Here is a 117,500-nt window from a genome sequence, read left to right as displayed (position 1 = left end):
TCATGTGGCATTGCTGAAGCAAGAGTAGAATGATGGGCCGGGTAAAATTGATCTCTAAAATGGTCTTGCAATCCCAAATCCATACTTGGGTCTAAAAATCCTGCTCTATGAAGAAGCGTATTTAGTTTGTCAACTGTCTCTGTATTTTTCTCACGTTTAATCATCGCAATTTATTGTTTATTTCAGGATAGTTATCGTGGTCTTCTTCTTTCGTATGCAGCAGTTCTTGAATGATGTCTTTCCATAAAAGTGGATCGGTAAACATGGACCAATTGCTTGGCCACCTCGTTCGCCTGACCTGTCCCCGTTGGATTACATTTTATGGGGCTATGTAAAACTTATTTACTCATAAAAACCACGTTCTTTGGATGAACATAGGGCGACGATGCGACAATTGCAAATACAATTCATTAAATCATTCAGCAGCAACATGTTGGAAAATCAGACTGAACGATGGATTAGGAAAGATGGTGGTTATGTCGAAGCCTAAACATTTTGAACTGTATTGGGTTAAAAACATTATGAATTGTTCTTTCTTGCACCATTTACAGTTTGTTTCTATCGTGTGCACACCAAAAGCTGTAACGGTTCAAAGTTGCACAAGGACTTTATGTAACGCTCTATTCCACTGCCATTTGAGACTTCTTCAGACATTTATCACTTTGTGAATGGCTTGTGGCCATTGGAGCTGAAGGAAAACTTCTGTTAACTTGATTCCTCACATTTTGTTAATACAGCTGAAGCCAAAGGGTGGAGGCATATTTTCGGGTTTTTTTGTCCCCCGTCGCACCGCGGAGCGAAAGGGGGACGATGGTTTTCCCCTCCGTCCGGGTGTGCGTGCGTGCGTGCGTAAGCGAAGGACCGCATTCAAATTTGGTGTGTGGGTGCAACCCACGTCAAAATCCAAGATGGCCACCACCATGTATGTCTGATGCCATGTATGTCTGAACCTTGTGAGCGGAATATCTTGAAAAATAAGCGAAGTGCCAACTTCTAATCTGGTGTGTGGGTGTATCTCGGCATAAGGAAGAACGCTGTTTAAAATTGGGTCGCCATGTCAAAATCCAAGATGGCCGCCTCCATGTATATGTGTGAACCTTGTGAGATGAATATCTTGAAAAATAAGCGAAGTGCCAACTTCTAATCTGGTGTGTGGGTGTATCTCGGCATAAGGAAGAACGCTATTGAAAATTGGGTCGCCACGTCAAAATCCAAGATGGCCACCACCATATATATGTGTGAACCTTGTGAACGAAATATCTTGAAAAATAAGCGAAGTACCAACTTATAATCTGGTGTGTGGGTGTATCTAGGCATAAGGAAGAACGCTATTGAAAATTGGGTCGCCACGTCAAAATCCAAGATGGCCGCCTCCATGTATGTCTGAACCTTGTGAGCGAAATATCATATCATAGCATGTTTTCTGCGTCTTCCACTTTGTCAACTCACATCACATCCCCGAAGGGGGACCGAGGCGTAACGCTTGTTGTCTTTGTTTTTCTTTTCTTTTTACCATGACAAGTTGTGAACCATGGAATGGAACCAAACATTGTACAAATATGGACTTTAGTACAAAGATTATTACTATTATTACCTTGTACTAGGGCATGCCCGTACTATATCTATATCTAAAATTATATCCCCCCCCTCTATTTACATGAAATGGTTTGGTCCAAAGCGAACGGCTTGCGAGTGGTGACAATCCCCCCCCTCTATTTACATGCAATGGTTTGGTCCAAAGCGAACGGCTTCCGGAGTTTGGTAAAGAAATCGCCATCGCGTGCACAAACGCGCAGGAAAGCGAATGAATCGCAAATTCGTTTTTATTAGTTGTAAAACATAGTTTAACGCCAACATAGTTTGCAAACGTGAAATAAATGAATACGCTCTCAAATGTGCCATCCGAGGCAGAGTGTGCCCGCCACGTTCGGCACACGCGATCGTTCGCTGCTCTCTGATTGGTTGAATCGTTTTTTGGACATAGCTCGGTAAGTAATTGTCCGATTAATATGAAACCTTGAAAAGGCACATCCTCGGGTCCCCAGCAATATACCTGGCAAGTTAAAAGTATATCGGACCCGTGGTTGTCGAGAAACAGCGGTCACAGACAAACGTACAGACAGACAGAGATTACTGGAATTATAGATAGATGCAGCCTGTGGCTGCTGGTTGCATCATTGCTGGGGTTATCAGTAAGCTGGTACTCATTTTGCCGACCATGGCTGGATGACAGGCTGAGTCAACCCACCTGGTGTTATTTCACGGAACGACAAGGGGGCCCATACTCAAGACTCTTAGATCTTAAGCCAGCAACCTTAACCGTTAAGCCAACACCAGGCTTAAGGACAATAAATAGCCCCGAGTGGGCTGACGGTCATCTTTTGAGGTTGTAGTCCACACCACTGCTGATTTGGGTGGACCCTCCTGGGAGCCCCCCGATCCGAAATGGAAACGTCAGACCAGGCAATCCTGCGGACCATCAAGTAGAACGGCTGTGTCGGGTTTTGGAGAAATCTTTAGGTAAATAAGGGAGGAGTAGGGATCCAATGTTTGTGGGTTAATTCCCCCCCCCCCCCCCCCCCACCCCCCACCCTTCCCGGAAAACCCCCATGATCCAAAATCATCAAATCGAAGCCTGAGCGATTGTGTGAGCTAGTGCCTTGTATTCATGTGTCAAGTTTCAGGACAATTAGTCAGGTGATGAGGGAGGATTAGCAAAAAATTAACGGATAAACAACCAGATGGACGACTGGACGACCATTTTATAAGCTCATCTCTTCCAGAATTGAGATGAGATGACCTAAAAATGAAGTTATTCCATTTTGGGTTTGAAGGGTCAAAGGTCATATGCCCTTTGGAAATATTTTAAAGACCATAACTCGAATTAGAAGCATTTGATGTCTAACATTGAGATCAAACTTAAAAGTGCATTGAAGTGTAACGTAGGCAGAGGTATATCCATCGACACATTTGTCAAGTTATATTTTCTCGATGAATTTGGAACCTTTTGTTTAAGTTATTAGTAATGATAAATATAATCGCGCAGTCTTACCTGGAACAGCGATCAATTTGATTTGCCAATCGTGGTTATTTAGGGCTCGTTTGGTTGATGCACCTCTTTTCCACTGAAAGAGGAATGTGTATTCATTGCATCACACCTCTGCTTTTTTGTGCATTGTTCGTAATTTTTGGTATTCATGTTGCTTTTCCTTCCTTTTCAGGTGTCCTGCCGCCACAGCCTAGCTTGGCCAATATTCCCAACCTAAATATTTCGCTGAATCAATTATCGACAACAGGTACCTTGCCTGGAACACTCTCTCCTGCACAGCAGGGCTCAACCCCATCTACTGTTGTATCTATTTAAATAAATAAAATAACCATGTTTTTGGATCATCATGAGCAATTGCACATTTTAATTTTTTCAACTGCCGTGCCTCCCGACAGCTCTCCCCCCACAGTTCGACTTGACGGGGGTGCAAGGTTTCATACCCACATCTCTACCAGGTTTCATGCTGCCCGGTACTCTGCCACATGCTGCCTCCCTACCTGCCGCTTCCTTTACGGGCACGATCCCTCCATTCGCCGCAACCTTGCCTTCAATTCCACTGGTCCCCACCGCCGGTGGCCTACCCAGCGCCAGCAGGGCAGACTTTACAGCGATAACCAGTTCGGCCGCAATGCCCAACTTCTCACAGTCCACAACCCCCTTGGCGACCTCCAAAACATACGAATCCCAGCCCGGAGTACAAGGTTCTGCATGATCGCACCGTCCTTGCTGTAAGGCCGATGACGATAGTGATTCTTTCTCTTTCACAGCTGGAAGTTTGAAATGTTTTCCTTTCCAGTTTTACTCCGATGATAACGCAAAACGGAAAGCTTATATTGGATTTTTCTTTTTCGTGCGAGTATGTTATTATACGAGTAAAATCCATTTCCTAACCTCGGTGAGAGAGCACCAACAGGTTTTGGAGGTATTACACTTGCGTTTGAGGCTCGAGGTCCCGCGGTGATGATTGCTTTGTCGAGGAGATCGAGGATGCTCTTTGATTTCCGACTTGTTTGTGCCAGTTTTGTTTTTGTAGGTTGTGTACATAGAAAATTGCCATGGCCGTTTTATTTTGGTTTGTAGAATATTTTGTTGCTGTTGTTTCGAAAGTTTTTCAAAACGTAAGTTGTTATCTCGCGATCATGGATCGTACAGGATTCATTCTGCACTACAGACAGTTTCAAGCGCAGGAGCCGTTGATGCCGTTACTGGTAATACGGCCACAGCTGCTTCTGTCTGTGTGGCTCGTATGGAGGAGTTGTGTGGGGCTTGCAAATAATGCTTCCACGTTTGGTGGGAATAATAAAAAATAATCCAACATTTATACTCTCATCACGTGCAGGATAATTTGATTTTTCATCACCGATGCTTTGGAAAGGCCTGATCGTGCTTGCTATGGGCCTAGTGTAACTGGGAGCAATGACTTGCTGGCTCAAAGTGTTTCCAGATTTGACGTGCGAGCTCTCCCCCTGCCCTACTTTCCATGATGTCAGCGAGTGTCAGCGAGTACAGGTTCCGCTTCTGGACTGATTATAGATTTCCTCCACTGTCCACACTCGTGAAAGGTTGCTTTGGATGCCATTCTCTTTGGTGATCCACCTGAAAAGGCAAGTGTCACTGTGTAACATTCTTGGTCGGATTATCTTCTCGGCCTACATCGATACTCCCTCTTTCATGGTCACAAAATCCATTACCAGTTTGTACATGTTCCTGTGTACTTTTTTTTTTTTTTCACCTCATTCTGCCAGACCGGCAGTTTTCTGCTGACTCTCGAGAAAGAGAAACTGCTCGTCTACCTGGAAACCTCTTGATCCAGAAAAACGTTACACTATCACTTGTCCCTCCATTGTAACTGGCTATGAAATATCCCAATGTCTCCCATCATCCTTTGGGATAGGTATAGTCTCGAGGGGAAGTCATCGTGGACGGACCATCACCAAGCTCTATTCCAAAGGCAGTTGCTGTCTCGGAATTTTCCACAGCGCTCGGTCCGTCCTCTGAAGTCTTCGTCCGATAATGATGGCACAAGGCCTTTATCCAAAGTGATATGGAATTAACCCTCTTATCCCATGGGCTCGTGCCCAGTTCCAAGGCCCTCCACGTCGGTGGCATTTCATGACAGGTGGTGGTCTCGGCGTCTGCTCCTCACTCGTCTTGGGTAAGTTGGTCACTTTTGCAGCCTTGTTCCTGTTCTAGTCCTGCTCTCCTTTCCTGCCGAGCCCTTCATACCTAAGACTAAGAGGACTCATTCGTTCCCAAAGGCTGAGGAAGGAACAGCACTCGTGCTCATTTTGTCGAATGGAGTTGAAGTAATCTATTACTCTGGAAAGTGTATTTTTTAACTAATTATGTGTATCAATATTGGAATTGGAAGCCTGGTGTTGGCTTAGCGGTTAGGGTGCCAGATTGGGATCTTAGGATCCTGAGTTTGAATCCCGGTCGATCGCTGAATTAACGCCAGGGGGGGTTGACTCAGACTGTCATCCTTCTGAGGTCGGGAAATTGAGTACCAGTTTGCTGGGATGAATGATGCCGGTGTGTACCCCGATTTAGAATAGGTACACCGTATCCCTGTGCATCGTAAGAGGCGACTAAGGGTTGGCGTGAGGAAGGGCATCCGGCCATAAAAATATTGCCTCAAACAGGGAACCATGACTGTCATGGGGCTCGCAAGGCTAACCCCTGCTCTAGCGGGGAAAAATGGCCTTAAAACGATCATTCATTCAATATTGGAATTAGGCCTTTTAGTCTACATGTCCATGTGGATTCAAATTGCTTGAATGTCGCCCAGCAAGTCAAAAAAAAAAAAATTCGAAGTGCATAAGTAGATATTAATAATTATATTTGATGCATCGCTCATCAATTTTTTTTTCGTCTTCAAGGTGAATTTGCATTTTGATCACCATTTGCATTTTTTTTTTTTTTTTGTATACAGAATCGAGGCTCGTGGAAGAGCTAACATTTATCACAAAAAAAAAAAATCAAACAGACAAACAAAATACATAAAAAGAGGGAGCGGTAGACAAGATGGGGAGAAAAGGGGAAGCACACAAACACAACATTTGAGAGCAGGGACATTGGGAGATGTGTGGGAAGGAGAGGGCTTGGGGGGAGGGGGGTGGGAGAAGTATAAAACACAAGGACACCAAGGACTTCCAGGAAAGAAGTTGGTATTTCAAAAAAGTGGATTTGGGGTGAAATTAGCGGGGGTAGAAAAGATCAAGGTTTTGGATGGGGGAAGATAAGAGATGGTGGTGAACAGCTGTTTTAAAGACCTGGAGGGAGGAGTGGGATTGAAGAGAGGGAGTTTGTTCCAGAGGCGGGAGAAAAGAGGAATGAAGGAGTACCCCCGCTAATTCACCCCAGATACACTTTTTTTTAAAATTCCAACTTCTTTCCTGGAAGTCCTTGCAGTGTTCATGTTTTATACCTCTCCCACCTCCCCCCAAGCCCTCCCCCTCCCACATTTTGTCCCTGCTCTCAAATGTTGTGTTTGTGTCCTTCCTCCTCTCTCCCCATCTTGTCTACCGCTCCCCTTATTTTGTGTCGGTTGACTTTTTGTGTGGTTAATGTTCGCTCTTTCACGAGCCTCGATGTTGTATACAAAAAAAAAAAAAAAAAAGGTCAGCAGAGAGTCTTGATTTTGGCAGTTTAACCATTAGAGGGTTGCAGGCAGATCTTGTGCGACCTGTAGGAATATTTGGGGGACAGAGCCCAGAGAGAGCTGGGGGAGCAAGGCCGGAGAGGAGTCGGTAGCAGATGGAAAGACCACCACCCTGCCTGCGGTGAGCTAGGTGTGAGGCAGGAGCCCCAGCCCAGAGGGGAGAGCAGTATTCCATTGAGCTGCGGATGAAAGCCTTGTATGTGGTGAGGAGCTCAGGTATGCCAAGGAAGGACTTCGCACGACGGAGGATGCCCAGTCGGCGACTGGCTTTGGAGGCCAGCTTGGAAATGTGGTTTTCCCAGGAAAGATCATGGCAGTTAGCGAGACCCAAAAGCTTGAGTGACAGAACTTTTTGGAGAGGATTATTCAGAAAGTGGATGGGAGGGTTGTCCAGTCGGTCTTTTCGGAGAGACATCGTAAGAGTGTGAGATTTGTCAGGATTTAAAGACATGTTCCACTTGTTTGCGCAGTCTGTGATTTTGTCCAGGTCTGCAGAGAGTGAGGAGGCTGCAGACTGCCGATCTGAGGGATGAGGAATGGAGCGGCAGAGAGTGGAGTCATCAGCAAAGAGATAGAGGATTTTCAAGAGAGTCAGAGAGATCATTGATGAAGACCAGAAAAAGCACAGGGCCCAGAACACTGCCTTGGGGAACTCCAGCCTGAGCAGGAAGAGGAGATGAGAGAAACCCATTCAGGGCCACACGTTGACTGCGACTAGAGAGGAAGTCCGCCAGCCATGCTTGGAGATTTCCATGGATACCAAAGGAGGAGAGTTTGTTGAGCAGAGCGGGGTGCCAGACCGTATCGAAGGCACGTGATGTGTCTAGGGAGACAGCTCTAATTTCCTGTTTGGCATTGAGGACATCCATCCATTGTTGAGACAGCAGAAGCAGCATGTCCAGAGTAGAGTGACCTGGTCTGAAACCAAATTGATGATCAGAGATTGGAGAAGAGGAAAGATTTAATATCTGAAGCAATGATGGATTCCATTACTTTGCTGATAATTGGGAGAAGGCTGATTGGTCTGTTGTTGCAAGGATTTCTTTTTGCACCTTTTTTGTGCAAAGCGGTGATGTTGGCAGATTTCCAAGCAGATGGCAGATGACCTTGAGCAAAAGAGCGGGTGAAGAGAACAGAGAGAGGGAGTGAAAGAGCGGAAGAACATGATTTTAGGACCACTGGGCTGATGCCGTCAGGTCCAGTTGCAGAATCAGAGTCGAGGGTTGACAGAAACTTTTCCACCTTGTCGTGAGGAAAGGACACAGAGTCCAGGAGCAGCTGGGTACGGTGGGTACAGAGAGGGATGGGTTTGGGACACAAGATTTAGAGGCAAACATGGAGTTGAGGCATTCAGCTTTTTCACGTGCGGAGTCAGCTGTGTAGCCGTTTGAGGTAAGTGAGGGGATGTCGGGGGAACAAACACCAGAAACGGATTTGACCAGACGCCACCAAGATTTGGAAGAGGGAGACAGATAAGCTAGTTCGGTCTTGAGAACGGAGAGATATTGTTTCCTGGCTCTCCTGAGGGTGGACACACACTTGTTTTGGGCTTTGTGAAAGGAAATGAGATTTCCTTCCGTTGGATTTGCTTTCCAGGAGACGAAGGCAAGTTGTTTCTGGGCAACAGCCTCACCACAAGATTCTGTATACCGTGGACGGGAGGAAGGGTATGACAACTGAAGACGAGATGGGATAAATCTGTGCATGAGAGAGAGCAATTTACTTTGGAAGAATTCCCAGGATTAGTTGATGTCAGAGGCGGTAGAGATGGGAGACCCGTCCAGATGATTGATGGCTGCTTGAAGACCGTTGCCAGTTGGCCTGAGTGAAATGCCAGACTCGTCGACGCTGAGGAGGCTCTCTGAGAATGGTCAGAGAGATGTCCACTTTAACAAGCACATGATCAGATGAGCCGATTGGAGCAGAAGAAGAGCAGCAGACATTTTCAGGGAAGTTAGTCATAACCAAGTCCAGAAGAGAAGATGCTCTGTTGACTGAGATCCGGGTTTGGAAATTGACAGATTGTGTCAGTCCCAGTGAGTCGCAGAAGTCCTTTGCTGAGGAGCCATGGCTGGTGAGAGGTACCCACACCGAGCCAACTGGCATGGTGACAATTGAAATCACCACATATGAGGAAGAGAGAGTTGGCATGAGTAGATAGAAGTTGGTCCATATTATCAGACAGCGAGATGTAGATGGAGTCATCACTGTTTGGTGGACGGAACAACACACATCTATCTATAATTCCAGTAATCTCTGTGTGTATGTTTGTATGTTTGTATGTCTGTGACCGCTGTTTCTCGACAACCACGGGTCCGATATACTTTAAACTTGCCAGGTATATTGCTGGGGACCCGAGGATGTGCCTTTTCAAGGTTTCATATTAATCGGACAAGTAGTTACCGAGCTATGTCCAAAAAACGATTCAACCAATCAGAGAGCAGCGAGCTATCACGTGTGCCGAACGTGGCGAACAGACTCTGCCTCGGACGGCACATTTGAGAGCGTATTCATTTATTTCACGTTGGAAAACTATGTTGCCGTTAAACTATGTTTTAAAACTAATTAAAACTACTATCTATAATTCCACGGGTCCGATAAAAAACACCGTACTCGCAAGCCGTTCGCTTTGGACCAAACCATTTCATGTAAATAGAGGGGGGGGGATTGTCACCGTACTCGCAAGCCGTTCGCTTTGGACCAAACCATTTCATGTAAATAGAGGGGGGGGGATATAATTTTAGATATATATATAGTACGGGCATGCCCTAGTATGAACAAATGGTGGGAGCGAAGGGGAAGCCGTAGCCAGAGGTATTCCTGGGGGTGAGGTGGAGAGAGGGCAGTGCAGGGCGAGTGAGGAAGAGAGTTTTTGATAAAGATAGCAACCCCACCTCCAGGACGAGGCTCAGGTCTATCATACCGGAGGAGGGAGTAATCCGGGAGAGATACTAAGGAATCAGAGACATTATGAAGGAGGAAAGTTTCTGTTAAGCAGATCATGTCCGGTTTGTCAGAAGCAACCTGTATGGAGAGATCAGTCAAGTTTGAGCGAAGGCCCCGGATGTTTGAGGTCCATAACGTTGATGAAGAGGAAGGGGTGCATTGGATACAGAACTGGGGGGGGGGGGGGGGTAAGATGTGGAAGAGGAGGAAGAGGTAGGGAGAGCTGTTGAAGGTGTGTCAGAGATTTCAGAATAGCTCGGAGAAAGGGAAGGATGGGGTGGACAAAAGGTTTGATGGTGATTGGGTGAGGCACAGTGAGGTGTTATTTGAGGAGGGGGAAGAGTGAGGCAGAAGGTTGGGGGAGATGGAGGTGAGAGTTGGAAGGGGGAAGAAGCGGGGAGGACGCTGTGAGAGGGGGGAAATGGAGAAGAAATGAGGGTGGGGAGATTTGAAGTGATGGGGCGAGGGGTGAGTTTGAGGGAAGGGACAAGGGGGGGGGGGCATTTCTGAAAGGGATGGGAGATGGGGGAGATTTGGAGGGGAGGAGTGAGGGGGGAGTCTTGGAGGGGAGGGGTGAGGGGGAGTCTCGGAGGGGAGGGGTGTGGGGGAGTTTCGGAGGGAAGGGGAAAGGGGGGAGATTTGAAAGATGGGTGATGGGGAGGATTTGGAGGGGAGGGGCAAGATTTGAAAGGGATGGCTGATGGGGAAGATTTGGAGGGGAGGGGCAAGGGGGGAGATTTGGAGGGGAGGGGTGATGGGGAAGTTTTGGAGGGGAGGGGTGAGATTGGATTTTAGAAAGTGTACGATTAATGGGAAACGAACATTTATTGCAAAATGAGTTTCTTGTGACCTTCGAGTCAAAAATGTTTGAGGACGCTGGCGGGGGGATGGAGTGCAGGTGAGTTTCGGGAATGTCGAAAAGAGGAACTGTAAGAAATGGAATTTTTTTTTTTGGAATGAATTGATTTGGTGAGCAAGTCGAAAACACCCTTTTAAAGAATAAGAAGAAAAAGGTGTTTGCAAATTTAGCAAAAAATTTATTTTTACAAAAAAAAATTTTGTTAGCAAATCAATAACTGTCATCCCGGTTTAAAAAAAGGCAGGGTGATTAATCAATGTATGTGCCGTCCCTCGGATGGAGGTTTAGCAAGTTTCCCATCTGCCAGGATTTGATGGTGGATGTTAAAGATCCCACGGTGTCCTTCGCGAAGAGTAGGGGTTATCACCGACACCATGTCCAAATTACAAATTCCTGCTACAACCAATAGAAACCTTTCATCTCCTCTTCTTGTCAAGGCCGGAGTACCCCAAGGCAGTGTTTGGGGATTTTTTATTCTGCCCTGTCCTATTCCTAATCTTCATCAATGATCTCTCTGACTCTGGAAAATCCTCATCTATTTGCTAATGACTCTGCCCTCTGTCATGAGATACCTCATCATTAAGACAAGACAGGACAGACAGGCTACAGCCTCTTCCCTCTCTTCAGACCTTGACCAGCTTGTGATTTTTATGCCTCCGCCCCCAAGGGTGGCCGAGGCATTATATTTTCGGGTTGTCCGTCCTTCCGTCCGTCCATACAGGCTAAACCTCATTTTTCTCAGCAACCACATGTCCGATTGAGACAAAACTTTCAGGGTAGGAGTGACACCCATGCAGAATGTTTTTTAATGATAATTGTGACGTCATAGGTCACGTGCTATGACAGCCATCCTGGATGAAACGCAAATTAAAAAAATTATTTCTCAGAAATCGCTGAATGGAAAAATTTGAAACATGCCACATTGTCAAGAACCCCCAATGGGGAACAAAAGCATGATAATGATGACATCATAGGTGAAGTGGTATACCAGTCCAAAATGTTTTCATCGAATTCCTTATCGTAAAAATCTGAAATTGCATGGACATGATCTATGACGCATTTGTATTGAAATATTAAATTTATGACATGATAGGTCACATGGTTTGGCAGCCATATTGGATTGAAGAAAAATATAAAATGATATCACTGAAACCACTTAACCTTTTGATGCGAAATTTTACAAATATCGATCCATTGTTGCATGTAGTTTGAAAATGATGTCGTAGGTCACGTGGTTTTGCAGCCATCTTGGATAGAAAAACGAACCTTATCCAATCAACACGAAACTTCACAAACGTGATCCCCTACCCATACATATGCAGTGTGCATTTTTTTAAATGTCACTCTGCATATGTATGGGTCATATGTCACCATACATATTAGTGGCAGCCATATTAGCTTGAAAGCCGATAATAATTTAAAAAAAATCCTTTCTCTGATCGATGTGAAACCTGTCATGTCTGGTGATAATGTGATACTTGAAAACAGCTGGAGATTTAAATCAAACTTGTTTATTTTTAGGACAGTGAACGAGGACATCTAACCATTGTCACAGGCAGAGACTATGCGGAGGCATATTGGCAAGTCACATTGCTCTAGTTTTTTTTTTTCAAACACTTGCAATACGTCTTTCAAACCTGACAAATCTCACACTCTCTCTCCGAAAGGACCGTCTGCCAACTCCCCCAACCCACCCCTCTTTCCCCCCAATCTACTTTCTTACCAATGCATTTGAGGAAGTTCAGCCATTCAGTCATCTCCAGGCCCATCTCTTTCCAAGTTGCCGGTTTTTCCTTCTTTATCCATCTTGCCCACTCTGTGTCCTCCCCTACCCCTCATTCCTCCCCACACCCATTAATTGTCAAAGTCCCCCTCTATTTTATCCTTATACCCTGCAGTTGGTGTTTCCCCTCTCTGTCTACTGTTCCTTTTGTTCTGTTGTGTCCTGATCCATTCAGTGTGCTCGCTCTTCCACGGACCTCGACTATATAAAAAAAATTATGTGTAATACGTATATACAGTATATATAAACCACACAAAATTCAAATGTTTCTGAAATACGTTTTAAATTACAATAAAGGATCATATATAACACTCTAACACGAGAAACAAAATCATTTGTACAATATCTTCAGTGTACTGGAACAAAGTCCCGAGATTTAGTACATTTCGTATCGACATCCTGGTAAAGGTGCCGTTTTTAAACAAGCAATAATAATTATACTTTTATATATATTTTTGGAAGGCAAATATTCCTCTTTCACACAAACACAGTCATAATGATGGACAAACTGTTTTACAACAATGGGATGACACAGAAATGGCACACTGAAACAACAGTGCTCGTACTCTGAAAAGTCATCAACGTACAACATATGCAAACTAGTAGTGAAGCGTGGGGAGATGATTGGTTTAAGGGAAGAGAAAATTGAAGGGCGATTAAAGGGAAGAACAGATATCCAAGTAAAGGGAGGCTGGTTGGAAGTCTTGCAGCTCTATTCTGGCCTTGCGTGCTCTCGCACCCTTTCTTCTCAGGCCCGGTCCTCCACGTTTCACACATTCTTACAGAAACTGATGTTCTTTGGCTCCCCAAGTCAGGTCTAAACAATGCTGACCTTAATTAATTCTTCCTAATGCTTTCTTCTTCACCCGTTTACCCTCTACCCTGCGTCATTTTGCTCTTCCATAAGACAACACCAAAATAAATAAAAAGGGAAAAGTTGGGAAACAGCTTGCGTGAGTTTTACAGGGAACAGGACGACGTGTAATGGACATAGAGGAAGAGGGTAGAACCCCTAATGCTAAAAGCTTGATCAAGCTTTAGCAGCGCCACAGAATTGCTGATTAGTTGAAAGAGCATATTGCGCTGCAAATTATTCATCCAATAAGGACGAGCCTGGGATGATGGGCCGTTGTGCCTTCGTGTGTTCCACTAAAACTGAGGTTACAACTTTTATACTTTTCCAAAAGGGGGAGAATTCAGAAATGGAAAAGTTGGGTTTTTTTTCTTGCAACTAGAAAGGTGAATTTCAATCCATAATCAGCAATTTCACTCTTCCTACTCGCCAATGATAAAACCTTAAAATCCCGGATGTGAAACGATACATCGGCTTGATATTCGAGTCCATTGGAAAATTTGAGCTGTATTTGCACGGATAATCGCTGTTATCTAGTCTGTACCGATTCCTAAGAAAGTTGACCCGCAGGTGGGAAGAAGCTAACAGGTTTACATTATGAGAAGGTGCGACAGTGGATCACATGACTATTTTTGCTGGGAGAATTTCTGCAAACGTCTTTGGAGCAGGTTATGCCAAATCACATGCTTGTGCGGCCTTCACACACTTATACCAAACTAATAATCCATTGGTCCCAAGCAGATTAACCCCAAGCAATTTTCCTCCAACACACTCGCTCGTATTTTCATCGTCCTTCAACCAAGAACATCCGGAGCGATGTCGGAGAAAACAAATGGGTACCAAATTAGTCCACGCTGTATTTTGAGAAATCGAAACATTAGGGAAACTATTCGATACGATTCACATGTTCCCTAACACTCAACTGCTGCCTTGTTAAAAAAAGGAGAAAATGCAGGCCGCTTGACCGAACTCTTTGTATAGAGAGGAATTTTAGGAGAATTTTGGGGTGGAGGGGGAAGAAGAGTGACAAAACAAACGAACGTTCATGCATATGTGAACTGTACATGGTCCTAAGTTTTCTGTTGAAAAGATGGCATTAAAGTTTGGTGGAAATAAGGCCAAAATAATTGCACATTTAAATGTGTATTTGCATTAAAACATCTGGAGGGGAACAAATGTCAAACGTGGTGTTCATCTGAACCTCGCACCATATTAGTTTTGAGCAGAGGGGGATGAGTGTGTGTGTATATGTATGAATATATGTAGATATATATGTATATATATATAATTATATATATATTCAAATATTATTACAAGGAGGTCATCGAGGTGGAAGATGAAGGCCTCTAATTGTCATCATCAGGAAGCTGAGGAAGGCAAGGCCCAGACGACGATATGAGGTAAGAAAGTAGTGAAGAGAATGTAGTGGAAGCACCGCTCAGTACACCTCCCACCGAATGGCCTAGGCACACAACAGTATCAATACATCTCTCCAATGTTCACTTATACCTACTGTACCTCTTTATCATTCACATGGACAGCAATGAGTACAAGTGCCAAGGACGCATTATCACCTTAACCACCTCAGGTGGATGGAGGTTGTTTCACCCCTGTCTGTCTGTGAGCACGATAACTATGTAAAGTTATGGACGGATTCAGACGAAATTAGGTAGACACAGGTCTGGTCTGTGAAAAAGACGAATTGATTTGATTTTGATGAAGATCTGGACCCAGATACGATATTATTTTTTTTAATTACCCTGTGCATGCGAAGCGCTAATCTGGGTTAAGTAATTGGTTCATGTCCGTCCATCTTATCAGTTTACGATCGGGGCCTATCCATTGCTTCTCTGACGGACCAATTAGTCTTCCTGGTTGCTAAAATTAATTTGTCCGTGCAAAGAATGCTTTAACCTCAGCGTCGCCCAGGTAAAAAAGGGAATTGTGATACCCACTGCCACCACCAGGTTGCACGACACAGAACACATTTACATAAATCATTTATAATTCCCCCTTCCATCTCCCCCTCCACTGGAGAACACAAATTGCCTTCACAATACTTCCAGGAACCTCCATTTTTTTTCACTACTTAGACCGGTTCTATAGGGTGGTTTACGTAATAGGAATGTTAAGCGCAGCCCTTGTGAAGTGTGTGAGACATGCGAGGGGGTGCATATTGGGGTGAAGAAGGGGCCACCAATATGGCTATGTACGATGCCAATTGACGCTGTGTTCCATGGTGATCAACAATGCCTTCATCTCCTAAACCGACTATGTTGTCTTATTACATTGCATATTGAACTGCAGTTGGACACAGACATTTGCGGTCCCAACATTCGCCGACCCCGGGTATTCACGGTTGATAAAATGCGACCTGCTTCTACATTTGCGGCCCTGTGCCACGCGTATTCACGGTTTATCGCAGGCGGATTATGACAGCGCTAGGTGGATGAGTTGGTTCGGTGACGAGAACAAGCCGATTCGATTTTGGTTCGGATCCGGCCTATCAGTTGGATCCAAAACGTAAACTGTTGAGCCTGGCGGAGGTACGCGCTATACCAACAGCCATTCTAGTTATTGTGGGCATGATAAATTATTTTTCCAATTTAAAAAACGTATAACTTTGGGGTATATAGATTACAGTCGATCTATGGTTGGGTCTCAAGAACATTGGGTGTGTGTTCATTTACCAAGTTTTTTGTGAAGAGATCGCCAAGTGGTTTAAGCATTCGAGCAAGCACTCTATTCAAAACTGTTAAGGAACGGCTAGCTTGGTAAGCGCCTAGCTAGCTGCTTGGTAAAGGAGCACAACCCGAGCTTTTCCCTTTCAGTTTCGTATGTAACAGCAGGAGCGAGTTTCAAAAGTTCGCTACGAAAAATGCCACGGTAGCGGCAGAAAGGGCCATGTTATGAACCCAACATTTGTGGGTTATATAGAGTACAGTAGATCTTCGCTCAGTTCTCAAAGTAGACCTTACTTCACGGATGCCGGGATTCCTCCAAATTTCTTCATTTAGTGTTATAAAGAGCATCAGCGACTGTTTAAAAAGATAAGCATACGTGTTTGTGGTTTATAATATTTTATTCTTCCTGTAGAAGCCGTTTCTCCCACAAACGCCATTAAAACTATAAGCTGTTTATACACGTTATCACTGCAGGAAAAACGCCTTGGGGAAGTGGGACATTATTAGTATTAATATTGTTTTGTAATAACATAAACAATATGTGATTATCATTAATTTTGTTATTAAAAGTGTCTTTGGAAAAACGCCACGATAAAGCTAATTTAATATTTATATACACCTCAACGTGCAACCCCATTGATGGCAATGGCGGGCAAACTCCCTCGGGGGGAGAAAACCCCCTTGGGGAGGGGGGGCAAATGAATGCGCTACAACCTTCATTGTGTAACCCTTCGTCATCCTGTCAAGTTTGGTTGAGATTGATAAGTAACGACAGAATGTATTGGCGTCAAAAATTCATCAGACAGACAAATGGCGTATTTTAGTATGATTCCAACTTGACAGTCAAGAACGATTAAAATGATTTTTTTTTTTAAACTGCATTTATTATAATACTGTGGCGGACACAAAAGCCCACTGGCGTGGTGACATCATTCCACGCACCAAGTGGGCGGTGGCCACGCCCGAGGGGTAGGCGTGGCCTCATGATATACACCGGGCGACCAGCCCGGAGGAGTTCAGTGTTACAGTGCAGTCTTACAATAAAGACGTTTATATGTTACCGCTTGTCCGCTTCCTCCTTGCTCACAAGCAGCGCGCGTAACGCCGCGCTTTACTGGTGACCCTCGACGTTGGATCTGCCGGAGCGATCCTTCCACACGCGACGCCATCGCCATGGCCGCCTTCGTCAAACTTCCGGAATTTTGGGAGGCTCAGGCCGAAGTCTGGTTCGTCCAGGCCGAAGCCCAATTTCAGCTTCGGCACCTCACCGGCGATGACACGCGCTACTGCCACGTCGTCGCCTCCCTCGGGCCCGGCACGGCCGCTCGAGTTGTGTCCGTCCTTCGCCACCCACCGGACGGCCACAAGTACGAGGCACTCAAGCGGCTACTCCTAGCCACGTTCAGCCTTACGGACGACGCACGGGCCGACCGCCTCCTGGATCTCCCCGAGCTCGGTGAGACGCGCCCGTCGGTCCGAATGGACCATATGCTGTCACTGTTGGGCGACGAAGCCCCCGGTTCGCTATTCCGGGCGCTTTTCCGTCGCCAACTTCCAGCGCAGGTTCGCCTCGCGTTGGCCGGGACCGGGCTAACGGAACCCCGAGCATTGGCGGCCGAGGCGGACAAGTACTTCGCCGCTTCGGACACGCGGGCGAGCGTTGGCGTGGCCGTCACGGCCTTCAACGCTGATGTTCCACAGCATCATCTTCTACAGCACGCTGAGGTTCAGCAGCATGCTGATACGCACCTCGTGAACGCCGCCACGCCCCGCCCACCGCCGCGGCGAAAACCGCCACCGCGGGGAAACCCGTCGACTCCACCGGCCTGGCGGAGCCAGCCGCGCTCCTCCAGCTCCACCACCTGGTGCTGGTTCCACGCCAAGTTCGGCCACGAAGCTCGGCGGTGTCATCCGCCGTGCTCCTTCAACGGGTCGGGAAATGCCCGGGCCGGCGCTCAATTGTGGCGATGAGCGCCGGCCGTTCGAGCAGCCTGCTGTTCATAACGGACACCTTCTCCGGGCGCCGTTACCTGTGCGACACGGGAGCGCAGGTGAGTCATTCCCGCCGGCACGTCAGACAAGCACGCCGCGGGTGGGGGCCCCGCGCTGCTTGCCGCGAACGGGACGCCCATCCGTACGTACGGAAAACGCTGCCTCTCTCTGCGGTTTGGAGGGCAGGTTTTCCGATGGACGTTCGTCACCGCCGACGTGCCCATGGCACTGCTTGGCGCGGACTTCCTGTGCGCTAATGGGCTCCTGGTCGACGTCAAGCGCAGACGGCTTGTCCAGGCCGAGACGTTCAGCTCGCTCGCGTGTGCGTTGCCCAGCTCAACGAGCGGCTTGCCAAGCGGCTTGCCGAACGATTCGGTTCCGGCCACGTTGGTCTGTACGCTTCCGGCAGCGGACGCATTCACCCGCCTCCTCGCCGGCTTCCCGGCCCTCACGCGGCCCACCTTCTCGGCGGGGGCCGTCAAGCACGGGGTGGCCCATCACATCCCCACCGTCGGGCCACCGGTCTACGCCCGGGCACGCCGCCTCGAGCCGACGAAGCTGGCGGTGGCAAAAGCGGAGTTCGCTACCCTGGAGCGACTCGGCATCGTTCGGCGCTCAGAGAGCGCTTGGGCGTCGCCGCTGCACATCGTGCCGAAGCCCGGCGGGGGATGGCGACCGTGCGGGGACTATCGCCGTCTCAATGACGCCATGACTCCCGACCGCTACCCCGTCCCCCACATTCAGGACTTTTCCGCCCGTTTGGCGGGCAGGTCCTTCTTCTTGAAGGTGGACCTCATACGCGGCTACCATCAGGTCCCCGTCAGGCCGGAGGACGTCCCGAAGACGGCGGTCATCACGCCATTCGGACTCTTCGAGTTCCTGCGCATGCCCTTCGGTCTGAAGAATGCGGCTCAGGCGTTCCAGCGACTGATGGACAGCGTCCTGCGCGACTTGGATTTTGTCTACGTCTACCTGGACGATATCCTCGTCGCCAGCGCGTCCCGCGAAGAGCACCTACGCCACCTCCGCACGCTCTTCGAACGCCTGGGCCAGCATGGCCTGATTGTGAACCCCGCAAAGTGCCGGTTCGGCGCCGCCACAATCGATTTTCTGGGGCACCGTGTCACCAGGCACGGCGCCGTCCCCCTGCCGGCCAAGGTGGAGGCGGTGAAGGGGTTTCCGCGCCCCCGCACGATCAGAGGGCTGCAGGAGTTCCTGGGCATGGTGAACTTTTACCATCGGTTCCTGCCCCGTATCGCCCAGCTCCTGCGCCCCCTGCACGAAGCTCTCCGAGGTAAGCCGGGCAAAGGCGACGTTACCTGGACCGAGCAGATGGACACGGCGTTCACGGGCGCGAAGCTCGCCTTGGCTAACGCCACCATGCTCGCGCACCCGGCGCCCGATGCACCGATCGCCCTCACCACCGATGCCTCGGACTACGCGGTGGGCGCGGTGCACGAGCAATGGGTGCGTGGAGCTTGGCAACCGCTGGCGTTCTTTAGCCGGCAGCTTCGCCCGCCCGAACGCCGTTACAGTACCTTCGACCGCGAGTTGCTCGGACTTCACTTGGCGGTCAGGCACTTCCGCCATCTGCTCGAGGGCCGGGCGTTCACTGCCTTCGTCGACCACAAGCCGCTGATCTTCGCGATGGGCAAGGTCACCGAGCCGTGGTCGGCCCGGCAGCAGCGTCACCTCTCGGCCGTGTCCGAGTACACGACGGACATCCAGCACGTCGCGGGGAAGGACAACCCGGTGGCGGATTGCCTTTCCCGGGCCGTCGCCCACGCAGTCCACCTCGGCATCGACTATGCCCGGATGGCAGCGGACCAGGCCGCTGACCCCGACGTCCAGGCCTTGCGGACCGCCGTCACGGGCCTCCGCGTCACCGAGGTGCCGTTCGACGTCACGGGCGCGGCCCTCTTGTGCGACGTCTCCCTCGGGCGTCCTCGCCCCATTGTGCCCGCGGGCTGGCAGCGCCAGGTGTTTGACGCCATCCACGGCCTGTCCCACCCGGGCGCGAGGGCCTCCCAAAGGCTGATCGCCGACAAGTTCGTCTGGCATGGCCTCCGGAAGGCCGTCCGCGGCTGGGCCAGGACGTGCCTCGCGTGCCAGCGCGCCAAGGTGCACCGGCACACCCAGGCCCCGTTGGCCCCGTTCACGGTGCCGGAACGCCGGTTTGACCACGTCCACGTGGACCTGGTGGGACCTCTGCCCCCCTCGCGGGGTTTCACCTACGTCCTCACCATGGTGGACCGCACCACCCGGTGGCCGGAGGCCGTGCCCTTGGCGTCGACAACGGCGGCCGATGTCGCGCAGGCTTTCATCGCCACCTGGGTCGCCCGGTTCGGCGCCACCTCAGACATCTCATCCGACCGCGGCCCCCAGTTCACCTCGGAGCTCTGGGGGGCGGTTGCGCAGGGGCTCGGGGTCCGGCTGCACCGAACCACGGCCTACCACCCCCAGGCTAACGGCCTGTGTGAGCGATTTCACCGCTCATTGAAGGCCGCGCTCCGGGCCACCCTCCGCGACGGCGGCTGGGTCGACAGGCTCCCCTGGGTCCTGCTGGGCCTCCGGACGGCGCCCAAGGAGGACCTGCGCGCATCCGCGGCGGAGTTGGTCTTCGGGCAACCGCTGCGGGTGCCGGGCGAGAGACCGCCCAGAGGTTCGCCCCGGTGCCAACGGCATGCCACGGGCACCCACCGACGCACGTCGCCCCGGAGCTTCGCACGGCGGAGTACGTCTTCGTCCGCCACGATGCCCATCGGACACCACTGCGGCCCCCGTACGACGGGCCTTTCCGCGTGCTGGAGACCGGGGCGAAGCACTTCACCCTGGACATCGGCGGTACTCCTGACCGCGTTTCGGTAGACCGCCTCAAGCCGGCCCACCTCGATGTGGACCATCCACCGCCAGTGGCCCGACCCCCACGTCGGGGCCGCCCTCCTGCGGGCGGACCCCCGGCACCGCCCAGCCCCGCCGCCACGGCGCCCCCCGGTCCTGCACCCATCCCAGGGGCAGCCAGGGGCATCCCACCTGGTATCCCTGCACCCCGGACGCCGCCGATCGCCAGGGGGCGCTTCGGCCGGGTCATTCGTCTGCCCCGCAAACTGGCCCTCCAGGTGCGCGGGAATTCTGGGGGGGCGCGTGTGGCGGACACAAAAGCCCACTGGCATGGTGACATCATTCCACGCACCAAGTGGGCGGTGGCCACGCCCGAGGGGTAGGCGTGGCCTCATGATATACACCGGGCGACCAGCCCGGAGGAGTTCAGTGTTACAGTGCAGTCTTACAATAAAGACGTTTATATGTTACCGCTTGTCCGCTTCCTCCTTGCTCACAAGCAGCGCGCGTAACGCCGCGCTTTAATACAACAAAAAGTCGGAAAATCTCAGGTATTCTTTATGCTGACAATCGTCAGCTATGCTTATCCACATCAAAATATTATCACATTACGTGATCGAAAAGGCCAATAAAGGCCTCTTTTTAACAATAGATGTTTTAACAATGAGTTCGGTTCACAATCAAAAATAAATCACCAGTTAAATGTTGCTGCGCAGAGTAGATGCTTTTAAAAGCATATAAATCATGTAACAAGATATCTTCATTTGTTTTTATATACAGTAAATGCATCAATGTGAGTAGATATCAAAGGTGCTCGGGGTGACAACGCAGGGCTCAAATAAAAGGAAAAGGGTCTTACCAACGGCACGGCCTGTTTGCATGACGGACCGGCTTGTATTGGCAATGGCGCTACCGAGTTTCCTTCCACTCTCGCTGCGCTGCATAGAGCTAGGGAACGGTATATCACATGAAGGGAAGGAAGGAAACACAGAATCCTTTTCATATTGTAACGAATTAACATCAAACAAGTAGTCATAACAATAACCAAAGATTTATCCTCCATATAATCCAAGATGACAAAATGGGATGCAAGAGAGAAATGCTGTGCAGTGGGTGATAGTACATATGCACCCTCCTGGGAAAAAACAATATAGGTGCACGGACAAGCAACCATAGCTTGGCAACCATTGCGCAGGCTTGAAGGGCCAAATGGCCTCCAACTGCACTCCTCATAACAGAACTCGCTCATCGTATATTGTCACGTCAGACGTTCCCTTGACACGGTGCCTCCGGCTGTTTTCTGGAACAAAGGATCCTGGTGCGAACGGTGTCTTTCGTTGACTGCACTGCGCTCAATTATGACCCGACGCTGCTTGTTCACACGAGTCCTGCACGTCGGAAGCTCTCTGTTGTGTCCTTTCTCTCCTCTCAAGGCCCTTCCCGGTTTCAATCGTCCCTAATTATTCTTCGCACTCCAATCTGTCTGTCCGCCGGAAGCTCTTTGGTGTCCATTCTCTCCACTTCCCTTCACCCTCCCTGGGAGTTCTGGAGTCTTCGTTCTCTTCTCTATATCCATGGTCACTTCTGCGTGTTTCTTCGTCCTCTAGGGCAGAGTCCTCCTCCAGGTCATCCCACCCACGGGACGGCCCCCATAAAAATAAAAGTGAATCTTTTATTCTCAACCCAACAGTGCATTACACTGCCGTAGCTGGCACACTGGCCAGACAGATCGTGGTGGCCTTTTGTGATGGAAAGTCCTCACCTGGCCCATCATACCTTTTTTACCTTGACGTTACATTTTACCCTGACATTCATGTTACACTTACCACAGGCAAGTTATAGATCCCCCCCCCCCCCCGCCCTTTCCACAAAACCTGGTTATAACTAGAACGGCACTCAGTAGAGAGCATACCTCCACCTGGTTGGCCATATGAATGATTGGTTGGCCAATGGTGAAGAATCACTTTATCAATCAAAAATCGAATCGATTCTTCCTCGTCACACACACAACCTCCCCCAAGTTTCGTCCAAATCCATCCATAACTTTGAGATATCCCGAAATGTATAATTTTTGGCCCGATCCATTATGGAATGGTGAAGAATCTTACGAAAAAAAAAAAAAGTAACTCATATCCCAATCCATATTCAGATCTTCACCAAATTCGAATCTATTTGTCCTTGTCAGACACCCAACTGGTGCACCACGTTTCGTCCAAATCCGTCCATAACTTTTTGAGATATCCTGGTATGCGTCGTTTTTGGCCCAATCTCTCAATGGTGAAGAATCACTTTAAAAATTCTAGTATCCGAATCCGGATCTTCACCAAAATACAATCATTTCGTCCTTGTGACATGCGCTACATTTGTGTCAAATTTCGTCCAAATCCGTCCACAACTTTTTGAGATATCCTGGTATGTGTTGTTTTTGGCCCAATCTCTCAATGGTGAAGAATCACTTTTAAAATTCTAGTATCCGAATCCGGATCTTCACCAAAATACAATCATTTCGTCCTTGTGACATGCGCTACATTTCTGCCAATTTTCGTCCAAATCCGTCCACAACGTTTTGAGATATTTTGTTCACAAACGGACAGACAGGGGTGAAAACATAACCCCCATCCACCTTTGGTGGCGGAGGTAATGAGCAACAATAATTTCGTACAAATCATATTTCGTATACGAGAAACACCCCACTCCCTGCAGGAAGAGGCCAGGGGGGTGGGGGATCAAGTTATTATCGTTAAATTATTATTATACATGATATTATTATTTTGTAATAATGTTTATATTATTGTAATGCTATTATCATTGTTACCCTCACCTGAGGAGATGGTATTGCATTTGAGTCCGTTTGTTTGTCCGCACAGAATAAATATGATTGTCGCACCGCGGAGCGAAACGGGGACTATGGTTTTCCCGTGCGTGCGTGTGTGTGTGTGTGTGTGTGTGTGTGTGTGTGTGTGTGTGTGTGTGTGTGTGTGTGTGTGCGTGCGTCCGTGCGTGCATGCGTAAGCGAAGGACCGAATTCTAATTTGGTGTGTGGGTGCAACCCACGTCAAAATCCAAGACGGCCGCCGCCATGTATGTCTGAACCTTGTGAGCGGAATATCTTGAAAAATAAACGAACTACCAACTTCTAATCTGGTGTGTGGGTGTATCTACACATAAGGGACAACGCTATTGAAAATTGGGTCGCCACGTCAAAATCCAAGATGGCCGCCTTGCGTCTTCCACTTTGTCAACTCGCATCACTTCAACGATGGGGGACCGAGGCGTAACACTTGTTTTCTCTGCAACTGTTGGTCCGATTGACAGGAAATTTTCACCATATGTGCAACTCCACCTGTAGAATTTTAAAATTATAATTATGACGTAATACGCCACGTGGTATGGCCGCCATTTTGGAAAAACCGAAAAAAATTGCAACTCTATATCCTGGCGAGGGTCTGCAATCTTTGATTGCTCTTTTTTCTTGTCCTTGTTATTGGAAGCAGCCTCGGAAAAACTCCAGGATATTATCCACATGGAACGACACTCAAAAGCTGGAACCTAAGCAACTTAACATGCCGTTTTTCCGAGGCAGAAAAAGTCAAGAAAATATGGGAATTCTGGAATTTTTGTAGTCAAGTCTAAAGCAGCATAAGCTATGCAAGTGCAAAAACAAGGTGAAGGCCTCTTTCTCGTGCTACAATTAATGGCTCTGAAGCATCACTTGTGATACCCTCTAACACCACCACTGGGAACTGCTACACGGTGTCATTTCTTTCACTATTGCATCTCGTTCCAATATCTTCAGCACCCATGGAAGCAACATACCTGCACAACAAGGTGATCGGTACATGGAATGACTGTGACAGCTCATATCCGAATATGGCATTAAAAAACCGAAATCAATTGCACAATTGAGGTATGCCACACGACAATACCGGGAACACTTACTGTGCAAGTCTGAGCTTCACATCAGCAACGGAGTAATTTCCCTGGAAAGGATGCCTGTGGTGGGATTGTTCACAAAAAACAAGTCACTCAATCAACTTTACTTTGCAGAAGCTGTGTGACAATTTTTCATACATTTCAACACCTGGAACTAGAGATTTCATAGAACATGGTACCCCAAGCAGTGTTCAAGTTTATACTTCAATTTTAATAAAATAATGATTTTAAATTAAGAAGTTTAGTTTAGTGCTCCCAAAGCAGTCTTATACATCACATTATACACTGTAATAAGATGACAGAGTCGCAGTTTAGGAGATGGAGGCTTTATTGATCAACATAGATTTACATAGCCATATGGCAGCTTCTTCTTCATCCCTGATACTGTACTGTCTCGCATGCCACGCCCTCTAATGCTACACATCAATACATTGCATGGTTCCTGGTAGTATTATGAAGGCGATTTGTGTTATACAGCATTCAAATATTAAATTTCTTCTACATAAAAGTTTAAAGGCGTAGAGATTTTTTTATATATGTTATACGGTCATTTTACCCAGTGTCTATTACACCACCCCATCTAAAACGTTACATAAGTTATTCATGCCTGTTGTTTGTGTCCTTTGTGACGTCATTAAAAACATTAAGTTTCCTGTTTGCAATGATTTCAAATTTTGTTTGACCGCCAGACAGGCACAGTAAAAAAAATTACCTCACTCCTCTCTGCACTCTCATGTGTGATCGGGACAAATTCAGCGCCAAGGTACGTCAAAATGAGAAACTTGTCTTCTATTCCTATTCTTGTTCAAAATATAACATTCAATTTGAATAAGCTGTTCCTCAATCATCAACGGATAGTTTGGACAGATGGACAGACATGATACAATTGCTTAACTTCACTTTTTGCTTCGCGTGCGCGGGTTAAAAATTGTTTTGAACATGCAGGACAAAATGAGATTCTTTTTTCTCCCTCTTTTTGTGTTTTTGTTCCATTTCTGCTTCATCCCCAGTTTTTCCTTCCTCTTGCTCTCTTTGAGCTTCATTTCCAGCTTGTTCACCCCTTTTGCCCTCCTCCCACTCCTATTGATCTCATGCAAATTCTTCCGCCAAGATGCTGTGGGTGTTCCCTCCCCACCCCCCCCCCCACCCCCACCCCATCCCCTCTTGTTTTTCCACTATGTTGTTGTTCTTCATCGTCTATGTTATTTTACATTCTGTATTCCAGCTCTTCAACTTTGTATAGAAAAATAATAATAATAATACTGGGGAATGGCAGATGTACAAGGAGGGGGAATGGGGGCAAAGAGACAATTGCTGGTTATACTTGGATAGAAAAGATAATTACTTTTAAAATACGACAAATGCAAAACGCGAGAATGAACAGACAGACAGACGTTCTGGTACAACTCACCCTGCTTGAATGCCATGCAGAGCTGTGCGTCTTGCAATGTTCCAAACACGGTAGTTGTGTGTATTTTGCCAGGCCTGCACAAACGCTGAACCATAGTCTGATAGCAGCACTTCATTGTCTGTGTGACAAACAGCAAACCTCGTGTGAAGATCAAATTCTATCGACGCAGCACACGTGCCGACTCGTTATCAGGGTTGCAGTAGCAAGTAAATCAACCCTGGTGTTGGCTTAGCGATTAGGGTGCCGGCTTGGGATCCAAGGATCCTGGGTTCGAATCCCGGTCGATCGCTGAATTAACGCCAGGGGGGTTGACTCAGCCTGTCATCCTTCCGAGGTCGGCAAATTGAGTACCAGCTTGCTGGGATGAATGATCACGGTGTGTACCCCGAATTAGAATAGGTACACCGTATCCCTGCGCATCGTAAGAGCATGACGAAGGGTTGGCGTCAGGAAGGGCATCCAGCCATAAAAACATTGCCTCAAACAGGGAACCATGATTGTCATGGGGCCCGCAAGGCTAACCCCCGCTCTAGCGGGGAAAATGGCCTTAAAACGATCATTCAGTAGCAAGTAAATATATATACAACAACATGCATTTTAAAAGGCCATTTTTCCTCGCTAGAGCGGGGGTTAGCCTTGCGGGCCCCATGACAATCATGGTTCCCTGTTTGAGGCAATGTTTTTATGGCTGGATGCCCTTCCTGACGCCAACCCTTCGTCACGCTCCCAAGTAAATATATATATACGTATACATTTAATTGACATATGTGGGAAAATTGCATGCCAAGACCAGGAATCAAACCCAGGTCCTCTGGTGAACCGTACTGTATCATTCATGGACCCTTTATGGCGGTTCTGTGATTTTTTTTTTTTTAACCATGCCAGACTTTTTTTTTTATACCTGACTCGAGAGTGGTGGTGAGAAGAGAGAGCAGGTAAAGTCGAAACTGTGCCCGCAGCCAGTCCTCACTCCCCTCCCAGCTGGTACTAGCAATGTCTCCTTCTGCTGCTTCACCCACATGCTGCACCAGAAAGCTAATAAAGCGCAGGTCAGCCGTGGTCAGCTCGAGCAACGGGGACAGACTGTCGTCGTGGAACTCCAGCTGGCACGACTCCACCTTGGCAAATAATCAGGCAGGGTGGGGAGTGAGAGCCTACACATACAAGGAAATACGTTGGTGCACAAAGCGTGTGGGATAAAGTGTACACACAACTACGATACATACATCCACTGCCACGTCGGTGAGGTGCTTCTGCCTGCGGAAGAGGAAGTTTGTGGCACCGACAATGAAGCCGCGCAAGGAGGTTTCACCGAGTAAAATGTGTTGCTGCAGAGACAGGTACGGCAGGCAGGCATATCCCTGCAGAGTGACAAGTTGGAAAATCAGGACCCAAAGGCTGTAAATATAGTCTCACCACAAACCACTATAGTTGCATCATTTGTTGCACATGTTGAACAGATATTGAAAAGAACTTGTGCAAAGAGCTGTATGTTGTGCAAACAAACACATGTTTCGATGTTAGGGTTGAGGTAAGGAGACAGAGGGTACAATAGCAACGCACTGACAGCAGAGTAATATTTGAACACAACATACCAGGCAAGGAATGAAATAGAGAGTAGGAAACAGTAAACTGCAAGTTAAGGGGTCGATTGAGGTAGGGTTTATGGGGGTAGAAAAGATCGTAAGTAGTGATTGGGGAGGGGAGACGAGATGGTGGTGCACCACTTGCTTGAATCCCTGGAAAGAAGAGTGCAATGGAACAGTCTCAGTTCCTGCATAAACACGAGAAACTAGAACGGCAATCAGTAGGCAGCGTACCTTCGCCAAGCTAAACTGTTTACGTTTTGTATCCCACCGATAGGTCGGATCTGTATTCGGATCTGAACCAAAATGTAATAGCTTGTTCTTGTCGCCTAACCAACTCATCCACCCAGTTTTGTCACATGTCGTCCACAATTTTTTGAAATATGCTACTCGTATATATCGTTTTTGACCCTATCTCTGAATGGTGAAGAATCACTTGGGGATTTAAAAACTTTTCGTATCCAGATTTAGATCTTCCCCAAAATCGAATCGATTCGGCCTTGTCACACACCCAACCTGTCCACCAAGTTTCGTCCGAATCCGTCCTTAACTTTTTGAGATATCCTGCTCTATTTGAGTTTTAGCCCATCACTCAATGGTGAAGAATCACTTAAAAATTCTCAGATCCAGATCCTGATCTTCAATAAAATCTAATCATTTCATCCGTGTGACATAACCCAACCTCTCCAGCAAATTTCGGCCAAATCCATCCACAACCTTTTTAGATATCCTGTTCACAAACAAACAAGGCGTCGTGCATGACACTTGCAAAATACAACACCTCCCCCCCCCCCCAAAAAAGTTGCCATAGATACATCAACTTGTCCATTTCATTAAGATTACAATTAACGATCTTGATCAATGCTCGGGTCAATCGGATGAAAATCAATTATTTTTTTCAGATTAAACTTGATGATTTTAGAAGTTTGACCTTGAGTTGACCTTTTGACATTAGAAATCGTTGCTTTCCCAATTCAGTAACTCGATATGCAAATCCTGTTCAACTTTCAAGTCAATCCGATGAAAAATGACGATTTTAGAAATTCGACCTCAAGATGACATTTGACCTCAAAATAAATAGGCTTCTCAGTTGAGACTGCCTCTACAACTTGGTAAAGTTTCATGGCAATCAGTTAAGAATTGCGACTTGTAGGCAATTGACATACAGACAGAATAACGCACAAGACCAACCAATATACCCTCGGACCCCGCTATTTGTGGGAGATACGTTCCTGGAAAATCCGGGAATAGCAAAACCCGTGAATAGTGGGGCATTGTTTCAATGAAAAAAGGGGGGATAGGTTCCCAAGTCAGGAAAATCTGTGAATAGAGGACCAAACCGCGAAAAGAGAGGCAAAATCCACGAATGGCGAGGCAAAATCAGCGAATAGTGGGGCAAATCCCACGAATGTCGATAATCACTGAAGGTTTTATAAATACCGTTTGTGAAGCTAACGGCTCATGAACATTTTTTTTGTGCCTCTGGAAAACCGCGAATTTACGGAACACGGTTGCAAATAAGAAAAAAAAAACCCGCAAATTCGTGGAACACGGCCACCAATAGAAAAAGAACCATGACTTTGTGGGACACTTTTCGGCGAATAGAAAAACAGGTCACATTTGATCACCCGTGAGCGAATCCGCGGAATCCGCGAATAGAGGGGTCCGACAGATTTTGCAAGTAACAAACAGACAGAGGTGAAAACATAATCTCCACCCACCTTTGGTGGTGGAGGTAAAGAGGAGCAAAGGAGTAGATTGGCAGAAAGCCTGGATGTTAGGAGTTTAACCATGATGGGGTTTCTGGAGAAAAGTGTGCACTCTGAAGGAACTGGGGAGGAGGATTGGAAGACGGAGAGGTAAAAATTGGCCAACAACCTGTCTGCGAAGTAACAGCAGCAGTCCTTGTGATTCAGCGTCATCTTAGGAGATTCCAATCATTTTGAGAGATTTAGAATCCTCAGAATCTATGAGAGACAGATATGATGCTGGGCTGCCAGCCCACAGGGGAGAACATTACTCCATTGAGCTACAGAAAAAAGCCTAGTAAGGCTGAGTACGTTTGATTTAACAAGGAATGATCTGGAATGATGGAGAATAACCAGTCTTCAGCTGATTACGAAAACCTATCGTGGACGGACGGATGGACTGACAACCTAAAAACATAATGCTTCTGGCGACGGAGGCATAAAAAGTGACGCAGCCACTATCTGCCTCTCAGTGGGATAGAGGAATGATACAATGTCATGTGCAAAAAGAAAGAGGCTTTCCAGAGCGTCGGAGGGGTCATTTATGTTGAGGAGGAACAAGACCTGGGCCCAAGACACTGTGTGTGGCGTTCCAGCTTCAATTTGGGAGAGGGAAGGGTTCCCTTGATAGGAACGAGTTAACTGCACCAGTGGAAGAAGTCAGAATGCCAGGGATAAAGGAGGCCTATATAGGCCACATGCAGCAAATGCAACAACTAGTGTAGGCTGCCAGACTGTGTCGCTTGCCCGAGTTGTGCCCAGGAAAAATGTCCTGACCTCTTATTTGAAATGTAAGTTGGCTGGCCATTGCTGAGAAAGAAGCAACAGAATATTCTAATTGAGTGAATGACATGGAATCCAAACTGATGGTAAGAAATGAGGCAGTTGGTAAGAGGAAAGACATGACATCAGTAGCGATGATGGATTCCACTTACTAGCCAATGCTTGATAGGATCTGTATAGCACCCTTGTTGTCAATGGGAGCGATGTTGGCAGACTTCCACAAGGATGGGAGGTGGTCAAAGGAGAAGGACCAGTTGAAAAAAAGCAGATGAAGGAGGAATCCTTCATCGCTACTGATGCAGCACAGAAAGAATCGAGAACATAGACAATGATGACAACTGTGTCCATTGCCAATGAAGTCGAGGCTAGACAGAAGTTTCTCTACCGTCTTGGGTGTGAACGACACAAAACCAGGTACGAGGGACAGAGAATGATGCGTTGGGCACATGAGATTTTGTGGGCAAACACCGAGTTGAGACATTCTGCCTTAGCTCGAGCGGAGTACAAGGTGAGTCCGATCGAGGTAAGTGAGGAAGAAGAGGTGCATACGCCAGACATGGACATGACCAGGCACCACCAAGGCTTTGAGAAAGGAGACTTGTTGGAGAGTTGGGCCTTGAGATTTAGTGGGGCAACTTAGCATAACAATTGTGCATTTTGTGAGGAAAGCACCAAATTTGGCACACTAGTAGACTATCCTATTATGAACAGATTTGGATATTGGGCCATCTCAAATTCAGCCCCTGATGGCTGTGGCAGCCATATTCCAAAATGACACCTTCAGCTTGTTCCGACGAATTGCATCATCAATTGGCTTGGTCCTTTCCACCAGGCATTCTCTGGTGAAAGCCTGGAACTGCTCTTGGCCAATCTTCTTCACATTCCTGACAGTCTCAACTGCAGCAGGACCTGCAATTTCCTTTGTGTCAAGGACAACCAGATCCATGCTCTCTTCCTCAAAGGGGTTGCCAAGCTCTTCTATAGCGCTGACAAGGGCGCGGACATCCTTGGCGAAAGAGGTCTGCACACTTAGTAGTCTAGTAGGAAGACTAGGTCCCCCTGCACCCCCCGGAGATATACTTCTAATCAGTGTTTCTAGATTGGAAAAAATGTGTAGAAAATGACTAGCTATGGCCCCAAGCTGAAAAAATGTCCCACATACCATTTTTATGCAAATTACTGCTGCCATTATCAAAAAAAGACTAGGTCCACCTGCACCCCCCGGAGATATACTTCTAATCAGTGTTTCTAGATTGGAAAAAATGTGTAGAAAATGACTAGCTATGGCCCCAAGCTGAAAAAATGTCCCACATACCATTTTTATGCAAATTACTGCTGCCATTATCAAAAAAAGACTAGGTCCGCCTGCACCCCCCGGAGATATACTTCTAATCAGTGTTTCTAGATTGGAAAAAATGTGTAGAAAATGACTAGCTATGGCCCCAAGCTGAAAAAATGTCCCACATACCATTTTTATGCAAATTACTGCTGCCATTATCAAAAAAAGACTAGGTCCCCCTGCACCCCCCGGAGATATACTTCTAATCAGTGTTTCTAGATTGGAAAAAATGTGTAGAAAATGACTAGCTATGGCCCCAAGCTGAAAAAATGTCCCACATACCATTTTTATGCAAATTACTGCTGCCATTATCAAAAAAAGACTAGGTCCCCCTGCACCCCCCGGAGATATACTGAAACTGGCAGTGACTGGTGATTGAAATGCGGTGCCTTTTTGTGTTTCAGGTCGAGGTACGTGAACTCCCCACGATCTACAGCAACCAGGAAGAGACTGATACCAGGGTGGTTCTGTACCTCCATCATGCTGCTACCATCGGATACAAGAACGCTGTAGTCAGAACACCGGACACAGACATCCTCCTGATCCTGCTCCACCATGCCCACAACATCAAGCTGACGGTGTACCTGGATACAGGGTCAGGGAAGCATCGCCAACTTGTCAACGTCTCTGAGCTGGCAGAATCCCTGGGAGAGGACTACTGTGCCACTCTCCTGGGGTACTATGTGTTCAGCGGAGAAGACTGCACCAGTGCCTTCAAAGGGAAGGGAAAAGTCGGGCCCTTGAAAAAGCTGGAGAAGAATCCCAGGTTTCACAGGGCATTCGGTGAATTTCACAGGGTATTTAGAAAAATAAAACTTTGTGTTAACGTCTGTGTAGACGGACCTTAATATGAGTCTATTATTTCGTAAAACTGTGATTATTTTGTAAATAAAGCACTAATTAGCATACTAGTATACCATAGACACATGTAATCATGTTATGAATAGTTCTATCATGATCTATGCCCTTCAAAACATGGGTCTAGACACCTTCATTTTTCAATTATCTGCAATATTGGCTGAGATATGTCAAAAATCGTTTTTTTGATAATGGCAGCAGTAATTTGCATAAAAATGGTATGTGGGACATTTTTTCAGCTTGGGGCCATAGCTAGTCATTTTCTACACATTTTTTCCAATCTAGAAACACTGATTAGAAGTATATCTCCGGGGGGTGCAGGGGGACCTAGTCTTTTTTTGATAATGGCAGCAGTAATTTGCATAAAAATGGTATGTGGGACATTTTTTCAGCTTGGGGCCATAGCTAGTCATTTTCTACACATTTTTTCCAATCTAGAAACACTGATTAGAAGTATATCTCCGGGGGGTGCAGGGGGACCTAGTCTTCCTACTAGACTATAGTGTCTGGTCGTGATGACGTGTGTCCTCTCGCCTCCCCCAGTGTTGATGGCCATCTTGGAACTCTTCTATGGCCCTGGCAACTTCTGGCCCGGCAATCATCCAACGCCGCAGGGCACTTGGGTTGTCAGTGAGGCCGACTGCTCCACCATCTCCTTTTATGCAGGCGTTATTCTGTTCATGCGCCTGGTCGATTGGGATCGAAGAGAACACCTTCTTCGTCTTCTGTACAGTGAAGTTGCCAGCCCTGAATTCTCTGGCTACATCTGGGTGCTTCATTGGGAGTGCAACCATGTCCCTCAGGTGAACAGGGACCCACCTGGCATAGTGTGTGTGGTCTAAGGCATGGAACCATGGGACCAGTTCCGTCAGGGCATCAAGGTACATCGTGAATGAAGCCTGCCGCAGAGAACGCACGTAGACCAGTACCAACATCTCTAGTTCCAGCACAGTTGCCCAGTACTGAAAGTTGGGAATGTCTTCTCCTCTCTGGTGACACCAGTCTTCAAACTCAGGCAGGTCTTCGGCATCATCAGCATATGTCATACAGTGGCGTTCATACGCACGGTGTTGCAGGATGTGCAGTGCCGCTGCAGTGATTTGATGAGCTCTTCTTGTGCGGGTGACATGGGCAGCTCGCAGGAAGGAGTCGGCCGTCCCTGGCGTTGCAATCTCAGCTTGCAAATCTGCAAAATCTGCAAATCTTGCAAAAATCAAATCTCTGAATCTGAGATGGCCCAATATCCAGATCTTTTCATAATATGATAGTCTACTAGTGTGCCAAATTTGGTGCTTTCCTCACAAAATGCACAATTGTTATGCTATATTTAGCTTAGCTGCCGGACTAATTAGCAATATGATGTTTCATGACATTATTTCATCATCTGACAGGCGTACACAAGGCAGGAAATTGCCTCTAAATATGCCCCCCTTTCTGCTGAGCTACAGGCAAGATTAATTTTTTCATATTAAATAATGAAACATTTTAAAACTTTTTGTTCAATCAAAACACAACCAAATTCGGAGCCAAAAAGTATAAATCCACCAACTGTTAGAAGTCTTATTAGGGAACTTTTTTTCAATGTGTGCATATCAGATCATTCATTTTGTAAAGTAGGCTCTGCCTGAGCTGCTTGAATGTGACCATTTCCCCAATTTCTGATACGATTCCACGTTACCATGCCGCTAATTTTTTTAACCACTTTACAATTACCTATCAAATGCAAAATAGCTAAACAATCCATATCCGTGTTGTTGCAAATGCAGAGATTACTAATTACATTCAAACTCTTTGAATGTACATGTCCGCGCCGGGTGGCCCCACCTTGGTGAAAATGGCCAATGGCATGCCGTAAACATCTTCCTTTAAACCCGAAAGAGGATTGCTGGCCAAACGCTCCTGGTCATCTTCAAAATCGGCAAACGGTTGCACGACAACAGGAAAGCCACCCACTGCCAGACCGGCAATATCTATCCGGTCTGCGCCCTTCATCACTCGCGCATGTAGTTGTGCAGAACGTGGCGGAAGACTTGCAATCTGACTGTCTTGGTCTGACCCATCAGCCATGGAGGATATGTGGTACGAAATATCATAAGGATCCATAGAGTGGGTGTGGGGCAGCAGTTTTTGCACTGCAGTCTGATGAGAACTGAGCCCTGGATCCCAAGAATGAAGAGAAACAGGGACCTCATCCATAGACTCTCCGTGAGGCCTGAAGGTCATGCACTCCTCCAAGCCATGCTCAATCATACCTGCAGACAGAGCAGCAACTGAAATACATTCCAAACTAGGTTTGCATTGGGCATTTCATCAATTAACAGGATCTTAAGAGCAACAAAGTCAGTCATTGTTCCTATTTTCCCCCACCTGTGGAATCATATTTTGCTCATTCCTCAAGATATTCAAGGTGGTAACAACAGTTCAATAACTCAAGATATTCAAGGTGATGGCAACAGTTCAATAACTCAAGATATTCAAGGTGGTGACAACAGTTCAATAACTCAAGAAAGATATTCAAGGTGGTGACAACAGTTCAATAACTCAAGCTATTCAAGGTGGTGACAACAGTTCAATAACTCAAGAAAGATATTCAAGGTGATGGCAAGGCAACAGTTCAATAACTCAAGATATTCAAGGTGGTGACAACAGTTCAATAACTCAAGAAAGATATTCAAGGTGGTGACAACAGTTCAATAACTCAAGATATTCAAGGTGATGGCAACAGTTCAATAACTCAAGATATTCAAGGTGGTGCCAACAGTTCAATAACTCAAGCTATTCAAGGTGGTGACAACATTTCAATAACTCAAGATATTCAAGGTGGTGACAACAGTTCAATAACTCAAGAAAGATATTCAAGGTGATGGCAAGGCAACAGTTCAATAACTCAAGAAAGATATTGTTATGAATTTTGGTAGAGCAACATCTAGAGCGAGGTAGATCTGATAGGTAGGTATTCGACTGTCGTGACAGGGACTCTACATGTAATAAGTTCTTGATGTTTAGGCGTTTGTCGGGGTAATATGTATGATTGTGGATCTACCTGGAGATTCGGGTGTTAAATAGTGAGGGATTAAAGGTAACGCCCCTGTGAGTTTCACCTAGTAGTCAAACCTCTGTCCATTATGGCACTCCAAACCACATAAACATTAGTTCGGTCCTTAGCGCAACATTAAATAATTCCTTTCCCTGACAATGACTTCGGAACAAACGGACAGGAAACCAGGCTAGGACACCGCCGATGATGGCCGCAGCCAGCTACACCTCCGCTGGGCCTCGAGTGCCACGCGCTATCATAACACTACAGGCCTGTGATTCGGTGGAGGGCACTGATTGGGTGGCGCACCAAGGAACGTGACGTCACCAGCGAGGTTATTTAAGGGAGCGCCGAACGCTCTCTTGGCTTTTTTTTCTTGTTCTCTTGCCTCTCTGGCGTCTGGCAGTGCAGCTTTTGGTCTCTTGTGGTTCATGCTTTTAGTTGCGCAGCAGTTGAGAAGAGTTCTGCAGAAGAGTTGGCTGCCAGCACTCCCGCAGAGAGTTCACTTCAGTTGAGCCGGAGGAGTTGAGTTGAGACCAGTCCCGGAGCGAGTTGGAGGGACGAGACGTGCAGTCAAACCTGCGTTCTCCCCGTTCCTGTCTTTTCGTGCTTCGTGTGGGGATCGATCTTGGGTGAAGCCGCTGGCCTGCGTTGGGTGCCTTGGAGATTGGTGCACCGACCTCGTGGGCGGCGAGAGGATCGGAGCTTGGAGAAGGCCTGGTGGCGGCTGAGCGCGGCCGTGTTACAAGAAGACGACAGAGACAGATAAGCCCGGGCTCCACGTACACTGTACACGACGTGACGTGTTTCTTTTGTAATTCATAATCTCCCTCGTATCGTGTTTGATATCTCTTGTGTGTGGGATCCCAATTTAGGCTTCTGATTAGAGTTATTACCGGCGCGGGCTTTTTCACTGTCTTTACTTTTCATTAATAAATCCTTGTATTATTTTCTGTATATATCTGAACGCAGTTTCCTGGGTGTTTCATTTTAATAGACTAGGGCATGCCCGTACGTGGGTGCCCGTTCCTTGCCAAAAAAAAAAAAAAACGCTACCCGTACGCTCTACCCCGCCCGTACGCCCGTACGCCCGTAAACAAAAAAAACAACGCTCTTCGCTTCCGCCCTTCGCTCAGGGAGAAATAATGCGCATAAGAAATCGAGAAATTATTATTTTCTCCGGAAGAAATCGAATTACGAACCGTAATGGCGCACGCGCTCGGCTCGGCTCGCAACAACGCGTTCTGTGATTGGCTGCCGGAAGTGAAGTCTTCACTGTCCGGAAGGTCGCAAATCGCAGTTACGATGAATCGCAAATTAGTTTTAATTAGTTTTAAAACATAGTTTAACGCCAACATAGTTTGCCAACGTGAAATAAATGAATACGCTCTCAAATGTGCCGTCCGAGGCAGAGTCTGTTCGGCACACGTGATAGCTCGCTGCTCTCTGATTGGTTGAATCGTTTTTTGGACATAGCTCGGTAACTACTTGTCCGATTAATTTCAAACCTTGAAAAGGCACATCCTCGGGTCCCCAGCAATATACCTGGCAAGTTTCAAGTATATCGGACCCGTGGTTGTCGAGAAACAGCGGTCACAGACAAACAAACAAACACACACACACAGACACACACACACACACACACACACACACACACAGAGATTACTGGAATTATAGATAGATAAGGCTGCGGAGCTTGCTGTGTCCGCCATTCCGCGCGTTTAACTTTGTGTTGATTTGGAATCCGCCATTGAGTTTTCGCCTCGGGAGTGTAAAGCCTCGCAATCGGCCATCCGCAACTGTGGTGTTTATCGCGGTTGCGTAACAATATTCAAGGTGGTGACAACAGTTCAATAACTCAAGATATTCAAGGTGATGGCAACAGTTCAATAACTCAAGATATTCAAGGTGGTGGCCCTTGTCTCACTCTTATTGACACTCATCTACATTCACTAACCCAATTACAGCGTTTGCACAGGCATGCAAAAATAACCAGGCTTCAGTGACCCCATGGCCCTCTCCTATTTTTTGCTGATATTTTTTCATTAACGATTAGTCATTGGTGTTTGCTATTTGAATATTTTTGACAACCAACATGTAATACGTCAATAAACAGAGGGGTTTGCAGGGGTTTATCATTTGGTGCACTTGTGTTTGCGACCAATTGACTTTAAAGATAAGAGAAGCCAACAAAGCTTGAATTATAATAAAGCGAAACATAATGAAGGGAATTAATTATTTATTTTTTATTATTTAATTAGTTAAAGAGCAATGGTATTCAAGCAGGAGAGGATTCGTGTTATGGCTATAAAATCATGTTCTCTCAAAGTTCACACATTGTACAGATTAGCACAAGCAAGTTGATTTTATTTCATTGTTTCTCAAAGCACAAACACCCCTAACACCCGAAAGTTCTTACTTACTTACTTACTGCGTCGAGCTGGCTCGGCATTCCATGACACGTTTCTTCCATTCATCTCTGTCACTCATGGCATTAGGTAGTTCGTTAACCAGACACCCAGTATCATTTGTAAGCTGATCTATATATATGTTTTCGCAGGCCTCCCTGGTGCCTATTTGCCGTGAGTTGGTAACCAAAGTAAAACATCGCTTGCGAGCTCATCTTTGTTTCTCCAGCAGTGCCCAGCAAATCTTAATCTGCGTTGACGTATGGTTACACTGATTGGTGGGATTTTTGCATACAATTCATATTTTGTAGGGTGCTCTTTCCATGAGATGTTAAGGGCTGCTCTGAGCATGCGAGTGTATGCACCATCCAGGGCCTTTTCTAGTGACGATGTCAAGGTCCATGTAATTGCCCCATATACAAGAACCGATTCAACAGCTGCTCTAAAGAAGTTTCGTTTCAGCTCGATTGGAAGCGCAGATTTCCAAATCTTGCCTAGACTGTTCTAAAAGTTCTAAAAGCTCTAAACTAGGCGAATGAATGTTGCCTTTGAAGGTGCTTTTGTTATTGGTTTTGCCCTGCCTGTGCAAGTGGCTGCCACCTTTCCTCAACACATCTTTGGAATGTAAAATAATGAAGACATGCATCGGGCTTGCTGGTCACCTGTAGAGTCCCCAAACTCTGAACTAGACGTCATCTTGCCCTTGCTCGGTTTCCGATGTCACTTTTTCAATACCAAAATTCCCCTCGAAGTCTAAACTGAGGGTGGTTCAATATTGCCCGGGTGACGCTGGAGGTCTGCATGACGCGCACACCAAATTCAAATCCACGCACCACTCAAGGAGCGAGTCACATGACCGACGCTCCTGAATCAGTCCGCCTCACCCTCTTTGTAAACATGTTAAGTGATATTGATATGTAAAGGTATTTAAATAATATTTAAACGTGTTGTGTGACTTATAATGTGCATTTAGATAAAACTGGTGGCTTTAATGATATAATGAAGCTCTTTAGCGCCTTCTGTCGTTCGTTTTGTTCCGTTGTGTTCTGATCGTTCTATGGTCTGTGTTCTAGCTCCTCCACGAGCCTACAATCTGCATTAAAACAAGAATGACCGCACTGTGGACACCACCTGTGAGAAAATCCAGTAACGGGCCGTTTGGGAAACAGGAATTGAATGCGCTATTAAAAAAAATTAACTCGACACCTCTTATCCACATCACCCTCCCCACAGTTATATCAGAACGAGCTGATTCCTCAAAGAGACACAGATTGCTTAACCCCAAAATGAAGCGATTCAAAAATTACGGAACAATTTTTTTTTTAGTAATTTACATAATATATTGTTGTGGTTTTGAGTTTGTACAATAAAGGTTAATTTTCCCCCTCATAGTTAGTCACACTACAACACATAGCCTCGCGATAGTTCAGTTATTTCTTAGTATGTGTAAGCATAGTCCTTTTCCTGTGTTAGTTTTGCATTGAGTAGAAAAATGAGAGTTAGGTCCTTTCTTGCCTTATGCCGCTTTTATTGCCTTATGCCGCCTCATGCCGCTTTTGACTTTTGGCGCAAATTAACACGAGGCAGGCCTGGTAAATCGAGGCAAGACCGAAGGAGGGTGGAGGAGAAGCTGACAGTAAGCGCGAGCCGCCAATCAGGGCTCGAAGGGAGTGGCTGCGGCACTGTGTCACAAGGCGTGGTTAGAACATTCGAGAGGGCTAAGGGGGTTGGCAATATAACCCGTTGCACGAAGCCCCCACCCCAGTTATGGGAGGGGCGCTTGACAAGTGAACGAGTTATGGGAGAAGCGCTTGTGAGAGTCAAAGTGGTTCTGTGAGTGCAGTTCTGCGTGGTGATGAGCTCGAGTAGTTATGAGATGGGTGATGAGCTTGATGAGTTGCAAGTTGTGAGAAGGGCATGCGCTGGGTGTTGAGCTTGAGTAGTTCTGTGGAGGGAGGCGCTTGAACAAGTTCAGAGTTCTGTGAGAGTTGAGTGTGAGCAAGTTACGAGTTCTGAGAGAAGACGCGCATGAACCCAGCTATAAGTGCTCTTACCAAATTGGACGCTCGGTTAAGCTTGAGGCCGAGCCTCTATTGGGTTACGCGAGTGATAGCGCGCCGGTAACTAAACGCGCTGTGGAAAACCGCCAAGCCGGCAAGAGACGCGTACATTTCCCTCCCGCCTGCCTGCTGTGCCCGTTGTTCGAGAGACGCGCTGCAAGGATCCCTTCCACCACCTGCTTGCCTTCATCGCGGGACGTGCTGTGACCGGGGAGAGCCACGCCGGGCGGGGCCGTTCCTGGACGACCAAGGCAGCACGTGAACATCATCCTGCCTTCATTTCCCCTCTGTGAGTGTGATCGGGCCCGTGTCTGGGAATTTACATAAGACTGATTAAGACTGCTCTGTGTCTCTGTACTTCTACCGAATCATTGTACATTGTGTCAATAATAATTAAATCGTGTTCTTCCTTTATTCGACCGTCTCGTCTTTTCCATCATTGACTAAGCGTGGTACGAATAGAACCGCTCTAATCGGGTTCCAATACCATTGCGTGGTACGCAATCCGCTCGGTGTACCCAAATTACGCGTGGCTCGTGCGAGACTTGATTCCCCGCTTCCGCGGCGGCGCAGGTATTTAGGTACGTGCGAGAATTGTCCCGAAACCCTACCTTGCGTTTGCCCGGGAGGGGCGTTTCAAGTCTCTCGGTTGCGCCGACCCAAAAAGAACAAGGGGCTTAATCTCCCCTTGGTAAGGGCAGGAAGGGCGGCGGAAAACCGTAACAATATATATATACGTGTTTGGTACCTTTCAGGTGTCATAGAAAGCTGAAATTTGGCGTGCCGACGGACATCGAAGCTGATACACCAGGAGAAATCACAGAACCGTTGGAAAGTGTCCGTAAATGAAAATTTACATAAAAACCATAAACATGTCCATAACAAATCCCCCAAAAACCTCAATCAATATCTAGCATTTGAAAATAGTAACTTCCATAACTGTAAACTGTGAAATAAAAACCTGAATGAAAATTGATGTAAAAAACCGTAATGATTGAGATTTCTGAACTGTATCAATGTTGTTCATGCCTTATAGCCCTCTTTGCCTTCCTACCTTATTTCTCCAAGTCTCCCTCCATTTTGTCCCTCAACCTTGCTGTTTTTGTGTTCCCTCCCTCCCCTTCCCCACCTATTGCTACTGTTCTTTTTATTCTGATACATCCTGATCCGTTCTGTGTTCCAGCTGTCCTCCACGAGACTAGTGTACGTATCCAAACACCAACCCTGCCGACCAGTGTCCATGTCTCATGCGTACCCACTCCATTCCGCTATGCTATTACTGTCATCAACCTTACACCCTGTTTATGGTAAATGTTTCTAGTTGTGATGAAGTGATGTACCAAGCATATAAACAAGCCTACAATTGGCAGAGGACTGATAACGTGAGACGAATCAGGTGAACTGCCAAAAGGGTCATCATACATCACAAAGGTACGACAAGAAATAACATTTAACAACTGCACGATTTCTAGGACAGTATAATAGAGTGAAGATCATGAAACGATAATTAAATATTCGACCTGTACATCATACTATTGCTGTTTAGCCAGGTTTGGATGGGCAAGATTCTTTGATATAATGAAAGTAAACCGAGTAAATCAAGTAAAATACCTGGAAATAATGACAGCAGAGCCATTATAGTCCCAACCAAACTGTGCACTGGAGTCAGAAAGAACAGCACCTGTACGGCACAAATGCACCCTGGTGTTAGGCATGAAATACACACACACACACACACACACACACACACACACACACACACACACACACACACACACACACACACACACACACACACACACACAACAGTAAAAGAGAAAAAAAAAATTCTTCCATGTCATGTGACACCAAGACTCACCCTTTTTTCCAGCAGCACCAATTTAAAGAGCATAAGAGTCTGCAGTGCAAACGGTCAATTGTAAGAATACCAGAAAAGCACCAGTTACATGTAACAAGTACACACCAAAAGATGGTGAACTCACCATATGCCCGAAGTGCAGCAGCAGCTTTCTGGCAGACAGTCCTACAAGGACACGGTGCACATGTGTGCAGTTAACGTCGTATATTTTACAAAGCTTCACACAGCGATTCATAAATCAATGGTTGAGGGTCTATATTTGCATTACAAAGGCAAGGAATATAGGAGGCGAGTTGAGAAAAACAAGTTTTAAGTGATAGGCAAGGGTTGGGACACAGGTACGAGGAAGAAGAGACAAGTAAACGAAAAAAACATGTCTTAGGGCTACACACTTTTATTTTTAAACTTTTAGACGTATTTTTATTTTTATTAAAATTTGATAAGATGAAAATGTACCAGAAAAGAGGACCGTGGGCCAAATTTCAGCTCTCTAGGACGTATGGAACCTAGAAAACGAACGGCTCAAAGATTTGAAACGGGACAAACAAACAAAGGTTCAGATGAAGTTAAAACAAGCGTTACGCCTAGGTCCCCCGTCGGTAAAGTGATGTGAGTTGACAAAGTGGAAGACGCAGAAAACATCCCATGATATGATATTTCGCTCACAAGGTTCAGACATACATGGCGGCGGCCATCTTGGATTTTGACGTGGCGACCCAATTTTCAACAGTGTTCTTCCTTGTGTCTAGATACACCCAAACACCAGATTAGAAGTTGGTACTTCGCTTATTTTTCAAGATATTCATCTCACAAGGTTCAGACATACATGGCGGCGGCCATCTCGGATTTTGACGTGGCGACCCAATTTTAAACAGCGTTCTTGCTTGTGCCTAGATACACCCGCACACCAGATTAGAAGTTGGTACTTCGCTTATTTTTCAAGATATTCATCTCACAATGTTCAGACATACATGGCGGCGGCCATCTTGGATTTTGACGTGGCGACCCAATTTTCAATAGCGTTCTTCCTTGTGCCTAGATACACCCAAACACCAGATTAGAAGTTGGTACTTCGCTTATTTTTCAAGATATTCATCTCACAAGGTTCAGACATACACGGCGGTGGCCATTTTGGATTTTGACGTGGCGACCCAATTTTAAACAGCGTTCTTGCTTGTGCCTAGATACAGCCACACACCAGATTAGAAGTTGGTACTTCGCTTATTTTTCAAGATATTCATCTCACAATGTTCAGACATACATGGCGGCGGCCATCTTGGATTTTGACGTGGCGACCCAATTTTAAACAGCGTTCTTGCTTGTGCCTAGATACACCCACACCAGATTAGAAGTTGGTACTTCGCTTATTTTTCAAGATATTTCGCTCACAAGGTTCAGACATATATATGGTGGCGGCCGTCTTGGATTTTGACGTGGCGACCCAATTTTCAATGGCGTTCTTCCTTATGCCGAGATACACCCACACACCAAATTAGAAGTTGGTACTTCGCTTATTTTTCAAGATATTCATCTCACAAGGTTCAGACATATATATGGTGGCGGCCGTCTTGGATTTTGACGTGGCGACCCAATTTTCAATAGCGTTCTTCCTTATGCCGAGATACACCCACACACCAAATTAGAAGTTGGTACTTCGCTTATTTTTCAAGATATTCATCTCACAAGGTTCAGACATACATGGCGGTGGCCATCTTGGATTTTGACGTGGCGACCCAATTTTCAATAGCGTTCTTCCTTATGCCTAGACACACCCACACACCAGATTAGAAGTTGGTACTTCGCTTATTTTTCAAGATATTCAGCTCTCAAGGTTCAGACACCCATGGCATCAGACATACATGGTGGCGGCCATCTTGGATGTTGACGTGGGTTGCACCCACACACCAAATTCGAATGCGGTCCTTTGCTTACGCACGCACGCCCACACGCACGCACACATGGACGGACGGACGGACGGACACACGGACGGAGGGGAAAACCATAGTCCCCCTTTCGCTCCGCTGTGCGACGGGGGGACAAAAAGGAAAAAGAAAAGTGTGCATCGTGTAAAAAGGAAAAGGGGATGTACGACATATAGGAACAGGGTGCACTTCTGGGTGGAGATAGTCGAGCTGCGAGAGGTGGGGGAGCAAGGGGAATACGGGATAAACCCCACTATTGAGTTTGTAATAAGGATCTGGTCATTCAAAGAAGCAGATAGGGCATAGAGCAAGTTGACATCATTGGGATTGAGATTCTCTCCACATCATGTACCTTATGCTCCGTGGGAGACGTTGAGCATTTATGATGTGTATCCGACACTTTGCAGTTACGTCTTTGATGCAACCCTGAACCACTGGACAGAATGAGTTGAAAACTGCTGCTTGTAGTTGTGGGGTGCACAGGTAAAATAAAGGGGGTAAAATAATCCATAGTCCCAGGGGTCAGGGTTGGAGAGGGAGGAGGAAGATCCCATTTCTCTCTATGTAAATGTGTACGGCATAGCGCCACTCTCGGTGGGATGGCGTATTAAAAGTCGTAATAAAATATGACAATTCTGGGTGGATTAACCTATACATCCTGAATTCTGGAGGATTACCCAGTCTGTAATTCCAGTCGAATTAGCCCCTCCGTAATTCTGTGAAAGTTAACCCATCCTGAATTCTGGTAACGGACAGGTTCTTCGCTAATATCTCCAAATAAACCAGTGTTCCTGCATTGTGACAAACTATACAATGTTTACAGATATTCAAAATTGTAACTTCCGGTGTTCCATTTTAACGGCACTCTTACCTAAAGAAAGTCCAATTTTAAAAAAAATTTATAGGCCAATCACCTATAAATCAGACTACCTGTGTTACTCTCCTGCAAGTTTAGATTTATTACCTAAAGAACAAACGTTAAAGAGCGTTTACTCACCTACATACATAAATGATGGGTTCAGGTGAGTAAAAGCCAAAGATGTATTCAGCTGTTCAAAAAGCTCCTGAAACAAAAGCCACGAGATTGAACTTTGATAGACTCCACAATTGCGCTGAAATTCCAGCATTTCAGACCCTTCACTTTGTAGGTCGGTGTAATATCTTAGCTTTGTGGGACAATTCGTTTTGGAAACACAAATATAGATTAATTAAATATATCAGTTTGTTTGTGACGTCATTTAAGACATGGTGTGAGGAAAAACAAACATAGAGGCGCTCACCTGGTAGAATAAACTATACTACACTGACTAAAGGTATTTAAAACCAATTTCAATGGTTGCTAGAACACAGGGCAAACATGTAGCATCATACTAACATAATCATAAGACTTTAAACAAACAAACAAAAAAAATACCTATTTTGGGGGGCAACTCCTCAGTAGACCCACAAAGGGGCAGATTTTTTTTAATGCCGTGAACAAACTTCGGTACATTACAGGTGATTAAGGTTATGGTCAAGTTGCATCGAAATTGTGTGTGTAGTTTAAGAGGAAAAAGCAAATACATATTTTGGGGAGTAAAACTTGGACCAACTTTCAACCCCGGTAGGCCCCCTTATACCCCATACTCCCTTACACCCCAATTGTTTTTATGCCATGAACAAACGTGAGTTGCAACATACCAAATATAATTTATGTCAAGTTTGGTAACAATCCCATCAGCAGCTTCGGAGAAGAAGTTGCAAGTGTTTATGGACCGACGGACGGATGACACACCATCCTATAAGCCCCCCAGAACTACGTTCCAGGTGAGCTATAAATTGGACAGTTGAGACATTATCCAAGTGTCGTGGAGGAGATGCAACACAAACTAGAGCAAAGTCGATGGCGCACCTAACATTAATTTGAAAGATGGCAAAAAGTTCCACCAGAAATGACGCAATAATCAAATTTTGAGTTAAATACAAAAAATCTGCTGTTTTGACCCATGTGACCCTAAGTCCCCACCTCCTGGGGCATGAATCGTGGGTCAAATCCAATAACTCGTTACACATTTCATGCACCCCTCAATGTTGATTGCAAATACACGTAATTGCATTTTTTGCTGCTTCACCTTTCGACCCCGCCCCAAGGGGCGGGACCAAAAGTGAAACTGCTCTCGCACAGTCTTGCCATGTGCTGATCAAAACTACCAAGTTTGGTGAATTTCTGCACAACCGTTTAGGAGGAGATGGCGCGAGTGATGGGCAGATAGAGCCGATAATTATAACACCCACCTTCCCCACCTGCCATCCCCTCCTCAACTGGCCCATTTATTTCAAACGGCGTGGGGATAATCAAGGGAACACATGCACATGGGACAACGCAGGACTTGACTTCAACCAAGCAAAGCTATGGAACTGGGGGTAAGTTACATCACTTCCCAGAGCAATGTGGGTAAAAGCGATCTTTCTCATTTAGGATTTGTGAAAAATGTCATCGGTTTTGTGTCGTTATTAGATGCAGAAAAGGCACGAAATATTAGCTTCAACGATGAAGCATTTTCAAGTTATCGTGCAGATAGGGACAACTGAGTAACACTAAGATTACACTTTGGAGAAGTCAAACCTAACGAATTATCAATACTGGCTTACCTTCAACATGTCCATGTGTGAGAAGTCCTTTTCCTGGAAGAACACCTGTGTGATCATTTGTAACTTGGCCTGTAGGAACCCGTAGAGTGGCTGCAAGAGACGAATACAGAAATATGGCTATCGCCCAACAACACATGCAATAATACACCTTTTTTTCACATTATCAAAATCAAAATACGCATCGCATCACTTGAAAATGAAGCACAATGAACAAAAGATGACAAAAATGGAGCGTGCACACCTTTGTGTAGGCTGCTAAAGCACAATGTCACAAATATTCAAAGTTACAATCATCTCAACCAGTAAGTTGGCTGCCAGTAAAGTCAGCCGCACATTAGCACAACGAGGTGGATTCATCTGCATAAATGCCAAGCAATTTGCTTCAACAACACCTGGATCTCACCCGAGTTGCCTCAGGTTCAATCACAAGCAAGTGTCGTGTCGCCTGAGACTTGCTCGCACACAACGTCTTTCACCTCACGGTATATAATTAATGCCGAGTAGAACATGTTGTAGTACTCAAGCGATATGTCATGCGCGATTAAACAAACAAAAAAGAAAAAAAAAGAAGCAGTCCATGACAAGACTGTGTTTCTCATGTAATATTCAAAATGGATTTCTTTCTGCACATGATTGTTCGAGTCAGTGTGTGGAATGGTTTCGTAATTTTGTCTGCTACAAATTTTTTGGTAAATTTGTCTGGGGTGAGGGAGGGGCCAGTGAAGGCAGGTGTGAGGGTGGAGTGAGTGTGGGCAGGGGTGAAGGAGGAAAAAGCGCGGGCATGGGTGAGGGAGGAGTTAGTGTGTGCAGGGGTGAGGGTGGAGTGAGTGTGGGCAGGGTTGAAGGAGGAAAAAGTGCGGGCATGGGTGAGGGAGGAGTTAGTGCGGGCAGGGGTGAGGGTGGAGTGAGTGTGGGCAGGAGTGAGGGTGGGAAGGGGTGAGGGGAGTGAGTGCAGGCAGGAGTGAGGGTGGGAAGGGGTGAGGGGAGTGAGTGCAGGCAGGAGTGAGGGTGGGTGGACCCAGGGTGGGTAGGGTGAGGTGAGGGGCAGGCATGAGGTTGTAGCCAGTGCAGACAAGGACAAGGGTGAGGGTGAAGTGTGGGCAAGGGTGAGGGTGAAACCAGTGAGGGTGGGCAGGGGTGAGGATGGGAAGGAGTTAAGGAGGAACCAGTGCGGGCATGGGTGAGGGAGGCGTTAGTGCGGGCAGGGGTGAGGGTGGAGTGAGTTCAGGCAGGAGTGAGTGCAGGCAGCAGTGAGAGTGGAGCTAGTGGAGCTAGTGAGAGCTAGTGAGAGTGGAGCTGGGGTGATAGTGGAGTGAGGGGCAGGCATAAGGTTGGAGCCAGTGTGGACAGGGGTGAAGGTGGGGTGAGTGTAGGCAGGGTTGAGGGCAACAAGAGAGCAAGATTCATAAGTCCTGTGGTTGGGCAAGGCAAGTGGAGTGCGAGCTTACCAAACAGCTGAGCAAAGCAATGCTCTTTTGCACGGTTCCCCTGGTCATATCTGCCCCTCGCACCTTCAACTTCTGAAATGTCAAAGGAAGACGTCAAAAGAACAGCTTAATAAAAGTGGCTAAAATGACTCCCTCTTCCCTTCTTCCTCCCCAAAAAAATGAGAATAAAAGAAAGTTTCATATTATTGGAACTCCAAGTAGTGCATCTTACATTTATATCCTTCAGGTAGAGATCAGTTCGAGTGAACGTGAAATGCAACATGAGAAAACTCTATTTAAAGGTTGTTTTTTTTTAAATCCCCCAATCCTGAAATGAAAAAAACCCAAAACACACATACAGGAATATGTACGACCCTTCATTTGAAGCATATATGAAAGATCATGTGTAAAATCGTTTTTATAACAAAGTTACAGTGAAACAAACAATCATGCCAGGCAATGCGATGCGGTAAAAAAAAAAAAAATTCCCCCGATCCTGAAAGAAAGAAAAAACACACACATACAGGAGTATGTATTACCCTTTCTTTGAAGCATACATGAAAGATCCTGCGTAAATACGTTTTTATAACATAGTTATACAGACCATATACATATACATACATACATACATATACATACATAGCCTGAGAGCCTCATCCTTAAGCTTGCCTGAGCCTGAGAGCCTTATACATAGCCTGAGGCCATAAAAGACCCCCGATTGCATTATAAGGGTTATCTTGAGAAATTGTATCCGAGGGTTAAAGGAGCGATGAAAAACACTGACAAAAGATCTCAAAAGAGAAAAAGAAAACAAAGAGTTACATGGCTTAGGTACATGTTGAATTCACATGTCCACTTTTTACTTTCTGCACGCACAGTCACCAAAGTTCATGTGTGATCAGGCGGTACCTGTGTGTCAATCTGCTGGTAGCAGGCTACGCCAAAAACAGTGCCCTTGTGACCAGTACGAGGAGGCAGATGAAAGTACACGCAGTCTGTCCAGAGAAAACACTGCCATTTGAACATATTGTAACCAGTAAGAGTGTGCATCCACACATGCATGCACACCATTATAATATAGACAGATTGGATCATTAAGTGTAATACACAAAGAACTAGAACGGCACTTGGTAGAGCACATACCTCGCCAGACTGAACCGTTTACGTTTTGTATCCACTGATAGGCCGGATCTGCATTCGGATCTGAACCAAAATCGAATCGGCTTGTTCTTGTCAATTAACTAACCTGTCCACCTAGATTAGTCATAACTCGTCCAGAACTTTATTAAACACCATGGTATATATCATTTCTGGCCCCATCTTTCGATGGTGAAGAATCACTTAGAAAATTAAACAAAATCTCGTATCCAGATTCGGATCTTCACCAAAATCTAATCGTATTGTCCTTATCACAGAGATATCCTTACAGACAAACAGACATATAAGACAGGGATGAAAACATAACCTCTGTCCACTTTCGGTGGCGGAGGTAAAGATGGCAAAAAGTTCCACCAGGAATGACCCAATATCAAAGTTTGAGTTAATTCTTTCCCCTTTTCGACCCCTGTGGCCCTAAGTCCCCAACCCCTGGGGCAATTGTGTAAATAAATGTGTAACAACTTTTTGGATTTGACCCCTGCTTCATAGCAGGGGTCAAATCCGAAAAATTGTTACACATTTATTCATGCATCCCCCAATGTTTATTGCATGTATACAAAGTTGCATTAATAAAATGTTTAAAAACATTCCCGTAATTACATTTGTTTGCTATTTGACTTTTTGACACCGCCCAAAGGGGCAGGGCCAAAAGTTATACCCCTGTAGTTTCTTCTTGCCATGTGGTGATCATATCTACCAAGTTTGGTGAGTTTCTGTACAACCTTTTGTGATGATATAGCGTATCCGACAGCAGATTACAATTTTTTTTTTTTTAAAGCTTGGGGAATGGGGATAATCATTGCGGGGTCATCTTTGGCTGTGGACACAATTATATATGGATATAAATGAAGCAAAGTGCAGCTAGTTCAAAAGGCCTATTTCCTTTGCCAAGTCTGTGTTGTTTTATTAATTGTTTCCCCTGTTCTTTTTCAAACAAAGTCTCCAATTCCATGGCAGCTACCTTCTTGATAGTTGTGGGCCCCATCAGGTAGGGCGAGGTGGGGCAAGGCTTGCCATTCTGGGGGCAGAGCCGGTAGCAGAGGAGGATAAGCAAACTCAACCTGAAACACAGACACATTTAGAAAAGGTAATTACAGACACCAAATTGGAAATTTTGTGTTAAGCATGGGGCCTCCAAATGACTAACGCCGCCAATGCAGTCAGACTACTGAAAGGTCCATCAAATGATGGCAACAACAAAGTGCAGCACACTTGAGGAAATTTTAAATAAAAGATTGCTCTTGAAGAAAAATTTAAATTGAATAAAAAAGCCGCATCATAGCACCTCACATTTTCTCAAGGAGGAGCTCGAGGTCTGCAACCGCGGACGTGTCACAAACCTGGCTGCCCTTTTTGTGGTGGAACCCGATGAGTACAATGTGAAGAATTGGCCGGGCCGTACAGAGCACGTCCATTACTGTTTCACCGAGGAGCCAATGCAACTACAACGGGAAAATAATAAAAGAAAACACAAATAAGGCCAAGAATCATGTTAATCCATTTCGCATTACAGGTTCACGACGATGGTGATCCGGAGGGATCTTTCGGGGTAAATGAATCGACAAACTTACAGACTGGAGAAGGACCTCATTATGTAGATTACATCTCATCTGCCCTCAACGCTTGGGAAATTATTTCGAATCGAGATAACCATCTTAGCATGTTCTACAAACTACAACGTACTTTATAGAGGTAATAATTAGACAAAAAAGATGCAGATTAAAATAATTTTTACAGCGTAGTCCATAGGACAATGCCGTCTGGAACAGTGCATGTATGTATGTATGTATGTATGTATGTATGTATGTCCCTTCTGCTGGCATTTTGTGGGTTTATTCCCTTTAAAATTTGTTTTCTCTGCAACTGTTGGTCCAATTGATAAATTTTTCACCACAGGAGGGCCTCCTCCTGAAGAATGTTAGTGATAATTATGACTTTGCAGGTCAGGATATGGGTGGCATCTTGGAAAACCGAAAAACGGCACCTCTATACCTCTGAAACTGCTCCATGGAAACAAAATTGAAAGGTGGTTCATTGTAAAGTACTCCCCATGGGGAATAACATGTCAATGACGATGTCATAGGTCCCTTCATTATGACGTCATACATCGACAAGTAGAACGCTTGATCTGATCAGTATGAAATTTCTTGTGCGTGATCTAGGGATAAATCGGTTGAGAATTAAAATTGATGACATCGTTGGTCACGTGGGTGGTTCTGCAGCCTTATATGTACGGCGTAGCCCATAGGGTAATGCCATCTGTAACAGCGTTTGTCTGTCCGACCGGTGTGTGTATGCATGCATGTACAGTCACATGAAAAAGTAAGTACACCCCATGTAAAGTTTTGACTTTTTCAACATATTTCAACATACAGCTATTTGATCTTCATTTCAACAATATTGATAGATAAAGGTGATGTAATGTAACAAATACCATGAAACATTTACATTTTGTAGTCAATTGTATAATTTAAATAAACATAAATGCAAATTTCGCATGTGGAAAAAGTAAGTACACCCCTACATTTATCACAACTTCAAATACCTAAAATTAGAATCAGGTGCACCAGCTCAGGTGCAAATGATTAGAACATCATTAGAGAGGATCTTGGAGGAACCTGTCTTATTTAAACCTCAGACATTTAGTTTGGTTTGCTCTTTGTTGTTGAAGTGTGCGGCATCACCATGCCTCGATCAAAAGAGAAAACACACACTGAGGCCTTCAGAAAGAAGGTTATAGATGCCTACGAGTCTGGGAAGGGATTTAAAAAGATCTCCAAACAATTTGAAATCAATCATTCGACTGTCCGGAAGATCATCTACAAGTGGAGAGGATTCCAAACAACTGCCAACTTGTTCAGGCCAGGCCACCCCAGCAAGTTCAGCCCGAGAGCAGACCGCAAGATGCTGAAAGAAGTCTCTAAGAACCCCAGAATGTCATCACGGGACCTACAGGTAGCTCTTGCCACTGTTGATGTCAAAGTGCAAGAGTCTACCATTAGAAAGAGGCTGCACAAATTTGATCTACATGGGAGGTGTGCCAGGAGGAAACCTTTGCTGTCCAGAAAGAACATCAGGGCAAGACTAAAGTTTGCCAATGAACACCAAGGCAAAGACCAGCACTTCTGGAACAATCTTCTGGACAGATGAGTCAAAGGTAGAGCTACTTGGCCACAGTACCAGAAGACATGTTTGGCGAAAACCAAAGACAGCATTTGACCACAAGAACGTGATACCAACTGTAAAGCATGGTGGTGAAAATATTATGGTTTGGGGCAGCTTCGCTGCATCAGGGCCTGGGCAGCTCACCATCATAGAATCCACTATGAATTCTTCATTGTACCAGAGGGTGCTTGACGATAATGTGAGGCCATCTGTCGGAAAGTTGAAGCTCAACCGAAGGTGGACCTTGCAACATTACCATGACCCTAAACATACCAGTAAATCCACCAGGGAATGGCTGAAAATAAACAAATGGAGGGTTCTGGAATGGCCAAGTCAAAGCCCGGATCTAAATCCCATCGAGATGTTGTGGGGGGATTTGAAACGAGCTGTGCATGCAAGAAACCCCTCAAACATCGCACAGCTGAAAGAATTCTGCATGGAGGAGTGGGCAAAAATTTCTCCCAGTCGATGTCAGAGACTGGTAGACAGTTATAAGAAACGCCTACTTGAGGTTGTTTCTGCCAAAGGGGGCAATACCACCTATTAGAGCCAAGGGTGTACTTACTTTTTCCACATGCGAAATTTTCATTTATGTTTATTTAAATTATACAATGGATTACAAAATGTAAATGTTTCATGATATTTGTTATATTATATCACCTTTATCTATCAATATTGTTGAAATGAAGATCAAATAGCAGTATGTTGAAAAAGTCAAAACTTTACATGGGGTGTACTTACTTTTTCACGTGACTGTATGTCCCTCACAAACATCCACCAATCAGAGCTGAGGATCTGTTTACATGACAGGGGAACAGCAGATCCTCCACTCAGCAGATCCAAGCCCAGCTACACCGCTGTTGGACTGTCAGTCTTGTTTTAATTATATTCATACGTCCATCCAAATGCACGTGGCATATCTTTCCTGCCTCATGAATTTGGCCAGCACACAATGGCCTACTTTATTTGAAGGATGCCAAGAGATCTTAACATCCGTGCTATTCCAAAGGATGGTGTACACCAACATGCAACACGTTGCTTACGAAGCACAAGAGGACCATTTATGGTGAGATCATGACTCTCGGAAATCAAACTCAAAACCGACAATTCTAAGGCAGCAATGGAATGGAATACTGGTGTCTGTGCAAACAAGTGCCGGTCTGCATCGGCAGACAAGATAAGCAATGGGGTTTATTAATTCAAGTTATTGATAAGACGATGTTGGATGTTGGGCTGGGTGTCCCATCCGCGAGCATCAGCTTGTGTAAGTCAAAGTTGAAGATCCCACTTTCGGGAAAAAGAGCAGGCGAGTCATCGCCGACACCCTGAACAAATTACAAGTTTTCTTGTCTTGACCACAGATGGGAGAGCAAAGGCAAACAACCCAGGGCAATTATTGCCCCGAGACTGTTTTGGCACCTCAGAACCTGCCTTTGTACAGAGAGCACTGGAGGGATAGAGCGACAGGTCATTACATTAGAAATTCATTTGATAACATTGTAACAACTTGAAATCGAAATAATTTAATTTAAACCTCGTGTACAAGTTCATCAGCATCATCATCATCAATGACAAAGCAGTCTCTTGGACAAGGGGTATGCTGTGGGTGGTTTGCCATTGCCTTCCAAGCAGTCTGTCAGGGTAGGAATTATATAATTTGTTCAGGGTGCAGACGATAACTCACCCCAATCTTCGCGAAACACCGAGGGATACTTAATGTCTACCAAAGACCGGTGCTGGCAATCGGATCCTCCGTCCCTCGGATGGACAGCAGACACACTGGTGCCTCACCCAACACCATGGCGACCGTTTACAGCTTGGTCGGGATTCAAACCCAGGCTGGACAACTCAAACGGCAGTGCACACACCTCTGGCATATCATACGAGCTCCGACACAAACTAGACAACATAATCAAACCTTTGAGCCCTGTTTGTTACAATGCTCATCGTTTTCAATATGTCAGTACTGTACTGTACATTCCTCCTCTCGAAATTAATTAATTATTTCTTTCTTTAGCTATGAGTATGACCACCGTCTAATAAAAGTATAAATCCATACAAACCAAGACAACGTCTTGCAGACAAATACACCGATATGAACCAAACGAATTGAGGAAAAATATATTATATAGCAATAATAATAATAAGATTAATAACAACTTACTGTACTTTCAACTTTATACACCAGTCCTCTCTTTGGCTTTGCTTTACCTTAATTACTATTTATTATGAGGCCAAATTGCGTTTGTAAAGTTAATATTGTACGTAAATGGTAAAAAAAAAAAAAAAAAAAAAAAAGGTGAAAAGTAATACACAAACCCATACATCGCTCCAAACTGTGTTTTAATATTTTCGATTATTTATTACTTACATTCTAACAATGTCATCTCTATAAATATTATAATCTTGAAGTAGTAATCCTAATGCACATTTTTAGTATTTGCAGTACGGTATATGGAAACAGTGGCAGTTCCGGTAATGTTTAAGCGGTGTATTGGTAAAAATAATTCGTGTTTATGTTAGCTTCATCTGAAGATATTCAATGGAACACGGTTTTTTTTTTTTAACGAAATGTACATCTAGTCGGAGATTTATATAAGCCGAAAGTCTCGTTCGGTCTTAGTTTTTAAAGAGATAAAATAAAAATAAAGGAAAGTGGCGGGATCTCTCAATCTCTCATCTCGGAGTAACATATATGATATTTGGTACCATGAGTGCGAGTGCGACTCCGGCTACAAATCCATCCCAACTGCTTCCGCTTGGTGAGTTTGGTTAGGAGAAAAGTAAGTCGGCACCTGCCCAGTAAATCAGTAGTACCGGATCGGATACGTGTAACTTTTTCTTACCTCAAGTCTGAATTGCGTGCGAACAGCCGAATCTGCTTGGGACTGGAACGGCAGTGTAGTACTAGCGCCTCCGGCCTTGTGCGAATCTAACGATTAGATTCGTGTGCAGGCAGTCTGGATTTTGGGAGGGTGAGCGGGTGAGGGTGTATTGCAGTGACTCATGTGACCTGTGCTGTTCCATTACCAAGCAGCTTGCCAAGCCAGCCGTTCCTTATCAACCGTTTTGTTGGAGTGCTTAAGCCACTTGGCGAGCGCTCTACAAGCTGCTTGGTAATGGAACATCCCTGGGGTAGCTTGAAGAGGACAGGACGAGCCCGGCCAGGCATAAACCTGTATAACATAAAGAGGCCACCAACTTGCTGCTGATAGTGATAGAAGAGTTATAGTCCTCGGAGATCTGCCACTACTACCGCTTACTCTTACTCTTAGTCTTAGTCGTCTCTTGAGATGCCCATGAATACCTTGTATGATTTGTAGCGTTCTGATGAATTCCAATAATAGTCTTCTTAATTGAGACATGTGTGAGGGCAGCTGTTTGTTTCATGGGCAGATGTAATAATATTAACTTACAAAATTAAAAAAAAAATCCTTCCTTTTCTTGGGCCTAAGTGTTACCTCTGCGACCGGAGGCTGGCGCAGGTTATGTTTTCCACTCCTGTCTGTTTGTCTGTATGTGAGCAGGATATCTCAAAAAGTTGTGGACGGATTTTGGCGAAATTGGGTGGACAAGTTGGGTGTGTGACGAGGAAGAATTGATTCAATTTTGATGAAGATCCGAATCTGGATTGGATAAAAAATTTTGAGCGATTCTTCACCATCGAGTCATACGGCCAAAAACGATATGTTGCATGATATTTTAAAAATTTGTGTATGGATTTGTATGAAACTAGGTGGGTGAGTTTGTTCGGTGACAAGAACAAGTTTTTGGTGCAAAATGTATAAAATAAATAAGGCCAAGTAAAAAAAAAAAATGTTTCTCGTCCGGACTTTTTTGAAAAAAGGAGGAGGGAGGCCCTTACTATATATTTTCATTTTTTTTGCTATTCTTTTCCAAGATGGCTGCCATGAATTGAAAGACCACTGTGGCTGACTTAAAGACTCTATAGTTTGTCCAATGTAATGTGAAACATGCCAGTGTTGATTGTTACCGAAAGGCCTGCAATTTCATTTCCAAACTAGCAAATAAATATATGTTTTAACTGAAATGGCATATAATGAATAGAATCGATCAATGGAACATGTCATGTGTTTCACCGGACAAACTATATTTGAATAAAACAAAAAAGAAACAATGGCAATGTTTAAATTTGGTATGTGTCCTTGTTTAATATAACTACACAATAATACACTAATAGTACAAGGGACTACTCAGACTCATTGGGGACTACTCAGAGAACAGACCAAAAGATTGATGAAATCCTAAAAAAAAACTACTGTAGTTTCATTGGAAGGCTGATCCTTCCCTCTTACAAAACCAAAAGTGGGACTAAATAATATATGTTTAATCAACAGTTTGCCCTCCCCCCACATAGTGAAACTAATGACTTTAGGACTTGGTCTATCTTATGGTCTGTTCCATAAATATTAAAGTAAGAAATCCCAGTGAGACTTATGTCAATCTTGTACATGTCATCCATAAAGTGAGAACCATTTTAAACATTCTAACCATGCACTGCTTTACTTATGCAAAAAATGAAATTGTGATTTTCTTTCCTTCTCGGTTCTCTCTTCTTCAAACTTACAAGAGCCACTGTTATAAATATGTATGTCAAAGTATGAATACCAAACTTTCAGAACAAGGCATAATATTTGTACAAGCATGTACTGGACTGAATGACCCAGCATTTGCTAATTTTGGGAGTATTCAGTATCTGGAACTAACAGTATCTATATATATATAAAACTGTGTGTGTGTGTGTGTGTGTGTGTGTGTGTGTGTGTGTGTGTGTGTGTGTGTGTGTGTGTGTGTGTGTGTGTGTGTGTGTGTGTGTGTGTGTGTGTGTGTGTGTGTGTGATGTTACCGATAGACTCCTAAACGGAGAGGCTTACGTGCTTGATATTTGACATAGACATGGCCATTGAGCGTGGGACGAACATGGCCGAACTCAAAATATTTGATGATCCATATTTTTTATTCATATTTACCTCAGCGCACGGAATCAACGGAATCATAGCAGGTGGGCACTGATTCGCTCAGAGCGATCACGTGATGACGCTATGGACGCTATGACGCTATGAAAAAAAAAATCGCTATGAAACGCTAAGACGCTATGGACGCTATGAAAAAAAAAATCGCTATGAAACGCTAAGACGCTATGACCGCTATGACGCTATGACGCTATGAAAAAAAAAATCGCTATGACGCTATAAAAAAAAAATCGCTATGACGCTATGAAAAAAAAAATCGCTATGACGCTATAAAAAAAAAATCGCTATGACGCTATGAAAAAAAAAAATCGCTATGAAACGCTAAGACGCTATGGACGCTATGACGCTATGAAAAAAAAAATCGCTATGAAACGCTAAGACGCTATGACCGCTATGACGCTATGAAAAAAAAATCGCTATGACGCTATGAAACGCGATGACGCTATGACCGCTATGACGCTATGACGCTATGAAAAAAAAAAATCGCTATGACGCTATGAAAAAAAAATCGCTATGACGCTATGAAAAAAAAAAAATCGCTATGATGCTATGAAACGCTAAGACGCTATGGACGCTATGACGCTATGAAAAAAAAAATCGCTATGAAACGCTAAGACGCTATGGACGCTATGACGCTATGAAAAAAAAAAATCGCTATGAGACGCTATGACCGCTATGACGCTATGAAAAAAAAATCGCTATGACCGCTATGACGCTATGACGCTATGAAAAAAAAAAATCGCTATGACGCTATGAAAAAAAAATCGCTATGACGCTATGAAAAAAAAAAAATCGCTATGATGCTATGAAACGCTAAGACGCTATGGACGCTATGACGCTATGAAAAAAAAAATCGCTATGAAACGCTAAGACGCTATGACCGCTATGACGCTATGAAAAAAAAATCGCTATGACGCTATGAAACGCGATGACGCTATGAAAAAAAAATTGCTCGCTTTGCCAAGGGGCTCGCTCCCCCCTCCCCCCCCCCCCCCGTTCCCCTCCCCTCCCCCGCCCGGCAATGCCTGGTACTTCTGCTAGTACTTAATATTTATACATTTTGGCAAGACATTTCATTTGTCTTTGGTTTTTTAAAATGTCAATGTACCATACTTATCAAGCCATGCAAATAACCATAATGTTGTGTGCATTTACATAAATACTAATCTCAATCAGCACATATACCATTCAGGAGTAGTATGCCTGTGATACAACCTACACCATATCATTCTGCAGCTTGCCTAGGTGCAAAGGCTCTAGTAATCTTCTTCTTTGCAGCCTTGCCCTGTCCCTCACATACCTCACATAGAGGATAACGTATGCTTACACACACGAATATCGTCATATTCCCTACTCAAATTTGTACCATTAAAAGTATGAAATGCAAGATTTTCACACGTAAATTGCACTTGCCCAGTGCACAACCGCTGCGAGAATTGACCGTCTTCAGCACAAAGTGTCTGCGTTAAGCCTAGCATGTATTAACCAGGAAGTTCCGTTAGAGGGCGAGATCCATAATAGTTCAGATCATCAATGCACAAGATACGATCAGCAAACGCCCAGAAACGGCAAGTTTTAGACCGAGTTTCTTCGCAAAACGATTTTTTTTTAAACAAGTATATATTAAAAAAAAAATAGTATTAAATAGTATATAAAAGTAGGCGGCGACCAAAAAGGAAGCGGGTGGGGACGAGAATTTTTTTTTTTTTTTAACTTGGCCGAATAAACCAAAGCTAGATTGATGCCGGGCCATCGCAAATGCCCACCCTTCCCACCTTAAGGCTGGTTAAATTTTTTTCCCTGTTTATCATCACTTTTTTTCAAAAACGTGGGTCGGGAGGGAGGGGGGTTTTTTTTCTTGTTTTTTTTCTTTTTTTTCTTTCTTTCTTTCTCTTTTCTCTTTTCTCTTTCAGAGTGAAATTTTAATGGATTATTCAACGCACAATATGTTTTTTTCTTAAATATACTTGATCGGACATACATGATGAATCATGTTAAGATTTCTAAACGAGTAAACCTTCGTATGTACGCACTGATACGATTCAAATAAAGAAAATAAAGAAACCTATGTCACATTGAGTTCTGTTTACTTTTAATATTTTCTGATACATATAACAATGGTAGACCAAAACTTCGGCTTTTCAGAATAATGTCCGGTTGCCATACATGTATCTATCAGCAGCTATTGCCATAGCATTCATACATATCGAAAGCATTGCATTATGTTCATTGGTCTTCTGTTGGTTTGGCTGATCCAGGAAAGTAATAACGAACTCAATGAAATTTCCAAGGGTATTGATGACATCTGCCAATGTTGAATCTCTAGCTGCAACATGGGTCATAGTCTTTATCTCCCACTGAGATGTTTACCACTCCATTGGTGTCCTCAATTGGTACACCTGAAAAAGAAAAATCACGATAAAATATACTTGTACATTGTCTACCATACTGTTTACCTATCAGCCAAGCCACAAACATCAAGGTTCAAACAACAAAAATGTGGGGAAAAATTGTACATTGAAAAAATGAGCACCCCCCCTCCCCTACACACACACACACACACACACACACACACACACACACACACACACACACACACACACACACACACACACACACACACACCCTTTCACAACTAATAATTGCAAGTATTCATCAGTCTCAGATCAAATTCAGTGTTTTGTACTGAAATTCTGTTTTTTCCAAGTCTGGATTTGGTTTGGAATTTTGAACCACCCGGGAATGAAAACTAGAAATACAGATCTGGGATCCCAGTACAGATATATCAACAGATTTTAGTTCAGAACAGAACTGGAGTCCAACATTTCCCACCATTCTTTATGAATAAAATAAGGAAGCGCACACCCCATTTATCAGAAGCAAAACCTTGCGGTCCACGTAAATGGCGAGTGAGGGGGAAAACCCGCACACACTAAATATTCAACAACAACAACAACGTACATTAAAACGGTTATATTTCTTACCATCAAGCGTTCCCAACACGAGCTCATAATACAGTTCATCGAGAGTGATATTTTCTGGCACTTTGACACCAACCCAGGCCTTTAGAACACTGGACGTTCGCCGAATTTGGCAAACAACGAACGGCATTTTCTGTCACTGTCGCGCACATGTAACTTGGCTCAGACAGTACGCGAGCACATACACAATTCGAACCTGTTCCACTGAGAGGGAACGGATTTTACTGACTTTGCAAGCAAAAAAAAAAAAATTTTTAGGGGCGGACGACTTTTATGGGGCGGGCGGCGATGATAAACAGGAATTTTTTTTAAATCAACCTAAGCAAAGTTGAACTAGAACGGCACTCATTAGAGAGCATACCTCCGCCATGGCCATATCACTCGATGGTGAAGAAACTATTTAAAAATTCTACTAGCTGGATCCGGATCCGGATATCCACCAAAATTGAATCGATTCTTCCTCATCACACACACAACCTGTCCAACTAGTTTCGTCCAAATCCATCCATAACTTTTTGAGATATCCTCCTATTATGTTGGTTTTAGCCCTATCTCCCAATGGTGAAGAATCACTTACACAATTAAATAATTGTCATATCCGAATCCATATTCAGATGTTCACCAAAATCGAATTTAATCGTCCTTGCTAAATCCAATATCACCCCGTTTTTTTGGGGTTTTTTTCAAAAAGTGCGGAGATAAACATTTGAAAAAAGAAAACCAGAACACCGTCTGATAAACAGAAAACTGTATTACACAAATCGCCTTTTTGACGCTTTCAAATCTTTTCCGTTTAGCAGTACTTAAAAAAAAAAAAAAAAATTGCAACATTTCACATCATCTCGACCAATTAAATTTGCTGCTCATAGACTCCATTCATGTCCTTGTTTTCAAAACAGCGTGGGGCCCGTAATTGCATTCTATGAACTCTCTCGTTTAGTTTGTGTTGGTAATTTGGAATTTCGCTGTAGTTTTGCATTGCTGTCATGTATTATTATTTAAATTTACATATTATTATTTAAAGGGTTAATGATTGTGCATGTTTGTGTTTGTGTGTGTTTGTGTTTGTTTCTAGAGTTGGTGGACAAATGCATTGGCTCCCGAATTCATATCGTCATGAAAAATGACAAAGAGATTGTCGGCACACTCCTGGGGTTTGATGACTTTGTTAGTATCCTTTACATCCCCGGTGTCGTCCTCATTGGGTCTTTAGATAATCCAACGTCAACGTGAATTCGTTTTTTGGTTGACTGGTGGAACGTGTGCGAATTTACAATCGAGCAGGAAAGAGCAGACTTCGTCTCGGGCAGCATTTTATCTCGTGTTCCATGGACTTTCTCAAACCTAAGTTTATTACCTCGTCCCTGCCACACGGTTTACCTTCTATTGCCTTTGCAGCCATCTTCTAGTCATGTGTCAATGCAAGGAGTGCATAGAGCATTAAACTTTAAGAGCATGTCATCATCATTGATAGTCCGCTCAATCCGAGTTTGCATTTGACATGCATTGCTTGCATTGCTTGAATGTTTATATTTCCGCTGATGTACTTCCCAGGGCTTTGATGTGTTGCCTCACTTCCGTGGACAATGTACGAGTCAAGCTGGTCATGTAATATGTAACTAACAAGTGAGCGTTTTACATTGTTCGCCACTGAGGTTAAATTGTGTGACAATGCAGTGACCAGATATAGCAGAGTGAGATTTTTGAGGCGGTGTATGAGTGCCGAGGTGTTGTTTGCTAGTCTTAGCCATAGTTTGTCCCTTGCACGATCTTGTTCTTGCTGCCCGTGCTCACGGCACAGTAGGCAGGTCAATTGCATCAGTTAGAACACCCTGGCCTATGGCAGGCGCCGCTTCGAGGACCCATCTCTGATGGTTATTGTGCGCAGTATCCATTTGCACAAGTCCCACCCATATATAATTAATGCCCAGATTGTACACAATGATGTTCTGTTGCTGACTGTCGCCCTTCCTCACCATGTTGTACTGTTATGTTCTTCCAATCTCTTTCTATATATTTCTCACCAACATAGGTTTGTAATCCTGGCCACCGTGCTTACACGTGACGTAATGTACCATCCAGACTTTGGACCAATTGGAATCCTGTATGCTAATTTTGAAATGATGCGACCAATGGTACGCTATGATTTGTATGGCATACGAATCCTTGTACAAATTATTCTGATAATTATTTATTGGAGGAAATTTTGGTCGAACTGCTGAAACAATTGAGGCCCACATAGTTCTGGAAGCTTGTACACCCTGTCCGATAATGTAACATCTTCAGTTTTTTTTCAAACTCAGGAAGTAAGGGTGTTCAAACCTTCAAATTTGTGTCATCCATTCTCTGGCAAAATATTTCATGTTTGTCTTGCTTCCTTCAAAGCGACACTACTGGATGATGACTGCGTCCACATTCAGGACGTGTGTATGAGTAACGTGCGATTGCAAAAATTATAATCAAACAACTTGCTGGTATATGTTTACTTCCTGTCTCCCCCCCCCCCCCCCTCCCTCCCCACCCCAAAGAGTCATCTGGTTTTCGGTAAAACACATCCACAAAAGCCAATTCTTTTTCTTTAAGTTCCTTCATTTTGATCCCCGGAAAGACCGAGTCCAGTTGCTTGCAGAGGTGTAAAACATTATCCTGTCGCTGACGTACAATGGTGAATTGCGTCACCAACTCATGTTCCAGTAATGGGGCAGCCAGTTCTTGTCGGTCTTGAAATTCTTGCGTTCCAATTCCAACGTATCCGGGTGAGCTATGTCTGCAAACAATGGATATCCCATAGTCGTGCCAAGATGTGTTTATCACGCGTTCCATTATACATCAACATTGTAGTATCCGGACGCATCTCCAGCATAATAGAGACATACAGTGCATTCAGAAAGTATTCAGACCCCTTCACTTTTTTCACATTTTGTTATGTTGCAGCCTTATGCTGAAATCGTTTAAATTCATTTTTTCCCTCATCAATCTACACTCAATACCCCATAATGACAAAGAGAAAACAGGATTTTAGAAAGTTTTGCAAATTTATTAAAAAGAAAAAACTGAAATATCACATTTACATAAGTCGTCAGACCCTTTGCTATAACAATTGAAATTTAGCTCAGGTGCCCCCCATTTCTCTTGATCATCTTTGAGATATTTCTACACCTTGATTGGAGTCCACCTGTGATAAACTTAATTGATTGGACATGATTTGGAAAGGCACACACCTGTCTATACAAGGTCTCACAGCTGACAATGCATATCAGAGCAAAAACCAAGCCATGAGGTCGAAGGAACTACCTGCAGAGCTCAGAGACAGGATTGTATTGAGGCACAGATCTGGGGAAGCCTACAAAAAATTTCTGCTGCATTGAAGGTTCCCAAGAGCACAGTGGCCTCCATAATTCTTAAATGGAAGAAGTTTGGAACAACCAGGACTCTTCCTAGAGCGGGCCGCCCGGTCAAACTGAGCAATCGGGGGAGAAGGGCCTTGGTAAGAGAGGTGACCAAGAATCCGATGGTCACTCTGGCTGAGCTCCAGAGATCGTGTTTGGAGATGGGAGAAACTTCCAGAAGGACAACCATCACTGCAACACTCCACCGATCTGGGCTTTATGGCAGAGTGGCCAGACGGAAGCCTCTCCTCGGTGAAAGACGCATGAAAGCCCACAGAATCATGTTTCTCACAGTCTGAGTCCTTTCGGTGCTTTTTTGCAAACTCCAAGCAGGCTTTCATGCGTCTTTCACTGAGGAGAGGCTTCCGTCTGGCCACTCTGCTATAAAGCCCAGATCGGTGGAGTGTTGCAGTGATGGTTGTCCTTCTGGAAGTTTCTCCCATCTCCACACGGGATCTCTCGAGCTCAGCCAGAGTGACCATCGGGTTCTTGGTCACCTCTATTACCAAGACCCTTCTCCCTCGATTGCTCAGTTTAGCCGGGCGGCCAGCTCTAGGAAGAGTCCTGGTTGTTCCAAACTTCTTCCATTTAAGAATTATGGAGGCCACTGTGCTCTTGGGAACCTTCAATGCAGCAGAATTTTTTTTCCTCGGCTTCCCCAGATCTGTGCCTCGACACATCCTGTCTCTGAGCTCTGCAGGCAGTTCCTTCGACCTCATGGCTTGGTTTTTGCTCTGATATGCAGTCAGCTGTGAGACCTTAAATAGACAGGTGTGTGCCTTTCCAAATCATGTCCAATCAATTGAATTTACCACAGGTGGACTCCAATCAAGGTGTAGAAACATCTCAAAGATGATCAAGAGAAATGGGAGGCACCTGAGCTAAATTTAAAGTGTCATAGCAAAGGGTCTGAATACTTATGTAAATGTGATATTTCAGTTTTTTCTTTTTCATAAATTTGCAAAACTTTCTAAAATCCTGTTTTCTCTTTGTCATTATGGGGTATTGCGTGGAGATTGATGAGGGAAAAAATGAATTTAAACGATTTCAGCATGAGGCTGCAACATAACAAAATGTGAAAAAAGTGAAGGGGTCTGAATACTTTCTGAATGCACTGTTGATGTCATCTGACTTCTGGAAACTGGTTTTCCAATTGCTAAGTTTTTAACCAATTGCTTGTTCTTATGATTACCGAATCAACTGGAGAATTTGTGGAGTGGACAAACAAAATTACCTCGTCATCTCAGACTTCATCAATTTTTAGCCTTTTTTCTTTTTATTAATTCACCATGGTTTTCGACTTTTCTTAGTCTTGCCCACCAATCTGATAATTGATAACGGAGACATTGGTCTCAGTCGTACATTTTGTTATTTGAATATTTGGCAAAACGTCAGCCACACTTCATTTCCCACCGCAGGCCACGCTAACCTTCATAGAGAAACGTATTCTGTTAGAGTTGGAATTTTTCCTTGGATCACTTCATGGGTTTTGTCATTTCTTGTATTTATTTATATGAAATTTAGTTTCACTAGAAACATCAGCTCCCTTTGGGGGCATTGGCAAGTCGTTTTCCCTTTCCTCCTCCCCACTCCCCTCCTGCTTCACCTCGCAGGTGTCTTTAGAGGGTTATTCTGGGTACTACGAATATTTATGCAAAGTTTGGTGCAGATCGAGCCAACCCTGTTTTTTTTTTGTTTGTTTGTTTGTTTTTTTGCTATGATTTTCAGGTGTACATGCATAAATACATCATACATACATAGATTCAATCACTTTATAGGGAAGGCAACTCACCAGCAGACAGTGAGGGATTGAAGAAACAAACTGGGGAATGAATGAACAGGAAAAGAGGAAGTGGAGGAAATAAAGTAACAGATCTGAATGAGGTGCTCAAGAGCATTCAGCCTGGACAAGGACTCAAACCCTGTCCAAAAAGGTACGCCATCGCCATAGTTCATCACAAACATTTCCATCTTAAAGACGGCATTTATTTCACCAAATTTCCCTCGCCCGCTTGCTAAATGTACAAGTAACTAATCGGCCACTTCCGCTTAAAGACAACAAGAGTACGATCCTCATCCTTCGTTTTTTTATTTTTAATGGGTATACTTTGAGATAGAGTATTTTCCTGCACATTGAAAGAAAGCAAATTCAGAAATGGGGCTGTAAACATCATCTGATGGCCACAGCATGTTTCAATGGCTGAAAGACCAATGATGAGCTGCTGTTTGGACAAGAAAGCAAGCGAGCCGTTTTGATTTCAGAAGACCTGTTGGTCTTCCTGGATTTACTACAACATATTAAATCCACATAACCTTTGATCAAATCCACATATCCATTTTGGCCACCCCATGCATGTTTTGCCTGTTGCATCCTGATACGTTCACTGTACTTGTTCTTCCACGAGTCTCGGCTACATATACAAAACAAGAAAGAGCAATCCCCTCACCAGGATGTATTTTCAGTGGTTTTAAGGCTTTTGTGTTAAAACAAATATGGCGGCCGAACCACGTGACCGATGATGTCATCATTATTTTTTTCTAAACTCATTTATTCCGATATTATGCTCAAGAAATTTCATCTTGATCGGATGAAGTTTTGTACTTGTCGAATTATGACGTCAATGGAGGCACCGATGACATTAACATATTTTATTCCCCATGGAGAGTTCTTCACAATGAGCCATGTCTCAATTTTTTCTATTCAGCACTTTCGGAGATATGGAGGTGCAAAGTTTTTCGTTTTTTCCAAGATGGCGGCCGAACCACATGACCGATGACGTCATTTTTTTTCCCCCTCCACCAGTTTATGCCGACATGGCGCTCAAGAAATTTCATCTTGATTGGATGAAGTTTTGTACTTGTTGAATTATGACATCATAATGGAGGCACCTATGACATCATCATTAACATATTTTATTCCCCATGAAGAGTTCTTTACATTGAGCCATGTCTCAATTTTTTCTATTCAGCGCTTTCCGAGATATAGAGGTGCAAAATTTTTCGATTTTTTTCCAAGATGTCGGTCGAACCACGTGACCTATGACGTCATAATTATCATTCAAATATTCTACAGGTGGAATTGCACCTATGGTGAAAATTTCCTGTCAATCAGACCAACCGTTGCAGAGAAAATCATATTTATTCTGTGCGGACAAACAAACGGACTCAAATGCAATACCCTCTCTGGCGAGGGTAACAAGAAAGAGCAGTCAGAGATTGCAAACCCTCGCCAGGATGTTTTCAGTGGTTTTTAAGGCTTTTGTGTTAAAACAAATATGGCGGCCGAACCACGTGACCTATGACGTCATCATTATTATTATTTTTTTTCTCCACCAATTTATCCCTATATTATGCTCAACAAATTTCATCTTGCTCCATCTGTCAAATTTCGTCTGAATCCATCCACAACTTTTTGGGATCTTTTGTTCACAAACGGACAGACAGACAAAAAGACAGGGGTGAAAACATAACCTCCACCCACCTTTGGTGGCAGAGGCAAAAATCAAAGAATAGATCTTGGGTCAGGATGGCGAATGGCGTGTTTGCGGAGCACCGCCTGCTTGAAGCCCGCGAGGGAAGATTTGGAGAGAACGACTGCTGAATGGTTCTATTGATGGGAGAAGTGATGACAAAAGGAGTTAAGGTGGGGAGTCGGTCTGGATATCCATTTGATCTGGTTAATATCCACACGATGGATGACGCTCGCATTGATGCATCACCCTGCCTGCGAAGCACAAAATCTTCAGTTTATAGTTGGGTCGGGAATTTTCATTGAGTGCGCTACCTCTGAAGCATCTTGTATGTATGGTGAAATTCCTATAATATCCACTTTGGGATTGTTATGCTTTTGGACAAGCTTCACGGTATAACTTGGGAAGTACCATATAATCTTACCCTGCACATTTGTTGTGGTATAAGAGTAATTATCTTCAGAATGCCATGAAAATCTCCTATTCATACGTCTCTAGTGGCTTTTAATCGAACAGGGTTTTTTTTTTTCTTGGGTCACCTATTCGTTTTTTATTGCATAGGCCTCGTCTGCGTCATGGGAATGGTTTTTAAAAACCTCAAGTTCTGCGTTGTTTGGAGGGGATATTTTCAAGCCAACCCATTGCATGATCCCCCTCTTTTCCTTCCTTGCACATGCTCACTCATAAAACTCCTGCCCCAACAAATATAGCTAATTGGTACAAGGTTGGTGCAATGTAATGTAATGTTATGGTTTGTGGATATGATTCATTCTTTGGTTACCTTGGGCAGCAGCCAATAAGGAATCGAGCATGGGGTCATTCCGCGGCTAGCCATGCTTTATTGGCCTGTTAAACTCAATAAGTTTCAGGGGCATGGATTTTGTAATTTTCTGCTTTGGCTTGTTACCTGGGACACTTTCTTCTTCTTCCTCTTTCATTATTATTGGCTATAACTTGTACTGCATGGTCCGAGCCAACTGTAAATATTTTCATTGTGTTTTCAAAAGTTGTGGATCTTGTCGAAAGTTTGAAATCACTTCTCAAAAATGTTCAGAAATTAAAACGTTCATGTTTCTCAAAGGATAACTTGCGTTGGGACGTCGGTATATTCCCAGCAGTTATACTCGTCTTTGGAAAAAGATGAATTTAAAAGTAAGGTTTGGGTTTAAAGTTTATCGACCTATTATGGCCGCAAAACTGGCAGCTATTCCATCCTTCCTCAATGAATGAATGAATGAATGATCGTTTTTAGGCCATTTTCCCCGCTAGAGTGGTGGTTAGCCTTGCGGGCCCTATGACAATCATGGTTCCCTGTTTGAGGCAATGTTTTTATGGCCGGATGCCCTTCCTGATGCCAACCCTTTGTCGCCTCTTACGATGCGCAGGGATACGGTGTACCTATTCTAAATCGGGGTACACACCGTGATCATTCATCCCAGCAAGCTGGTACTCAATTTGCCAACGTCGGAAGGATGACAGGCTGAGTCAACCCCCCTGGCGTTAATTCAGCGATCGACCGGGATTCGAACCCAGGATCCTAGGATCCCAAGCCGGCACCCTAACCGCTAAGCCAACACCAGGCTCCTCCATCCTTCCTCAATATACACCCTAAATAGCCCTCCCCTCAATTTATTGTTTTGTTTTACTTTTCACCTCCAAAACTGACCATGCCTCTTTTTATTTATTACTTCCAAATTGGAAGATTTTTCAACCATATTGGTTTGTCTTGTGCGTTATTCTGTCTGCCTCTCTGTTTGTTTGTCTGTCAATCGCCTCCAGGTCACAATTTTCAACAGATCTTCACGAAACCTCACCAAATGGTAGAGTTAGTTATACGGAAGACGCTTATTAATTTTGAGGTCAAATTTCTAAAAATGTCATTTTTCATCCGATTGACTTGAAAATTGAACAGCATTTGCATATTGTTACGGATTTGTCGCTTCCGCCTTGTTGTTATTATATACTTGTAGAATTTTTAGCTTCAGGTAATATTGTTGGAAACATTTCTGTGTAAAAAAGGTAAAAAGAAATGTTTGTGAAGGAAAACGCGGCAAAGAAACCGGGAGAGGAGAGGAGGAGGAGATTGGCAGGGAGAGGAGACGGCCATGAGAGAGACAGCCGTGAGTCGCATCGAGGCTGCGAGCGGACTTGATATTGGTAGCGAATGAGTTGAGGCTTCCCGTGAAAGGGATTGCCCGCGACATCTTCCTATATTGTGATTGCAATTAAACCTGCGTCTCAGGTTTTATTACCGAGCGTGAGCTATTGTTGGCGGGAAAGCAAGAGCCTCCATTACAGGCCGATCAGCCATTTTTTTCCTTGAAGAGGCCGTCCGCCTGGTGCATCGTGTTTTGTCGTTGGGATTCCCACATCGACATCATCGTGTGGATCACTGTTGGTTCCCATATTGACCTCTCGCCTCGTAACTCCTCGTTCGCAGCCGCGCCGATAACTGCCTGTTTTTGTCGTTCTGCATGACTTACACCTTCACCCAGCATGGGGATATGTGCACGGACTTTGGGGAATGTTACATTTCATTCAGTTTGGCGTATCGTGAGTTTATTGCTTTGAGAGCATTGTGGAATGATGGTACCATCATATGTATTGTTCATTTGATGCAAATGATATTTTCGTGGTACTTTCTTTGAGGGTGTTATTATTGTGTATGTGAGAGTTTGTGATGCAATTACTTGTTTTGTTCTCCACAATTACATTGGTGTGGTTTTACCATGGTTTATTAGAACACTCAAAATAACAAATCTTTCTGCTGCGTTCCCTCTCGAGACTCTGAGGGGCACCATAACCGGAGTTTGGGGAGGTAACACATAACAATACTGGGTCACCAAATTGGAAAACCAACCATTTAAGGTCAAAGGTCAACTCAAGGTCAAACTTCTTATATCAATTTTCAAATGAAAAATCATCAATTCTTATCCATTTGACTTGAAAATTTAACAGCAATTGCATAGTACCTCACTGAATTGGGAAACCAACCATTTAAGGTCAAAACGTCAAACTTCTAATATCAATTTTCAAATGAAAAATCATCAATTTTTATTTGATTGACCCAAGCTTTGATTAAGATCTTTCATCTTAATGAAATGGACAATTTGTTGTATCCATGGAAATCTTTTTGGGTGGAAGGGAACTTGCAAGTATCAAGCTCTGCACGACGTCTTCTTGTATATTTATTTTTGTTTTCCCCACTGTCTGTGAGCAGGATATCTCAAAAAGTTATGGATGGATTTGGATTAAACTTGTTGGACATGTTGGGTGTGTCACAAGGACGAATTGACTACATTTTGGTGAAGATCAGAATCCAGATACTATAAATTTTAAGTGATTCTTGTTCACAATTTATTGCATTGACCTAATAACATATTTTGACCCAACGTTGGCCCAAATTGACATTCAATGATGTTGGTCTTGCATGAAAACTGCGAAGCGGCCCTACTCATTGATACACATTTCTGTTGCAGTTGCACTTTATTCTGTATCTGCAATCTCCCCTGACCCTTAACCCGAAGTGGAAAAACAATATCGGAGTAAGCCCACAATCAGGAGATCTCACAATCTGCCATGATCTTTTTTGGGTCTCACTATCTGCCATGATCTTTCTTGGGAAAACCACATTTCAAATCTGGCCTCCAAAGCCAGTCGCCGACTGGGCATCTTCCGTCGTGCGAAGTCCTTCCTTGGCACACCTGAGCTCCTCACCACATACAAGGCTTTCATCCGCAGCTCAATGGAATACTGCTCTCCCCTCTGGGCTGGTGCTCCTGCCTCACACCTAGCTCGTCTTCACGCTGTTGAAACCAAAGCGTTCAGAATCATTGGAATCTCCCGCGATGAAGCTAACTCCGAGGGCCTTTCACTTACTCACTGCAGGCAGATTGGTGGTCTTTCTGTCTTCTACCGACTCCTCTCCGGCCTTGCTCCTCCAGCTCTCTCTGGGCTCTGTCCCCCAAATATTCCTACAGGTCGCACAAGATCTGCCTGCAACCCTCTTATGGTTAAACTGCCAAAATCAAGACTTTCTGCTCACCTTCACTCCTTCATTCCTCTTTTCTCCCGCCTCTGGAACAAACTCCCTCACTCTCTTCAATCCCACTCCTCCCTCCAGGTCTTTAAAACAGCTGTTCACCACCATCTCTTATCTTCCCCCATCCAAAACCTTGATCTTTTCTACCCCTGCTAATTTCACCCCAAATCCACTTTTTTGAAATACCAACTTCTTTCCTGGAAGTCCTTGGTGTCCTTGTGTTTATACTTCTCCCACCCCCCTTCCCACGCCGCTTCCCCCCAAGCCCTCTCCCTCCCACACATTCCTGATGTCCCTGCTCTCAAATGGTGTGTTTATGTGCTTCCCCTTCTCTCCCCATCTTGTCTACCGCTCCCCTTTTTATGTACTTTGTTTGTTTGTTTGATTTGTTTGTGTAATAAATGTTAGCTCTTTCACGAGCCTCGATTCTGTATACAAAAAAAAAAAAATCCAGAAATTGCAGCAATTCCAAATATGGTTATGTCCCATTTTCGTTGTGGAAATGGGTTTTCTTGTTGTTAGTTTGATTTTTAAGTGTTTAATTGAAAGGTTTTAGTCATATATGGTTGAGATCCCTTGGGTATAATCTGATGTTTTCATTTTATGTCATCTTTGCATTCATGATGCAAGGAAAGTCATTGGGCTTGATAACTTGTAAAGGAATAAAGTTTTCATTCATTTTTGAGCATCTCATTTGTTCTGCCCTCATCCGAGAGGTGCCTCCAGATGACGAACGGCGAGATAATTGGCCTTTTTATTGGCACTACTTGCAGCGGCAGCTTGCAACCTTTTATTACACGAGTTAACTGATTTAATTAAATTGAGGAAAAAAAAAAAAGTCGAGGTAGGCAAAGCTGTGCACAGAATATGCTTCAGATAAGGTGATGCAGTTGGTACTTCTTTCTAGTACTAATGCTGTGTAAACTTACTACAGATAATCTAAACTTTTTATGCCTCCGCCAACGAATTCGCCAGAGGCATTAGAATTTTCGAGTTGTTAGTCCGTGATAGGTTTTCATTTCAGCGATAACTTAAGAATGTCTGAAGGGATACAAGTCAAACTTGGTACATGTTTGTGTAATGATGCAAAGATGAAATGATTCGATTATTGGGTCAAAGGTCAGAGGTCCCGTTTGGTAAAAATTCTGTTACCGAGCAAACTTGTGAACCAGTGATGGGATTTTGACCAAACTTTCAATGAGTATATATTAAATTATATTGTGATGCAAAGATGAACTGATTCGATTTCAGCATCAAGTTGTCAAAAGTCTTTTCAAGTTAAAATGCGATAGTTGAAAACAGCTGCAGGGATTTAAATCAAACTTGGCACAAGTATGTATAATAATTTGGAAGGATGCATGTCTGTCGATGCCGAAGAGTGCTGTTCTAGTTACCCTCGCCAGAGGAGAGGGTATTGCATTTGAGTCAGTTTGTCTGTCTGTCTTTGTCCGCACAGAATAAATATGATTTTCCCTGTAACCGTTGGTCCGAATGACAGGAAATTTTCACCATCGGTGCAACTCCACCTGTAGAATTTTTTAAATCATAATTATGACGTCATAGGTCACGTGATTTGGCCGCCTTCTTGGAAAAACCGAAAAATTTTGCACCTCCATATCTCCAAAAGCGCTGAATAGACAAAATTGAGACATGGCTCATTGTAAAGAACTCTCCATGGGGAATAAAATATGTTAATGATGATGTCATAGGTGCCTCCATTATGAGGTCATAAATCGACAAGTACAAAACTTCATCCGAACAAGATGAAATTTCTTGAGCATAAACTCGGAATAAATTAGTTTAGAAAAAATAAATAATGATGACGTCATTGGTCACGTGGTTCGGCCGCCATATTTGATTTCACACAAAAGCCTTAAAAACCACTGAAAATACATGCTAGTGAGTGTTTGCAATCTGATTGCTCTTTTTCTTGTTCTTGTATTGTTTTCTTGAAGGAAATATTGAATCGTCACAAATAAACAAAACAGCTAGCCAAACAACCAAAATATAAATTGAAGACCATAGAATTATAACCAGGCTAAGTCACATTTTAGTCATTTCGAGAAAAACGTGAAAAATATTTTGAAAAATGTGAAAAACGGGGAAAAATAAAATAAAATGTGACTTAGCCTGGTTATAATTCTATGGTCTTCAATTGATTTCATTTTTGCTTTGTGTTTGTCAAACATTTTGGCCTTGTTCCTATTTATTCTTATTTATTTGTCTTCTCATTTATCGCCATCGGTTCTTTCACTCTGCTGTTCCATAACAATAATCTATCAGATATGGTTTTGGAAGATGTCACAGAATTGTAAGTAAATTTTACGAACATTGCATGCCTCACATACTGTTGTTGCAAACATTGCTATACTGATGGAAATTAATTTGTGTTGGGCATTCATTACAATGTGTTGCCCATTGCTGGTGGGTGCAGGGGATGGGGCTTTTGGGATGGCTTAGTCCTTAGTGGTACGCACACTCACCTTTTGAGCCATCAATTCTGGTTTTAAATCCGAGCCAAGATATAAACTGTCATCCTGGTGTCTCACAGTCGGTTGAGGCATCAGTGTGCCGTCATTCGGATGGACGTTAAACTGGACATCCAATCTGCCAGCATTAGTTGGTGGACATTAAAGATCCCACGGTGTCCTTCATCAAGAGTAGGTGAGCTATCGCTGGCACCCTGAACAAATTTCAAATTCCTACTCTCACCTGCATGGGGCGGTGGTGCATCAGTGGCACAGCCGCACCTTCAGCCAATGATGCTTCCCACAGCCATGTGTTGTATTCGGAAGGAGAATAAGGGTGGGGGGGAATGTATAAATTTAGGAAATTTTTAGATAGAAAATTGAGAAAAGTAATGGAAGAGGTGGAAGAGTAAAAATGTGATAGGTATCTGGAAAAGCAGTGGAGAGAGAGATTGGGAGAGAAGGAGAATGTGAGGCTGCTGTTTGATACATGTGTAGAGGTACCCTCTCCTGGTGGTTCAGTTTTCTGTGTGTGCTGTCTTGTTTGAACCAATGTTGCCTTCCCAGTGAAACGACATCAGAAGGTCGAAGGATAACCAAGCTTGACCAGATCCTGCTGAATGGAAACAACATCACCATGGTGAGTCCTTCAGAATTTGATAACATTGAATTATCGATTACTCTTTTATCACTTCACAATGATTTTAACCCTCTGTCAACCATTGTCCGCATCACGAATTGAAAGCGTTTAAAAACATATATTACAAAGAGGGACTTTTACATCGTACACTGCATGCAATTTCAATAATCATTTTAAAATCCATTACTTGTTATTTTTGCTGGCTTTTAATCAATTGTTTTTGGGGAGTTCCACTGAATGGTATTTCTAACTTCCATATATATATATATATATATATATATATATATATATATATATATATATATATATATATATATATATATATATATATATATATATCTATATATATTATTATATATATATATATATATATATATATATATATATATATATATATATATATATATATATATATATATATATAATATGTTTGTGAAATGACGTTTGTAGACAGACACAGACGGAAAGTGAACCAATTGCTTAACCCTGCTTTTCGCTTCACAAGTGCTGGGTAAAAATATAAACCCTCATGAAAATTCTAGACTACAAAAAATGCTCCATTTTTATCTCCGTGCTACCAAACTCATCTTGCAAACATCCGAGCAAGATGCATGGCACCACCAGAGGGGGGCAACGAGCTACGCAGCAAAATGCGAACACAGAAACTTTTCAAACCTGCTCGAAGTGCTCTCGCTAAGTAGTGGGTTTTTTTGCTCCACACAGGCATTGGAATATTGTTGTTGGAACGTGGTGAGCTATTTAAATTGGTGTCTATATTTTCATTGTAATCTTCTGTTTCCTGCCCAGCTCATTCCTGGAGGGGAAGGCCCAGAGGTCTGACTCGCTTTTGCCTGAGAAGACTGATTATGTTTCTCCGGGTTGCCTTGATTATGAAATGTTCGTTTTACTTTTGTTATGAAAGAAAAAACATCCTGTCCAGGGATCATGTGGAAACATTTGTAAGTATTTCTTTTCATTGAAAAGTTTGCACAATAAAATATTGTTCCTGGTAAAGTGCTTCCACGTGCCGCAGGTGTTGCGTGTTAGTGTACCAGGTCTCCGTTGTGTGTGCATAGTGTATACCCGGTCCGACCGAGCCGGGCGATCTGGTGCAGTTGATTATTTACCTCCGCTGAGCAGTTCCGCTCATGCGATCCATCTTTTTTTCCTCCTCCTTTTTTGTATAAACCTCTGTGTCGTCGCCTTCGTCCTGAGCAATGGAAATCGATCCGTAAAAAAAAATGTAATCGGAACTCTCAATGGCGGGTTTAATGGCTCATTGTGTTCAACAAGTGCCTTCTTGAACCTCTCGCCGCACGAATGCGGAGTTAACGTTCCGAGGGAAAGACGCCAAACTTGCCTCAATGTTCCCTGAGCCAAAAGAAACACTCCCCGTGGCTATGCTGGCACAGTGTGCACTGCAGGTCGTCTGCAAGTGGCGCTCTTCTTCTTTCATATGTGGTGCATGGCTGTGGTAGCAATGCTTGCTTGGGGCGCAACTATTCTGCTGATGCGCTGCCCCCTTTAGGTTAGGGTAGGAATTTCTAATTTGGCGATGGCTTGCCTGCTTGGCATGAGGGACTTTAACGACTTTGGGGATCCTTAAAGACCACCAACTCAAGTCGGAGGCACGGCACACACGTTGATGAATTGCCCTACCTGCGCAATACAAGGTTCTCAGTTTACAGCCAGATCGAGATTTGAACAAAGCGCAGACAGCTCAGTGGTGAGTGCGCATTCCTCCAGGGCGAGTATAATTAATGAGTCCAATTGAATTTTGTATATATACACTACATGACCAAAAGTATGCGGACACCCCTTCTAATTATTGGATTCAGCTGTTTCAGGTACACTACTGGTCAAAAGTTTTAGAACACCTCAATATTTCCAGTTTTTATTGAAATTTACGCAGTTTAATGTCCAGTGAATAACTTGAAATGGTACAAAGGTAAGCAGTAAACTGCTCGAGGTTTAAAAAAAACAAGTTTAGGTTAGCAAAAACGGGGAAAATAATGTAAATTGCACAGTTATATTGTAAAAAAAAAAAAAGAGGTCTTCTTAAGGGAACAAGTAATGGGTTAACAACTTACAGCTGTTCTGCAGCAATTTAAGTAAATTAAGCCTTGAAAGTTGATTCAAACAATTCCCACAGGTGTCCCAAACTCTGCTGATTACTTGATTCCAATCCACCTGTCTGTATAAAAGCAGTATTGGAACAGACTGTTATTACACCCTCTGAAGCATTATTTGGACAATATTGCATTGCAGGAAGTAGTATATTGGAAACTGGAGGAAACTCTGACAGGAAGAGGTCTGGCAGACCCAAAGCCACAACAGAATCAGAAGACAAGTTTCTGAGAGTCAACAACTTGCGTGATAGGCGGCTCATGGGACAACAGCTTCAAGCACAGCTTAACACTGGTCGAAGTAAGCAACTCTCAGTTTCAACTGTGAAGAGAGACTTCGAGCTGCAGGTTTGACAGGTCGAGTGGCAGTAAGAAAGCCATTGCTAAGATGGCAAAATAAGAAAAAGAGGCCTGCCTGGGCCATGAAGCACCGCCAGTGGACCAATGAAAACTGGAAGACGGTCTTATAGACCGATGAATCAAAATTTGAAATCTTTGGTTCATCACGCACGGTTTTTGTACGCCATCGAGTAGGCGAGAGGATGGTTCCTCAGTGTGTGACATCAACTATCAAACATGGAGGAGGAAGCGTGATGGTCTGGGGCTCTTTTGCTGGATCCAGAGTCAGTGATTGCACAGAGTGACTGGCACCCTGAACCAAAAGGGCGACTACAGCATTTTGCGGCGCCATGCAATAAAAATATATAAAATAACCACCTTTAGAGGCCATTTTTCGCGGGGGTTGGCCTTTTTCGGGAACCGTGGTTGTTGTTGTTGTTGTTTTTTTTTTTTTGTTTTTTTTTTTGTCTTTTTGAAGCAATGTTTTACGGTCGGATGCCCTTCCTGACGCCAACCCTTTTTGCCGCCTTTAACGACAAACAGGGAATTACCAGTGAACTGGTACTCAATTAGCCGACTTCGGAAGGATGACAGGCTGCGTCAACCCCCCTGGCGTTAATTCAGCGATCGACCGGGATTCGAACCCAGGATCCTAGGATCCTAAGCCGGCACCCTAGCCGCTAGCCCAACACCAGGGCCATGCAATACCCTCTGGTATACGCCAAGTTTGTCAGGGGTTCATCCTACAGCAAGATAATGACCCTAAACACACCTCCAGGCTATGTCAAAACTACCTTCAAGGAAAAGAACAAGACGGGAGGCTTCAAATCATGGAATGGCCAGCACAGTCTCCAAACTTAAACCCCATCGAGCTGGTTTGGGATGAACTGGACAGAAGGGTGAAAGCAAAGCAACCCTCAAGTGCAACACATTTGTGGGAACTTCTGCAACAGTGTTGGGAAGAACATCCCAAACAATATTTGATTTCCATTGTGGAAAGAATGCCACGAGTGTGTTCGGCGGTTCTATCTGCAAAAGGTGGCGACTTTGCCGAGTCAAAAATTTAAATTAAATATTGTTAAACAAAATGATTCTATGATTTCTTTTTATCTCCAATTGTTTATTTGTTCTATGCTTAATTTCAGGGTACATTGAAACATTAAACTGCATAAATTTCAATAAAAACTGGAAAAATTGAGGTGTTCTAAAACTTTTGACCGGTTCTAAACCGGAATGTAGTCTAAAACTTTTGCAATCCATTAACAAACATTGGCAGTAGAATGGGCCGTACTGAAGAGCTCAATAACTTTCAACGTGGCACCATCATAAGATGCCACCATTCCAACAAGTCAGTTCGTCATATTTCTGCCCTGCTCGAGCTGCCCCGGTCAACTGTAAGTGCTCTTATCATGAAGTGGAAACGTCTAGGAGCAACAACAGCTCAGCCGCGAAGTGGTAGGCCACACAAACTCACAGAACGGGACTGCCGAGTACTGTAGTGCGTAAAAATAGTCTGTCCTTAGTTGCAACACTCACTACCGAGTTCCAAACTGCCTCTGGAAGCAACGTCAGCACAACAACTTCGTCGGGAGCTTGATGAAATGGGTTTCTATGGCTGAGCAGCCGCACACAAGCCTAAGATCACCATGAGCAATGCCAAGCGTCGGCTGGAGTGGTGTAAAGCTCTCCGCCATTGGACTCGGGAACAGCGGAAAGGAGTTCTCTTGAGTGATGAATCACGCTTCACCATCTGGCAGTCCGACGGACGAATCTGGGTTTAGCCGATGCCAGAAGAACGCTACTATACCTGCCCGAATGCATCGTGCCAACTGTAAAGTTTGGTGGAGGGGGAATAATGGTGTGGGGCTGTTTTTCATGGTTCGGGCTCGGCTTTTAGTTACAGTGAAGGGAAAGCTTAACATGACAGCATACAATGGCATTCCAGACGATTATGTGCTTCCAACTTTGTGGCAACAGTTTGGGGAAGGCCCTTTCCTGTTTCAGTATGACAATGGCCCTGTGCACAAAGCGAGATCCATGCAGAAATGGTTTGTCAAGATCTGTGTGGAAGAACTTGACTGGACTGCACAGAGCCCTGACCTCAACCCCATAGAACACCTTTGGGATGAATTGGAACGCCGACTTCGAGCCAGGCCTAATCGCCCAACATCAGTGCCCAACCTCACTAATGCCCTTGTTGCTGAATGGAAGCAAATCCTCGCAACAATGTTCCAACATCTCGTGGAAAGCCTTCCCAGAAGAGTTGAGGCTGTTATCGCAGCAAAGGGTAAACCAACTCCATATTAATGCCCATGATTTTGGAATGAGATGTTTGGGTGTCCACATACTTTTGCTCATGTGGTGTATTTTAGATGAGGGAGTGTGCATCCCTCGGTCTGGGCTAGCTTGCCAACCCGTTCTTTAGATTGTAGTTGTTTAAAGTAGTTGTGGCCTGAGGTTCATGAGGCCTGCATAGCTCACATGCCACACAGCCACGTCGGAGCACAATGCCTTTCAAAATGTCATTCATTAATTATCTGCATTTAAACGGACTGATTGTTCCTTAAAAACGGCGCTTAGGCACCGGTTCAATCGGCACGCCACCAAAGATTCTCAAGGAAAGGAAAAGTTGGAGGAACTCTTCTCCCACCCTCGTGCAAGGAAAAGTTCAAGTCCTCCATAAACCCTGGACATATGTTGATGGCTGGACTGCATTGTTTTACAATTGCAAAACCAAATGAGCGATGGCATGAACTGCCTATACAAGCTTCAGCCAACGAATGTAATCAAAGCACTCGAAGGTCGTGTCAACAACCGGTGGAAAACAATCGTCTCGTTTCATCTCGTCCATGACGTCAAAGATTCGATCTGAAAAGAGAACAAAATGGACTTATTGCAAAAATTAACTAAAACGGCGCTTGGTTTACGTTCTGTATCCCAATGATGGGTCAGATCTGGATTCGGACGAAGCAAAATCGAATCGGCTTGTTCATGTCACCTAAACGATTCTTCCACCAAGTTTTATCATCACTAGTCCAAAACCTTTCCAGATATCTTGCTATACAGTGCATTCAGAAAGTATTCAGACCCCTTCACTTTTTTCACATTTAGTTATGTTGCAGCCTTATACTGAAATCGTTTAAATTCATTTTTTCCCTCATCAATCTACACTCAATACCCCATAATGACAGAGAAAACAGGATTTTAGAAAGTTTTGCAAATTTATTAAAAAGAAAAAACTGAAATATCACATTGACATAAGTATTCAGACCCTTTGTGATGACACTTGAAATTTAGCTCAGGTGCCTCCCATTTCTCTTGATCATCTTTGAGATGTTTCTACACCTTGATTGGAGTCCACCTGTGGTAAATTCAATTGATTGGACATGATTTGGAAAGGCACACACCTGTCTATATAAGGTCTCACAGCTGACAATGCATATCAGAGCAAAAACCAAGCCATGAGGTCGAAGAAACTGCCTGCAGAGCTCAGAGACAGGATTGTGTCGAGGAACAGATCTGGGGAAGCCCACAAAAAAATTCTGCTGCATTGAAGGTTCCCAAGAGAACAGTGGCCTCCATAATTCCTAAATGGAAGAAGTTTGGAACAACCAGGACTCTTCCTAGAGCGGGCCGCCCGGTCAAACTGAGCAATCGGGGGAGAAGGGCTATGGTGAGAGAGGTGACCAAGAACCCGATGGTCACTCTGGCTGAGCTCCAGATATCCTGTGTGGAGATGGGAGAAACTTCCAGAAGGACAACCATCACTGCAACACTCCACCGATCTGGGCTTTACGGCAGAGTGGCCAGACGGAGGCCTCTCCTCAGCGAAAGACACATGAAATACCCACTTGGAGTTTGCAAAAAAGCACCGAAAGGACTCTCAGACTGAGAAACAAGATTCTGTGGGCTTTCATGTGTCTTTCACTGAGGAGAGGCCTCCGTCTGGCCACTCTGCCGTAAAGCCCAGATCGGTGGAGTGTTGCAGTGATGGTTGTCCTTCTGGAAGTTTCTCCCATCTCCACACAGGATCTCTCTAGCTCAGCCAGTGACCATCGGGTTCTTGGTCACCTCTCTTACCAAGGCCCTTCTCCCCCGATTGCTCAGTTTGGCCGGGCGGCCAGCTCTCGGAAGAGTCCTGGTCGTTCCAAACTTCTTCCATTTAAGAATTATGGAGGCCACTGTGCTCTGGGAACCTTCAATGCAGCAGAATTTTTTTTCTCGGCTTCCCCAGATCTGTGCCTCGACACATCCTGTCTCTGAGCTCTGCAGGCAGTTCCTTCGACCTCATGGCTTGGTTTTTGCTCTGATATACATTGTCAGCTGTGAGACCTTATATAGACAGGTGTGTGCCTTTCCAAATCATGTCCAATCAATTGAATTTACCACAGGTGGACTCCAATCAAGGTGTAGAAACATCTCAAAGATGATCAAGAGAAATGGGAGGCACCTGAGCTAAATTTCAAGTGTCATAGCACAGGGTATGAATACTTATGTTAATGTGATATTTCAGTTTTTTCTTTTTAATAAATTTGCAAAACTTTCTAAAATCCTGTTTTCTCTTTGTCATTATGGGGTATTGAGTGTAGATTGATGAGGGCAAAAATGAATTTAAACGATTTCAGCATAAGACCGCAACATAACAAAATGTGAAAAAAGTGAAGGGGTCTGAATACTTTCTGAATGCACTGTATATTGTGTTTGGTCCTCAATGGTGAAGAATCACTTAAACATGTCTTGTGATCCGGATCCGAATCATAACCAAAATCAAATCATTTCATCCTTGTCACACACCCATCCTGCCACCAAATTTCATCCGAATCCGTCCGCAACTTTTTCAGATATCCTGTTCACAGACGGGCGGGTGAAACCAATCTCTGCCCACTTTCAGCGGTGGAGGTAATTCGTACCTGGAACGTCATAATACCATCTTCGTTAAGAGCCACTGTTATTCGGACGTCATTGTGGGGTTGGCTGGGGGAACGTTGGCCTCGGTATTTTACGAACCGGCTTCCCAAGCCTGAAGTTCAAATATTGGGGGTAAAGACAGAATTTGTTCACAGTGCCGGCGATAACTTGCCTGCTCTTTGTGACGCCATGACAGGACGTCAACTTTGATGCCTATCCGAGGAACGGCACACACATTGATGAATCACCTGCCTGTGAATTCGAACCCGAGCAAGACGGCTTAAAGGTGAGTGTGTGTACCTCTCGGCCAGGTTGCCAGCCCCATATTACAATACCTATGGGATAGCTGAAGAGGTGACCGCTTATCATCCGATACTCGAGGATGACACGTGGGAGGTAACCTGCAGGTTAACAAAACACAAACTCGGTGTCACCGTCTATTGGCATCACAGTGCCATTGGGCTCACCTGGAGGTATGCACACCTACTCGCCTCGAACCTGTCTAGCCTGGGTTTGAATCCTGACCCAGCTGTACCCTCGGATGGACGTTACCCTGCCATTCAGTGTTACCCTCGGCTTGCTTTAAAACGTCCTGAACACACTCGAACGGTCCAATCACGATGTCCGACGGACCTTTGTTGTGGACATCGTGGAACCACAACGTCGCGCAGGTTTGAATGTTTCACTTTGACCGGACGTGTCCCCGGGAGGAAAAACGAGTCGATTTATTATAACTTTTGTCGAGAGTGGAATGTGCGCTGAAGTTGTGAACTTCGTCCTCGGAAAAGTTTCGCGGCGATCGAAATGTCAAGTCCGGACAATGGCTTCATTGAGCACCCACTTGCGCAGAGACGAACTTGAATAATTGAAGGCTGTTTGTGTCTCGAATCGCCACCGCTTCGGACTCGATCCCGCCTCCGGTCAAAGCCCCGCCCACAAATAGCCGCGTCCCGCCCCCGACTCGGGGAGCCCCTGCTCGCGCGCACGTTCCACCCCCAGCTCGTGGAACCCTGCGCAGCGCACGCCGCGTCCTGCTCCGCGCTCCCGACCGTTTGCGCCGTTGCTCCTCGCCGTGGATGCCTTACGGAGCAGCATTTTGGAGACGTCGGACATGCGCACGCAGGTACGTTTGACACGCGACCTGGACGAAACTCGCGCCATTCATTTCGAGGTAACTTGCGAGTTTGCAGCGCAGTGCGCCCTGTCGACGTCCTGCAGGGGGCGACTCCATGAACCCTGTTCGTTGTTTGGATCTTCGATCCGAGTTGCAACTCGTCGAGCGATTTACTCAAATGTTTACTCTAAATTTACTCTAAATTGTTTACACAAAATTACATTTGTTTACTCAAATGAAGGCATTGTGTGTGTGATACGACTCTGAGATATTATTTATATATATATATATATATATATATATATATATATATATATATATACATACATACATATACTCTCAGTGACAGCAATGTGGAGTCCCTCCTCCCCCTTCCACTTGCTCCTTTATTTGCGCGTATGTAATATGTGGATGATGCAATTTTCTTTGGACTCATGGAAGGGACGCCACTCTCACACAGGATACTCCAATGACTCATTATTCTCAGTAAGCTGGTACTCATTTTGCCAACCTCAGAAGGATGACTGGCTGAGTCAACCCACCTGGTGCTATTTTAACGCCACAACAGGGACTCTAAAACCAGCCACCTTAACCGTTATGCCAACACCAGGCTTGTCAGAAGACGTCAATGGTGTGGTTCCTCTTCTTCTTCTTCCATTTTTTATTTTAGACATGAACCTTTCTGTTGTCTTTAGAGTTTTGAAAGCTCTTGGCGCATGTGTGAATGGGTACGCAATTTGTGCGTGACACTACAATATGTACATCTCGTGACGTTCATGTGTACGCTTTCACGGACTCATGGGTTATCAATGTCCGAAATGAATGGCCTAGAGCTGAACACGACCATTATGCATGTGTAAATGACCACCCTGTAGTGCATGTGAGAGACCCTTCTGAGAATAGAGTAATTACACAATCTCTGAAAAGTAGAATATGAAAGTGTCTTCAAGATTTTCAAAAGCCATCTGGGATTATTTTCATCAACGCAAGATTTCCATCTTTACTTAATATGAGCAAGATGACGAGGTCTGATCATCGACCCTGCTGGTAATCGGGCAACCAGGAAGGCATTTCCATGATGACCCATCCATTGCAATGTCTATTTGACACCATCCGGCTGAACATCATCATTAATTTCTTTGTGGGCATCACTAAGCCATGGAACAGTCTCGGCCATCTTGTTCTCATGCATGCAGCACCTGGAAAGTGGTGGCATCATTTCTTGAAATGCAACTATGCCACCGTAGACCAGGCAGGATCTTAGAACCTGCACAGGGTATCTGCACGCAATCGCCTAATCTTTGCAAAGGGTTTTATGTGATCTTTAACTTGCAAAAGTTGAGGGTCAACTTACTTAAACTAGCAACAGTACATGCCCTACGGGCGGGGCTTCAATTGGAAAGCCCAAATGAAAAGGTAAAAATATCAGAAATTGAAGGTTTTTTATTTTAAACGATTCATATAAACGTCTGTTGAATCATATCACACGCAAATCATCAAAATCTAAACAGTACATGGCTAAACAGTACATGGACGATCACGTACCACGTACGTCTCACGTCTCGCTTGCTCTCATGTTGTCCCGATAATGATCCTTCCGCAGGTTCACCTACGGAAACCTTGTTACGACCTTTACTTCCTCTAGACAGTCAAATTCGCTCATCTTTTTGGTGCACTGGCACGAGCCGAGAACGGCCCGTGCAGGGGCTGATCCGAGGACCTCATCAAACCGTCCGATCGGTAGTAGTGATGGGCGGTGTGTACAAAGGGCAGGGACTTAATCAACGCGAGCTGATGACTCGCGCTTACTGGGAATTCCTCGTTCGTGGGACACTGTCTCAAGCCCCAGTCCCCATCATGGACGGGGCTCAGTGGTTTACCCGAGCCTGACGGCGAAGGGCAAGGTACACGCTGGCCCGTCCAGTGTAGCGCGCGTGCGGCCCGTACATCTCATCGAAGGGCATTAAACGTTCATTCAACATTAAACGTTCATTAAACATTAAACGTTCATTAAAGGATTACAAAACGAAAAACATTACGAAATTACGTTCACACCGTCACGTCAAACACTACCGTGAACACATACATCGTCACAACATCGTGACAATGAGAACATCGTCACAATGAACGTTATCCGAACGCGAATGTTATGCGGGAGTCCAAACCTGAGAATGCTGGAGACCAAAGCTGAAATTGGGAAAACTAAATAGCCTATTTTACTCCCAGGGGTCCCAGGATTACACACCCAAAATATCTTTGCAATCGGTTCAGCAGTTTTTACGGTACCTTCGAACAGACAGACGGACATTTGGTGAATAAAGTAAGATGTCCCATTTTGATGACCAGTCTAACGCAACACCCTTCATGCACAAGGAAACAGGATGTAATTGATTCTCATTTAACATCTGATCCGGAATCAAACCCAGGCTAGACAGGATCAGCTACCTTGAGATATGCTGTGAGCTCATCCAGCTATTGTAAGGCGAGCCAACATAATATGTCAGCTCTAGTCCACAGTTGGGCTAACTTGGAGCTATCTCCCAGCTGAATGCATGCCCACTGCACACCAGGTCGTGTTTGTTGTTTGTATTTGAGCAGAATGCGCAAAGAGTCGCTCCTCGCGTGGCACGCGGCGCTCTGCTGCTCTTTTTTGTGTGCCTCGTGCGGCCACATTCTGCGTGAGTGTCATAAGGGGGAGAAGGGTGGTGGGGTGGATTTCGATTCTGACACAATTGCCCATTTCTATGGTTACGTGCCATTCAATAGCATGCGGGGGGGGTTTAGGGGGGGTGCGCTTTCACAGGCTCTGTAGCTCACTGTGTGTCAATGCAAGGAGCTCCTGGGACCCTTAATTGGCTCGTTCGCTTTTCCTACTAACATTTCTACAAAACTTTTCACCGAGTCATTATACCATGGTTTTCACTTGTAATCATGATATATAACGATCATCTGCTTTCTCGTTGGAGGATCAACAATAATGTAGTCTCTTGAAGGCAACACAACAGTTATAGAAGAGGACAAGTCTAAAGAGGGAATGTTTGAGAGCCTTTAGCCAGGGTCCCAGCTGAAATGCCTACTTTTTGTGTATGACATAACTATTTTTTTAACATCAACAGATGAGTACACGCAGGCCGGAGAGCCGGCTTTGTGTGACAGTGCCCCTTGCACCAAAATGACAACTTTATCCAGATGCAATTCCACAAGTAATGACACTGACAGCTCAGCGTAAGTACATCATTAACTGCCTCTTCATTAAATGTGGTCTCTTCATCCTTTCCCAATGCTCACCATTGTAACCATCTTCAATCCATTATTTCCCCTTCATCAAACATTTCTACTCCCTTTCCTATACGATGGATAGGGAGGTTAAATGCTTGATAACTTCTTAACATTTGGAACTAGAAAGCATCTGAAAATGCAAATCCCGTCCACATCCATTTGTATTCAGACGTCGTCTTCTTCTTCTTCCTATTCGTCTTCTTCTTCTTCTTCTTCTCCTTCCGTATTCTCAAAATAACGAAAACATTTTAACAAAGAATACAAAATGAAAATTGATGATTTTACTCAGCCTTGACCTTTCAGCTTTAGATCTAAAAAATAATCAGCTTCTAGCCTTTGTTTGGTGAACCAATTCTGTGACCAAATATGCAAAATCTTAAAATTTCAGGTGAATTGGATGAAAATGTATGATTTTATGCAACCTTGACCTTTGACCTTTTGATCGAAAAAAAAAACAAAGCAATCCACTCCTATCTTTTTTATCTTGAGTGAACCAATTCATTGACCTGACATGCAAATTATTTAAACTTCAGGTCAATCAGGTGAAAATTGGTGATTTTACCAACTTTGACCTTTGACCTTTTGATCTAAAAAAAAAAGAATGAGCTCCTACATTTTGATTGGTGAACCAATTCAGTGAACCAATATGCAAATTATTTAAATTTCAGGTCAATAGGGTGAAAATTGGTGATGTTACGCAACATTGACCTTTAACCTTTTGATCTAAAAAAAACCCATCAACTTCTAGCTTTTGATTGGTGAACCAGGTCAGTGACACAATTGACAAATTTTTAAAATTTGCAAGTCAATCAGATTAAAATTGACAATTTTGTGATACTGTCCTTTGACCTTTTGACCATATTATTAATTTGCCTTCTCCATATTCTCATAATAAAGCTTTGTTGAAAGTTTGATGACAAAACTCAAATGGTAAATTTAAATTTTCAGTCAATTGGATAAAAAATGCTGATTTTATGTGATGCTAACCTTTAACCTTTTGACTTTTTGACAAAATTATTACTTTCCCTTCTCCATATTATCATAATAAAGCTTTGGTTAAAATTTGATGACAATAGCTCAAATGGTTAAAAAGTTATGACCCAGACAGACACACACACACACACACACAGAGACAGACAGACACACACAGTGATTACAAAACCCCGTCTCCTGTTGTGCAGGGGAAGGGCTAATTATTGAACATTTATCCCTGTCCATGCTAAAGGTAGGGATATACAGTGCCTTCAGAAAGTATTCACACCCCTTCACTTTTTTCACATTTCGTTGTTACAGCCTGAATTAAAAATGGATTAAATTGAGATTTTTGTCACTGATCTCAACATAATACCCCATAATATCGAAGTGTTTTATTTTTATTTTTTAGAAATATCGACAAATTAATTAAAAATGAAAAGCTGAAATGTCCTAAGTCAATAAGTATTCAACCCCTTTGCTATAACACTCCAAATTGAGCTCACGTGCATCCAACTCCTTTTGATCATCCTTGAGATATCTCTACAACTTGATTTGATACCTGTGGCCAATTCAATTGACTGGACATAATTTAGAAAGAAACACACCTTTCGACATGAGGTCCCACAGTTGACAGCACATGTCAGAGGAGAAACTCTACCATGAAGTCCAAGGAACTGTCCGTAGAACTCCGAGATAGAATTATGAGGAGGCATAGATCTGTGGAAGGGAATAAAACAATTTCTGGAGTGTTGAAAGTTCCCAAGAGCACAGTGAGCTCCATCATTAGAAAATGGAAAGAATATGGAATTACCCGGACTCTTCCTATAGCTGGGAGAGTGGCCAGATGGAAGCCACTTCTTAGAAAAATGCACATGAAAGCACCCCTGGACTTGGCAAAAAGGCACATGATAGCACGCCTGGAGTGAAAGACTCTGAAAGCATGAGGCAAAATATTCTGCAGTCTGATGAGATGAAAATTGAACACTTTGGCCTGAATACAAAGGGAATAAATAGCAGCATCATGTTATGAGGATGCTTTTCAGCAGCAGGGACTGGGAAACTTTCCAGGATAGAGGGAACAATGAATGGAGCCCAATACAATCCTTGAGGAGAACCTGCTCCAGAGGGCAAAATACCTTCCAACCGGTCAACGACCCCAAGCATACAGCCAAAGCAACACTGGAATGGCTTCAGAACAAGAACGTGAAAATTATTGAAAATTATTGAGTAGCTCGGCTAAAGCCAAGACTTGAATGCCATTGGGAATCTGTGGAAAGACTTGAAGTTTGCTGTTCACCAATGCTCCCCATCCAACTTGACATAGCTTGAGCAAATCTGTAAAGAAGAATGGGAGAAACTCTCCCATATCCAGATGTGCAAAGCTGATACAGACATCCCCAAAAAGACTCAAAGCTGTAATCGCTGCCAAAAACGCTTCTATGAAGTATTGACTCAGGAGACTGAATACTTATGTGAGATATTTCTCTATTTCATTTTAATTATTTTGTAAGAATATATAAAATAAAAAAAATCCACTTTGACATTATGGGGTATTTATTATGTGGTATTATGTGTAGATCAGTGACAAAAAAAATCTCAATTTGATCCAATTTTAATTCAGGCTGTAACAACAGAATGTAAAAAGGTCAAGGGGTGTGAATACTTTCTAAGGGCACTAAAAATATAGCTTTTGACACTATCTCTCAATTGTAGAAATTATTCCTATGTTGACCTTTTGACCTCAAAAATAATTGGTGGTCGAATTTAGTGACCTGATATGCAAATCCTCCTCAAAATTAAGTCAGTCAGATGAAAATTGACAATTTTAGAAATGTGGCCTATGTTGACCTTTTGGCCTATGTTGACCTGAAGAGATTGACCGCTATATCAAATTGTCATGTTACATGTGGTGAAGTTTCAACTCTCTCCGCTCGATGTATGCTCTTAACAAAAAGCAGACACGTACAGTCACGTGAAAAAGTAAGTACACCCCATGTAAAGTTTTGACTTTTTCAACATATTTCAACATACACCTATTTGATCTTCATTTCAACAATATTCAGAGATAAAGGTGATATAATATAACCAATATCATGAAACATTTACATTTTGTAGTCCATTGTATCATTTAAATAAACATAAATGCAAATTTCGCATGTGGAAAAAGTAAGTACACCCCCCTACATTTATCCCTACTTCAAATACCTAAACTTAGAATCAGGTGCACCAGCTCAGGTGCAAATGATTAGAACATCGTTAGAGAGGATCTTGGAGGAACCTGTCTTATTTAAACCTCAGACATTTAGTTTAGTTTGCTCTTTGTTGTTGAAATGTGTGGCATCACCATGCCTAGATCAAAAGAGCTATCTGAGGCCTTCAGAAAGAAGGATATAGATGCCTACGAGTCTGGGAAGGGATTTAAAAAGATCTCCAAACAATTTGGAATCAATCATTCGACTGTCCGGAAGATCATCTACAAGTGGAGAAGATTCCAAACAACTGCCAACTTGTTCAGGCCAGGCCGCCCCAGCAAGTTCAGCCCGAGAGCAGACCGCAAGATGCTGAAAGAAGTCTCTAAGAACCCTAGAATGTCATCACGGGACCTACAGGTAGCTCTTGCCACTGTTGATGTCAAAGTGCACGAGTCTACCATTAGAAAGAGGCTGCACAAATTTGATCTACATGGGAGGTGTGCCAGGAGGAAACCTTTGCTGTCCAGAAAGAATATCAGGGCAGGACTAAAGTTTGCCAATGAACACCGAGGCAAAGACCAGCACTTCTGGAACAATGTGCTCTGGATAGATGAGTCAAAGGTAGAGCTACTTGGCCACAGTACCAGAAGACATGTTTGGCGAAAACCAAAGACAGCATTTGACCACAAGAAACTGATACCAACTGTAAAGCATGGTGGTGGAAATATTATGCTTTGGGGGCAGCTTTGCTGCATCAGGGCCTAGGCAGCTCACCATCATAGAATCCACTATGAATTCTTCATTGTACCAAGAGGGTGCTTGAGGATAATGTGAGGCCATCTGTCGGAAAGTTGAAGCTCAACCGAAGGTGGACCTTGCAACATGACAATGACCCTAAACATACCAGTAAATCCACCAAGGAATGGCTGAAAAGAAAGAAATGGAGGGTTCTGGAATGGCCAAGTCAAAGCCCGGATCTAAATCCCATCGAGATGTTGTGGGGGGATTTGAAACGAGCTGTGCATGCAAGAAACCCCTCAAACATCGCACAGCTTAAATAATTTATTCTGCATGGAGGAGTGGCCAAAAATTTCTCCCAGTCGATGTCAGAGACTGTTAGACAGTTATAAGAAATGCCTACTTGGGGTTGTTTCTGCCAAAGGGGGCAATACCACCTATGAGAGCCAAGGGTGTACTTACTTTTTCCACATGCGAAATTTGCATTTATGTTTATTTAAATTATACAATGGACTACAAAATGTAAATGTTTCATGATATTTGTTATGTTATATTGTAGCGGCTGCCGCTGGGGTTTCACAATCGCCTTGCACCTATCAAGGACGCGGAGCGATCACCATGTTTACATCGGGTGTACTTACTTTTTCACATGACTGTACGTACGTACGTATGTGACCGATCGCTTAACCCCATTTTTTTGCTTTGCAAACGCATGGTATTTATAATTAAAATTCTCGTATCCCGGTTCGGATCTGCACCAAAATGGAATTGATTCGTCCTTGTCACGCACTCAACCTGTCCACCAAGTTTTGTCCAAATCTGTCCATAACTATTTCAGATATTGTGCTATATATTGCTTTTTGCCCTATTACTCAATGGTAAAGAATCACTTTAAAAATTCTCGGATTCGGATCTTCACCAATATCTAATCAATTTGTCCTTGTGGCCTGTGTTGACCCACATCAATCTCTCCACCAAATTTCGGCCAAATCCACCCACAACTTTTTGAGATAACCTATTCGCAGACAGACAGATAGGGGTGAAAACATAACCTCGCCCACCTTCGGTTGTGGGGGTAATCCCAAACCTGTCCGTAAATGTCTGTAAACAAAAATATCCATAAACAAAAGTTGGCCAGTTGGCTCAGTGGGAGAGGGGTGGAGGTTGTACTGCATATAAATAAAAAGCTCATACTGCTCACTCGTTACCTCCACCACTGAAGGTGGACTGACGTTATGTTTTCATGTCCGTCTGTCTATGAGCAGGACATCTCAAAACGTTGTGGGCATGTTGAGATGAAATTTGGTGTAGTATTAGAGATGTGTGACAAGAACGAATTGATTCGATTTTGGTGAAGGTCTGGACCCAGATCCGGATACTAGAATTTTAAAGTGATTCTTCACCATTGAGAGACCGATATGATATCTAGTACAATATCTCAAAAAGTTACCAACGGATTCAGACAAAACTTTGTGGATGAGTTGGGTAGGTGACAAGAACAAGCTGATTAGATTTTAGTTAAGGTACTGATGCACATTCGCCCAATCAGTAGGGTACAAAACGTATTCTGTTCAGCGTGGCGGAGGTATGCGCTTTGCGGAGTGCTGTTCTAGTGTTTCTCCATGTTTCTTGCTTTTCATTCATTGGCTCTTTCCATTCATTAGTTTCCATATTTTACTTCTACTAAAAGCAGATTATAGTTTGCTGCATTGCCTGATTTCATCTTGCAGTCCATCTAGGGACCTAATGGAGGAGCAAAGAGCATTTGTCTCAGGAAGAAGTTGGGGATTAAAAAAATTCCAGTAGGGGATAATAGAGGAAGTAAAGGATGCAAAATTGCAAAACAATAGATTCACCATTGGCAATGCTCGGGATGGTAGATGGTTCAGCCTCGTAATTGAACCCAGATCATTCTAACAAAATGACGCATGTGTTTCTGCTAGGCCATACTGTACTGTCCCGCTTTGCTACTTTACGCACTGTTTTGTGCAACCCAAAGTGAATTAATTAATGAAGAGTTGAACCCCGGATGAAAGTTTATAACTGGGCCGAGATTCCAACCCAGGCTTTACAGCTCAGAAGCGAGTGCGCATACCTCTATAGTCTAGACTATCCTGCTAACGGAATATCAACCAATCGAAACATTAAATGACAAATGGAATTCAGTTTTATTTCCAATTTCATTTGCAAAGGCAAATTCGCATTATTTGTTACTTGAATCCAAAGTTTATCCCAAGTCTGCACAGGTTGTGCTTCTTGAGAACAATGGTGACTGTTAACATTTATCCGAAAGGGTTGACATGCGGTGTGGAATAAAATTCCCAAAAAGGTTCCGCAGCCAAATCGGCTGCTTTTGCGCACTAACTTTGCGAAACAGTATCACGGGGTGGAGGAAATTAAGGTAGCACGGTGCGGCTGAAGCATCGCCATGGAGGCACAAAGGCTGGACGGCTGCATTTTCACCACACTCTCAGCAAGCCGTGATCGAGTAGAGCTTGCTAGGGCTTGTGCGAGGCCCAGCCAACACCTTTGTGCTGCGTTGTAAAGAGGCCTTCTCATGCTAAGTCTGACAGGCTGTGGCACTGCCCCATGATTGTAATTCAATCCTCGACTTGACTCACAATAGAAGGACTTTTAGCGAGCAGAGCCTGAAGGGTCTTGCTGCCTGTTTGTGCAGCTTAAGAGCATTCTTACCTCTCTGCACACCAGCCATCTTGTACAGTTGTAAGGTCCAACGTGTGGGTGAGCAAATAGTTATATAGTAGACACAATATGAGTGTACACCTTGCCAAGTAAAACCAAATTGTTACTATGATCGGGTGTTTATAATGGGCCAAAAGTGCTCAATTTACTTATTTTCTTGAATTACCCTCTTCCTTTGTGTTTTTATTATTTGCTTCCATTCCTCTTTCAATAATGTATGGAATTCTATTTTATCCTCTTACTGTTTTCTCAACCTGCATGATTTCCATGATTTTTTCATCATGATTCCAATTCTCAAAAGGTCGAAGCAGCAAATCAGGTGGAATCGTTACCATTAAATATATAACTAGATGTTATTCATAGAATACTTACCCTGCGCAGTCAACTTGTTGTGAGCCAACTCTTATGTTTTTGAACATTTTTTTTCTTTGATCCAATATGGCTGCCAGACCACGTGAGCGATGACATCATAAATTTATATTCTCTAATATAATTGTTGCATAGATCACGCTCAATACATTTCAAACTGATCAGACTAAGCGTTGTCCCTGTTGAATTATGACGTCATAATTATGGCACCAATGACATCATTGTTAACAACTATTCCGCATATGGAGTTCTTTACAATGAGCCACGTTTCAATTTTTTCCATGCTGCAGTTTTGGAGATATAGAGGTGCAACATTTTTTTGTTTTTTCTAAGATGGTGCCTGTACCACATGACCTATGATGTCATGATTATCATTAAAATATTCTACAGGAGGAGGTGTTTAATTCATACTGATTTCCTATGGTGAAAATTTTGTGCCCATCAGACCAAAAGTTGCTGAGAAAAAAATTCACAATGATCGGATTAAGTATTGTACGTGTCTAATTATGATGTCATAATGAAGTTATCGATGACATGATCATTAACATATGCTATTACCCATGGAGAGTTCTTTACAATGAGCCATGTGTCAATTTTTCGATGCAGCGCTTTCGGAGATATAGAGGTGCAACGTTTTTCGATTTTTTCCCCAAGATGGCGCCCATACCACGTGACTTATGATGTCATAATTATTTTATTTTTTATCTACAGGGGGAGGCGCACCTATGGTGAAAATTTCCTGTCTATCGAACCAACAGTTGCAGAGAAAATCATATTTATTCTGTCCGGACAAACAGACAGACAAACTGTCTCAAATGCAATACCTTCTCCTCTGGCGAGGGTAATAAATAGCAAAGATGGAATCAGGAGGAACATGGATAGGATTCGGGTTTCAGCTAACATTGGCTGCCCCTGAAATTTCTTTACAATTGACTATTTTCTCTCATTCACAAGTTAATCCCATCTGACGTTCATCGTTTTTCTGTCCATTGTGTTGACTCGAGCACATTTATGCATGTGGTGAGGGCATTGAGAGAAAACAACTCTTATTCTCCTCCCGGAAAGCGAACCCGACTGATGCTAACCAGCAGTCTATCCACACAGCTTGGAATCATTGTGGATCTGTCCGACAAAGACCCAAGGTGCAACATCAGGCTTACCTGCAATCCAAATTCTCCAGCCTCTCACAATCCTATAAAGCTTGGTGGAAGTTGGTCGGGTCTGCGTCTCATACACATTCCCCTGCATTCCTTCGCTCCAAACGGACTGAGCCATGCTGGACACTGCTCAATAAAAAGCAGGGCTATTGAACTATGTCTTCTTAAGAAATGTCAATATCCCAAATCTGCACCTTGCTGTACCCATCCTTTCCCCCATTACAGAATGTTCCCTATATATTTGGACTTCTCCCCTCCCCTCTTCCGGCCTTAGTGGAGAGGTTTATTAATATAATCATTCATCGCAGTGGACCTTGGATACTATCTCCTTTCCTACTTGCTAATCGCTATCAACCACTTTAGTTTCCGACCTGGCTATTCTACCTTGGAGATGTTGCTCCTTCTATCACAGTAATGGATTGATGCCCTGACCCACAAGAAGGATGCAATATCTATCTCTCTGGATAGTCTCAAGCCTTTGACACTGTCCATCATCCAGCCTTGATTTTTAAGTCGTCTTCCTTTGGTATTCGGGGTCCCGTGGTCAAGCAATTGTCTGGTTTGCTCTTTGAGTGGAAACAGCAGATGGCTCTTGGTGATGTATTTCCTATGATGTTTCCCTTCAATATAGTGGAGTTCCCACAAGACAGTCTCTTCGTACCTCCTTTAATCTTGATCTATATCAATTATCACTCTTATTTGCCTGAAAACCCAAGTTACTCTTTGGCTGATGACTTTATACTGTGCAGAATTGTGCATCACTCTTGTGAAAGCCGGGACGCTGTTGAATCCCTTTATACAAACCTGGAGAAGAATGGCCGCTTGTCAGTTGCTTTGAACATTCAATGCTGGCTCGTCACATGCTCTCACACTGTCTCTCCACAATGATCAGTGGTCGAAGTATCCAATCCACTTCTCTGGACCTCCAATGGAAAAGGTGCAGTCCCCAGAGGTCCATGGCCTCACTTCTGCCATAACCTATCACCGGAAGATCATTTCTTCAATCTGGCATCAAAGACTAGTCACCATATGGGTATTCTACGTAGAGCTTTTTGGTATTCCTGATCCGCATCAAGTTTATCGTGGCTTTCATACAGAGCTCCATGCAATGTGGCTCCCTGATCTGGTCCAGTGCTCCTGCTTCCCACATTACTCATCTTGAGGCAGCCAAAAACAAGGCCAAATTCACCATTGAAATCTCAAGACAAGAGGTAAATTCCAGGGACTGTCACACTTCCACCGGTTCCACCTTGGTGAGCTTGCTATTTTATAAAAGCTTACATCTGGCCTTGCTCCTCCTGCCCTCTCTTACCTCTGCCGCTTGCTATGGCCATCAATGGTCACACACATTCCTCAACAAATCTCTCCCTGCTCACCCTACCAAAGTCCAGACTGGTTAACTCGTGACCTGTGTGACCTGAAATGATGTTCCTAATCTGGCCGAGCAACTGTAGTTCACGAGCACTCTGATCCGGATTGAGCCAGCACATCTAATGAATGATATCAAAATCACCAGATGAGATCACCACGACGAGCAGAATCAAACCCCGAGACTAGGTACATTGATTTAACAATTAAATGGCACGGGAGAAGGATTCCATGAGGCCAAAACAACCAGTATGCAAAAAATAAATATAAATAAACCCGGTTATAAACCTTCTGCCCTCGAGCAAACCAAACTTTGCAAATTTCTTAACGGTTACTTATATTTGGGCCCATTCATGCACTCGACAAGAATACAGCGCAGAGAATACAGTACAAACAAGAAAGAGCAATCAGAGATTGCAGACCCTCGCCAGGATGTGTTTTTGTTTTTGGTCTTGGTGTCATTTGTGTCTTTTGGGTCCTCTGGGTCTTTTGAGTCTTCAGGGTATTTTGGGTCTTCAGTGTCTTTTGGGTATTTTGGCTCTTCCGAATTCCAGTTTGAAGAGTCTTTGTCGTCATAATGGGTCTTGGGGTTGTAAAGGGTGTTTGGGGTCCTAAAGGGTCTAATGTATTTAATAATCATACCTATGTTCTGTGCAGACAAACAAACAGACCCAAATGCAATACCCTCTCCGCTGCCGAGGGTAAAAATGCCAATAGGTTGACGTGCAACCCAGAGGCAAGCTGTGCAGAAGTCTGGAGCAGAATTCAACAAGTCGGCATCTCTCCGGTGCAATCCATCATTCCCATCAAAGTCCTCATTGCTTTGGGGAAATAAATGTTTACAGCTCCAGCGCACTCAGTTCTGCACACTCAGAGACTCTTCCATTCCGATCTCAGGCTCTCTCCTCCAGTGTTATTTCCACTCTCTCGGCATTTACGTCCCACTCAAAAGCAGCTTCAACGGCCAACACGCCCCTCTACTAAGCTACATTGCCAACTGACTGCAATTGCCGACTTCCTCAATGCTGTTTCGCCACGACAATCAGCTCCCATGGTGAGGCTAATGGTTTGCTATCCCAATGCAGATTTGCCACACCACACCTGCACATTCTCATGGCTTGAGCTGCAAAGCTCTGGTGTACGCTTTGTAAGGACATGTAAACAGAGGAAAATAACATTAAAAACCCACAGCCAGATGTTTGAAGAGAGGAGGACAAAACAGTAGGATAGGGAAAACAGACATATTGTATATCTGTACATAGGTGACGCATATCTTTTGCACAAATAGTACATCACGCTTATCTAAACAAATGCTAAGAAATAACTATCGTTATACGAAACGGTTTTATGAACCCCTTAATATCATTCCCACAATATGAGAGAGTGTATTTTAGTGACCCAGCTATAAACCTTCATCCTGGTGTTTCATTCACAGGTAAGGTGATTCATCAGTTTGTGTCGTCCCTCGCGTGGATGCTAAACTGGGTGTCTCGTGTACTAGCATTAGCTAGTGGACGTTAAATATCCTACTATGTACTTTGTGAAAAAGAGTTGAATTGTCGCATCCTGAACCAATTATAAATTCCAGTTTGAATGTGCGGGGGCATTGCACCCAAAAAGTGATGCAACCAATGCATTTTGGAATTGGTTCCCAGTCCAATATGCACTTGCTAACTACAGTGCATTGTATATCAGTGGGTCTTTCTTACAAAACATATATTTACACATTGAAAAGTATAAAACAACGTTTCTTGGACGATTGTGAGTATGTCTTTCAAAGAGTATCTTTGAAGAAGAATAAGTACAATGTATGAACATTCCAGTGTTCTCACAGAGCTCCATGAGCAGAGCCATGCTCTCACAGAGCTTAATATTTCAAGTTGATTTCCTCCTGAAGATGAAACCAAAATACAGAAACAAATCGATGACTGAGAGTTAAAAATTATATTTTGTGCACTTTACCTTGCCATATTGTTTTCCGAGATAGGAGACATTTCCATGTTTTAGTTTGAGGAGAGATAATTTTTAGGGACTTTCTCTCTCTCTCTCTCTCTCTCTCTCTCTCTCTCTCTCTCTCTCTCTCTCTCTCTCTCTATCTCTCTCTCTCTGTCGCCCCCTCTCCCTCTCTCTCTCTCTCTCTCTCCCCCCCCTCTCCCTCTCTCTCTCTCCCCCCCTCTCTCTCTCTCCCTCCCCCCCTCTCCCTCTCTCTCTCTCTGTCGCCCCTTCTCTCTCTCTCTCTCTCTCTCTCTCTCTCTCTCTGTCGCCACCTATCGGCTGTCGGTGCGTTGGGTGTAGCGTCATGGTGGCTGTGAGCAACTGCTCGGTGTTTTGGTGAGTCCGTTGTGAGTTTTCCCCCCTCTCCTGCCCTCCCCTGCCCCCCCCCCTCTCCTTTTCCATCCTGTGTGCTTCGGCATTGTGTTTTCATCCGTTCTGCACCCTTGTCTTCGAGAGAGAGAGGATTGAGAGCGAGCCCATTTTGGGTGCGGCCTACTGGCTTTGACGACGCTTTGTAAGCCTTTTTTGTGCTTATAATGCACGTTTATTATTTACTTTAGTTCGGTTATTTAGGTTTGATACCTTCTTGTCCGGTTCGGACAAGGGGGGGTGGGGGGATTTCGCTGGTATGGCGAATACACGCTCTCGTTACGAGGCGTTCCAAAATTTAACGCGTAAGCATGCATTCGCATGTGTTCCGCCTGAAGGAGCTCCGGCTGAGGACATCATCCTTGCCGTAGGATCCATCATAGGAGACGGTAATGTTCGTGCGGCATCACGAATGAACCAGAAATTTGTTGTCTTCGTGTCAGAAGAAAAACTCGTTCATGACGTCGTTAGTACCGGTCTAACCATAAAAGGGGGTCATTATATTACGGTATCCCCTATGGATACGCCAGCTACCAAGATAACAATATCCAATGTTCCACCGTTTATGCCAGGCGAGAAACTCCTATCCGTTCTGTCTCGTTATGGTAAAATTGTTTCCCGAATCTCAATGAATCTGCTCGGGTGTCGCAGCGATCGTGTTAAACACGTAATGAGCTTTAGGAGGCAGGTGTACATGATTCTCCCGGATCGCGGAGCCGATACAGGTTTAAATATATCCTTTAAAGTATCGTTGGATGATCGGGAATACCACATGTATGCTTCCTCAGCCTCCTTAACTTGCTTTAATTGTGGAGAATTCGGACACGTTAAAAGATTCTGTCCTAGGGCCTCTTGTCCAAAGTGTGGTGAACCGGGACATAACGAAAGGGTTTGTAAAAAGGCCAATCCCTCCACCGCGCCTTGTGACACCCCGACCATGCTCGCTGACACCCGGACCGTATCTCCTGTTACCCCTACCGTACCTTCCGTCACCCGGACCGTATCTCCTGTCACCCCTACCGTACCTTCCGTCACCCGGACCGTACCCTCTGACACCCCGACCGCACCTTCGGACACCCCGACCGTACCTTCTGACACCCCGACCATACCTTCTGACACCCCGACCGTACCTTCTGATACCCCGACCGTACTTTCTGACACCCCGACCGTACCCTTTGACCCCCCGACCGTACCCTCTGACACCCAGACCGTACCTTCTGACACCCCGACCGTACCTTCTGACACCCCGACCGTACCTTCTGACATCCCGACCGTACCTTCTGACACCCCGACCGTACCTACTGACACCCCGACCGTACCTTCTGACACCCCGACCGTACCTTCTGACACCCCGACTGAGTCGCCTGTCACACCGGTGCTTTTCGATTCCAATGTGATGACACCCAACGATGTGACTGACACAACTAGCATTGCCCCTTTTCCCGAACCCATGAACGAAGAATCCATAGTGTATGCTAAAAGGCGAAGAGCACCAGCGCCAAGCAGTTTCGCTGGTGCTGCAAAGAAGGCGGTCATGGGTGGCACCATTTCCGGTGCACATGTGTCCGAGTGTCCCTCTGACATTCCCTCACTAACTGAGTACATGAATACCATTGTCAATGACACCAGTGAGTCTCATTATGTAAATGAGCCGAAAAATATTGTAACGATTTTGAGAAGTGTGTAACGAATTTGAGAAGTGTAACGGTTTTTGAGAAGTGTAACAATTTTGGAGGAAGTGTAATGAATGTGAAAACGTTACAATGGAAACGTTACAATGTGAACGTTACAAACGTACGGTACCACCCTGTAATGTAAATAATGGTCGCAGTCAGCGTCCTAGTTAATTGCATGAAATATACACGCAGGTCACGATATATCTTTTAAATAGTGTATTTCCTTATTCCATGTAGGCTAAGTATGTGTTTTCCCACTAGATTGACTTTGCATTGTATCAAACAAAATAAGCGTAGGCCCTTCCAATTTCCCCAAAACCTCCCTTCCAATTGCCTTCCGCATTTTGGCCGGTTTTCTTCAAACCACCATTGGCCACGAGGTAAGGTTGGGGAAGAAAGGCGTGTCTCCACCTCGTCATAAGAGGAAAGGAGTGAACCAGCCCTAACAGCCAATCAACACCGCGGTGAGTGACCCGGTAGGCGTGCCCTCGGAGTCGGCGGCTTGATTTCGCTCGAGGTGATAAAAGCGACTGCAAGGGACTGCTTTAGGAGATGAGCTGGAGTCTTGGAGATGACCCTGGGAGAGGAGCAAAGAGACTGCACCAATAGGCGGTGAGATGCGAAACGCTCCAAACCAAAGAGGAGAGGTACTCGGCAAGGAGACCAGCTTTGGAGAGACGCGCTGAAAGGAGGGAGACGGCCCCACCCCAAGGAGAGGAGCAGGTGGGCCGAACCAGCGCGTAACGTCTACCGCAGTGGATAATCGACCTTGCCTGCCTCTCAAGCGATCCATCTCAAGCCTACCTGCCTGCAATTATCCCCTGTGTAAGTGTGAACGTCCTGTCCTGCTCGTTTGTCTTGGGGCTAAGTAAAAATGAATAGTGTAAGTTAACCATTCGCTGTGTTACTGCTTCTTCCATCCATTGCTGTGTGTGTATAATAAATCTGTTCTTCCTCCGTATTCTTCTTCTTCTTTTTCCTTCTCTTTCGGTCGCTTTAGAGATTTCCCGATTGAATATCTGTGGGGCGATCTGGTCAACGTCGGGTGGAATCAGGTTTTAATCGGGGAGTAACTGTTCGGACGCGGTTAAATACACCACCGCTCGGTCAATATAACATCTAAAAGCCGCGTCTGTAACATTTGGTGTCTGGGAGTGGGATTCGAGGCCCGACCAAATTTTTTTTTAAAACAACGAATAGAGGAAAAAAAAAAATATTTGGTCAAAATTTGGAGCGGCCGAAATTTGTTTTGTTTTATAAAAGCCGCGTCGGTAACATTTGGTTGTCAGGAGTTGGATTCGGACCTGGGACTAAATTTGTTAGGCCCAAATTTTGGAACACCAATTGTACTATTAGAGTAACAATTGGTGTCGAGGAGGGAGATCGGACCCGAAATCGGACCCGAAGCGCGCTTAACGCGCTCAAAATTACAAGCTGCCGAAATTTATTTTGTTTTATAAAGCAAAACCCGAATTTTGAGATCGCGCCATGGACAATCAAGGCGATCGGATGTCGGTGGGAGAGATAGACAGGGTGGAATCGACCCAGGACCTCGGGGAAATGTATGTGGAGGAAAGGGAGGAGGAGAAAAATGGCAATGTGGTTGCGGAGGTTTCAGACGCACGAAATGGCGCTCTCGCGCACGTGGTTGAGGGGACCACGGCCGCGGAACCAATGAGCGCGACCCAAATGCAAGCCTTCATGACCCAATTCATGGTGGAAATGCAGGAAAAAAACGATAGTGAGAAAATGGAAAGCAGAAAAATGGGGGCCCTTATGGACAGGCTAGAAGCCAAAATGGGGGTAATGGGAAACCAAATGGGGGTAATGGGGAACCGGATGGATGCTCAGGGTGAGCGATTGGAGGGCCAAATGGGGGTAATGGGGAACCGGATGGATGCTCAGGGTGAGCGATTGGAGGGCCAAATGGGAGTAATGAGGGACGAAGCGAGGGGTACCGGTGAGGGATTAGACAAGAAATTTGAGGGGTTAGACAATGGGATAAAAGAGGTGCAAAATGGGTTAATGGGGTTAGAAAATAGGATGGAAGGCAAATTGCGGGAGATAGGGGAGCAATCCGCCCGAGAAATCAAACAAATGGGAGAGCAGATAGAGGAGGTGAAAATCGGGGTAGAAACCAAACTGGATGCTCAGAGGGATGAATTGGGACAGATGAGGGTGGCATCTACAAAAGAGATGGAGGAAATACGACGAGGGGTAAGTGAGGAGGTTTCGGGGCTGCGCGAGGAGGTAAAGCGAGGTGAGAGGCGTATGGAGAAAGAGGTGAGAAATAATACGGCTAAGTTACAAGGGGGAATAGAAGATCTGACGAAGGGAGTAGAACAGCTGACAGTCGGACAAAGGGAACTAGCGGACCAAGTGGAAAAGAACACTGCAATCATCGGGGGTTTAAAAGCGACACAAAAGGACATTAAAAACGAATTAATAGCAACACAAAAGGAATGTCAGATGGTACATGAGGGGTTGACGAAGAAGTTGGAGGAGGTGACAGAAGTGATGGAGACGAAGGACCGAGAGGTGAGGACGCACATCGAAACGGTTAAGGTGGCGTTAGAGGAAGAAATAGAGGGGGCGCACCGGGAGATGAAGGAGGTAAAGGAAAAATTAGAGGAGGTGGAAGAGGGGGTGAGTGAAATTAAGAAGAGACGGAGGGAAACTAAAAGGGAGATAAAGGAGGAAGTCATGGAATATGTACAAGGTCTGTGTTCAAATCATGATGAAGTGCTCACTAACCAAATAAAGAGTTTGCAGGTGGCAAAGGAGGTGCGGAGACGAAGTACGGAGGTGAGTGGCAATGTATATGATGTGAGGAAAGCTTCAGTCGGCTTGGGGATTGGTTTGGATCCGGGTGTTCGTGAAAGGCCGTTGGTGAAGTGTGTGACAGGTCAGGTGTGCGAAAAAAGAGGTGTGCGAGAATGTCCGACCATGGGGTGTGTGAGGAAAAAGTGCACGCCGAGGAATGAGTGTGCCGTCAAGAGTGAGTTGGTCGAAGCGCGTGTGCGAGGGGGTACATGGAAGCGCGGTGTGGTGAGTGTTACGGAGGAAGTAACGAGAGAGTGTACACCTGTGGTGAGTGTTACGGAGGAAGTAACGAGAGAGTGTACACCTGTGGTGAGTGTTACGGAGGACGTAACGAGAGAGTGTACACATGTGGTGAGTGTTACAGAGGATGTAACGAGAAAGTGTACACCTGTGGTGAGTGTTACGGAGGAAGTAACGAGAGAGTGTACACCTGTGGTGAGTGTTACGGAGGAAGTAACGAGAGAGTGTACACCTGTGGTGAGTGTTACAGAGGATGTAACGAGAAAGTGTACGTCTGTGGTGAGTGTTACAGAGGGTGTAACGGGAGAGTGTGCGCGAGAAAGGTGTGTAACGGACAGGTGCATGAGGAAAGAGTGCGTTGTCAAGAGTGGAGGTGAGAGTAGTGAGAGTGAAACGGAGCGTGAGTTGGTTGTGACAGGTGAGCGAGGATGTACACCTGGAATGGAAGGATGCACACCTGGAATGGTAGAGCGTGTGTGGGAAGGCACATTTGAGTTGGTGGTGAGGCACGTGGTTGGGTGTGCGAATGAGAGCACACCTGTGATTGTCACAGAGGAAGTGACAGAGGAGGGGGCGCGAAGAGGTGTGTCGGTGAGGTGTGCGACCAACGAATGTGTGCCAAAGTGTTCGGTGGTCAGGTGTGTGACCAAGTCGGCGAACGGAATGAGTGTACCGAGGTGTGTAAGGAAAGGTACGAGGAGAATGGGAACAGCTGCATGTATGAGCAAGAAAGGGGTAGCGTATGCATGTCAGCGTCCAGGTGAAGCGTCGACGGTAACCGGTTTAGCGGTTAGGGCGACTTATAGCCGAATCGGGCCCTCGGTGCGTGCCGGGCTTCGCGTGCCGCGAGAACCAGCGGGGATCCGAGCCACGGCGGGTTCGAAAGGACCGCCGTGCGCGATCCACGCTGGGCCTCGCGTGGAACGGCCGCGGCCGGGCTCCACTAGGCGGAGCGGGCGGCTGGATAGGAAGGGTCGCTATGGCGACCACGTTTTGTTGAGACGTGCCGGCAGGTCGAGATCGGGACATTGGATGGCTCCACGCCGAGGTGATGCGTGGGATCTCGGCCCGGGTAAGCCCCCGCCCCTGCTCCGAATGCGGGACGCATCCAGCCGCCAGCACAAAAGAATCCGCGTTCATGGCTCGGCTGTACGAAGCCGGGCTGTAGATGTGAATTGGCGCACCGAGAGGATGTAATAAGTAGACGGATGATGATGGTAGTGATTTGAAACGAAATTTAGAAAAGTGAATAGAATTGGCAGTAAATGGAAAATTTTTGAATTGGTTGGAATCTGGACGAACAAAATTGATAGTGAGAGACCCCCGATGTGGTGGGATGGCAAATCCACCATCCCTCACAGACGTGGGGGCAAAGGAGCAATAGCTTATGGGGTGTATGGCAGTGAAAACTAGCCCGGGTGGGTTAGGTTATATTGATAGGGCCCTAGAAGATGACATTAGGTGACGTTAAGGTTAGTTAGTGACTGATACCTGTAGTGGGGACGCAGGTAGATTAGTATGGATGATAATGACGTGGGAGCGCAATAGTTTAAAGGGACGACTGGGAAGCGCAAGTTTCAGAGTGGAGTAGTTAGCTGAGATGATGCCGTGTGTGTGAGGATTGAACAGGTGAGAATGGAACAGGTGTGATTGCACAGGTGTGCAACTGAATAGGTGAATGGAGCAGTGTATGAGGGAGTAGTGGTGATTGCGTGTTGTGCTGACCAAATGGTCCAGGAAGAAAGGAGGGTGCAGGTGGCACCAGGTATGATTGCACAGGTGTGCAACGACAGGTGAATGAAGAACAGGTGTATGTGGCTGTGTGGAATAAATGGTAGTGTGGAATATCTGGAGTATTGGAATGGATGGTCGTGGAGTGAGAAGGTGGAAATTGTGGAGTGGAGTGGATGGTGCGAAGGTGTGAATGGGGGAAGAGTGGACCCCCATCACGGATACCCGGGGCGGGTAGTGTAAGTGTTAGGTAGAGGGTACAGGTAAATTGTGGTTGGATATTGGCATCTGTGGTGCGGGTGACAGAATGGTATGTGGATGGGTGCGTTGGTGTTGTGGAAATGGCTGGGCGTGTAGCCTGTTAGTGTGTGTAGTTGGTTTGGGCACTCCACCACTGTAAGGATGTCGGTCAGGTGAGGCCGCAGGTGGGCTCTGGGAGCCGGTAGTAGTTGTTGTGGATGGGGCCCGAGGATCCGGAGGACGGACCCGGGTAGCCCAGTGCCAGAGGGCACCATGGGGTGACAGAGACAGGAGAGGGGCTGTCCCCAGGTAGTTAGGTTAGGGTGAGGAGCTAGGTAAGCTCGGGTGGCAACTACAGTGGTGGAGGTGTGCAGGTGGGTAGACCTGCTGGGAGAGGTATACGTCGCAGCCCAGAAATTGTGCTAGAGCACCGGGAGATGAATCGGGGGAGTGAGACCCCAAATTGAGAAGCACCACAGTTGGCCAATGGGAATTGGTTATTAGAACCCATAGTGTAAGTTGGCCAATGGATTGGCAGGGAAAGACCCCGGGTAGTGTAAAGTGTGTTAAAGTCATTTAGAGGATAGTTAGGATGAAGGATCTCCTCGCACCATCTGCATCCACTCACCTGAGGTGACAGGTACTCCACACCATGCCATGTTTTGATTATTTTTTTTATGATGCAAATGTTTGGATTGTGAGACACATCATGACGTGGGTGTGACATTGTGTGTAATTCCATCTCTCCCTCCTTATGAGGATTGATGATGAATTGGTGATGGCAAATTTTGAAGTAACGGGATTGTGGGGACGAATTTGGTATAGGGGAAATATGGGGAAGACGTGACAGTAGTGACGAATTTGTAAATGTGTAGATTTTTGTACATATGGGGTGAGAACAAGGGTAGGGTAGGTGACAGGGGGGTGACGTACGGTAGGGACGAGCTTTCTCACTTCGGCCTCCATACGCATTTCACCTTGCATTGCCTTATTGACGTGTACCCTTGTGACCTTACCCCTCGCTCAATTGTCTTTCTTTTGTCTCCCACATGACCTGTGCGCCATTGGGTGCCGATGGGAGCGTGCGTGAGGTGGCCATTGTGCGCCCGAGATTCCCAGAACCAGCATGCATTGCGTTGATGTACCACTTTATGGACCGCTGTTCTGCGGCCAAGTACCACTTGATGGACCCCAGGTTCTGGGGCAGGGCACCTCTGTTGGAAACCGGCCATAGTGGCCAGGGAATCTTGCTTGCGGACCTCGGTAAGGTGGCACCTATGCCAAACAGGTGGACCACCCTTAGTTGGCCCCTGAGGCCCTAAATAAAAATGGACACAAGTTGTGCTTTTTATTATGTCCAAATAGGCCGCATGAAGCCAGAAGACGTCGGGAAGAACATCGGCCCAGCAGAGAAAGAGAAGACCACCACCAGTTGTTTTGTTGTGTTTATTATGAACCATGGTGACCGCACCGGATGGTGCTTTTGGGTGCTTTGTGGTGTTTGGGTGCTTTTGGGTGCTTTGGTGGTATTGGTACTGGTGCATCGATGCAATGCGTGCTGTCTCCTCCCTCCCAACAGGAATTTCTTTCTCTTGTTCCCTAAAAAGAAAAAATAAAAAAATAAACACAGGTCCTGGGTTGCGTTGTAAATAAGAAATCACGTCATTGTAAATAATGCTCCCCACCGTAAATGTATAGTTTGAGAATAATTCCGTAATTCGGTTAGCTGTGGGCTTGAGTCTGTTAGACAGGATGCAATGCAATAGGGGGACATACTTATTTGTGTTTTAAAATTGTCACACTCAGGGTCAGGTTAATTGTAGAGGGAATTACACCTACGTGTCACACTAAGTTAAAGTTTAATAGGCCCGAGGACGGACCTGAAGAAAGGGGGGTGCAGTGTAATGATTTTGAGAAGTGTGTAACGGTTTTTGAGAAGTGTAACAATTTTGGAGGAAGTGTAATGAATGTGAAAACGTTACAATGGAAACGTTACAATGTGAACGTTACAAACGTACGGTACCACCCTGTAATGTAAATAATGGTCGCAGTCAGCGTCCTAGTTAATTGCATGAAATATACACGCAGGTCACGATATATCTTTTAAATAGTGTATTTCCTTATTCCATGTAGGCTAAGTATGTGTTTTCCCACTAGATTGACTTTGCATTGTATCAAACAAAATAAGCGTAGGCCCTTCCAATTTCCCCAAAACCTCCCTTCCAATTGCCTTCCGCATTTTGGCCGGTTTTCTTCAAACCACCATTGGCCACGAGGTAAGGTTGGGGAAGAAAGGCGTGTCTCCACCTCGTCATAAGAGGAAAGGAGTGAACCAGCCCTAACAGCCAATCAACACCGCGGTGAGTGACCCGGTAGGCGTGCCCTCGGAGTCGGCGGCTTGATTTCGCTCGAGGTGATAAAAGCGACTGCAAGGGACTGCTTTAGGAGATGAGCTGGAGTCTTGGAGATGACCCTGGGAGAGGAGCAAAGAGACTGCACCAATAGGCGGTGAGATGCGAAACGCTCCAAACCAAAGAGGAGAGGTACTCGGCAAGGAGACCAGCTTTGGAGAGACGCGCTGAAAGGAGGGAGACGGCCCCACCCCAAGGAGAGGAGCAGGTGGGCCGAACCAGCGCGTAACGTCTACCGCAGTGGATAAACGACCTTGCCTGCCTCTCAAGCGATCCATCTCAAGCCTACCTGCCTGCAATTATCCCCTGTGTAAGTGTGAACGTCCTGTCCTGCTCGTTTGTCTTGGGGCTAAGTAAAAATGAATAGTGTAAGTTAACCATTCGCTGTGTTACTGCTTCTTCCATCCATTGCTGTGTGTGTATAATAAATCTGTTCTTCCTCCGTATTCTTCTTCTTCTTTTTCCTTCTCTTTCGGTCGCTTTAGAGATTTCCCGATTGAATATCTGTGGGGCGATCTGGTCAACGTCGGGTGGAATCGGGTTTTAATCGGGGAGTAACTGTTCGGACGCGGTTAAATACACCACCGCTCGGTCAATATAACATCTAAAAGCCGCGTCTGTAACAATATAATTTGTACCTCTCACCTGGAAGTTTCCGAGTGCGAAACCTCCAGTGAAAGTATTACCATTTCCGAGCTGGGAAATGTTTTTCCGCTTGTCCCCCCTTTAAATACCGAGCAGACTAAGGATTCAATAAACGTTCCCACTGTACAAACGGGGCCAGCAAATCTGAGTTTGCTGGGATCTCAAACCCAAGCTCCGACCCCAGATACAAATATCCACCAAAGTGTTAACGAGTGCTCTCGGGAACACCTTGGGAAACTTGTGAAGGTGCCTCCAGACAAGACCGCGGGGGCAGCGGGTAATACCCCAGATCCTGACGACATGTTATCTGACGTGTCTGAGTCCCAAGATGACATTGAGGCAACCGCGCTGTCACAAGCGATGACAGGTCACTCGCAGGTATCCCCTCAACTCATTCTTACCTTCCTTAACGAAACGTATCGTCACCGCAACATTGTCATTAAAGACTATTTCCCTGACTTGGCTGCATTCATGTGCACCGCAAAGTCAATAATCAAAGCGCGTGAGGATTTTGACCTGACGAAATCTCAATTCCACAGGTTAAGAAAGTTTGTTACCCGAGCAGGTGCGGAGTGTTCCCAAGCACAGGGCGATTTCATTACCACGGAATGAAAAACATTTCCTTTGCGACCTTAAACATGAATGGTGGGGGTGCAAGTCACCTCCGTCAGGCCCAAGTCAAAAACTTGTTTGACCGTAAAAAGGCAAATGTTCTTTTACTACAAGAGACCCACATCACACCTAACGTGGAACATGACTGGTGCCAAACTTTCAAAGGGCAATGCTATTTTAGCAATCTGTCAGCCTCATCTGCTGGGGTTGGGTTTTTTCTAAAGCCAGGTCTAGCTTTTGAGTCTTGTCATTTTCAGGAAGTCATAAAAGGCCGGCTTATTTCCCTTCAGCCTGCACATCAAAACTTCCGCTGTACCATTTTCAATGTGTACGCACCTAGTGAGAGCAGGGACCGAAAGGCCTTCTTCACCTCCATGGTAAACCACCTGAAATCAGTTGATCTCGACCAATGTGTGTGCATTGGTGGTGACTTTAATTGCACCTTTGACCCTTCGAAGGATAGAAACTCTGCAGAACCCCACCCCGAGTCCCATGCGGACCTATCCCGTTTCTTTAAGACGGCCGGTCTACTGGATGTTTGGCGATTGCATCACCCCAACATAGTCCAGTTTACCTGGTGTCGATGTGCCAATGGCCGGGTGTTTTCGGCAAGACTCGACCGCTGGTACATTAATGTACCCTTTAGGAACGTCGCGGCCTCTTCAGGTTGTTTTCCGTCATTGTTTTCAGACCACCATATGGTAACCTTAGATCTTTCTTTTCCTCGACCCACATGCAGAAATAGTTACTGGAAGTTTAACGTTAAACTTTTAGAAGATAGTTTATTTACAGACTCCTTTCGTGATTTCTGGGCTGAAATGAGTACTAAAAAATCTTCTTTCTCCTCAATTAGTCTCTGGTGGGATAACCTAAAGGCCCAAATTCGAGTATTTTGTCAACAATTTAATTCGCACTGTACCAATGTAAAACATATCACGATGGCTTGCTTGGAAGCAGACATCTTAAGGTTAGAGAGCAAGTTGGCCAATGAGAGCAACCCAGTGAACTATCGGTTGCTACTCGAGAAGAAGGCCCAATTAAGGGATTTGATCCATGAAAAAGCAGCGGGCACACTAGTTCGGCTAAGAATACAAAATATAAAGGTTTCAGATACCCCAACTAAGGCTTTCTTTCACCTAGAAACTGTAGAGAAACCAGCACGACTTATATCTTCGGTTTTGGACCCAGGGGGGAACATCCTAACAAATCCGAGTGATATAAGATTAAATGTAATCGATTTCTTTTCTGAACTTTTCAAGGCCAAAACAGTTTCTCACGAAATGATGAATGTTTTGACCTCTCATCTTCCTTCTGTGGCTGAGGCCCAACGTCTGGAACTGGATGCTCCAATTACCCTTCCAGAGCTAACCGGTGCACTCGCTGAGATGGAGTCGGGAAAAGCCCCTGGCATCGATGGCCTACCGGCCGAATTTCTTTCGGCATTCTGGGACATTTTGGGCCCAGAGCTGCTCAATGTTCTGGATGCATCTCTTTTATCCAGAGAATTACCGCTCAGTTTTAGAAGAGCAGTACTCTGCCTGCTACCCAAGACTGGCGATCTCCGACACCTGTCAAACTGGCGTCCGATCTCTTTGTTGTGCACGGATTACAAACTGTTTTCCAAGGTCCTTGCGAACCGGTTGAAGACAGTTATTGGGGACCTGGTGTCACCTGATCAAAGTTGCGGCATCCCTGGCAGATCCATCTATGACAACATATTCCTAGTCAGAGATTTGTTAACTGGTAAATGTGTCAAAGAGGATTTTGGATTGGTGTTTCTTGACCTTGCAAAGGCCTTTGATAGCATTGATCATGAGTTTTTGTGTCATGTGTTACAAGCTTGCGGGCTTGGCACTAATTTTAGAGCCTACATAGCTTTGTTATATGCAAACATCTCCAGCTTGATCAAAGTTAACAACGAATTTTGCCCACCCATAAAGGTTCAGAGAGGGGTAAGGCAAGGTTGTCCACTTTCAGGTCTATTATTTGCCCTCGCCTTGGAGCCCCTCTTAATCGCCCTCAGAAAGGATATCCCTGGACTTGTCCTTTCTCCAGGACACCCACCTTTGACCCTGTCAGCTTATGCCGACGACCTTTGTGTCATTATAAAAAGAAAATGCGACAGTGACGCCATGGCAAAGTGTTTGTCGGACTTCAACCTTGCCTCATCATTAAGGTGTAATTGGGGGAAAAGCAAGGCTCTGTGGATCCCCTTTCCAAAAAATGACTTACCTATGCCACCGTTATTACCACCACCTCCCCTTCCTGCAGAGCAAGTGTGGGCAAACGATGGCATCAAGTATTTGGGCGTCTTCCTCGGTCCTCCTCAGTATGCCCAGAACAATTGGGACAGGATCATTGACCAGGTAGATGGGCGTTTGAGCCAATGGAAAAGTGCTCTACCCCACCTTTCCTATAAGGGTCGCGCGCTAGTTGTCAACAACCTCGTCACTACCCTTTTGTGGCACCGGTTCATCTGCCTACAACCACCGGAGGTTTTGCTCCAAGCTATCCAGAGGAAACTGGTGGATTTTTTTTGGGGAGGCTACCACTGGCTTCGACCCAGCGCCATATGTTGTCCCTTGGCCGAGGGTGGTCATGGCCTAGTCGATGTGAAATGCCGCCTGTTGGCCTTCCGGCTCCGCTCCATCCAACGCTTGCTTTATGCAGAACACCTACCAGGAAAGCCCTTAGCCTGCTCCATTCTTCAACGAGCTGGGAGGCTCGGATACGGACAGGAACTTTTTCTGACCAACCTTCAACACGTCGATACATCTCTGCTCCCAGTCTTTTATCAGAGCCTCTTGAATGCCTGGCAGGACGTTTCGATAAGTCGCCAAACAGACTCGTATGGCACTAACATGTATGCACACGAGCCTTTATTTTTCAACCCACTTTTCCCCGATATCCCGAGGAGTCGCGACTTCTGCCAGCATTTTATAGTGGCCAACATCCTGAAAGTGTGTCATCTCCGACACGACTCTGGACAGGGATGGAAGCCTGCGAACGAGCTGGCGGACCTAACAGGTGTTCGGTCCAGGAGGCAAATCGGGAACATACTAAGAGCGGTTTTTTTTTTTTTTTTTTTTTTTTTTGTATACAAGATCGAGGCTCGTGAAAGAGCGAACATTAATCACACAGAAAGACAAACAGACACACAAAACAAATAACATCGGGAGCGGTAGACAAGATGGGGAGAGAGGGGGAAGGACACAAACACAACATTTGAGAGCAGGGACCGAGAGACATGGAGACATCGAGAGAACTGTGGGAGGGAGAGGGCTTTGGGGGGGAGGCATGGGAAGGGGGGGGGGAATGGGAGAGGTATAAAACATATGGACACTGCCAAGACTTCCAGGAAAGAAGTTGGAATTTCAAACAAGGTGGATCTGGGGTGAATTAGTGGGGGTAGAAAAGATCAAGGTTTTGGATGGGGGAAGATAAGAGATGGTGGTGAACAGCTGTTTTGAAGACCTGGAGGGAGGAGTGTGATTGAAGTGAGTGTGGGAGTTTGTTCCAGAGGCGGGAGAAAAGAGGAATGAAAGAGTGAAGGTGAGCAGAGAGCCGAGATTTCGGCAGTTTAACCATCAGAGGGTGGCTGGCAGATCTTGTGCGACCTGTAGGAATATTTTGGGGGACAGAGCACAGAGAGAGCTGGGGGAGCAAGGCCGGAGAGGAGTCGGTAGAAGACAGAAAGACCACCTACCTGCCTGCGGTGAGTGAGTGAAAGGCCCTCAGAGATAGCTTCATCGCGGGAGATTCCAATGATTCTGAAAGCTTTGGATTCAACAGCGTGAAGCCGAGCCAGGTGTGAGGCAGGAGCACCAGCCCAGAGGGGAGAACAGTATTCCATTGAGCTGCGGATGAAAGCCTTGTATGTGGTGAGGAGCTCAGGTGTGCCTAGGAAGGACTTCGCACGACGGAGGATGCCCAGTCGGCGACTGGCTTTGGAGGCCAGCTTGGAAATGTGGTTTTCCCAAGAAAGATCATGGCAGATGGTGAGACCCAAAAGCTTGAGCGACAGAACTTCTTGGAGAGGATTGTTGAGAAAGTAGATGGGAGGGTTGTCCAGTCGATCTTTTCGGAGAGACATAGTAAGAGTGTGAGATTTGTCAGGATTGAAAGACATGTTCCACATGTTTGACCAGTCTGTGATTTTGTCCAGGTCTTCAGAGAGTGAGGAGGCTGCAGACTGCCGATCTGAGGGAAGAGGAATGGAGCGGCAGAGAGTGGAGTCATCAGCAAAGAGATACAGAGGATTTTCCAGAGAGTCGGAGAGATCATTGATAAAGACCAGAAAAAGCACAGGGCCCAGCACACTGCCTTGGGGAACTCCAGCCTGAACGGGAAGGGGAGATGAGAGAAATCCATTCAGGGCCACACGTTGACTACGACCAGAGAGGAAGTCCGCAAGCCATGCATGGAGATTTCCATGGATACCATAGGAGGAGAGTTTGGTGAGCAGAGCTGGGTGCCAGACCGTATCGAAGGCACGTGATATGTCAAGGGAGACAGCTCTGATTTCCTGTTTGGCATTGAGGACCTCCATCCATTGTTGAGACAGCAGAAGCAGCATGTCCAGAATAGAGTGACCTGGTCTGAAACCAAATTGATGATCAGAGATCAAGCCATTGGAGAAGAGGAAAGATTTCATATCCGAAGCAATGATGGATTCCATGACTTTGCTGATAATTGGGAGCAGGCTGATTGGTCTGTAGTTGCAAGGATCTGTTTTTGCACCTTTTTTGTGTAAAGCGGTAATGTTTGCTGATTTCCAGGATGCTGGCAGATGACCTTGAGCAAAAGATAGGGTGAAAAGAACAGAGAGAGGGTGAGATAGAGTGGCAGAGCAGGATTTTAGGACCCGTGGGCTGATGCCATCTGGTCCAGTTGCAGAATCAGAGTCGAGGTTTGACAAAAACTCCTCCACCTTGTCAGGAGAGAAGGTCACAGAGTCCAGGAGCAGTTTGGTTCGACTGGGAAAGGTGGGAACAGAGAGAGATGGGTTTGGGACTAAGGATTTTGAGGCAAACACAGAGTTGAGGCATTCGGCTTTGTCACGTGCGATGTCAACTGTGTGGCCATTTGAGGTAAGGGAGGGGATGGAGGGGGAACAAACACCAGAAACGGATTTGACCAGACGCCACCAGGATTTGGAGGAAGGAGACAGGTTTGAGAGTTCATTCTTGAGTGAGGAGAGATAGTGCTTCCTGGCACTCCTGAGGGTAGACACACACTTGTTCCGAGCTTGGTGGAAGGAACTGAGATTTCCTTCAGTTGGATTAGCCTTCCAAGAGGCAAAGGCACGTTGTTTCAGGGCAACTGCCTCACCACAAGATTCAGTGTACCATGGACGGGAGGAAGGGTAAGACAACTGAAGGCGAGATGGGATAAATTTGTGCATGAGAGAGATCAGTTTGCTTTGGAAGAATTCCCAGGAAGAATTGATGTCAGAGGCAGTGGAGATGGGAGACCAATCCAGACGATTGATGGCTGCTTGAAGACCGTCCCAGTCGGCCTGAGTGAAATGCCAGACTCGTCGACGCTGAGGAGGCTCTCTGAGAATGGCCAGAGAGATGTCCACTTTGACAAGCACATGATCAGAAGAACCGATTGGAGCAGAAGAAGAGCAGCAGACATTAGCAGGGAAGTTAGTCATAACCAAGTCTAGAAGAGAGGATACTCCATTGGCTGAGATCCGGGTCGGGAAATTGACAGATTGTGTCAATCCCAGTGAGTCACAGAAGTCCTTTGCTGAGGTGCCATGACTGGTGAGAGAGGAACCCACACCCATCCAGGTGGCATGATGACAATTGAAGTCACCACATATGAGGAAGAGAGAGTTGGGATGAGTGGATAGAAGTTGGTCCATGTTGTCAGACAGTGAAATGTAGATGGAGTCATCACTGTTTGGGGCACGGTACAGAACACATATGAACAAAAGGTGGGAGCGGAGAGGAAGCCGTAGCCAGAGGTACTCCTGGGGGTGAGGAGGAGAGAGGGCAGTGCAAGGAGAGTGAGGAAGAGAGTTTTTGATAAAGATAGCCACCCCACCACCAGGCCGAGGCTCAGGTCTATCATACCGGAGGAGGGTGTAACCAGGAAGAGATATTAAGGAATCAGAGACATCTTGAAGGAGGAAAGTCTCTGTTAAGCAGATCAAGTCTGGATTGTCAGAAGCAACCTGTATGGAGAGATCAGTCAGGTTTGAGCGAAGGCCCCGGATGTTTGAGGTCCATACCGTTAATGAAGAGAGAGGGGGAGCATCGGGTACAGGACAGGGGAGGGGAAGAGTAGGGTAAGATGAAGGATGAGAGGGGGAGGTAGGGAGAGCAGTTGTTAGTGTGTCAGCGATTGCAGAAGAGTTCCAAGAAAGGGAAGGATGAGGAGGATGAAAGGTTTGAAGGTGAAGGGATGAGGCACAGAGAGGGGTTGTTTGAGGGGGGGCAGAGGAAAGAAGAAGGTTGGGGGGGGGGTGGAGGTATGAGATAGAAGGGAGACGAAGTGGGGAGGAGGCAGCTTTGAGGAGGAGGGGGGAGGAGGGAGAATTGGGGAGGAATGGTATGGGGGGAGATTTGAATGGGAGGGGTTGGGGGGGAGTTTTGAAGGGGAGGAGTGAGGGGGAGTTTAGGAGGGGAAGGGCAAGGGGGGAGTTCAGGAGTGGAAGGGCAAGGGGGGAGTTCAGGAGTGGAGGGGTAGGGGGGGAGTTTAAGAGTGGCGGGGCAAGGGGGGAGTTTAGGAGTGTAGGTGCAAGGGGAGGGATTTGGATAGGAGGGGCAAGAGGGGAGTTTAGAAAGTGGATGATTAATGAAAGACGAACATTGAAAACAAATTGGGTTTGTTGTGATTTTCAAGTTAGCAATCCGGTTCAGAATGATGGAGGAGGGATGGAATGAATGTGAATTTAGACCATGTAGTGAGGGAGACGTATAAGATATTGAATTTCTTTTTTTTGAGGTGGAATGAGTTGGAGAGGAAATTGAGAAAAGCCTTTTAAATAGGAAGAAAAACAGCGTGTTGTAAAATACCACTGAGTAAAACACTGAAGGGGAAAGGTTATACATATTTAAATAATATTTAAACAGAACCGTGAACAATCTTATGTGCACAAAAATACCAACGGGGGGAGAGCTGAGAGGGACCACCACGAGTCACGTGAAGGGCAAACGGTGGATGGCAAGGAGTTAATGGGGGCGGGGCGAACAGCACACCTGGACAGAAAATACAGGATGAGTCAACAGTACACGTGGAGAAAGGAAAATAAATGTTTTTGGTTTTTTTTTTGTTTGTTTGGTTTTTGGGGGTGGGGGGGGGGGGGGGGAGGTGGGGATTTAGAACGTTAGACAGAGTATTATGTTCGGGGTAGAAGGGAAAAAACTAAGAGCCAAGCAAAACACGATTAAGATAACAAACACCGACGGGGGTACAACTACAAGGCCGCACACGAGGAGCAGAACACGATTAAATAATTACAAGTTACAGGAAATTCAAACCAAAAGTAACTATAATCAAAACAATAACGCATGGACGATAAAATAACGAGTTGAAATTTGACAATCTATCTGGGGAAATGGGGGAGAAACACGTGGTCGAAGAACGAACGAACGAACGAATTAGAATGAATAAACGAATGAGAACAGAGAAGGAAATGTTTTTTTTTTTGAGTTGTGATTTACACAAGGAAGAGGGCTATGGGGTGAAAAGATTGGGAAAACAGAGAACGAAAGTTATTGGATCACAAAAACACGGACCGCTGAGAGAAAAACAAAGCCTCAAGGTTGTACAGTGTTCACTGTACAACTACAAGGCCTCAAAACACGACCCGAATTAACACGATTTTCAATACAGGTATGAAAGATTTGCACCGAAAATCTTCGTCGGGAGACAATATATACACCATAAAATAAATAGTTATAACGAAAATACAAATGGGAACAATTACTTAACTTCGATTTCGATGGATAGCATGGAGAGCTGAGAATAAACGAACCCTCGCCAGCAAGACCGGAAACGGAAGTCAGCGGTGATCCGAAGGGGCCACCAGCTAGGCCTACATTGGACGCAGGACGCAGAGGTTGAGCCCACAGTCCCAAAATTAGGTGTCGCTTTTACCCCAAACGAGCTGCCCCCCATGAGCCCAGGGTCACCCCCCTTCCATGTTATGAGCAGCAAGAGTATTTATAGGTCTCGTGTGAAACTTCTTCTTGGGGACCCACCTCTAGCTGGGGTTACCCGGTGGAAAGGACTCTTGCCTCCCGGTCCCCCCTCTGAGCCTTTATGTGATACAATGTATGCTGGACTTATTTCTAAAAGAACAGGTGACCTTCAGTGGCGTTTGGCCCACTGGATTGTTCCTTCCAATGCTGTCATTCGTTTTTTTTCCCCCATTTCCGGCTGTTGCCCCTTTTGTCCGGTGAGGGAAGATTTGTTTCATGCTTTCATTAATTGTGAAAGACTTTCTCCTTTGTTTCATTGGTTAAATTTTATTTCCCATAGATTGCAGGTTACCTTTTCTTTGAAAGCTTACATCTTTGGCTTTCCTCCCAAAAAGGGAACCACATCTATTGTATTCGGGTTCCTAACCGCTACTGCTAAACTGGCCGTATACCTGTCGCGGAAGGCGAAGCTGGGCGGCAGACCCATGCAGGAATGCAGTATTATGGTGTTTTTTAGTTCGTTGGTGTCAGCAAGGCTCAAGCTTGAATTTGGCTGTGTCCAAACTGCAAACGACCTTGCAAATTTTGTTGCGACCTGGTGTGTTGGAGGGATTTGTGAGGTCCAAGATAACAAATTGTTAATTTCTGTAGAATACAGTGCGGGTGTTTCTTATACACTGTTCCATGCTTCTCCTTGCCGGCGTTTCCCCTCCCCACCCCCCCCCCCCCCCCCCCTGGTCTTGACCTACTCTTTCTTTCTTAAGTCTCTCCTCAGGGTTGCAGATGCGATTGTAAATTTGTACATATATAATTATGCCTAGTTTAGAAATTATGCCTAGATTTTCTCCTCGTGTGTTTTTTTTGGTATTTGCACCTTTTCTGTCGCTTGGTTTGCAGTGCACCGATTGTTTTTTCCTTCCGGGATTGCTATGATTTTACTGATTTTCCTGGATGAATTGCTTTTGGTGGTACTCTTGTTTTATACTTTTATAATAAAAAGAGCTTAAAAGTCAAAGTCTCTCTCTCTCTCTCTCTCTCTCTTTCTCTTTCTCTTTCTCTTTCTCTTTCTCTCTCTTTCTCTCTCTTTCTCTCTTTTTCTCTCTCTTTTTTTCTCTCTCTTTTTTTCTCTCTCTTTTTTCTCTCTCTTTTTTCTCTCTCTTTTTTCTCTCTCTTTTTTTCTCTCTTTTTTTCTCTCTCTTTTTTTCTTCTCTCTTTTTTCTCTCTCTTTTTTCTCTCTCTTTTTTCTCTCTCTTTTTTCGCTCTCTTTTTTCTCGCTCTTTTTCTCTCTCTTTTTTTCTCTCTCTTTTTTTCTCTCTCTTTTTTCTCTCTCTTTTTTCTCTCTCTTTTTTCTCGCTCTT

At 44.9% G+C, this 117,500-nt stretch overlaps 3 protein-coding genes and 1 long non-coding RNA gene across 14 annotated transcripts in view; 2 read left to right on the top strand and 2 right to left on the bottom strand.

Moving 5' to 3' along the window:
- Positions 1 to 4,370, top strand: part of GORASP2 (golgi reassembly stacking protein 2) — a 43,618-nt gene extending 39,248 nt beyond the window's left edge. For 2 of the 3 annotated variants that reach the window (XR_013624791.1, XM_068126387.2), the window contains 2 exons: positions 3,222 to 3,296; positions 3,445 to 4,370. Coding sequence is in view for 2 of the 3 variants with exons in the window: in XM_068126387.2 (XP_067982488.2) it covers positions 3,222 to 3,296; positions 3,445 to 3,761 (392 nt within the window). In the remaining variant the exon portion in view is untranslated. Of the gene's footprint in view, positions 1 to 3,221; positions 3,297 to 3,440 lie in introns of all 3 variants that reach the window. The other variant, XM_078785937.1, reaches the window with a different exon arrangement.
- A 7,636-nt stretch (positions 4,371 to 12,006) lies between these two features.
- LOC137433902 (late secretory pathway protein AVL9 homolog) lies at positions 12,007 to 54,974 on the bottom strand. 8 transcript variants are annotated; one of them, XM_068126378.2, is made up of 17 exons: positions 54,839 to 54,974; positions 50,168 to 50,269; positions 49,789 to 49,888; positions 48,579 to 48,664; positions 47,691 to 47,762; positions 46,243 to 46,332; positions 44,609 to 44,675; positions 41,814 to 41,854; positions 41,690 to 41,728; positions 41,443 to 41,512; positions 34,151 to 34,578; positions 27,239 to 27,373; positions 26,914 to 27,130; positions 26,013 to 26,130; positions 24,608 to 24,661; positions 21,528 to 21,616; positions 12,007 to 14,613 (listed from the first exon to the last, which is right to left on the bottom strand). In XM_068126378.2, exons 2-17 carry the CDS (start codon positions 50,240 to 50,242, stop codon positions 14,498 to 14,500), a joined length of 1,797 nt encoding a protein of 598 aa, XP_067982479.2. In that variant the 5' UTR covers positions 50,243 to 50,269; positions 54,839 to 54,974; the 3' UTR covers positions 12,007 to 14,497. The 8 variants fall into 8 exon arrangements, with proteins under 8 accessions (XP_067982479.2, XP_067982480.2, XP_078642062.1 ...); XM_068126379.2 differs by lacking the exon at positions 54,839 to 54,974 and adding an exon at positions 54,157 to 54,189; XM_078785936.1 differs by lacking the exon at positions 54,839 to 54,974 and adding an exon at positions 54,056 to 54,101.
- Positions 54,471 to 74,990, top strand: LSM5 (LSM5 homolog, U6 small nuclear RNA and mRNA degradation associated). 2 transcript variants are annotated; one of them, XM_068126390.2, is made up of 5 exons: positions 54,471 to 54,754; positions 61,043 to 61,138; positions 73,152 to 73,179; positions 73,904 to 73,976; positions 74,784 to 74,990. In XM_068126390.2, exons 1-5 carry the CDS (start codon positions 54,688 to 54,690, stop codon positions 74,814 to 74,816), a joined length of 297 nt encoding a protein of 98 aa, XP_067982491.1. In that variant the 5' UTR covers positions 54,471 to 54,687; the 3' UTR covers positions 74,817 to 74,990. The 2 variants fall into 2 exon arrangements, with proteins under 2 accessions (XP_067982491.1, XP_067982492.1); XM_068126391.2 differs by having other exon boundaries at positions 54,527 to 54,775.
- LOC144894080 (uncharacterized) lies at positions 59,062 to 60,014 on the bottom strand. The gene is made up of 2 exons (XR_013624792.1): positions 59,971 to 60,014; positions 59,062 to 59,385 (listed from the first exon to the last, which is right to left on the bottom strand). It is a non-coding gene; the product is annotated as an uncharacterized LOC144894080 (long non-coding RNA).
- Positions 74,991 to 117,500: the final 42,510 nt, after the last annotated feature.

The sequence above is a fragment of the Myxine glutinosa genome, chromosome 10 (genome assembly GCF_964187855.1).
Source record: "Myxine glutinosa chromosome 10, kmMyxGlut1.1, whole genome shotgun sequence".
NCBI classification, from domain to species: Eukaryota; Metazoa; Chordata; class Myxini; order Myxiniformes; family Myxinidae; genus Myxine; species Myxine glutinosa.
The sequence above is the reverse complement of the archived record's forward strand: the minus strand, read 5'-3'. Positions and strand labels throughout refer to the sequence as shown.

Excerpts from the sequence above, each read along its gene's own strand:
- LOC137433902 (XM_068126378.2), bottom strand. The coding sequence starts at position 50,242 with ATGGACGTGCTCTGTACGGCCCGGCCAATTCTTCACATTGTACTCATC. Across the intron at positions 41,513-41,689 it reads TGGTGCTGCTGGAAAAAAGG|GTGCTGTTCTTTCTGACTCC; the intron begins GTGAGTCTTGGT and ends TGTGCCGTACAG. Across the intron at positions 14,614-21,527 it reads GCAAACAGGCCGTGCCGTTG|GCCATTCGGTGGGAGGTGTA; the intron begins GTAAGACCCTTT and ends TTGTGTGCCTAG.
- LSM5 (XM_068126390.2), top strand. The coding sequence starts at position 54,688 with ATGATATTTGGTACCATGAGTGCGAGTGCGACTCCGGCTACAAATCCA. Across the intron at positions 61,139-73,151 it reads GGGGTTTGATGACTTTGTTA|ATATGGTTTTGGAAGATGTC; the intron begins GTATCCTTTACA and ends ATAATCTATCAG. Across the intron at positions 73,180-73,903 it reads TTGGAAGATGTCACAGAATT|TGAAACGACATCAGAAGGTC; the intron begins GTAAGTAAATTT and ends TTGCCTTCCCAG.